The sequence below is a fragment of the Siphateles boraxobius genome, unplaced genomic scaffold, assembly GCF_051911475.1.
Source record: "Siphateles boraxobius isolate OS27281-9 unplaced genomic scaffold, OSU_SipBor_1 5, whole genome shotgun sequence".
Lineage (NCBI taxonomy): Eukaryota > Metazoa > Chordata > Actinopteri > Cypriniformes > Leuciscidae > Siphateles > Siphateles boraxobius.
In genome coordinates, this window is record NW_027509141.1 from 16,596,728 (window position 1) to 16,740,906 (window position 144,179).

At 39.0% G+C, this 144,179-nt stretch overlaps 5 protein-coding genes and 1 long non-coding RNA gene across 12 annotated transcripts; 3 read left to right on the forward strand and 3 right to left on the reverse strand.

The window, feature by feature from the left end:
- Positions 1 to 301: 301 nt before the first annotated feature.
- On the reverse strand, positions 302 to 17,523 carry rtel1 (regulator of telomere elongation helicase 1). 3 transcript variants are annotated; one of them, XM_077202885.1, is made up of 33 exons: positions 17,189 to 17,523; positions 16,599 to 16,797; positions 16,284 to 16,377; positions 15,602 to 15,683; positions 15,432 to 15,492; positions 15,220 to 15,295; positions 14,976 to 15,060; positions 14,323 to 14,388; positions 14,080 to 14,233; positions 13,363 to 13,401; positions 13,160 to 13,238; positions 12,913 to 13,010; positions 12,774 to 12,829; positions 12,620 to 12,691; positions 11,931 to 12,012; positions 11,307 to 11,439; positions 11,107 to 11,220; positions 9,419 to 9,459; positions 9,232 to 9,317; positions 8,805 to 8,882; positions 8,590 to 8,667; positions 8,346 to 8,492; positions 6,842 to 6,957; positions 6,633 to 6,756; positions 6,354 to 6,525; positions 5,884 to 6,041; positions 3,951 to 4,046; positions 3,190 to 3,385; positions 1,371 to 1,508; positions 1,153 to 1,275; positions 820 to 1,041; positions 595 to 717; positions 302 to 496 (listed from the first exon to the last, which is right to left on the reverse strand). In XM_077202885.1, the coding sequence occupies exons 1-33, from the start codon at positions 17,288 to 17,290 to the stop codon at positions 441 to 443; spliced, it is 3,546 nt and encodes a 1,181-aa protein (XP_077059000.1). In that variant the 5' UTR covers positions 17,291 to 17,523; the 3' UTR covers positions 302 to 440. The 3 variants fall into 3 exon arrangements, with proteins under 3 accessions (XP_077059000.1, XP_077059001.1, XP_077059002.1); XM_077202886.1 differs by lacking the exons at positions 16,284 to 16,377; positions 17,189 to 17,523 and having other exon boundaries at positions 16,599 to 16,726; XM_077202887.1 differs by lacking the exons at positions 16,599 to 16,797; positions 17,189 to 17,523 and having other exon boundaries at positions 16,316 to 16,377.
- A 1,416-nt stretch (positions 17,524 to 18,939) lies between these two features.
- Positions 18,940 to 51,475, forward strand: txlng (taxilin gamma). Of its 3 annotated transcripts, none has more exons than XM_077202890.1 (9): positions 18,940 to 19,004; positions 20,166 to 20,409; positions 20,561 to 20,652; positions 22,516 to 22,686; positions 24,706 to 24,900; positions 26,345 to 26,464; positions 31,772 to 31,939; positions 34,059 to 34,154; positions 48,638 to 51,475. In XM_077202890.1, the coding sequence occupies exons 1-9, from the start codon at positions 18,954 to 18,956 to the stop codon at positions 48,944 to 48,946; spliced, it is 1,446 nt and encodes a 481-aa protein (XP_077059005.1). In that variant the 5' UTR covers positions 18,940 to 18,953; the 3' UTR covers positions 48,947 to 51,475. The 3 variants fall into 3 exon arrangements, with proteins under 3 accessions (XP_077059005.1, XP_077059006.1, XP_077059007.1); XM_077202891.1 differs by having other exon boundaries at positions 18,997 to 19,280; XM_077202892.1 differs by lacking the exon at positions 18,940 to 19,004 and adding an exon at positions 20,001 to 20,086.
- Positions 51,476 to 51,599: 124 nt separating this feature from the next.
- Positions 51,600 to 65,898, reverse strand: rbbp7 (RB binding protein 7, chromatin remodeling factor). 2 transcript variants are annotated; one of them, XM_077202894.1, is made up of 12 exons: positions 65,719 to 65,898; positions 65,126 to 65,270; positions 64,898 to 65,043; positions 63,885 to 64,058; positions 61,269 to 61,384; positions 58,398 to 58,558; positions 58,132 to 58,258; positions 54,559 to 54,636; positions 54,399 to 54,475; positions 54,183 to 54,240; positions 52,194 to 52,304; positions 51,600 to 52,075 (listed from the first exon to the last, which is right to left on the reverse strand). In XM_077202894.1, the coding sequence occupies exons 1-12, from the start codon at positions 65,732 to 65,734 to the stop codon at positions 52,007 to 52,009; spliced, it is 1,278 nt and encodes a 425-aa protein (XP_077059009.1). In that variant the 5' UTR covers positions 65,735 to 65,898; the 3' UTR covers positions 51,600 to 52,006. The 2 variants fall into 2 exon arrangements, with proteins under 2 accessions (XP_077059009.1, XP_077059008.1); XM_077202893.1 differs by having other exon boundaries at positions 63,885 to 64,061; positions 65,719 to 65,870.
- A 575-nt stretch (positions 65,899 to 66,473) lies between these two features.
- Positions 66,474 to 72,101, forward strand: zrsr2 (zinc finger (CCCH type), RNA-binding motif and serine/arginine rich 2). Its single transcript, XM_077202888.1, has 11 exons — positions 66,474 to 66,699; positions 66,799 to 66,878; positions 67,326 to 67,404; positions 67,486 to 67,594; positions 67,743 to 67,829; positions 68,324 to 68,362; positions 68,455 to 68,570; positions 68,653 to 68,866; positions 70,742 to 70,797; positions 70,888 to 70,997; positions 71,084 to 72,101. Exons 1-11 carry the CDS (start codon positions 66,599 to 66,601, stop codon positions 71,953 to 71,955), a joined length of 1,863 nt encoding a protein of 620 aa, XP_077059003.1. The 5' UTR covers positions 66,474 to 66,598; the 3' UTR covers positions 71,956 to 72,101.
- Positions 72,102 to 72,626: 525 nt separating this feature from the next.
- ap1s2 (adaptor related protein complex 1 subunit sigma 2) lies at positions 72,627 to 76,554 on the reverse strand. Its single transcript, XM_077202889.1, has 5 exons — positions 76,294 to 76,554; positions 75,730 to 75,908; positions 74,610 to 74,718; positions 73,800 to 73,937; positions 72,627 to 73,709 (listed from the first exon to the last, which is right to left on the reverse strand). The coding sequence occupies exons 2-5, from the start codon at positions 75,906 to 75,908 to the stop codon at positions 73,662 to 73,664; spliced, it is 474 nt and encodes a 157-aa protein (XP_077059004.1). The 5' UTR covers positions 76,294 to 76,554; the 3' UTR covers positions 72,627 to 73,661.
- A 4,791-nt stretch (positions 76,555 to 81,345) lies between these two features.
- Positions 81,346 to 85,899, forward strand: LOC143711434 (uncharacterized). Of its 2 annotated transcripts, XR_013194846.1 has the most exons (3): positions 81,531 to 81,730; positions 84,716 to 84,990; positions 85,021 to 85,899. It is a non-coding gene; the product is annotated as an uncharacterized LOC143711434 (long non-coding RNA). The 2 variants fall into 2 exon arrangements; XR_013194845.1 differs by having other exon boundaries at positions 81,346 to 81,730; positions 84,716 to 85,899.
- Positions 85,900 to 144,179: the final 58,280 nt, after the last annotated feature.

Below are 144,179 nucleotides of genomic sequence, written 5' to 3' on the forward strand. Positions count from 1 at the left end.
ATCATTAACCCAAACTCTATACTTTTTCCCTATGTGCTTTGTTTATATAAACGCATTCAGGAAAACATATTTTCTCGGAAGAATATATTTTAATCATTAAGATTAAAACAATAGTGCTACTTCATGGTACAGGGAAGATAAAATTGTCAGATGACTGAAATCACTCAAACTATTTTTCATTTAAAAATGAATTAGCATTTATTAAAAGAACCTGTAAAACACAATTTAAAAGTAGTATAAAACCATATATTCATTTTTAATATTTAACGTAAAGAATTGAATGAAAAATGCATACATTGTGTCAGTTTCATTTATTCGTTTATTTTTTAAATCAGTTATTCATTTATTTTTTTAACATTCTTCTGCATAAATCTCTTCATGCATGATATATGTAAAAAATACAAAGATATTGATTCAATATCTTAAAGTCCTAGCAGCATTCACGAAAAGAAGGATGATATCTTGCTTTGAGTCTTTCCTGCAGATAACTGAGATGCTGTAACGAAAAATAAAAAAAATATTTAGAATAATAAGAACATACTTATCTACTTTAGCAGAATACAATATTTACATACTCTAATTAAAACAGAATACCTTGATTTGGTGGACTTGATCCCATGTCTGAATCCTGGTTTGCTCCAGAATCATTTCCAGTCAAGGCTTTTAACAGCTCACCGAACTGCTTCCTGTGCTGTGGTCGAATGAGCACAGATAAACCTAGAGCAAACCGAACAAGTTCAGCCTCTTTCCCAACAGATATTGTTGATACATTTTGATAAAGTAAAATGTTTATGATGAACCTAAAAGAAATTGACTAACGTTCTAGTAGAGTGATGTCCTCGTCCCTCTCAGTCAATAAACTCACAACAGTTGACACCATCTGTTCATAATTGTTTGACGTTTTATACGCCTGCAAGGCTAAAAACATCTGACGGGTTTTTTCTGCACCGATGGAGTGTTTTATGTCTGACAGCAGAGAGGAGCACGATGGACCTTCTTTGATGGATGTTTGTGGCTTCTGGTCTTCACTTCTTACATTCACTGTTAAGAATTACACAAACTTAATCAGTTCTAAATGTACAAATGTTTGCATTTTAAAAGTGAGGAGCCGGCCTTTTTAATAACAGTTACTATCAATAAGCTCTAATATACCTCCAATTTGACCATCCCCTCCATTAAGTGCTACGGTTCCCAAGTGAGGACCACCTTGGTTCAGCTGTTGACTCGAGTTCAGCTGCTCGTTGGGTGGATTTACAGGCGCCATCTCGGTTTTTGCTAGAAAAGTAACAAAAAGTTGTTATTTATGATTACGGGGAGATAAAATAAGACCCAATGTAACTGCTACACACTATTTACTAGTTAAAGGTTACCTGTGTTCTGCTCAAGAGCCTCTCGCTCCTCCCTGGACAAAGAATGCTCTTGTTTATAGCCACATCCTTCACCTGTTAACTCCAAGCAACGCTCATCGAAATCTTTCTTATGGTGTGGTCGGATGAACTGATAAAGACCTTAAGAAAAAGATCAAGGGAAGATCAGAGGAAAAAAGGCCAACTTCATTTTATTCCACCTATTGGTTTGTTTTGTTTTTAAATAATTTAAGTCATTCTGGATAGACAAATAATCAACATATATTTAGAAAGCTGACACTTGAGAGTTAACAGAATTACTCAGACTGTTGTTAATATGGAAATATATAAGCTCAAACATAAAAAGAAAAAAAATATTATCAAAATATTATATAAATGTGGTATAACAACTTACAACCACAATTAAATTGAAGCTTATTTGAGTAAGGATTATATCTCTAAAACTATGCATTTTATGAATTAATAAGACCGTGTTATGTGTTTTTAGAGAAGGCTAATAAAAATGCTAATTATATTATTTATTGCCTCTAAAACTCCCCTGCACTCTAATGTCTGGAGCGGAGAACTGCCCATTCACGACTCTATTGTCCTTGACTCTATCTGTCCACGACTCTTGACTCTATTCTGGCATTACATGGCTTGCCCATCAACACCACTTTCATCCCAGATTTGTTAATCCACCTATTATCTGAAGTCTTAAAAAAAAAAAAAGACTTATTCTTGGGACCTTACATGAATTATTGTAACAAAATCGATGGTGAAATAGATATAGCTCCTGGCGCAACAGGTGCATTAGAGCTACAGGATAGACAAATACTCAACATATATTTAGAAAGCTGACACTTGAGAGTAAACAGAATTACTCCGACTGTTATCAATATGGTACATCGAGCTACATAACACAATTTAAAAGATTAATATTACGCTTAACTCAAAACTCACTTTAAAACACCAATGAGTGTTTGTAATAACTTTTCGATTACAATCTAATATCTAATATGAATTTTGGTTATAATGTTGTTGAAATATGTTATATTTAGCATTTTATATGGAGCTGAGCGCTACGCCAGCTTAGCATGTATACTGTAAACAAATTTCTCATATGAATATACCGCATGATAATCACACAAAAACCATCGTAATCGTGTGTTTATTATTATTTATTTATTATTTGACGTGTAGAAACGTTTATTTGGCTTTGTTTTTCACACAGCTCAGAACGAGGGAGTGCACAGGACAGTGTCATCCAGAAAGACAGGAATTATGGTCACATTGACTCACGTAAGATGATTGACAGCTGTACGCCAAATGAGAGAGCGCTGAGATCATAGCTGATGCGAACCAGGAACAGGAGAGACAGAGCGTGTCTCTGAACGCTCTTGCTCTTTCAGCTCATTCAGTTCGCATTATTCAGTGAGAAATAAATTGAAATGTTATTCTGTATGACGAAATATTTTGTGGCAAAAGGCTGCAAAGAATCATAAATACGGAGAGAACGCGCATCATGCGCAACATAAAAACCCTTACAATAACGGTTCTGTTAATAACCCTCTGTCGGTCCAACTGCGCGTGACGGGGATACAAAAATGCAGAAGTATAATCTGTAGTTTTCACGTAAACCCTTCAGCTGTCAAAATACTTTTGCTGACAAACAAACGTGATTTTCTCAGCCCAAGTAACATAGAGAACAAGTAAATATTGTTCAATTATATATACTACCGACAATCCAAAGCTGGTTGGAAATCGGCAAAGTTAAACTTTAAAAAAGCAGTGAAAACATAACTCGCATTACTCATGGGATGGATATGCTGAGATTCTGCACCTCTGAGCAGACTGTGTGTGTTGTGGTCTTGTATGAGGGGTTCAGCCACATTAGCCAGAAGGTTACTCAGGTCATCGGTTGTCTTGTACGACTGTAATGCCTCCATGATGAGCTTGAAGTTTTCATGACTCAGGCATCGTCTCAGCTCTATCATGAAAGCTTTGCCCGTTCTTGCAGTACAGGAAGCCGTTGTTTTCTGAAACATAGCCAGCAGAAAACAGAAAACATTTACTTTAATCAAAATGTTCAAAGGAAAAGCATGGCATTTTAATGTCCAATTCCATTTATTTTGGTAATCTACTAAATTTGATGGCAAAGTGTAATATATGCATCACCAAATTTTGAACTTCAAAAATTGTGCCAGTTTGAGGAAACCTACAAACAGCACTACAATGAAAAAGTTTGGCCCTTTAAGATGTTTTTTTAAAGAAATGAATACTTCTGATAAGTAAGGACACATTCATTTGATCAAAAGTACAGTAAATACATTTATAATGTTAGAAAACATTTCGATTTTAAACACACACACACACACACACACACACACACACACACACACACACACACACACACACACACACACACACACACACACACACACACACACACACACACACAGTATATTCTGATATTGTAAAAGAATGTGAATTTTCTATTTGAATCTCAGTTCAAATAATCCAGTTTCTGCATAGTCAAGTTAACATCATATTGGGGAAGTCGACACCAATGGAGCTCACAAAACTTCAATCAAGATGCCTCACCCGCTCTTGAACCACTTTAATTTTCCGTTTCCCACCCCTCGATTCATCATCCAGACGTTTGTCATGCTGGAGGGAAAGAGTAGACAAGCGACTCGCCTGCAGGGTCACAGACCAATAAGAGAAGGGGAAAATTAGCAAAAAGATTTGCACACAGTTCTGTTACGGCATATGAGAAATTTTACAGACCTGCACAATGAGCTAATCTGATAAAAGTAGAAAGATTTGAGAAACAGATAAAAAGGGATCAAAAGTGTAATTCAAAACCCTGATCATGATTTATGAGGCAATTCTTCACCATTCATATCTCATTTAGTCAGCAAAAACTCATTTTCTAGGTTATTCACTTCCAATTTCTCAGAGAAATGTTATGTCTTGTGCATATACAAGTGTTTCTCACAGTAAGCTATCATATATTCAGTAGATCTGGAAAATGGTGCAAACTTTGCATGGGACTACTTTTTTTGGGACCATGGCTGTTTACATCATTAGGAAAAGAGCTGCTCTGATATTCGGCATTACATCTCATTAGGTGATAAAACAGTAGAGAGAAAACAGTGCAACAAAGGCCCTGTTGTGTTTACACCTAGTATTAAGATGCGTTTGGTCGATCGGATCACAAGTGGACGGGAGACACATTCCTGTTTACACCTGGTGCTGGTCTTGTCTACTTTCAACCACTTTTGTCCTGATTTCTTCAAGGGGAGGGTCAATGGGTGGGTAAATATATGGGCCTTTTCTGATCTTTCAATCTAGTGTATGAAATAAGCTCATGCTCTTTGCAATATAAATGCGACTGGAGACAACAGAAAAACATAGAAATCAGCAATGGTGAGAGAACATTGTGTTTGGTATGTTTTCCATCCAAACTAGGGTCTCCAGCCAACAAAGTTTAAATCCCGTCTGGCTAGAGCTTCCAATTAGTGATGGGTCGGTCATGAACAAGTCGTTCTTTTGTCACGTGACGTGATAGTGCTGGACACATAAATGAGTTAATAATTCCCAAACTTTCTCATAAACAAGCATGTAGTAAGTTTTTTTTCAACAGTTACATGCTGCGTTTCTGGTCTCAAATTATAGCTTTTTTTATTTCTTTCAATTTAAATTTTTTTGAATTTCTGTCATGATGGTTCTTTTCCATATGAATGTGGTACTAAAGAGTTGGTAATGTTATAAACTATACTTTTTATCTATGAAGGGGAAAATCACTTTGATGATAATTTTTTTTAAAGATGGTTTTATGTCACCTAACTGCATGTTATTATTAAGCTATATATATATATATATATATATAGGTGCCTAATAACAACATGCAGTTAGCTGACATTAAACCGATTGACTCGAGAGATGAACTAATCAATTCTGTATCCGGTACTGACTGCATAGCTAAGCTTATGTGGCTGTCACGTGATGAACGAACGACTCAAATCTTAAGTCGATTGACTGCATAGTGCATAGCTCAGTTTATTTGGATGTCAGGGGTGGAACGAATGACTCAGATCAGGAGAAGAGGTAAACTAACAGACTGCTGAAACTAACAAAATTAATTAACGGAAAATTAACCTAATGACTCGGAAAAAAGATTCGTTCATTTTGATGAACGAGATTCAAAGATCCGATTCAGTAAAATGATCCGAACTTCCCACTACTACTTCCCATAATGTTTACGTGTTAGGTCAGTTAGGCGGTCTTTCATGGCTGTTTAAACACATTCGACCAGATGATAGTCTACACTACAAAAGCTATCCGGTCAAATGTGTTTTCGACAACCTCTGGAATTGGTCGAAAGTGGACAAGCTCAAAACGTTATAGACCCCGTTTACACCTGAATTTAGTCAACTCGTCCACTTCTGATCCGATCAACCAAAACGCATCTTAATACCAGGTGTAAACAGGGCCTAAAAAAATCTCTTTTGCAATGTATTTCTTGTCTTACCCTTTCTTCCCCAATCAAGGCATCTTCCCTCCCTTCTTTGTTGGTTGAGTCATCCAGGGCGTCCAGCAGGCTGACTGGTTTCCTTTTACTTGTCATCTCCATCTCATATTGAATGCAAAGTCTGGCTGCGCCATCCCTTCCAGAATGCTCTTCTGACTCTAAAACAACACAATTATTTTTACTGACTTGTCTTGCAATGAACTTGAGGCTCCAAACATGATCTAATGTTAATGTTTCACTTGTTCAACTGGGCTTTTGTTTAAATCAATCTCAGAATGAGACCAAATTAGAACTTATTGTTTAATTACTTGATTTTTATATTGATTACTGTTTAAAGTAATTAGGAAATCAATGGCGACATAAACTTCCAAGACCTGGCATATGTGTCTTAATGAAAAACACATTCGTCCAAGAGCCTTCAGATTTCATAAAAAGGGCAGAACAAAAAAGAAAAATAGAGGTGATCTCACCTAATTTTCTCCTTTTTAAGCTGGGGACGTGCGAGTCTAGTGTTTTGGCCTTTTGCGATGTGTCACCGAGCCAGACACTCTTAGCAGGACAGCTGGAGCCTGTGTTGAGCGGCCTTGTGTCTGCATGATTCTCACTGGTCTGTGTTTTTCCTTTCCTAACAGGAACTGGTCTCTGATACACAAATCAACCAATAAATGTGCATGTCAGCTCTTATTAGTGTAAAAACTGCCTTGCAGATTTTCATGGTACAGGAATACATGAACACAAAATAAACATACAGTTTTCTGCGCCGTCCGAAAGAAATGAGCCGCATCACGGACCATGGTACCGAAGTTATCGTAAATCTTAACGTATGGCCTCACCCAAGAAGGAAGCTGATTACGGGCTTCGGTGCCTCTGAATCTGGATTACAATCCCAGAACATTAATATTGGAGTACATGCTCTCCAGTCCAACTGGGAATTGCTGTTGTAGTATTTAGCGCTGACCTGTGATCACAGAGGAAGATGGCTCCGTAGTCTTCTCTGTGGCGGATCACTCTGCCAATGGCTTGATTCACAGCTCGAGAGGCCTGCTGTCTGTACCACTCCTGCCCAGACAGATACTGAACAACCACAGACCATAAGAACACACAAAGATTAAAATATCTAATATTTATTAAATAATAAAATATTGTAAAAAATAAATAAAAAAGGTAATGGTAATTATTTTTCATGAATTATTAATACATAAATATCACTATGTATTTGGGGAGTTGTACAACATGACATTTTACAACCTGAACTAGCCCTGCCATGTCAATAAAAGATAATATCTGATAATTAAAGAGACTAAAGAGACTTCCTCTCTATTATATCATTACCTGTTTTATATTGCACCATATGACTTTGATTTGGGGCGACAAATGTTTTTCAATTAGTTCAATATGTTGAGAAAACAGTATTTTTGAGTAATAATCAAAGAATTCTTAGGTTTTTCTTTTCAAGAATTTTGTCCTTTTTATTTATTATGATATTAGGATAATTGTGCCATCATCCTAATATTTTTCACCTTATGCCTCAAATATCAAAACGAATGGCAGTTTAGGAATTAAAAAAATGTTCATTGCATTGATTGTAATTATATGTATGAATTTAATGTAATTTTGAATTAATAATAATTAATGATGGTAACAATTTTTGCTTACAGCCTTTATGTAATATATAATAATATCTAATGCATTATACAGATATTCATAATGTATGTTATAATGCATTGTACCTTTTCATATATAATTGTAACCAAAGTTAAAATGCATTATAGTATTTGCAAATTCCTTGTTACATCAGAAATTGATTGTTATGTTAATGCATTATACTTTCTAAATGTGTAATGTCACAATGAATAGATAAGTATTATAAAGTATTAAAAAGGTGGTTACAATTCTTCACAAGACCACACAATCCATCTTAAGGTGCATTACTAGGCATAATTAATGCATTAAAGCATTTATGTATGATACATTGTAAAAGTATTTTTAAGTAAAGAGTTACCTTAATGAATAATTAATTTATATATTAACTAGTGTTTAAAAGACTGGCATGGTTAAGACTTTTTGTTTATGAATATTTTTTAAAAATGCTATTGCATTTACTGCAAACACATTTTATTTTATTTTCAAACACAGTAAAAATGGCAATATTGTGAAATATTATTCAAATTTAAAATAACTGGTCTGTATTAATATTTTAAGAAGTAATTTATTCCGGTGATGGCCAAGCTAAATTTTCAGCATTCATTACTCCAGTCTTCATTGCTACATGATCCTTCAGAAATCATTCTAAAATGCTGATTAAATAAGGATTTAAATCATTCTAATTGTATTAAAATTAGAATAAATTACCATGTTAATTGACAATCTAAATGTTATATATAATGTCGGCAGATGGTACATAGTTACAATATCTGCATTCTATAAAAAACCCACAGTCGAGCATTTTGAAGAGCAGGTACCTTCACTCCACTAATTTTATTTCTGCACATCTCGTCCAGATACTGCATTTTAAGCACCACTCTGGGGTCCATTCTGGGGGGGAAGGGAAGTCCAGTGATCACAACCCCTCGACCGTACGTGTCGGCAAAATCCAACCCTTCGCTTGCCTTGGGGAAAGATGGAAAGCAAAAAGAAATGTGTTGATATTAATGGTGTAGGTTCATAATATAGTATTTTTATTATATCAAATATGTATAGTCTCACCTTTCCTCTACATACAGCGAAAAAGCTTCCTCCGCTGGAGTTTGGGTCATTCACCTTGTCATAATAACCATCAATCACCTGCAAAAGAATCCAATTTCAGAGCAGCACTGACTGACAGCTTGTGCAGATCAAGCTATGCTGGCATTTTGTTAGCATCTATATCAAATCATACTGAGTGCACAATTATTAAAATGACTGATACCAGTAGCGTTTACCTCAGTAAAGGTGCTTTTACCCCTCGGTTCTACAAACATGGGCTTCACATTCTCAATGCGATCTGCATGCCCATTAGCCTGAGAGAGTGAAGGGGATATAGTGCATCATTACTTAAATGCTAAAGTTTGCAAGAGATGAACAAGGTAATCATGAATCTACATACATTTCAAACTTAGAAACAAAAAAAATGCACTGGTAAAATAGTATTTTATTCGTTTCGCAATAAACTTGGCAAGTGTAAGAAACATGCTATCTAACTTAAATTGTTTTGGTTCTCTTCAGTGAATCAGCAGAACCATTTCACAAATTGCCCTGAGCATTTTTTCCGAATCAGTCTGAATCACAAATCACAACTGATCCACTCGTTTGAATTGGTCAGTCCGCTACATACTGTATCTTTAATGCGGTCAGACTGAACACACTCACCCTCCAGAACTCCAGTGTCTTATCCATCACTGGATACGAGGGGAAGAACACCAGCAGTCCATGAGGCACCACCCGCGTCAGATTGACTGCAAACCCAATCATATCACAATGATAATTATGCTGATCATCAGATCATTATTGATAAGAGTTAAAGATCATATGCTGTTTCAGTGTAAAGATTTATCACCAAGAGTGTTTCCCATAGACGACATGTTTTCAGGAACAAACCTTCAAAAACAAAAGAACAATATTTACACATCTCCTAATGGCTCATATATCAAACACCTCACAATATAGCAAACGAGTGTAAACCAGTGTTCCTCAACTGGTGAGTGGGTTGCAGAGTGTTCAATCAAAGAAACAAAAACAACAAAAGTAATTCTGTTTTTCTGTGGCAAGACTTTTATTTTGAAAGACATGCATGAAAGCTGTTGACTCTTTTATCAGAGGCAGTTTATATAAAGGGTGTCTGATATATATATTTTTTTACATTTAATCCACAGCCTTGGCAAATGGTCCTGAGCGAGTTCATGGCGGTCTGGAGCGTGAGCTTCCTGTTAATAATGACGTATGCGTGGGAGCAAACCAAGCGGCAACCTTCCGGTCTCTCTCTTGAATCCAACACGGAAGTGACTTAAACTGCAATTCATCGACTGGCCGCTAGAGACAGGTTTCAAAAGAGAGTCAATCCCATACACCCCCCATGTTAATATGCCCAAATTTACAGCAGAAAAAAATATGTTTAAAGCCTGGTACAAAAAGTGGTTTTGGTCTATATAGCTAATTTTGCCCTTCATGACAACTGTGAGGAGGGTGAGTTTTTTATAACTCATTCGTTTAAACTATATTAAGCCGTAAAGTTCTGCATAATTAAGGGTGTGGCCACTTGAGTGACAGGTAGATTGCCACTGCTTCCACTACCAGCTGTTTGTCTGCTGTCACGTCATCTCAGCTAATCCCGCCTCTTTGCCCATTTTTGCGAAGATGGCGATGGCCAGCTCCGCCCACGGCTTAAAAAATGGTCTTCAGAAACCTACGGGTGATGTCACGTACACTACGTCCCTCTTTTTTTACAGTTTATGGAGCAAATTCACACGTGAGCTGATGCTGTGTTTGTTTACAACCGAGAGAGAAGATGTGTGTGTTGTTTTGTTCATCAAAATGGTACTGCTTATCCTGGATGCCACAACCTACATTGAAAAAAAATGAAGATTACTTTCACTTTCCAAATCTCATCGGGAAGATTGACTTTCCCAGATTGCCAACGCTTGACTCCAGGCTGGACTCTGAATCACAGAGGACCACGGCTTCAGCTAAAAATCTTCTTTACTGTTCTTTTAAAAAAAAGTCACCTATATCTTAGATGGCCTGAGGGTGAGTAAATTAACATAAGTTTCTCATTTTTGGGTGAACTATCCCTTTATCAGTTCATGTTGGTATTGTGTATTTACCATGTTAACTGTTGTTTAGTTAACCTCAAAATGCCACCCTATTTTCACTTTGAGTTATTTTTTATATTTTTGTATATGACTGGTGGCTCATACCACCTTTCTTGTGTTAACAAAACTAGTTTGGGACTGCTATTTTATAGCCTTACCTTATAGGCTACTGTTTATTCATCAGTATTAGTTATATTTTTACAATTTTTGTGCATAAATTAGCGGCCTAATGACCATGGGAAAATGTGGGACCCATGGCCAAACCAGTGGAGAACCACTGATATAAACTACTTCTATGGTACTTTTTTGGACCTTGACAGCCCAAGGTCAATATAACTGACATTTCTCAGATTAAAAAAATAGCTCCTGGGTTTAAAACAAACTGACCGTGAATAAATAATCACAGTTCAAAGCAGAGGTTGTTGATGTGACTCACCTCCTGTCAAAGGCTGTGCTCAACTTCACGCCGTCCGGACCTTTTTCAATGATACTGACGAAGATCTGATCACGCTGGATGACATGAGGATTCTCCAAGGATATGGGAAAAGGACTGCAGAAAATCAGCAGAGAATTAGCATCCAAGCAGCATCCACTCATAAACCTCAGTGGGGACAGCTAGAGGAGAAAAGCACGAACATTTGCATTTCACAGGTGAAGGATGAGAGCGGCGAGAGAGTCCCACTGGTCAGAATGATGCTGCGTACTCCCTGTCCGAGCAACTCCTGCATGCTGAACCCCGGAGAAAAACACCAGTAACTCAGCACATTCCCTATAAAATATACACAACACCATTTCAATCTTTTATAGTTTTGGCATACAAGTTTAATGTGCAAGATTAAGTTTTTTTCAGCATTTCATCGTGGAAGAGGTTTTCATGTGCACCATCAAGGCGACCAAAACATGTAATTCTGAAGCAGTAGCCTAATACACATTATATCCCGGTTTCACAGACAGGGCTTAGATTAAACCAGAACTGGGCCTTAGTTCAATTAGGGTATTTAAGTAACTTTTATAAACATTACTTAGAAATAAACATTATTGGTGTGCATCTTGAGACAAAACAATGGCACTTTATTTTACTCTGACTAGTCTTAAGCCTTGTCTGTGAAACTGGGGGAATACATTTCAGATTCTGCATGACTAGAAAACTACATAAAAAAAAGAGCATGTGTGCTCCAGTCAATAGCAAGTTACAAACTTACCTTTGAAAACATTTTGCTACACATGAGGTGTCTCAGAGATTGAATAAGAGTCTCATACCTTGTTTCTTGGTAGAGGAGGAAGCCCATACATCAGTCAGCTGTTTCTTCTTGAAGTTGCTGGTGTCTGGATGAATGTGGACCTGATATCAGACACAGATTTGGGAATCAGCAGCATAAATGGGAGATAAAAGACAAGAATTAGAGGAAATATCGTCAGACATGCACTACATCGTTCGAATGTTTGGGGTCAGGGGAAAGATTTTTTTTTAATGCTTTTGAAAGAAGCCTTTTGATCAATAAGGCTGCATTTACTTGATCAGAAACACAGTCAAACAGTAATATTATGAAATATTACAATTTACATTTTTTAAATATATTTTAAGATGTAATTTATTTATGTAAAGCAGCCATTATTCCAGTCTTCAGTGTCACATGATCCTTCAGAAATCATTCTAATATGCTGATTTGGTCCTTAAAAAAAACTTTCTTTATATCATATATGTTTAAAACAATTGTGCTGTTCTTTTTAGGATTATTTAATGCACAGAAAGTAAAATAGAACAGCAACATTTGTAACATTGTAATTGTCTTTACATGTCTTTAAATCTTAAAATGTACACTTTTGATTAATTTTCTTTTATTATCAAATTTACAACATAACATTATCACTCACTCCAACTAAAACCCGATGTCTGCAGACAGGAAACAATGAAGACAGCATGAATGTGAAAATCAATTGAAGCAAACCTTAAATTCCTTCATGCTGTTTTTCATCTGTGATTTCTTGCTGCCCTCTGTAGGTTCAGCCCCAAACACCAACTGATTCAGGACAAACAGACAAACACAATACAAATACAGAAAACGGCCAATTGAACTCTTTAACGTGCAGTACACTTCGTACCTGGATAATATCTGCTACTTTCTGTAGTCCGCTGGTGTTCAGAAAGACACCAGGCCCTGCAAAAAATAAAATAAAAAAAAATACACATATGATAAAAAGAAAAGGTCAATTATATTGAGGACCAGTTGTTAATACTCACTCCCTGCTAAATATCCTGTGATCTGCTCCATGGCTTCCACTATAGCGTTTTTTGTTTCAAAGTTCACATTAGCCGTTTGAAAAATCTCATATATGAAGCTTTAAAAGAAGAGACAGAAAATGAGCAGTTCAGTTAAACAGTTGTGCATGTAAAAATGGTGATTTTATAGTCAATATATTAAAGTCACTGATACACATTCCCAGCACCAAACTGAATCAGACCACAGGTTCAGTGATGCTTCACTCACCTGCCGGGTTTGGTGATTCCCTGATTATTTGCTGGCATCTCAAAACCGTTAATGGAAGATTCCAGATCCATCAAAATTTCTGTAAGAGTATTAAGTTGCGCTCTCAACTAAACAAATTTCATTACTGAAAAATGGATTCCAAATAACTCCAGAAATCAAATATTGTATTAAAATAAATACATTTTAATATTTGTGTAACCTACGTTTTATTTTTGCAATTGTGGTAATATCCAGTTTCAATCCTGTAAAATCATATATAGGATAAAAAAAATAAGGGAGTTATTTATTGTGATATATACAGTTAATATATATGGTACCGGTAAAAAGTTTGGAAACATTACTCTTTTTAATGTTTTTTTTTCTCATTAAAAGTCTCTAATGGTCATCAAGCATTTTTTTAAATAAAAAAATACAGAAAAAACTGTAATATTGTGCAACATTACTACAATTTAAATAATGGCTTTCTAATTTTGATAAATGCTGATCTTTTTAATTTTATAATTTATCATAGAATCTGAAAAAATTATCAGTTTCCAAAAAAATATTAAGCAGCACAACTGTTTCCAACGTTAATAATAAATTAGCATATTAGAATGATTTCTGAATGATCATGTGACACTGAAGACTGGAGTAATAACTGCTGAATATTCAGCTTGCATCACTGGAATAAATTATATTTTAAAGTATATTAAAAAAGAAAACCATTATTTTAAATTGAAATAATATTTCACAACATTACAGTTTTTTCTGTATTTTTGATCAAATAAATGCATGCTTGATGTGCATAAGAGACTTTTCAAAATATTAAAAATAGTAATGTTTCCAAACTTTTGACCAGTACTGTATATACACAAATATATAAACCATTTATTTATATTAAAAATGACATTTAAAAAGCCATTTTTTTTTGCCAAAGTAACCTGAATTCAGTGATTCCACATTGAAATCTTCAGCAGAATCTGTTTTGCTGATGTCTGAGGCATTTTCCCGCAGCTGTCGATCTACAGCGTCAATGGCAGAAATCAGATCGTGAGGGGTGAGGTCAAACGAAGTGGACTCTTCACACATCTTCTCCTGAAAGTGTACGCAAACAGTTGATAGAATATAAAACAAACAACAATACAGAATGGCTATGAGGTCTCAAACAACATCAATACACTTACAACATTATGAGCTTCATCAAAAATAACCACAGCTCCTTTCAGCTCTATGTTGTGTGCTCTTCGACTCTGTGAATCAACAGAAATCAAAATTGTGAATAAAATAAAAAAAGACTATCCTAGAGCAATACATATTAAATTAAAAATAGAATTATTACAAAATACATTTAAAAATATATATATAATACCATTACAAAGTTAAAAATAAAGACTTTAATTCAGCAAGTGTCAACAAAAATTTATATTTTAAATAAATGCTGTTCTTTTGAGCTTTCCATTTCATCAAAGAAATGTATCTCACTTCCCACAGAAATATTAGGCAGGACAACCGTTTTCAACATTGATAATAATAAGAAATGTTTGTTGATCATCAAATCAGCACATTGGAATGATTTCTGAAGGATCATGTGACGCTGAAGACTGGAGTAATGATGCTGAAAATTCAGCTTTGATCAGGAATAAATTACATTTTAAAATAGAAAACTGTCTTTTAAACTGTGATAATATTTCACAATATTATTGTTTTTTATTATATTTTCAAATAAAATAAATGTAGCCTTGGTGCGCATTAGAGACCGCTTTCAAAAACAGTAAAAACATTTTGAACAGTGGTGTATATATCTAAAGTAATGAGATGGGTAGGGTAAATGTCTTACCTTTGGGTCAAGCAGGTAGTTGTAAGGCATGAAGATGACATCAGCGTGTTGCTTGATTGAGCGGGACAGGTAGTACGGACAAACTCTATGGGAACAAACAGTCTGAGCAATGTCACTATTTACAAACACTCAAAGAAAAGATTCCCAATGGAAACATGTCAGGTGATGCATCAGCAGTGCGAACAAAAACACTATTTCTTTCAGTGCTTTGAACAAGCCCTTGAAGAAACGTGCAGAGCCTCACCTTTGCTTTTTGCCTGTTTTTACAAGATCCTCCACATCCAGGATAGAATTCATGATTTCTTTGTCAGTGCTTTTCTCTTTAAATACCAAAAAAAATCGTCAGCAAGTTCTCGTAGAGTAGCACAATAACAATTAAAACCATTATAATTGAAACTCTTTTATGTAATAAAGTTTAAATTCTCTATTGACAGGTCGCCAATGTTAGTCTCATACCATCAACATTGTTGTAGAAGACACAGGAGCGGGAAGCCACTTTTGCTCTGCACATGTGGACCTTGAAATGAGCCATAATGCCTACATTAATATGTTGTTGGGATACAGCGCTGGTATTTCAAGCGTCAGTTGTGTCACAAATACTGACAGTGAGGTACTGATCATCAAACCTTAATATGGTTACTCTCATGACGCATCACTTCCTGGTTTATGCAGAGCTGTTCTCTAGATCCCAAAACACAAATTTTTGGCCTATAATAAAGAACAAAACTATTTGTTAGTTTAAATTTTTTTTTAAAAAGTACACTGCTTTTTTATTATTATTATTATTATTATATTTAATAAGCAATGATGCATTAAAATGATAAAAAAATCTTTTCAACTTTCTATTCATAAAAAAAATCGCAATTTCCACAAAAATAAAAAATATTATTTAACATTGATAATTAAAAAATAAATGTTTAATGAGCACCAAATCAGGCTTTCAGAACGATTTCTTCTTTTGTGATCAATTGTTTTTACAAAATATAATAATTTATGAATGCAGATAGCATAATAATGATTGTGATAAATTTTAAGATATATTAAAATAGAAAAAAGTTATTTTAAATTGTAATAATTCACAATATTACCGTTTTAACTGTATTTTTGATCAAATAAATGCATCCATGTTGAACATTAGAGACTTCTTTTAAAAACATTTTTAAAATGTCACAATGGTAGCGTATGCATTATAGAATATGCTGAAAAACATTTCGGTAGGATGTAAACATGTTTTCATATTCTCAATGAACATGAATGGCTGACTGTACAATATCCCTTAAATATGTAATGTTAACTCAGATAGCTGACCTGTATGATGTGTTCTTGAGCTCATTTATGACCTGTGTTAGCTGGGAATGGGTTCTGGAAGCATATATGATCTTGGGGATGTCTGTGTAATAAGCTAAAAAAAAAGAGGAAAAAAAAAGAGGAAGAGACAAAAATTATGATATTGTTACTTGTGTTTTGAAATATAATTCCAATGGTTGCCCAGAATCTCAATTGTCAATATGATTTGGTTTATAATTCCTACAACAATGTAGCCTTTGAAAACACAAGAAATGTTTACAAATGATATTGAAAATAAATCAAATTGGCATTGAATCAATAAATGAAGGACACTACTTGGAGTGTCTCCGTCAGTGGCTGCTGTTCCCCACGATGACATTGGCCTGTCAGGGAAGAGCTCCGCACCGCCCATTCTCTCTGCTATCTTGCGGGCAGAGATGGTGTCTTTAAAGTTCTCTCTCCAGCCCAGCGTCGAACACAGCAGACAGAGCGTTTTACCAGTGCCAGTGGGACTTTCAAGAACACCATTTACTTGCTGAAAGCGTACAAGTGCATGTCATTCTTATTAACAGGAAATGAATAGAACAATTTGACCTTACAGGAAGACTTTAACATCTTTATTGTATTAGATTAAAGCGCCACAGCCTTCATGTTATACATGAATCAAAAGGCAAGTAAAACAAAAATGTCATTCTACCTTCAGTAAAATGTCATTCTGCCATTGCATTTTACCTCTATTGGAAAAAGTGATTGAACTTAGAAAATAACAGAAAGTGGCAGACTTTGCCTTGGTTGACTATAATCTTTAAAGTCCCTGAAACCTTCAAAGTAAATTGGCAAATTAAAGGGTGTTTCAAAGACTATAAAGAAATATTGCTGCAGTACATGCAAGGGTTGTGTAACGTTATGGTGACTGGGTTTCTCACTTTCTGCAGGCACTCGATGACTTTGTTCATGTAGTCCTCCTGGCACGGGTATGGAGTGAAGGGAAAGTCCACAGTGACTCCTCTCAGCGTAATATGAGGCATTTTCAACCAAAACACAATGATCACATGTAAAGAGACTAAAAAAGTCCCCCACTCTTACGTCTACCCCAGAGACAACCACAATATCTTAAAAAACTCGAAGAAATAATGATTCACTCTTGTCGGCTCTTTCTGAAAATAATACAACGACATTAAATGCACTAAAATATGAAATCTAATCCAAGTGACAACTCCAGTAGCGCGCCATTTGTTTATCTCTTCTTCTTTTCCGGTTTAAGGGTAAACGAGTTCCGCGAGTGTGATTCTGTCACCTACAGGCCTGTCTGGAGAAGTGCAGGCGGTAACGCACAGCAGGTCATGTCGCAGCATACAAAAAAAATAATAATACATACATTTGCTTTCCTGTTTCTGAGTTGCTTACCTGCCTTATCGCAAATTCAGAATAAATGTGATATAAAATCATACTAAAATTGCAATATCACTGTAATTAACCAATTAACTGTTTGGGTGCTGCACGTGTTTACACTGTGTTTCCGAAACCCTATTTATCACACGGGTTTCTCATAACAACTGAAATAAAGGGAATTATTATTATGAAATTATATGAAGGTATCTAAAAATATGGCCATAAAAATAAGACTTTTAAGCAAACTAAATGGTATATGGCTCAACTTGCCCCATACATGACATATTAGGGGTAAGTTGAGCCAAGTCAAGATGTAAAATAGTAAAATGTAATGTAAAATGCATTCTAGTAAAATAAAGACTGAACAGTTCACTTTGACAGGGAAAACATTGAGATAAAAGTTTAAAAATAAATATTAACAAAAAATAATTTTCCATTCAAAATCCCATTTTTGCTATCTTCATTCGTATTATACAAAACATCCATCGTGTGTGTGCTTGTTTAACCAACATTGAAAGGACCAAATGTTCCCACAAAGATAATAAAATGTGAAACATTTGAGATGCAGAAAGTGATGGATATGGATAGATTTAGGGTTAGTGTAAGATAATAAAATACAGTTTGTACAGTATAAAAATCAGATTATTTTTGGATTTATCTACCAATGCCCCATTTAAAGTCTGCAGCCCAAATAAAACCAGCCTGCTATTTCCTGCATTTGGCTGAAATGTTTTCTAATATATATAAATATAAATATATATAAATATATATATAATATAAATATATATAAATAATAAATGATAAATTATATATATATATATATATATATATATATATATATATATATATATATATATATATATATATATATATATATATATATATATATAATTAATTATGTTTCCTTATATGTCTGAACAATCTGGATCAATTCTATGTTCTTTAGAGCTCTGAAGTATGTCCCCATCAGAGCTCCATGATGCGAATGAGAAAAAGCGATCAACAAAAAAATTATAATAAGAATAAGATGCCTATCTACATTTACTGTAGGTGAATGTAAAATATTAGGATAATACATGAGGAGTGAACGTGTGTGAGTTCAGTTCAGGTGTGCGATACGCTGCATTTAAAGCATGTCAAAATAAAATAACAAAATGAAATAATAGCAAAATTAATCAATGGTTAGATTTTTTTTCAATAAACATTTTTATATATAATACATATGTTTGACTTGATTTTTATTTGTGTTCATCCTGTCTGACTTGCCTTTATTTTCACTTCTCAGTATTTCGTCACAACATGGCGACGCACTCAGATGCCAGGCTCGAATTAAACACTGAAAACACACAGGTACCGTACCTCAACCTGCTCACTGTTGAACATTTATTTCAGATATAACATCATTAACATGTCTAACGCTATGAAAGATTTGCTATTTACGCACAGGAAGGGAACCTGTCGCCATAAATGTGTGTTATTTACGAAGGAAGTAGCTTTAGCCCGCTAACCAGCAGACAAGCCAACTTAAAAAAGCACTTTTAACTTACGCTATCAAAATATCAAGGCTAACCATTGCGATTTACAATAGCGACGTGTTTTACTTTTAGCGCTGACATAAGAGTGACGGTATGGATTTTTATTTTGAATCAGTGATAAGATAATACGTTAATGTGTTGAATGTATGCGCATGTGTGTGTGTTGAACAGGGTAACGTAAATGTGGAGTTAGCGAGTTAGCCTGAGGTTTACAGCTTTACTTATTTCACGACAGTATTATTTTTGGTTTTAATATTTTATCTGAGTTTTGATATCCTTAATAAATAGTATTTTAAACTCTCAACCCAGGGAAATTGATGAACATGAGGCTCGTTTTTCACTCAGTTAGGGGTTTGTCTTGCCATAAAATTTAACATGAGAATTAATTATCTTTATAAATAAACAATATAGACTGCTAGTATATGGTAGGAAAGCTACGTATGCTTGAATTTTAATAATTTCATATTCATAAATGTAACGGTCAGTGTTGACGCATTTTCTGTTGCACAGATTATTAGTTGGCACGTGCTTTGAATAAATGCCTCATTGGTCTCATTTGTTCATGTCTTAACCCGTTCCCTCGAATTTAGCTTGTTCTGGTTATAATATAACTTTCTGGCTGTGGCTCAAAGTCAAACCCTTGTGAGGTTAGCTTCATTTCAGACGCGTGAGATGTCCCTTAAATGCTGCCTATGTAGGGAGCTTACTGGGATTTGAGCCTGCCAGATTCGCGTGTGGCTGTGTGCAGGCTGTGCAGCACGTGTTTATCTATCTGTTCCTGTATATACTGAGTTTGTTTGCACTTGGCTCTGTTTGCTATAAAAATTTGGCCAATGTACTTGAACAGACATCTTTGTATTGAATGCGCAATATGTCACTTAAATCAACTTAGTTGCAGTGAGTCAGGGGTTAATGTCAGTGTTAGCTTGGTTAACTTAAATTAATCTCAAACGTTTTAATGCATTTACACCATCAGGGCACTAAAGTCATGGAGGAAATCATCGGGGTCTGTGGTTTAGAGGCCAGAGGACTCGTTGAAGGGAGCAGTTCACCTCTGGATGTGGAGACTCCATCCCAGGATAACATGGAAGATTTTGTGGGGCTGGTGAGCAGGGAGGAGGAAAGAGGGGAGACGCCAGGAAGGGAAGATAGCAACCCTGACCCCCTCGATGGGGAGTTGGACCCTAACGCTGAGAAAACCAAGGACCAAAAATCCTTCGGTTAGTATTTACCATTAAAAGAATGTTTCAGGTTTAATGCAATAAATAAACAAGGCCAAATTACTTTAAGGCGTTATTTTTTTCTAAGTTGTGATAGGATGACTTGTTTTAACAGGTTATTATATGCATTATTCTTCCTTTGTTGTTATAGGCAAAGAGGTTTTGTTGCTGATGCAGGCGCTTCATACTTTAGCCACCCCAGAAGAGAAACTTGCTGCCCTTTGTAAGAAATATGCAGACCTGGTATGTATTTGGGGTTAAAGAAATGATATCGCACAACAATAGACATATTTCGTAATTAATGTCTTTACAGAGAGGGTTCACTCAGAAACGTAATGTGCAATCCAAATTTATTTTGGATGATTTACTTCCTTCATTGAGGACAAAATGAGATATTCAAAAAGAGCTGCTCTTTTTTTCGCTTCATACAACAAAAGTGAAAATGAAATAGCTGCACAAAGTATTATACAATTCATGTAGTATGACATAGTAATAGTGACGTGCTGAAATGCCTTTTTTAGTGAAACAAAATGTACGTTTTAATTTAGCTGAAAACTGAAAATAAAGTTTTGGTAATTCAATTTGGTTAATTGGTTAACTTAAATTAATAAATTACTTTTACATTTATGGATTTGGAAGATGATTTTATCCAAAGTGACTCACATTTAAAGGGTCATTCCACCGGTGGAGAAATTAATATGTATTGAAAGTGGATCATATATGTAGTAGAATAGTATCATAAATTTCTAATTTGGGACCTTCTTGGCCGATTAAAGTCAGAAAATGACTTTTTAGTGCTTGTGGATTGTAGACAACCATCCCCATAGTGCATTGCAATGCTCAGCTCCGCAGACCACTCCCACTACAGTAGCTAGCTTAACTGCAAGATATTTGTGCAATGAACCTGCCACGTTAGCGTGTTAACAAAATGAAAATAAACTTACTTTACAGAAAGACGACCATTTGACCCTGTAGGCTTTGGCTGACGTTGCCAGTTGACGTTAGGTATTCTAAAGTAGGTCTCCAGGACGCCGCTATCCATATGGGGTGCGAAACTCGGGTGAGCAACAACACACACGTCCGTGTCATCCTCCGATTCCGTAGCACCGCGGGAATTCTCGGCAACAGACAGACTCTTGTTCTGTGTCCATTGGCGCACAGTGAGAGCACAGGCACCACCAATCTGCCCCAGCTCGAGCCATTGCGGGCTCCTCGTCCTCGTCTCGTCGGCTGTGGTGACAGCAGCTTCAGCCGCCTCCTGTTCCTCCATAGCCCTCAGCTGCTCGTCGCTATACGGTGGCTCATAAAGGTAGCCACGAACATCCGTTTCTACCATAACTTCGTCAAAATCCAGATCCTCCATAATGCATCCGTCTGCGTATTCAGTACCTTCGTCCATATTTTCAAAAAGTTTCTGCCGGTGAAATCAAACGCACCGGCACTGATCTGTAATAGGTCTGTTGGCGCATTAGGTCCAACCCCCTATGGGCGGGTTTGAAAGGGTGGGAACTAGTGATTTTAGTCTTCACAGAAATCCCCCCCTTTTACACTTCCTCCTACAATGACGTAAAATGACGGTTTTTGCGTCATTGTAGGAGGAAGTGAAAAAGGTTAATAGAGGATTTCTCTCATCTCAGGGGAAAATGAAACAGAGTGTTGCACGACCATTCAATAGTATGACTGGATTTCTAACAATGGAAATCTTAATGCAAATGTGTGGAGTGACACTTTAAGGATTAGGGAATCGCACCCATAACCTTGCCATTGCTAGCACCATGTTTTACTGTTTGAGCTAAAGGAATCTTTCAATTGAATTTGGTATAGTGTTCAGGATATCGTGTTCACTGGTGATAAATTAATAACTTGTTTTTTTGGCAGTGAGCCACCTCAATATTTTAGCTGACCAATACCTAAGCATATTTTTGGTCCACATTTCTGACATGTTTTGCTACTTTAGCTTTTCCTCATTGTGTGCATGAAATAGACATTGAATCCTCAATGTGTGCATTAAATAGACGTTGAAACAGTCAATTCGTTTCGACTGAATATTTTGTGTTGCTGAAATATCAGTGCATGACTAAATACTAATGTGTCTTCCTGGGACAGCTGGAGGAGAGTCGCAGCATGCAAAAACAGGTGAAGGTGTTGCAGAAGAAGCAGAACCAGGTGCTGAAGGAGAAGATCCACCTGCAGAGCGAGCACAGCAAGGCCGTCCTGGCACGCAGCAAACTGGAGAGTCTTTGCAGGGAGCTTCAGCGCCATAACAAGACCCTGAAGGTAGAGCCACCAGAGGTCATGCACATTTGATTTAAAGATTCATGTTGGCCTTAAGGCAGGGACACACCAAGCCGACGGTCAGCGAGCGTCTGTCAGGCTAGTTTTTGTGGTGTCTTCCACGCGTCCGCTCTCGTCAGGCTCAAGTCGGTGGCAGTTTGCCCGATTCAGCATGTTGAATCTGCATTGGGGCCATTGGTGAGAGTGGGAACTCTGATTGGATATTCAGTTTAGTGAACGAGTCAGTGCACGAGAATTAAAGGTCCACTGAGAATTAAAGTGCCTTGGAACGCGCAGTTTTGTATGATGCATTGACAAAATTTCAACTGAAACTGGAAGCTAAGGTGGGACATATTTGAATGGCTCCTCACCCTTTTCAAATAGCCAATAGCGTTTAGTTTACCTCACAGACTGCAAGTCGTACTTGACAGCACCCTGGAAGCGAATCCGAGCGCTGATGATACGTTGAATTCAATAGTAGAGGTGTGAATAAATTCTAGCCATTTAATTCTTAACAAACATATAGTTGGCAAACGGAATAAAACTTGAGTGTTTGAGCAACTGAGCACACATCTCCAACCCGTATTGCTCTGTGACGTGTCAAAGATAGTGATGGGTCAGTCATGAACGATTCATTCATTTTGAACGAATCTTTAATATAACTCGGGACTACCGAGTTGTCTCAGAGTGATTCGTTCATTTTGTGTTGACCGCGCATGCGCAACATCCTATAGGTTCTGTACTGGAAAGAGAAAAGATTACTTCACCTCTTGAGTCTTCGGGTTCGGGTCTGAGTCTTTCGTTCTATCCTGTCAGTCCCATAGAAGCTATGCTATCAGTACCGGATAGAGGAATGATTAGTTCATCTCTCGAGTCTTCGGGTCTTATTCTGAGTATTTCGTTCTTTTGTCTCGTGATAAACGAATGATTCGAACCCGAAGACTCAAAAGATGAACAATTCTGTATCCGGTATCGACTGCATAGCTCAGTTTATGAGGATGTCACGGGATGAACGAATGATTCAGATCAGGAGGAGAAGTAAACTAACAGACTGCAGAGCCTGAAGACCCAGATAAATTAATTAATCAATTCTGTTTCTCATAATTTGGCCTTTTCCTTGCATTGCCATTTTTTTCTTATTCTAAATGCGATCAACATTTGATGTGTTTGGGGAATTTGGCTATTAACATGTAACATTTTAAATACATTGTGCTGAAATTAACGAAATGACTCAAAAAAAGATTCGTTCATTTTGATGAACTAGATTCAAAGATCCGATTCAGTAAAATGATCCGAACTTCCCACTACTAGTCAAAGATTGCCCTGGGCCAGGTGGTATTTATAGCATAGGGGGCGGGATGCTTTAGATTCTAGAGAGCATTTGATTGGACAGAAGATGTGATGAGAAGCTGAAGTCCGCGGTGACGTCATAAAAATACGCGATCCATTACGCGAAGTGAGAGACTGTAAGTTTTGAATGCTTATATCTCCTAAATGCGAATTTTGTCATTTTTATGGAACACACCAGCTTATTCATAACCTTAAGGCGAACATATTCATACTTAAAGCAAGAAAAAAAAAAATTATTTCAGGGGACCTTTAAAGCGAAAGAGAGCAAGTAAGTCAAGACGGCACAGACAGAAGGCTGATCTATTATATTATGTTAACCTACCCGAGCATTCCAAAACGCAGATATTTTCATAACATGATGAGCTGCTTAAAATGAAGAAAGTTACCAATATAACTGATATTCAAAATGGTAAACAAGCGCTGCTTTTTTTACATTTCGTGTATCATCTTTTATATCCTTGTTTCGGTTTCTCCTTTTGAAGGGCAAATATAGACTGTATTGATAGACACGGAGGCTCAGAAAGCAAGTGCTAGTTTGCAGTCTAGCACGACTATAGTGTGCAGCTTTTTGGTCCAGACTCAGCCGACACGAGGCGACAACATCGTTGGTTTTTGAAATTGGCTTGGTGTGTCCCAGGCTTAAGTTTACCCAGATAACCATTGTGATAACAGGAGGAGAACTCTCAGCGGTTCAGGGAGTACGAGGAACGGCGCAAAGAGGCGACGTTGCACTTCCAGATGACGCTCAATGAGATTGAGGCCCAGATGGAGCAGCACAATTTGCATAACAGCAAACTGCGGCAGGAGAACATGGAGCTGGCTGAGAAACTCAAGAAGCTCATTGAGCAGTACGAACTCAGGGAGGAGGTGAGGCAACATCTGTCAAATATGTGAAATTGCTGTTATGCTCTGGTTAAGTCCTTTGAGAATTATGAAGTGCAGAGGTTTCATTTGTTCTGTACTCTGTAAATGTTGAGGTGTTTTATTCATTCATATTGCTTCTGAGATATGACATTTTAGTAGTCGTGGCTGGTTGGGTTGGTGGACATGTGACCGCCAAGAATATTTGCTGCTGTTTCATTTCATGGTTTTACATTATATTTGCTTAATTCTAAACGTGTTCCTCAGACATGCAGTGTCCTCAGAGATGTTTTGCATGTTGAGCTCGTTCCAAATGTGCGACCTCAAATGAAATCATTATGATGCAGCTGGTTCTCTGAATTAAACACATAATCACATCTATGTATGCAGGATTATGCGTAACGTACATTGCCGGTGATTTAATGCTCACAAGTGCTTTAATGCTCACAAGGCAGCATTTATTTGATCAAAAATACAGTAAAAACATTAATATTGTCCAAAATATTGTTATCAACATTTATAATATGAACTATTATTAATAGAGCAGAAAATCTGCATATTAGAATGATTTCGGAAAGATCATGTGGCACTGAAGACTGGAGTAATGATGGAAATTCAGCTTTGCTGTCACAGGAATAAATGTCATTTTAAAGTGTATTCAAATTGAAAAAAAGATTTTAAATTCTAATAATATATTTATCACTATTACACAGCAGCTTTAAGAAATATTGATTATTCCAAACTTTTAACAGGTAGTGCATATGATCGTTTTATCAGGCTTTAATGTGGATTCAGAAACTTGTGAGTTTATCACAAATAAAAATATTTTAAAATTGGTCATGGTGTTTCAGGCTTTGAGTAAAAGTTGAGCAGATTCTTTTTTTAAAAGGGACCTGTTATGTAAAATTCGCATCAATTGACCATCAACATGCGCCCTCTAGAGTTTCATTACTGAACTAGATATTTGCACTACGAAGCAGTGCGTTTATGATTACAATTAATTAAAAATATAGATGCAAGCAGCAATTAACAGGGTTCAAGTGTTTTAAGCACATACAAAAAAAGTATAACGTTTTATTTAGCAAGCCTGTAACCACCTACATTATAGATGGAAAAGACCATTTAAAGCAAATACAGGCAATTCACTAAGGAAATATATGGTTTTTAAATCTTTAACAATTATAGCGCAAACTATGGTCCAATCTCATTTGCTACAGCATTTTGCACTTGAAGCCCTAAAAATCCCTACAAAAACAATAGTTTCAGCATATGATGTTTTAAGCCCTAATTATATGACGACAAATACTAGTTTGCAGTATCAAACAGCATAATGGACTTTTTCTATAGCTAAAATATCTAGAGATTGATGGCACTGGAATCCTTGCACATCTTTTGAAGATTTTTTGATGTTTTGAAGAATAATATGAATGTGACATTTGTCTTTACCCAGCACATCGACAAGGTGTTCAAACACAAGGAACTGCAGCAGCAGCTGGTGGACGCTAAACTCCAGCGGACGGCTGAACTAATGCGAGAGGTGGAGGAGAAACAGCAGAGAGAAAGAGAGTTTGTGAGTATCCTTGTAATAATCCTAATGCTGTTTTTGAGCTGGGCTTAATCCTGAAGGATTGGTACTTCAAGCCAAGGGGATCTGTAATATGTGGGTAATGCTATCCTTTAGCATTACTATTCATAACAATGGCAGTTGCTTGGTTGGCGTGAAACCACCTGAAGTATGAGACATGAAATCTAGCATGTTTGGTCACTTCTGCAACCAAGTTTATTTGAGCCAGTCATCTAAGCTAATAAAAACCATGTGACAAGGGCTGCAGAAATAATCGCAATGAAACCGTACTTATTTTTTGCGCAGTTTGTCAGTGCAGTGCGGCTGATTGGTAGTAAATGCTGCTACATCTGAAAGCCAGAAGGCGCTCTCACGCAGACACAATACAGTTGGTATTTCGTTCCCACTGCGTCTTGGCTACGAAGCGTTGAGTGAACCTATGAAAGAGAACGTCTCTGGTTGGTGTAACCTATGTTCTCTGAATAGGGAATGAGACGCTGCGTTGGCTGCCAAGCTCCTCCCGCTGCCGACAAGCTTCCTTTTTCGGCAGACAAATCTGAGGAGCAGATGGCGCGCTCCAATATAATATGGCGATGTAAGAGCGTCGAGGCGGCGCCCGCGCCATCAGCCAATGAATTGGCGTGATTCTATATGGGCTTCAGACAATCAGCACAGAGAGGGCGTTCTGTCGTGTAATTTTACACGTGAAATGCAGCCAAACCTTGGAGCATTTTGCCTTCGGCATCTTTATTAATCCCCTCGCTATCAGTTCAACAAGTGTGCCGTGTAGCGGCACTGATGTCACACAAGTTGACGCTGGAACACTAGGGGGCTGTAAAAAAAAGTTAGGCACCGAAATTTTCTTTCTTATTCGGTCTTGTTATTACCGTTTACTTCGGAACCGGTTCCCTATTGGCACCGCCTTTCAGTACCCAACCCTACACACGACTGCCTTATTCTGTGTAAAAAGCCACATCATCTCACAGAAGGAAGCTCAAATGTCGTTATGAAGTGAGTTTTGAGTAAAAGCATGTTATTAAATGTTGTATTTTGTTGGACAAGAGGTTCATAAATGCTTCTCATGTTTCGAAAGATGTTTGACGCGTGTTGCTTTTTCAAATGCACGATATAAGTGACTCAAACTCAGTGCTTTTAGAAGGAGCACCGTTTACAGAGCCGTAACGATACATCAATGACAAGCTGCGCATAAAAAATAATCGCAGCCTTTGCGATTTCAAAATCGCGATAAGCCAAATCGGTTTAAGGGCGATTACATGGAAATTGCGATTAATTGTGCAGTCTTGCATGTGACTAAACAGTAGGGTTGGGAATCAAAAATCGATTCTAATTCTGTAAGTCAGGAATCAGATAATTGTTAGAAAATTTTTATTCCTCTTATCGATTACTTTGTGTGCATTTTAATATGACTTAATATGACTATATAAACCATTCAAGTGCAAGAAGACCCGTGCGCTGTTTTCTGTGCTGCACACATATCCAAAAATGTGCGCAAAAAAAGCCACCTCTCATACTGTATAATGCGTGATACTCCACTAAGTTTTCTTCCTTTCGTTTATTTTTTGCAATTGAATGGACAAATGCACACAAAAATCAGCAAATCACACTCAAAATATTCTCATAACAGTCGGTTATGTCTTGCGTAAACATAACCAGGGTAAACGTACCTATTAAGCTCAAGTACCCATTAAGCACACTTCCATATTTCAGCTCAGATTAGAATAAGAAAAAAATAATGGTTTATCCTACTTGATGTCTTAACCAATTGATATGTTTGTTACTACATACCTCCTGTAATTTCAAGCAAATCAGACCATTGCACACTGAGATATGGGTCTATGTGTGTTCACACTGTCTGGTGGCCATTTTGAAAGCTGTCTGAAAACTTTCACCATTTTTTAAAATGTTTAAGCCTTTATTTTGGGTTAGTATAACTACTTGCTGCGAAATTAAGAGATTAATGTTTAGACCTTTGCATATTATAACCTGTGACATGGATGTGGGAAATAATTGCGATAGATCCAAAAGATAGTTTTAGTAACATAACGCAGATGCTACAGAACATAGTTACCTTACTAGCTGTATAAGATTGTGTGCTACACTAATATATTACTTCACAGGCATTAATGGCTTGTACTTTTAAATCCAAAATGTTATAAATGTACAGTTTATTGATGGTCTGTGATTTTACACTGCTTTAATTTTAATAATATTTCATATTATTGTAAGGTGAGCTTAAAGGGTGCACTACAATGAAAATCACAGAGCTTCAGTGTGACATCAATTAGAAAAAGTATAATTTTACAGATATTGTAAATAATAGTTGTTCATATTAAGATATGTATTAAAGTGATACATGACCTAGATTATTTATTTAGCAAAATATTGTCCTTTAAATTTCACGTAATATTTATTAATTCAAAATTGTTGCTGCTCCAATTAAGCCTCAGTGTGCTCCCTTTAAGCTCATCCACATTGAACGCCTATGTAGGGCTGTCGCGATAACCGCAATATTGCAGTACCGCGCTACTGACAGGCGATCCGCAGAGGAATGCAAGTAACCGCAGCAACCGCATTTTCTTTTTTCATAAGGCCACCCTTCGTAGTTCGTACCATGTGTATTGAATGTTAAATAAGTTAATAATGATAACAAGACTGTTTATCATGGTGATTTGTACAGAGGATTCGTGGATTTGGACTTAAGCTTAAACAGACAGTGAATGTGATCGACTGAGCGCGTGCGATTACCTGCGTCTGTCTTTGAAGTCAAGTCATGTATATTCGTGAAAAGGTTGCCATTTCCAAGGAAAGCGAAATATTTGTCGTAGGCTATCATCCTTTTAACGTGTAAGGGTATTTACCATGAATGGCGTCAGCGCTGGTCAGCTTTACACAGCATGAAGAAGCCGTGGGGGAAACCAGCGAGTCACGCATTGAATCAATGCCATTGGTCTCTATTAAGTGAAGCATTGCTTCAGCTTTGCCCAAAAGTGAAGCATTGCTGGCCAGCTGAGCCTTGAAAAGTGGAGCTCAAAGTTAAAAAATAATTAACCTTGTTTCATTACATCTATCACTTAAGGAATCAGCTTTTTTGAACGTGAATGTTGAATGAACGGTTTAATGACTCACTCAAAGACAGTCCGTTGGCATAACAACTGCACGCTGAGTGACAGTCTTTCAATGCGCAGAGACGCTGTTTAGATTCAGTTACATTGTTTTTGTGTATGCTGACCACATCATAACACGTATTTATATAGCAACAAATAAATATAAATAATTAAATGGCGGTAAAACCGCATATCGCGCTACTGAGCCACTCAAAATTACCGCAAGGGAAATTCCTTCTCCGCCACAGCCCAACGCCTATGTAAATACCTCATAAACAGACTTTAATATTAAATGATGGTTGACACTTTAAATTAATCTTTATAAGATAATTAATAACTTATTTTTTTGACAGCCTTGAGATGACAAAATCTAGACAGAATTATAGTCTATTCTGATATAAAGACTTCAGAGCTCTTACACATACACACGGGAAAGCAGGCGTTTGAAAGCAGGCGTCTATCAGCGGATCAGTTTATCAGTGGATATATTAGGGATCCTCTGATAGACGCCTGCTTTCAAACACTGATAAGAAAAGCGCGCGGTGAAGACATGTTTTGAAGCGTTGATCATTGTAGCCAATCACAGACATAGCTATATTGCTATAAACCAGAGGTGTTTAAAGGAGTAGTTCACTTTAAAATAAAAATTACCCCATGATTTACTCACCCTCAAGCCATAGGTGTATATGACTTTCTTCTTTCAGAAGAATACAATCGGAGTTATATTAATAAACACCCTGACACTTCCGAGCTTTATAATGGCAGTGAATTGCAACCATCAGTTTGAAGCTCAAAAAAGTGCATCCATCCATCGTAAAAGTGCATCTATCATGATAAAAGTCCAACCATCATCATAAAAGTGTATCTATCCATAATAAAAGTGCTCCACACTGCTCTGGGGGGTTAATAAAGGCCTTCTGAAGCAAAGCCATGAGTTTGTGTAACAAAAATATTCATATTTCAAAGTTTATGAAGTAAAGTAACTAGCTTATGGTCAAACTAGCATACGGATTCAACTTAAGTCTAAAGCGCAACTTATGCGAGTATTGTTACACACTGCTGATATTTACGCTACACCATGACACACTTCGCTACTTCTGACATCACCAGTTGGGTAAGTTGCGCTTTAAACACAAGTGGAGTACCAGATCTGATCTTTTAGAATCTGTGCTTGATTTTAGAGTTCTGTTGCTTTTGTGGTTGACTCTGTATCTTCAAATAAAACATTTTTCAATTATTCTTTAAAAAGGTTGCTTAAAATAAACATAAAACATGTTGTGAGCTTATTGGGAACAGGGGTGTGCTTAAAGGGTACAAAATGTACCCATTAAGCACAGCCAGACTTTTTATATTTAATGATGTACATCTTAATTGAAACACTTTTGACATTTAAAATAAAATGAAATATTATAGTGTGAGAGATTAATATTTTATTTTAAAATAACTACTTGTACTAAAACCAATGTCTAGTGCACTAAAAATGTCTCAATGTAGATTTTGGTGAGCTTAATAGGTACGTTTACCCGTCGATAAAGAAAACGCATGTGTAACAGTATATTGGATTCCTGTAGCTCTTAAAGTGACAGCAGCCTCAAATTCCTGCTGTCGTCTCTATAACGTTAATCAAACAACAAAAAACAATATTCACTCGCTGTTCTTGACTGAATAACTTTTGTAACTATATTTCTAAGTACATTTCATTGTATAAAATGCAGTTATTTTACATTTGAACAGTTTCTGTACCTGAATACCTGCAAATCTTAAAACACTGTTTATTTTAAGTGTTTGTTCAGTTTTATTTATTTGTGCGATTGCTAATGTTTATTTTTTATTTTTTAGTTACTGAGTGTTTACTTGTCTTTTAATAATGCTTGAAATTTATATTTGTTAGGCTAGTTGTTTTTGCTATGATATTTTTAAACCGTAGGCCAAAGTTCCTTGTTAAAGTGTTTTTTAGACTGTTGATTTTGTTCATGGTATTGCAAGAAGACTTAGAATAAATCTGAATGATATCCGAGTTTTCTTTTTTCCTTTATTGCAATCGAAATCTGGTATAAGAATTGGAATTGATAAACAGAATCGGAATCATTAAAATTCAAACGATACCCAACCAACCCTGCTAATCACTCTTGACTCCAGGAAAATTGTCATCATAATGCTGATTGGTTGACCTATATTCTCTGTTCAGCTTCTGAAGGATGCGACTGAGTCGAGACATAAATGTGAGCTGATGAAGGAGCAGGAGCATCAGTTAAAGCAGCAGCTCACTCTGTACATGGACAAGTTTGAGGAGTTTCAGACCACCCTCGCTAAAAGCAACGAGGTCTTCACCACCTTCCGACAGGAGATGGAGAAAGTAAGTGCAGGAAGTGTGAAGTCACAGCAGAAGTCTCTTGTGTTCACCAAGGCTGCATTTATTTGATAAAAAAATACAGTAAAAACAGTAATATTGTCAAATAATATTACAATTTAAAATAACTTTTTTCTATTTCTAATATATTTTAAAAATGTAATTAATTCCTGTTTCCTGTGATGCAAAGCTGAATTTTAAGCATTTTTTTTATGCCAGGCTTCAATGACATGATGTTTTAGAAATCATTCTAATATGATGATTTGTTGCTCAAGAAACATTTCTTATTATCAATGTTGAAAACAGTTGAGCTACTTTATTTTGTGAAAACTGGTACATTTCATTTGTTTCTACATTTTCACATTCACATTATTCCAAACATAAAGCTTTCGGACAATTAAAGGTATTGTAGGTAGAAATCCACAAAAATACTTTTTGTCAAAATTTGTTTAAACTGTCTTTATATATCAATGCATAATTAAAATGTAAGTACTCTGGAAAAGAAATTATAAAAATCGAGTGTCTGTCGTCCTCTTAGGACTACAATAAACACAGCTCATTATTCCATTAACTCCCACTCCCTCCCTACTCGGCTCCTTCCAAAGCCACGCCCCCAAAACAAATGAACGCGCGATCCCGGCCATTCGCTCAGCTGGAAGAGTCGGACGTGTTTACCAGCTTTACCAGATGTAGTGACATCATGTCAGAATCACAAGTAATAAAATAACTAACTTTATCAGTATGAATATAAACAATTAACATGGCTGTTAGTACTCACTATCCAGCTCGCATAACGATACTTGTAAAGTTTAAAATATTTTACTAGCTCGTAACGGAATCAAACTCAATATAAGGCAAAGCTATAAATAGCTTCATTGATACACGTTTGCCGTTACTATCAGTTACACTGTGATGAAGGTGAATTTGTAAGATTCATAACATAAGATTGTTTACAGATAAACTGAATTACATACACTCAAACACCTTCTCACAACTGCATTGCAGACCCAAGATAATATAACACACACACACACAACATATATTGTATAGCACATACAGATACAACATAAAGACATATGTAAACATATGTAGAGCATATAACAACAAACCAAACGTGAAAAAACGGAGCAGGTAGAGTTCACGGTGAAAATAGGAACACAGTTTAGGCAGAGGGTAAAGCTAGGTATAAAAATAGATCCCCTAAACTTTTTAACCTAAAGTTAGATTCGGCGAAATTAAATAAAACAGCTTTCGACTGCAGATAGGCCTATTGCTTATTTATCGTCTCAACCCTGGCTCACTAACAGTAACGTTATACTAGTCGACACCAAAGTTACACTGTCATAGCTAAGCCAGTACCGTTAGTTATGCTACGTAACGTTAGTTAGCTAATATTAGGTAGTTAGGTGTGCTAGTGATACATGCTTCATGAAAAAATAAATGCCATCAAAATGAAAACAGCAAGATTACCTGTCCAGCAGAAATAAAGCCATCATGGAGTCACTTTTCAGCCCCTTGAGATCACTCAGTAGTAGCCGACGCTGGAAAGCCACGCCGACTCTCTTATGATTTCTTTATTTATCCAAAGACTTTTTGTTCATAGCCTTTTCAAATACTGTCTTCCTTTTTTTAACTCGTTTGACATCGCTGCCTCTATATGCAGGTAACGTTACTGAGAATTGTGACTGTTCTTTCTCTGCCATAATTGTTTGTTATTACTAGCTTCCATTCCTTTTCAAACGGGTGCGCGCATTTGGGCTCCTCCTGTATCAGCAGAGGTGGTATCCATGGTAGCGAGGGAGAGTGACAGTCGCCCCAGCCAATCATTTCTTTCGTCCCGAATGGAATAATGAGCTGTGTTTATTACAGTCCTGAGAGAACTACAGACACTCGATTTTTATAATTTATTTTCCAGAGTACTTACATTTTAATTATGCATTGATATATAAAGACAGTTTGAAAAAAATTGGAAAAAAGTATTTTTGGGGATTTCTACCTACAATACCTTTAAGTAATTAGTACTTATTGTTTAAAAGACAATCAAAGGAAATCTTGAAACATACGATGTTATAATTATCTGTATGGTAAGGCATGGTTTGCATAACAATTTTATTTTCTGTGACAGATGACAAAGAAGATAAAGAAGCTTGAGAAGGAGACCACGCTATGGAGGACCAAATGGGAGACTAACAACCAGACTCTACTGCAAATGGCAGAAGAGGTGAGAGGAATAATAGAGCTCTTGTGTCTTTTAAACGCATAGCATTTACTAAAGGTTTGTGTTCAGGGAAGGAGGAGGCAGGAACCGGCGAACGCTAAACATAACTTTAATAATAAAATAAACTTAAAGAACAAAACGAAAGTAAAGCAGCAGCAGCAGCTCCTCATGGACCACTGCAGCATTAACTAAAATAAAGCACCAACATAAAGTCCAGCCATGTTCCTCTCTCCTCCTTTTATCCTTTCGGAGCTCCTCCACGGGACTCGAGACCGGTGTGGTGCGCAGATGACGATCATTAGCAATCACGCCATGGACTTCCCCCTGCTTGCCACAAAGTTGTAGAACAAAATGTGAATGTTTCTTCACTTTATGTACTGTACTGTAAATGTACAAGTAATTTTAATTACAGACTTAATTAAAAAGCACAAAAATGCTTATTCTCTTCCTGGTTTTAGGACTACAAAGTGAACAACTATAGTATACACAATGTCTATATCGTTGCTGTCGTATCTCCAAAACCGTTATTTTTCAGGAAATAAAAAGAACTGCATATTTTTTGAGTTATTAAACATTGTATCGTTAAAATTGGTATTATACCTTATATTGCTATTATATACTGTTGTGTACCAACATTAACACATTTCCCCAAAATCATGTTTAATCGGAGATACGAGGTTTATGACTTGGGAGCAGGGAGATACGAGTTTACGCTGTCGTTGATAAGAATGGAACGGACACAGACTTCGCTGCTGCCAGCTGTGTTCATTAAAGTCCGCGGTTGCGTTTTGACGAGACAAGGCTTTAAGAGCTAATCAAAGCTTATGATTGTGGTTACATATACCTTCCTAAACTCTATTTTAAAAGTTTATGAGCTATAAGTGCTGCAATACAAAAAAAAAACGAGCTGTCTAAGAGGCGGAAATTAGCCTAATCTGCACGCAAACCTACCTTTGTGGCTCACGGGCTTCCTTCTGCACCTAAGCATTACAGCTTTCGATTTTTAACCAAACAGGCTTACTCAAATGTATCTAACCTAACTATTTTCACTCGTTATTGCCTAAAAAACAGACAGAGTTAAGATAGAAGGTTTACAAAGATAGGCTTGCTTGACGCCAGTAGACAGCTGTTTTTTTTCTCCCATAAAAACACTAGATGGGGTATTTTACATGCACAGTGCCAAGAAAGGGAACTTCGAGTCAGTAAAATAATAATAAAAACAATAATTTAATGGTTGTATACAAAACATTCAATTCAAGCATTATATTATATACATTTTAAAACTTCAATGCACATTTATAATAAGCCTATAATAAGTAGACATTTAAAATACATCAATAACTGATATAATAATTTAACAATAAAATAAATTATATCATATTAATATATAAAATAATATTTATAATATAATAAAATCACAGTTAAGGCTTGTGTATTTGTGTTTGTGAGTATGGTTAGCCCTTGTCTGTGTGCATGTATCTGTGAGGCTCTGTGTGTGTTGTTACATTGCCATGATATTGACTGTATTAAAGGAGAACTCCGGCGCAAAATGAACCTGGGGTGTAATAACACATTGGTACCGAGTCGACTGTTCTCTGGGATTTTCTTTCATGATAATCGAGTGTAAAGAGTTTTATCTCTAAAAACTGTTTAGCTTTTAACGCTAGTATATGGGGGCATATAATAAGTAAAAAGAAATCTCTAGTTAATACCACTAACAAGGCTCAAAATAGCCCCACACTAACACGGTAGCTTAATGAGGGTCTCTACATACAAACCGAAGCACTGAGAACTTTAAGTGTACAGACAGTTTAATAATAATATACTTTATAAAGACAGTACCATCGCGGAGCCATCTTTGGTAAACAGTCTTGACCAGTCGAACCACGAACGCCGTGTTAAGTGAGCTGAACTGTGAGATTCCAAGTCACAGTTCAGCTCAGAACACGGCGTTCGTGGTTCGACTGGTCAAGACTGTTTCCCAAAGATGGCTCCGCGATGGTACTGTCTTTAGAAAGCATATTATTATTAAACTGTCTGTACACTTACAAAGTTCTCAGTGCTTCGGTTTGGACCCTCATTATGCTACCGTGTTGGTGTGGGGCTATTTGAGCCTTGTTAGTGGTATTAACTAGAGATTTCTTTTTACTTATATAATAAGTAATAAGTCTGGTCACACTGGAAGCCTCTTTTCCTTGGAGGTGCGTCTTCCTCAGCATCTGAGCATGAATGCTCTGCATCCGAGTCCTCATCGCCTCCACCATGGAAAACTTCAAAATACACACACAAACCAAATGTGCATGAAGGAGTTGCATCTTTATAAACTGTCAACAGTGAGGGCTATAGTTGAAGGACCTTATCCAATTTAATGAGAAAATGTAGAAAAGCATCAAACCTACCCGTGTCAAACTGCACCTGCTCTGGAGCCAGCAGTGAGGCCTCCTCTTCCTCCAGAGAAATCTTTTCAGACACATGCTACAATTATTGTGCATTTTTTATTTCTATTGTTGTGAAATCCATCTGCATTAAAACTCATTCATTTTGGCATGTGAAATCATGATTATCTCTCAGAAATTCACTACCAGCATGCACCACTGTATCCTCCACCACTGTTACTTCCTCTCTCTCTAACGTTACACTCTCCATCAGAGCTCTCACTGTCTATTAGGGCCCTTGCCTGATCATATGGCACATTGACCATCTGACAGAGTTCCTCTAAGGACACAGACTTGGTTGCTGCAAAAAATAAAATAAATACAGGTCAAATGATCGTTTCACTAAGTTATACGGCATGTTTACGTATGATAACAAGGCATGAAGCCAGCTAGCTTGCTTAATGTGATGAGCATGACGTAAAAGGTAGCTACTTGTTAAACATGACGGAATGCCTTGACATTGTAAGCTACAATCCTGACATAGTACATTAAATTATGTTGTTCCTCAGACGAGTGCCAGAACTAGCGTTAGCAGGTTGAGAGGTCGAGAGATTTTTTCTTTAAAGGTGCAAAACGCAAGTCTCTGAGTTTTTGCAGAACTACGCCCCCTCTGGCGACAAGAGAAACTGCAACCATAGTTGTGCACGCTCATGGACTACACGCACACGCACGCATGCACGAGCACGAGCTGTTCATAACTAAAGGAGCATCTGCCGCACAGATCTTTGGTGTACAGCCAAAATGTCTTCAGTGGTAATAAAGTTATAAATCTGCAAGTCATTTCAAAAATATGGAAGGAAAGACATTTGAGTAAATTACTCTTATGTGTGAGGGGAAAAACGGGGGTAGTAGAAAACTTTGTTTATGTTTTTACTGTATCCACCTATGATTGTATTGTTATGAAAACACGTTCATGAACAATATAATTGATTACTTCGCAAAAGCTCAAAATAATAATCATACCATACACAGTTGGTCAACAACGTTCACTCAAATGTCTCAAGGTAATAAACAATCAAATGTCACCATGACGTTTTCATAAAAGCCAAACAGGCTAATCCGCCGAAGACTTGCGGGGTTCAGCCTGTTATTGATCTGCTAAGTAGAATATTCCAATAAAAATACATCCTTTTTCTGTTATAATTTACTCAAAATTTCTGTCTAATTATCGGTCATTTTATCAGCATGTTATATCACACTCAAGAATCTTGAACTGTTTTGCTAATCACTAAACTACATGTAGCGCTGATTTATTTAGTAGATATTTTGACAGGGACAATACACACTGACAAACATTAATGTGAAATGTGTCAATACTTTATTTAGTAAATAGTTAGTCTGCTAAACAGTATGAGTAAAGTAAAAATATTTACCCCTTTACCATTGTATTTCCCTTCCTGCAATGTTCAGAATAAAACATGTATTTTATCACAATACCAAAATATTTTACGTTTTCCTCGTTTTGATAGAATACGAGCTCCCACATACCTCATATATACTACATACAAAATGTACCACATTCACGGGAACAATTTACTATTTTTACCGAAAAATACAATATAGCAAATGCAACGGCGTTCTTCCTTGTTGGTCAATGACATGAACACCTTAGCATGTTAGCAATGGACACAAGGCTGTATCAAACATTAGAGACTGGGCTATATCTTACCGTTTTATCAAGAAAAAAGCCAACTGAGGATCCCGTTTGAGACCAAGAGCAGACCTGAGATCTCTCCATTTGTTGAATGCCTTCCCGAGGTAGCTGCTAGACTCTCGTCTTACTCCGACGCCTGTCTGACTCCAATTTGGACCTTTTGGTGGCACTAGACGACAATTTTCTTTTCTTTACTTTACGTGGAGTTTGCGTTGGGGTTTGGAATGGACTACAAGCCGGTCTCTTTGAATCCATCTTCTACCTTTGACACACGAGTTGTCTTCGCTGATGCGGAGAATGGCGGCGCCGGTGAATACACAAACCTGCGAGACATAGCCTGGTGAGCGTGAACGCGCATGACTTCACGCCCAGTCTCAAATTCGAACCCGAATCCCTCTTATTTATTTTACTGTACAGGATTATAGAGGCAATTGCAGTGATCAGAGAAGGGCTCATTCAGTCCATCAGGCAATTGTTTATGCATGTATGGGTTAGAAAACGTGTATTTTTAACATGAATTGTTGCGCAATGCACCTTTAAGCCCCACGAAAATCACGTTAGCTATCTCACCTAACATGACGACAAAACCAATACATAACGGCTAAGTCAACGACAGGCAGTTTTTGCGGTTTAAATTACATTTCCTTGTCAGAAACAAAACCATGGAAGATTTCAATCAACAAGATAAGTTAACTTAGCTAACTTAGCGTCCAATGCAAGACCTAAGTTAGCAGAAAGGAAAATCTAGCATCCTCAGAAACGATACATCACACTACACTAGCACTACCATTACTTCGATCGAGATAAAACTGTTATATATAATATATAAACTGTTATTATATAATTTATATAACTGAATCATGAATAAGGATATTTACCTCAGAGGACGTGTTGCTCGACGAGGATTGCGACCTCCAATCCTGAGGAGAAAAAAATGCTGCGAAGCTCCCGGAGCGGCGTGCCAAGTGAGAAATTGGTGGAGTTACGAGGTGTCTCAGACAGTTGAAGTGTCCAATGGAGTTAAGAGGTTTGCTCACAAGCTATTTTCAACACTTTCGATTGGTTAATAATTTGTAAAAAAAACAGACCCACGTGGAGACTGACCAATAGCATCGATTTGTGAAAAAATATGAAATTGACCAAATTTGGACATACGAGGTTTCCGACCGACAGCGACGATATATATATATATATATATATATATATTTATTTTTTTTACATACATATACATACAACTGTAGCACGCATTATTAATTATTAGCGTAATAGTTTAGTGTGTATGTAAACTCGCGCTCGATCGCCCCAAGGTCCGGCTTCCGACCAGCACGGAAGGTCTTTTCTTGCGGCAAAGTATTTTTGATTAAATTCAATACATTTTCTCATATGTATTAACTCGTTAATTCATCTGACTCCATAAATGAAAAACGTTTTAATGATATCCGTGCATCATTAAATGTGAGCGAATGTTTTGGCTATTCATTTTGACTCTAATGTAAATAATATCAAAGTCCGTTAGAATAATCAAATGTAACAATACAATTTCATGATCAGTTCAAAGATAATCAATATCTCGACGACTCTCAGCCTCATGGGCTGATCTGAGGTACAGAAAAGGCCCTGATCTTTTTGCTGCATTCCATTATATAGCCAGAACCTCCTTCACATGGTAACATGTGCTAACAATGGTAATTTGATTTTGGAGGTCACACCTTTTGTGTGCAGGGGGCCATTTGCTTGAAAGTCACCCCCTTCTGTGTGCAAGATATTTCTAAACTCTTAAGAACTTTATTACCTTTTGGTTTACTTCATTGGGAATTTAGACATTTGTACCAGTCGCACTGAGGCATTTAAAATGATATCAAAAATATAAAACGGTATGATAATTGTTCACATTAAAACCATATAGATTCTTGTGTGAGTTTGGGTGATCTCACCAAGAGTGATAGAGTGGGGGTCGAGGGAAAAAGATGTAGATTAGAATGATTCTGAGGTGAGACTTGCGTCTCGAATGGTGCACAAGAGTGAGTTCAAATGGTAATTTCCTTTGTTTTTTCAGAGAGCAGCCCTCTCTTACAGTTCCTCCAGTTTTTCCAGTCTTACAGCTGTACACTTCAGATTTTGTGACATATTAGACATTTTCCTTACAAAATCTGAGCTGTACACACACCCTGAACTTTGTTAATTAATGTGTGCTAAAATTGTTCAGTTTTATACGGTATGTCTTAATAATAAGAGAATGGTCAAGACATTCTGTATAACAATAGGTTACTATCGTAACCCCGGTTCTCTGAAACATCGAGTGGAGAGATCCACCTATGGGAAGGGCATCCGTACCTGACCTCTGCAGAAGCATCCAATTGCACCAAGTCTGGCTAGACAGACAGAAGCGCGCAGCCAATGCCAGGTGAGGCCACACCCCCTCACCTAAGGGCATATAACATCTGGGCGCGCTGCTATTCCTCAGTAAGTATATTCGCTTCTCGTGCAGCAAGCGGGGCAAAGCTGGTGGATCTCTCCACTCGATGTTTCAGAGAACCGGGGTTACGATAGTAACCTATTGTTCTCTTTCATCATCTCGTGTTCGAGATCCACCTATGGGAGAGACATGGACAGCTCCCCGATTGCCCAATACACTCACAGTGAGGTTCTGAAAGCCAGAGAAAGACGGTCACCTCGGGGAGGCGGTGCCTGACACGTCCATTAATCATGAACCTGCAAAGGTGACGCCACACCGACTGCTGTGGACACGCAGGACATGAAGCATGCATGAGACACATACATGTAAGTACCCCCAACCCACCAAGGCACATAAACTAAACCCATAACGGGAAGTAAATGTTTGGTGGCAAGAATGAACATGACCAGCCGGCCCATTCACTCTTATTGGTTTCAACAGGGTACAGGGAAGAGCTAAGAAGACCCAACCCCTAAAACCGAATGTGCTACCGAGGTTCTGGTGACATCAATCCGGTAGTAACGCACAAAGGTATGAGGAGAAGCCCAACTGGCAGCGGAGCAGATGTCCTGCAGTGACACTCCCCTTAACAAAGCCCAAGAGGCGGCTAAGCCCCTTGTGGAATGAGCTCTGATGCCCCTTGGGGGCTGCACTCCCTTTGCTTCATAAGCCATAGTTATAGCGCCCACAACCCAATGTGAGAGGCGTTGCTTCGATATGGGACTCCCTCTGTGCGGAGGGGCCCATGAAACAAAGAGCTGGTCGCTCTTCCGGAAAGCGCTGGTCCTGGTCATATAAGCCTGTAAAGCACGGACTGGACACAAAGCATTCAGCCTCTGATCCTCCAGAGAGGTAAAAGGTGGAGGGTGAAAAGCGGACAGCTCCAACACCTCCGAAGTGAACGCAGGGAAGCACTTCGGCATGAAGGCCGGGTTAGGCTTAAGGGAAACCTTATCTCCACTGAGGGAGAACTTAGTGCACGAGGGGTGAACCGAGAGTGCATGTAGCTCACTGACACGTTTGGCAGATGCCAAGGCCAAGAGCAAAGCTGTCTTGAAGGACAGCAGCTTAAGGGAAATACTCCCCAGGGGCTCAAAAGGATGTTGAGACAGTGCTTCCAGCACCATGGAGAGGTCCCATTCCGGAACAGTTCTCCTGATGACTGGCAACGAGCGGCGTGCACCCTTCATAAATCTGCGGATTAGAGGGTGCTGCCCGACAGTAGAGCCCTCAAAACCCACATGACAGGCTGAAATCGCAGCCAAATAGACCTTAATGGTGGAAAAAGACCTCCCTTTTTCCATGAGGTCCTGAAGGAAACACAAAATATCAGGAACTGAGCACTGATAAGATGTGAGACCGCGCCCATCGCACCACCCTTCGAACACGTGCCACTTACAGCCATATAAGGACCGTGTAGAGACGGCCCTGGCATTCTGAATAGTGGCGACCACACGCGGCGAAAGCCCAAGTGCGTTCAGGTTCGTCCTCTCACGGGCCAGGCCCAGAGAGCCACCCTGTCCGGGTGGGGGTGGTAAATCTCCCCGTTGGCTTGGGACAATAGATCCGTGCGAACGGGAAGGCGCCACGGCTCGGCGTATAACAGAGGAATTATCTCCGCCAGCCATGGTGCCTTGGGCCACCTGGGTGCTATCAGAATGAGAGACAGGCCCTGCTCTCTCACCCTGGCCAATGAGGGAATTATCAGGCACAGGGGAGGAAAAGCATACAGGAGCATTCTGGGCCATGGGTGGGCCAGTGCGTCTACCCCGAGGGGCGAGTCCATGTCCCTTAGAGAGAAGAACATAGGACAATGGTAGTTTTCGCGCGAGGCGAATAGATCTACGCTCGCCCGTCCGAATCTCATCCATAGCATTTCCACTATCTGAGGGTGAAGACGCCAATCTCCGTAGATTGGGTTTCCCCTTGATAGCAGATCCGCACCTCTGTTCAGAATGCCCGGAACGTGAGTTGCGCGTAACGACAGGAAAACCCGTCTGCTCCACACCAAAAGCTTGTAAGCTAGAGCGTGGAGTTTCGACGAGCGCATGCCGCCCTGACGGTTGATATAAGCCACAGCCGTGGTATTGTCGCACCGTACTAGAACGTGATGTCCCTGCAGGCGAGGCAGAAAATGATTCAGAGCTTTCCAAATGGTTAAAAGCTCTAAATAGTTTATGTGCGCTGAACGTAGTCTGTTTGGCCACAGACCGTTCACCGTTCTGCCCTCCTGGGTGGCACCCCAGCCTGTCAAGGACGCATATGTCGTCACAACTTTCCGCATCGTAACCGCCCCCAGAGGGGTTCCCCGTGCGTAAAAGTTCTCTCTCTCCCAGTGGCGCAAGGTCGCCGAGCAGGCGCGTGTCACTGTTACCGAGCGGCAAAGGTCGCGAATCGGGCTGAAATGTAGTGACAAGACCCATTTCATGAACGCCCTCATCCTCAGAAGTCCCAATGGCACAACTTGGGTGGATGAAGCCATGAGACCCTGTAGCCTGAGACATGTGCGATATTGCACTTTCGCCCCTTCTCTGAACTGCGTCAGACAGTTCATCAGAGAGAGAACGCGCTCTTGAGAGAGGCGCGCTCGCATGGAGACCGAATTCAACTCCAAGCCCAAGAAAATGACATTCTGACTGGGCGTGAAATTGCTCTTGCTCACATTCACTTGAAACCCGAGCGATGTGATGTGCGCGAGCACACGGTCGGTGTCCTGCAACACCTTCTCCTTTGATTCGGCTATGATGAGCCAATCGTCTATATAAGTCAGGATTCTCAGACCTGATATTCTCAGAGGTGCTAAGCCCGCCTCCGCGCACAGACAGAAAGACCGGGGACTCAAACTGAGTCCAAACGGAAGAACTGTGAATTCGTAACATATGCCCTGGTAGGCGAAACGAAGAAACTTCCTGTGCGGAGGATAGATGCTTATGTGAAAGAAAGCATCTTTCAGATCGACTGATGTGAACCAGTCGTTCTGTTTTATGGCACGGGCGAGTGCGCCTTGTGTCAGCATTCTGAAATTGTATTTCCTCAAATGTTTGTTCAACACTCGAAGGTCCAAGATAGGGCGGAGAGAGCCGCCTTTTTTCGGGACCAGAAAATAACGGGAATAAAAACCCTGGTTCATCAGATTGGGAGGTACCACCTGAATCGCTCCCTTGTTTAAGAGAGATGAAATTTCCTCTTTCAGAATGTGAGAGGCGTTCTCTTCCGTGTGAGAAAAGAGAATGCCGTTGAAATGCGGGGGTTTTACTGCGAATTGCAATCTGTAACCCTGCATTACTGTACGCATCACCCACTCGGGAGCTGAAACGGTTCGGCAAGCCGCTTCGTGACTCGCGAGAGCTCCCGCTCGGGCCAGAGCGGAGCTGTGTGAGACCGACAGGTTTATTTGTGATGCAATGGCGCCATCTAGTGGGTACACTAGAGGCGACATGCAGGGGTTCGGAGGGATTTCCTCTCTCTGCAGTGAGATGAATTCTCTCTGCGGAGAGAGGTTTTCCCACCGAAACGAATTCATTTGATTCGTATTTTTTTGTGTTTTGTGTGTTTTGTGTTGGGCAAACACTGGGGTCGAAGCCTTTATTGAGAGAGTGAGGGGAACAGAGTGTGGGCAGTGTGGTGTCACTGAGCTTAAACTTTCCCTTACAAAGGGCCCCCTGAACGTGGGGGGAAAACACACATCTCTCGAACACACGAGCTGGGCAGTCTCGTTTACACACGGAGAGCTGACCCATCCGCGGGACCCCCTGGGTTTTTTGGACGGGGGTCCTAGAAGAGGAGGGGAGTCCGAAGGGCTTGCGGCCCGTGAACATGGACTCGAAGCCCCCATCGGCTGAACATCAGGCAGGCCGCTTGCGTTTCGAGTCGGTGGGGTTGGAATTCGCAGGTCTCGCGGCCGCGGCGGGAGCGGGCTTACCCCAGTGCTTGTGTGTAGGTGCTGGGTTATGTTGCCGAGGGGGTGGTTTGTTGCGGGGCTTTTCTCTGCCCTGATGAAACTGTCGTCCCGTGGCGGTGGTTAGGCAAACGCACAGGGGGCGCCTGGCGTGGGACTGACTTCCTAGGAAGGCAAAGCTTGAAGGCCTCATCCTCCTTTTTCTTATCGTCACACCGTTGTTGCATCAGTGCGACGGCGGGGCCGAAGAGAGCCCGGCCGGGCTCCACCGGCGCGCCCGCGATGCGCCGTTTCTCACTGTCAGGGAGTCCCGACAGGTTCAGCCAGAGCGCGCGCTCTCCGACCACGGAAAGCGCCATGGAGCGCCCGCAAGCTTGGACGGCCTGCCGAGCGTTACGGAGGACGAGGTCGTTCACCGTTAGGATCTCCTTCCACAGGGTTTCAGAAGGATTTCCCTTTTCCAATTGTTGCCCTAACTCTTCAAGGATCTCCGCCTGGTAGGCGGAGAGGAGCGAAGAAACGTTAAGGGCCCTGACAGCCACGGCCGAGGACTTATAAGCTGCCTGGTGAACGGAGGCAGCAAAACGGTCCATCTTGTTGGGCAAGACCGGCTTGGGGGGAGCGAGCAGCCCGCCCTGAGCGGGGTTAAGGTGCCTGGCGATGGAAGGTTCGACGGTGGGAGGTTCGCCCATACCGTGCGCCGCCATGTCCTTAACCTCGAGTCCCGTGAGACCGTGTTTGAAGTCGAGCGGGTCGCTCCAATAATTTCTCATGTGCTCCGCGCACGCCGGGAGGATGGGAAAGAGTTGTTTCCTCGGGCCGGGAGGGGGTCCCAGCACTTTCCCATCATAAATATCCCTCTCCTGGTCGGTGGCGCTCTGCGGTGCCGGCCATTCGATGTTGAGACGAGCGGCCGCTCGCTCACACACTTCCAGGAGGATGGCTTGAGGCAGAACCGCGTGGGCCGTAGCCTGGGGAACACCAGAGGGCGGGATGGCCTCCTCGTCCTCTGAAACCCCAAGAATGGCCGCATCCTCCTCTTCGCCAGAGCCGGGCAGGTCGTGGACGAGAGTGAGGTTGTCCCCGAAGATGTCCTCCTCGGGGAAGGCGGGATTGGGCTGGTCAGCCCAGACGAGAGACGTTGCGCCCGGGAGGCCCCCGGTAGCGCGTCGTCATCACCGTGTCCCCCGTCCGAGTCAGAAGGGCTGAGCCCGGTGCACTGTGTCACTGCCACCTTAAGACGGCGTTTTAGCAGCTTCCTAGGCAGCAAGAGGCAGAAACTGCAATTCTCCGGGTTTTCAAGGGCTTCCCGAGCGTGCTTAAGACCCAAACAGACCACGCAAAGCTGATGAAGATCCTTAGCTGCGATGAGGGCACCACACGCGGCCGGGCAGGCCCGTGACATGCTATCCCCTGGAGAGGCTGCAGGCTTAGACAGTGACATACCAGCGAAGAAAACGGAGAAATCCGTGGCGGGCAGCCGTGAGGAGAAACGGTGAAAATAGCGAGAGCGTGGGCGGCTCCGAATGCAAAGCAGCAGTAGTTGAAAAATAAACAACTGTCACGTCCGGCGGAGGCTGATCTGGTCGATATGTCCTCCTGAAGACACGAGGTGAGCAGTGTAAAAATCCAACCGAGCTGTGAGATGCAGAGATCGCGAGAAGCGAATGTCAACTGAGGAATAGCAGCGCGCCCAGATGTTATATGCCCTTAGGTGAGGGGGTGTGGCCTCACCTGGCATTGGCTGCGCGCTTCTGTCTGTCTAGCCAGACTTGGTGCAATTGGATGCTTCTGCAGAGGTCAGGTACGGATGCCCTTCCCATAGGTGGATCTCGAACACGAGATGATGAAAGAGAACTACAGTTGATCAGTTTTGATATTATGTATATATAGTACTGTTCAAACGTCTGGGATTTAAAAAAAAGACTACCTGTCTGAAAATCAAGGTTTTTTTTATGTTTATGTGGTGTTTTAAATATGCTTTTGTTGTGAACCTTTTTCTTCTTAAGTGTAGGAGACTTAGAAGCGAAAGACCAGGAGACTTGTGGGTATCTTTTAAGCAGAGTTCTTTATTGCTGTGGCATCGCTGTAGTCTTCCCAAGTCTAACTCAATAGCTAAAACACAAGTCTAACTCAATAGCTAAAACACAGTGTTTTATCTCAATGCTCTGATCAATTTAACTTACAATAGAGAGAACAGGACTGGCAATGAATCTCTTGCTGATACTTTGATATCTAAATTCAGTCTACTAAACTTTCTCAGTTTCTATACTATTGTATTGGAACCTAAATTAAAACATTTAATAAATTTGTATCACTACATTTCCCCCTTTGAGAGTTCTAACAACTCTCACATTATATACAAATTTAAACACTTTAAAAGTTCATTCTTGTAACTTGTGGTCGTTACAGGCACATGCTTCTGTGTTGCTGTTTCTGCAATTGCGTAACAAGTTTCCGAACCATGAAGAATTATCTTCAGTTAACTGGTGTAATTTTGCTGAAAGATCAAGAATATCTTGTTGGATTTTGTTCAAGTTCTTTGTTGGATCCATTAAAACTGGTGCAGCACTCAGGTCCGATGATGGTGCAGGCTCCTCCTTGCGTTGCTAGAATGTAATCCAAGGCCACTCTGTTCTGTAAGATCATTATCTTGTGCGAAGTGAGAGTGTCCGTCATGTTACTGGTACGACAATCTTGATCATGTTGATGGGTGACTGAAGGTTTCGTATGTGAGTCTCTGCGTTGTGTATTTTCTTTTTTTTTTTTCTTTTCGTGATAGTTGGTTTGGCAGTGGGTCTAGTTGTTTTCTGGAGGTTGTGGCGTCATACGCAGATGAGGAGGTCGGTGCGTATGGGTCCTGGGACAGCCATCAGTGGTGTCTGCACAGAGTAAGAAAGAAAACAAAAGACAGGAGAGCAGTATTTGTTCAAACACTAGGGTTGTAAACTTTTTTAGTCTGCTATTGTTGTTCCATCTTTCCCTATTTCTTAATACCTTTGACACCTAAGGAACAGTGAGGTAAGGATGAACTAGTGGATGGGGAAAACCTATGAGGGAGTCTTACAAGCCGTTTTGCGAATCCTGCATTGTACTCGCCAAGATTGTGGAAGCTTTCCTCCGTAACGTGCAGCACAGAGAGCGAGATTTGGGTCATAATCACCGAGTGAAAAATAAATTTGAACCATTGATCCCTAACTCCCTCGTCCCTATGAAGGCTGAACAAAGTGGACCTGCAACCGGGATGAAAATAACAGCAGCGTTTCGACGGCATTGCGACAACTCATCCCCAAAGCAGCAATATAAAATGGCCTCGCCCCGCTTATTAAGTATTCTCGGAGGAGGGGTTAATGGGATTTTCTGATGTCAGCAAACCCGGAGGAATGTCGTGTATTCCAAAACTGGTCGTTTGCTGTAGTCCTTAGAAATTTAATTTTTTTAAAGCAAATATCTACCTTTGCTTTGAACTTTGAGCACTGTAACTTTGCAGATGTTGTTTATGCTAAAACAGCAAAATTACACACTAGCTAAAGTTAGGAAAGTGAAATCGTGTTTGACCACCCCTTTAAGGTATAAAATGATTGACTACAGGGGGATGTTTTCTAAAGTTTGTTCACCAAGGCTCCATTATTAAATTAGAAATGCAGTAAAAAGAGTAATAATGTGAAATATTGTTAATATTTTAAATAGAATGTAATGAAATTTAATTTATTCCTGTGATGCAAAGCTGATTTTTTGTTGTTGTATTGAACATTACGTCAGTCTTCAGTGTCACATGATCCTTCAGAAATCATTCTAATATCCTGATTTGATGATCAAGAAGCATTTCTTATTTTTATTGATGTTGAAAACAGTTGTGCTGATTAATGTTTATGTGGAAACCATGATTTTTTTTTTTGATGAATAGAAAGTTCAAAAGAGCAGTGAATATTTGTAATTAATTGATTTGATCTTTTGCAACTTTATAAATGTTTACGGTCCCTTTTGAGCAATTTAATGTGCCCTTGCTGATTGCTGAAATTGCTACTTTTGTTTGTCTTGTAGAAAACAGTGCGGGACAGGAATTACAAGGCCCTCCAAGGCAAACTGGATCGTCTGGAGAAGCTTTGCAGGGCCCTGCAGAGAGAACGCAACGACCTGAACCAGAAACTCCTGGCCCTTCAGTGCCCAGCGAAAGATCCTGAGGAAGAAGGTACAGGGCCTCCAGACCCCCAGCCACAGGCGCTCTCCAACCCAGAGATGGAGAGAGAGGTGGAGGGAGAGATGGAGGGTTTGGTGCCTGAAACAGAGAAACTTGGGCTTCAACCTGAGACATCAGGCGCCACCTCATCCAGACAACTCATTGACGACTGAGCCTTGCCTTCTGGTGCCCATTCTTTTCTTTTTTCTTTGTGGAGGTATATATTTTTGTCTAACAATTATTATCATAAAATTTGTGAGAAAAAAGCAGGACATTAGTGAAGACGCTGACTGCTCTATATGTTGGTAATCAAGCACTTTTTACTCCCTATTTTCTATCACATTGTATTTTCGTAGGAAATGGTCATGTGGTCCAAGACGGCCCACCATGCAGCTTTGTTTCATATATTTCTTTCTGTTTTCTCCACCCCGCCTCCCCCCAATCTGTTTCCAGCCCTTTCCTGTTCAGCTGTGCTGTGGTTGCACATCTTTCGTTTTTTCTTTAATAAAATGTAGCTCTTCGCTCTGACCTCTAGAATTTGAATAAATCATTTTGGATGTATATAATGTTTAATATTGCTCTTAAAATAACCGTACATAGTCAACTAGCCAGTCCAGCTCTAGATGACCAGATAACCTTGAGACTGGAGAAACAGGGCATTAATAATAGAGAGAGATACATTAACACACACTTACCTTCTCATTGGCACTTTGAGTTAGAGCCAAGACTTGTCCATGACAAGTCACGCTTCTATTGCTTTGACTAAAATGGACATGAAATGGACTTTAAAGGAAGATACATTTCTTATAAATAAGAGAGGGGTCAAAACTTCTCACCACCTGTGACTGGTTTTCATATGAGAATCTGATTAAGTGCTAGTTTGGCTTTGAAAAAGGCTGCTACATCTCCAACAATTATGTGAAATACTAGGGCAGGGTCAAACAGTCTCACTGAAATTTCTACGCTAGGGACTTTTCTGTTGTATGACAGATGAAGAGAAACGCATGACCAACAGAAAATGTAAAATGCCACGTGCATTTATATTACATTCAAATTCACATCAACTTTGCAAACCCATTTATTTAAGAAACAGGGTGTTTTTTATTGAACTAGGGTATCCAAGCCACTTTAAGCCAGTAGGATGTTTTTTTATTTTTATTAATTGGTTGATTTTTTTTTTCTTCCTTTGCAAAAATCTCTTCTTAATACTTAAGATTTTTGGAATAATGGCATATTGTTTGCTGAAAGAGCAAGATTAGGTGAGAATATCCTTCCTTTGGTTTGTTTTATTCTGATTCTGCTGTTGATTAGTCCTAATAATAGCTTTCGTTTTATTTGGATATATTTATTTTTGTTAAAAGGGCATTTCATCCAAATATCATAGTTTAATTGCCCTCATGTCTGTCTTAACCTGTATTAGAATTTTTTTCAAAGATATTTCAAAGATTTTAAAAAGTTTTTGTCGATATAATGAAAGTTTATGCTTGACTTTCATTGTGTGGAAAGACATTTTTTTTAAACCTTTTATGTCAAAGGTTTGGAACAACATGAGGGTGAGTATATGAGTAATTATTACTTTTTTGCCTGTCTGAAATGGACAGGTCGCAATTTTTTACTCTTAACTTAACGCAAAACTTTTTCACACGTTAAAAGGGGCCTTGACACATTTGATACTAAATATTTTGAATGTGATTCTCTTTTTTTGGACTTTCTAATGAACAACAATAAAATGTCTGTTATACAATTCTTTACATTCAATGCTAAAATGTTCTGAAGAGCTGCAGACATTCTCAATATTGCTAATGTGAAATTATATGTCGAGAACTGAACTTATGAATGTAGAAGTTGCCAATTTCCTGTCTAAACAGCCTCACAACCCTTTAAGATCGGTGTTGCGTTTCTCAAAAAAATCGTGAGTTAAATTGATTTGTGGCAACAGTTCTGCGATCTACATATGCTTACGATGCTTTTGGGAAACGCAGCACTGGTCATTATCTCGTCAAGGACACAGGGTCTAGAAACACTTGCCTCTTCGGGTCCATTATAACCTCTGGCTCTGTTCATGTTCTGATCTGAACCTCACACTGGCCAGTACATTCCTCAACACTGAATCCAACAACTCATACAGCATTTTCATTCAGTGCGCATTGAACTTGATAATCTACTTTTAGTTGAACTAACCTTAAAAAAATGGACAGGTCTGAATGTTTAACTTGCCAAACTGTAAAACTCAACAACAGAAAGTTAGATCTTCACCAGCTTCCAACACTTCTGTTTTTGTTCTCTATATAAAAATCCTGTATTTTTTTTTTTTTCCTTTTCATTATTTAATCTGAAATTTTGGATAAGAATGTTGATTTTTATTATAAGAACAGGACTTGATTTGTGTGGATTTCCTTGATGCAAGTCAAATATTTTCTCTCATCTGCAGAAGTCTGTGCTATTATTTTGAGACGTACATCTGTATTTGGGGTCATTCTAAATGTGTGGAGTTCGTGGTAGTCATTTGTATCGCTGTTTTTCTTTTTTTTGGCACTGCAGATTCTCAGGTTATGCAATAAATCTACCTCTTCAGGTAAGACATACTGTGAAAGAAGCTCGAGAGCTTTTCTTTCTCCCCCAGCTCAGCCCGTGACCCCTCTGAGATTGTACAACGCTCTTGTAGTTCTGTCTTGCTTTTCAATAAAACATTTTGTAGAATCTTCCTTAGTCATGCCTTGTTTCACCTCATCTTCATGTGCCCAGACACAGTAGTACTATTTAATGAACTATAAAAACTAGCATTCACACAAAATGTATCTTCAGATGTCAAGATAAAAAAAATCCAACAGTTGATCTGTAGTTTATTTTTATAAGTGAATTAAGTACAGAAAATCATCAACAATATAGGAATACAAAATCATTCTAAAAGTTATTACAAAAGATTTATTGCAAATTGACACCAGGTTTATGAAAAAAAAAATTTGAATTGTGATGAGCCACACCAGGCTGTAACTTCTCAGAAGTGATTGAACAAGTGGTGCAGTCTTTCTCCAAACCATCTGAGGACAAACTTCTCTACTGAAATATGGGTGTGGGCTGAACCGTTTAGTCTACAGAAGGACCCTGTAATGGAAAAAGTATCTGCTATGTATGGAATACAAAGTAAGAGGATGGATTTTACTGAATAATGCTGAAAAGCAAAAGCTGGAGTAAGAAGCAATGAAAGAGTTGTAGATTTTTAATGAGATCAGTTATGACGCCTGTCCCTCCAGCTCTGACGCGGGGGTGTCTGGCTCTTCATCATTGTAGATGTTCTCAGCCTTAACGAGAGAAGTTTATGATATCAGTGCAAAGTCCTAATATCAAATACATAAAAATAAAAAAAAAATCCTCAAAAGAAATGGAAATCTTAAGAATCTACAGTTTAGCTGTACTTACCATCTGCCATACTTGCATAATGTTGTCCTCTGACACGGAACAGATTACCCAGGGTTCATTTGGGTTCCAGGAGAAATCGGAGATCTTAGCTGTATGCCCACCATGAATGAACTGCCAAAACAAACAAAAGTGGATTATTAGACTGTCAAAACTAGATCTGAAACCAAGCAGAATAAAAAATAAAAAAAAGTTTGTACAGGATCAGTAGAACCGTGTACGTTGTCATAATTGAATTTCTAACTTCAAACCGATACCTTGAAATATATTAATATTCTACACCATGGGTGTATACTGCCATATAGATATTTTCAATATTATCTCACAATTTTTGTACATGCATTGAAATTCTATCAATATTTTCAAGCTTCAAAACATACACATCCTTACAAGTAATCCACATAAATCGAGCGGTTTAATCCGAGGCATCTAAAGAGACCAGATTTTGAATCCAATTTTGATATTTTATTCTTAATCTATTACCATTACAATTATCTCACTTAAATGTTTGCTTACTCAATGTTTTTGTGTTTTTACAATGGGGTAATGTTGTTGCACAAGGAAGCTTGGTTTCAAACTTTAAATTTAATTTACATAAAAATACAATAAAAAAAGTCAATAAAATAAGAACAAATAAACAAAACCACAAACAATAGCATAAATATACAAATGGAATAAATAGTGCTTTAAGTTTTTCCGGTACTGTAGGTCTAATAGTTGTCAGGTAAGAAACACTACAGAAATTGTAGAAAGTAATCAAATGTTAAATAACACTGGATAGTCTTCATTGTAAAAAATAAATACAGATTAATCCTTGCAATTAGAGTTAAAAGTTATTCAGCGAGTGATTTACTCTTTTCTTTTGTTCATTGACTAACATACAGCAGCAGGACAATTAGGCTGCGTTCACATTAAGACCGATACACTGACCAATACACTGATACACATGCGTTTTCTTTCTTCTCAAGACACAACCGACTGTGTTTATGTAAATACTCGCCAAGATGAGCATTTTGACAATTTTCTCAAGCTGTTTAAGAGGCAGCTTTATGTGTGTGTGCTTTGGGTGTGACCGTGAAATCTGTGATAAGTAGTAAAATCCCACATTGAAATTCATGCCCTATAACACCAACACTATCGGAGCGTATTGAGACGACTGAGAGGAGGCAAGTGTGCGCGTCAACTCGCTGTCAGAGAGAACAGAGAGCAATAAAGAGCAGATGGCATCGATGTATTGATACGACAGAAATGTAATATTGGACCTAATGTTGGAGTTAAATTTACCATTTCTGACAACACTACTCAAGATATTAATACTTGTATTCAGAAAGGATGTATTAAATTGATGAAAATTTACAGTAAATACATTTCTTACAAAGATTTATATTTTTAGAATGATTCTATTCATTTAGAATTTCTATTCTATCAGAATCCTGAAAAAATGCATCAGTTTCCACACAAATATTAAGTAACAACTTTTTTCATTATTGATACAAATCAGAAATATATCTTGACCATCAAGATTTTTGAAGGATCATGTGACTCTGAAGACTGGAGTAATGGTGATAATTTCAGCTTTGCCATCACAGGAATGAATTGCATTTTATATTAAATAGAATAGTTATTTTAAATTGTAATATTCCACAGTATTACTGTCAAAAACTGTATTTTTGATCAAATAAATGCAGCTTTGATGAGCATAAGAGATTCTTTCAAAACAATTTCAATCTTACAAACCCCCAAAAATGGTAAAATACATAATCCTATATTAATAATCAATTAATATATATATATATATATATATATATATATATATATATATATATATATATATAAATTAAATGTTATTTACACTAGTATTCAACTTTATATTAAAATAGAGTGTGATCAATAGTGTGTGTTTTTCCTGTGGTATTGAAATAGTTATCAATAATCATATAATTATAGCTCTATCTGTTACAATAAATATTTTCAGCAAATCTGTCGACTCACCAGCAGCTCAGGTGGCCCGTCCTCAGCGTCCTCCGCAGACTGCTCTTCTCCAATTTTACTAAAGGACATAAATGTAACGATGCAATCAATGATAAAGGCATTTGTGGATCCAAATACAGTTAGCACAAATGAACGTTTCAAATTAAACCAGGAATGTGCTACAAGAAAGAAAAAAAGTACATTTTCAGGATCAATTATAAAATAGTATTGCCATACCTCAGGTCCCAAACATTGAGGCGTCTGTCTGTGCCACTGGAGGCCAGGATGGTCTCATTATGAGGAGACCACTGGACCTGTCAAGAGCATCAGCATTATTATTACTACACTATTGCTTGCAGATTGCATGTTGTTATATTGTAACAAAATCTTGAGTTACCTGGAAGATTTCATCCTTATGTGACTCAAAAGAGTGAAGCTTCAACTTCAGGTTACGCAGATCCCACAATGCAACAGTCTACAGGCATAAACAAACAGTGAGCAAGCATGCCATTTTTTTTAAACCATTTTGATATTTTTTTCTGAATCAGTAGTTGATTTTATCATAGAAAATCGAATAGGTTGTGCGATTATTGTCTTTAAAAAAATCCCCTTGTTTTCGGTTCTGATGCGGTGGTGACACGTTCATGTAACCAGAGGGTGGCGATGCCAGTAACGCATCTAAAAGCTGTCAATCAGCTCTCAGACAACAGAAGATACACATTGTCTCACACCAGAGCATGTGAGCAGAGTGGTGATATTTCCAGAGCGGAGATTCCGCTTCGCTCGCTCTGTCCACACAGCGCCGCTCGCTCAGAATGCCCCTTGTGACATGCTGGTAAGAAAATATGTGAAATAAGTAAGGCTGCCCGTCCACGGCAAAAAAAAGTAATCTATAATTACTTGAATATATATATATATATATATATATATATATGGGAGAATACTAAACCATAATGAGCGTTTTCGTAATATATTGCCTATTAGGCATCTCAAGCACGCATTAAGCTTGCCACAAAGAACCGGCAAAAATAATGACTATGCATGAGATATTTTAATTGTTTATAAAATAAACTAATGTTTTCTGTGTCAGTGTCAGCTGCAAAGATAAAGTTGACGATGCTGACTCGCCATCTCCATGTCCTATTATATTGTCTTCTGTATTTCCTTCTTATTTATTAAACCAGGCAATAGGTCGATGAAACATTGATTAAAATTAAGATACAATTTATAAAAAACGAAATTCGCTTTAAGGAAAGGGTTTCTACAAAACTTAATTAAGTGGTCAAAATCATCTCTGACCCACTCCAAATGTCTCCCAATATATTGTGGCTCGTTTCCACTGAGCAGTACGGTACGGTACAGTACGGTTCGGGTCGGGTCGGGTCAGTAAACCATGATCCGGCTAGCGTTTCCACCGCCAACAGTACCCTACTTGATAGGCGTGGTGTTTGCAGGAAAGAAGCGATCAACGTCATTTTCGCGCGAAGAAGAAAGCGACAAAGTAAACACTAATGGATGGCATACAGCAGATCTTGTCCTTGCTTCTCGGCATGTTTGTCACAAGAAGACAAGCGCCGACATTAGGCATTTCTCAATAACAAGTACGCAAAGTTCTCAGCAGAATGACTCCCGAGGACGCGAGTCCGGTAATTCTCCAAATGGAACAGCGCGTTCTTGAAAGCGTCACTCAGCTCGCTCTGCATGTACATTTTAGGCAACAATAAAACGAAATATATTATAAAACACCACTCTGTCCCTTTTCGTTTTCATTTAAATACATTTTAAACACTATAGGCACACAAATGTGGTTCAGGCAATGTATAGACCTGATTATATTATTTACTGCATGTTTAACGTTAGCCTATTTATAACAAAACGAAATATAAAACACAACCCTGCATCTTTTCGTTTAAATTGTAAAAATATTAAACATATTCCTGGCAATATTTGCATTTGTACAAATGTTGCAATAAACAACATTACAGTGATAATCTTGTAATAAAAAAAAAATGACAAAACTCAACCCAGTTAAATTTCAGTTTTAGCAATAATAGCCATTATAAAAGTATAAGTAAAAGGTAACGTTACAAGAAGCTATACAATAAGAGATAAAGCAAAAAATTCAGTCAAATATACAAATTCAGCGCTGGTCTAACATTAACGTTACAACGGAAAAGTTAAATAGCCTAAATATATGAAACTTCACTTAACCCTCAGCCAAAACGATTGGCCAGGGAACGAATTATCGATTCACGAGACCAAAGATCACCCGTTAAATTTACACAAGACGAATTACCACTACAGAGTCAGCGGCAAACGTCAGAACGACTAGCCGAGGAAAGGCTGTTCCAGGCGGGGAACATGAGCGCCGAGCGCCCGGTGATCGCCTGGAATGGATCAAATTATCATAAAACATTATAAATAAACCACAGATTTGAGCTTTAAACAACTACATTCTCGTCTGAAAAACTCTTAAAACTACATTTCGTGAAAGAATAACCATACTATTATATTCCAACTGTATATTAAAAAAATGGCGCTGCTTTTGTTGTCATTCCCCTTGTAGCTCGCGCAAGTGACGATACTCTGTCAACCAATCAGCGTTCTGCAGTGAGTCTAGCTCCTCCCTTTAGTACCGTTCCACTGTGCTAGGTACCCCAACGGAAGGGTACCCAAAAAGTGGTACGGTACGGTTCGGCTTTTTGGTACCATTCACAACTTTTGACAGTGGAAACGCAAATAATTGCGTACCGTACCGAACTGTACCGTACCGTACCGCTCAGTGGAAACGAGCCATTGGACGTCTTATGATCCTATCTTACTCATCCCATGCGGTTCCCCTTTCATATAATCAACAGATGAAATTAAAAAAATTGAAACATAAATATGAAACATACGTTTACGTTTTTTTTTTACCGTTAAGTTATATTTAACCGTCACATCGTGCCGCTTTAGTCAAATCCTCTTGTGTATATATCCATGTGTGCGTGCGTGTGGGGGAGGGGTGCGATTTTCAAATAATAATCGAATAATACCAAGCGATCTTCAAATATTATTTTAGCTTGAAAAGCCCATCCCTATTAAATAGAGTATACTTTAAAAGTGTATGCATTAGGCTGTATGCATACATCAAAACCCATTTGTACTTTGGGCTTAGAGTTAGTTCACCCAAAAATGAAAATTCTGTCATTATTTTTTTCGCCCTCATGTCGTTCCAAACCCGTAAGACTCGTTCATCTTCAAAGCACAAATGAAGATATTTTTGATGAAATACAAAAGATTTCGGTCTCTCCATTGACAGTCTACACAACTACCACTTTGATGCTTCAAAAAAAGATCGTAAACTAATCCATATGAATTGATCGGTTTAGCCCAATTTTTTAAGTGCCTCAATCGCTTTATATGATAAACAGATTTAATTTAGGCTTTTATTCATTTATAAACATTGATCAGCAAACACAAATAGAAGCTCAACCAAACTTGACATGCGAGAATGAAGCTCATTGTTTCTCGCATGTCAAACGAACATGCTTGAGCTTCCGTTTACCACAACTGATGTGTGAGTTGATGAATGTTTATATGTGAATAAAAGCCTAAATTCATTCTGTTCATCATATAAAGCGTTCAAGTCTCATCAGAACATTTGGACTAAACCATTAAATTCATATGGGTTCGTTTTACGATCTCTTTATTAACTTTTTAAAGTGTCAAAGTGGTAGTTCTGTAGACTGTCAATGGAGGGACAGAAATCTTAAATTTCATTAAAAATATCTTAATTTGTGCTTTGAAGATGAACGAAAGTCTTATGGGTTTGGAACGACATGAGGGCGAGTAATTAATGACAGAATTTCTATTTTTGGGTGAACTAACTCTTTAAGGGGATTGTGTCCATGAGGAAGGATTTCTAAAGCAAATTCTTCCTACAGATGAGTGTGTAAGTGTGATTATGTAGATCACAACATGTACAGACCTTGTCTGCTGAGCCACTGGCCAGAATAAACTCGCTGTATGGGTTGAAGGAAAGGCAGTTGACTTCGGCCGTGTGGGCGTCCACAGAGTGACTGGGCTTTGATGTGTTATTGGATCGTGTGTCCCAGCTGTAAAAGACAGACATTTCATCGTGTAAAACAACTTAAATGTTTCTCTTTTGATATATATTTTTTTTTTAAAAAGTAGTCCTACAGTTTCACTAATTCCACTGATTCAGAGGGAGACCAATACGCTTTGCTTACTCACATCATGAGTTTCTGGTCATCAGCCACAGAGCCAAACAGCGATTCATGTAGAAGGTGCCAGGACACGTCCTCCACCACAGCTGTGTGCCCTGTGAAGATGGTCTTGGCATCTACTATCTTCCCCTCCTTTGGAACAGCACTGATATCCCACAAACAGATTGTCTAAAGTTGAAGAACAACAGATGATTCTAGATCATACAAGTTTTAAGAAGGGATGAGTTGATCCAATACTTAAAATCAGTGCGATACGAGCCTTTTTTGTCGGATTGGGTATCGGTCAGTCATGGAACGGATAGTCCGATACTGTGCGTTATGGTTGTTACTCTCAAGTAGGGAGAGTACAAATTCTAGTCTACAAATTCCCATAATTTACCATGGATTTACTGTAACGTTAGCCTAGTAATATTGACTGCACCATGAATTGTGGGATATACATAATGAATTGTATTATATTATTAATGTAGACAATGCATTAAAGGACTAATGGAATATAATTACAGTATTTAATAATGTATTTAGGCTACTGCTTTTCATAGAAATACCATAGAAACCATAAAGTTACATTTTGCCATGATAGTGAGGTGCTATAGGCTATGCCTGGTTTTATCTGTGGTTATCATGATCTAAATGCATGATACTGGATGACCAATGGTTAATTTTAATAAAACTCAAAGTCAGAATATTACATTTTACCAAATAAAATTGAGGTCGTTAAATTTTTTTGTAACAGATGTTACTGTTTTTGTTAATGAACATAAATTTAACATAGTAGTATTAGCTTAAGTTAGGATGCAGATTTACTGTCAACTCACTGTCAAATATGTGTTTAGAGACAAAACAGTTTGCACTGCAAACTGTGCTGAAGATACGTGTCATCAGTCAGGCAACACAAACCTGTTTCAAGACTTGAAATAATAATCCCCCATTAGCACATGCAGAAACTAAGGATTAAATTTTTCTATTAAGATATTTATTTTTTTAAGGAAAAATGACAATGTTCGAATGTTCAACGTCAGATTTGTGAAAGGTTCTGACAATAAAGAGTAGTTTAAAACCACAATTAACGCTCTGGTTTCTACAACTTTCACTTAGGAGCAAAAATCTGCATTTAAACTTGAAAGATAGAAATTTGACATTTATCGTGATAATTAACGATATCGACTGATATAAAACATTATCGTGATCATTTTTTTTGGCCATATCGCCCAGTATATGAAACTACTACTACTATACTAGCTATAAAAGCACTACTATAAGAGCACCATAAGCTTTTCATGCATTATATTTTAAAGCTTCTGAAACCATTTGATAGCTTTATTTGAGTAACAGAAATATTACAATGTTAAATTTAAGTTCACAGAAACTCTTCACGTCATTCTGCATTCAGCATTTAAACTGCGTGGCGCATTCGTTTCGAGAGTCAGCAAAACTCTATTTTTCCCACTATTATGCATCATCTGTATGTAAAGGTCTGTGCTTTTGTTTAAAAGGACTGTATTTTCACTCGCTGCCAGGCGAGTGATCTAACAAGATTAAGGCACTGGAGTAGCAGACTGAATGAAACGTGTCATTCACACGCATATAGTAACTGGTATTTAAAACTATGAAAAGGCTAGGTAAACTGTTGGGTAGATGCAATACACTAGGTGTTGCGCACACACAATATCTTTTCTGTTTGAGTTAAACAGACTTTAATGGTGGAGGGAATCTTGTCTGTGAAAGTGATGTTGCAGGATGCGCATCAACACACTTTTGTGCTGCTCCGCATTAAAGCTTTTCATGATAGTTTTGCGCAATAAAAGATATTAGTTAGCCTATTTATTTGTTTTATCATATCTATCATGTTTGTTGTCCTATTAAAAATCGGCACCATACATTGTGAAGAAACGCTGTTTATAGTGTGTATAGCCTATATTTATGTAATTGCATGTTTTTTTTTTTAATTAAAGGTGACCCATTACGCAAAATTCACTTTAACATGGTGTTTGAACATAAATGTGTGTCGGCAGTGTGTGTACCCTATAATGGTAAAAATCCACCCACTCCTTTTTTCAATCCCCATTTAAAGAGATTACTTCCGCTCAAAAATGGACATTTACAACATGGTATAATAAAATATCTGTCGGGTATTTTGAGCTGAAGCTTCACAGACACATTCTGGTGAGGGGCATAATAAGTACCCTTTAAGATTTTACTAGATATAGATGTAAAAGGTCTACATTATTGTTGGATTTAAGAGGTTTACTGGAATTACAGTTAATTTTGATGCTGTATCCAGTAGCCTAGATAAAAATATCTACCTTTTTTGTCATAGGCTATTAGGCCCATGTATTTTTTTCTGTTATCTTTTTATAATGAAGACCTGTACAGTTAGCAAGTAAGAGAGGTATAGATTTTATAAACAGATTAAAAAAAAAACACTGTAATGAGCATCTAGGGATGCTCGTATTGACAGTTTAACCGTTAACCGAAAGTAAACATTTTAACCGATTAATACTACCAGTTAAACAGTTTAAAAGTTAAACGTTTTTTTTTTAATGGGTTTTTTTTGCTGCATGGTTAAAAAAATACTATAAAAATACTATATAGCCTATATTTGTTAACTCACGGGGTGCATCGGTAATATAAACTTGTGACATTTTTTTTTGGTATTTTTAACAGGTCACAGACACTCGTCAATTTTATTTTTTATTTAATGCCAATTCAAAATTATAATCTTATCAGTTAACGGTTAATAGTCGGATAACGAGCGGCGGTTGTCGGTCGGGAAAATGAACCGTAATGAGCATCCCTAGCCGATACCTCACAAAAAAAAAGGTAGAAAAAGTGGTATCAAACTACGTGAGGTCAGTTTGAATTTGAGATCACTCACATGGTCGTCTGATGCACTGAGTAAGTTTCCACTCAGGTTGGGGTTCCAGGACAAACCGTATCCCTCCTTCTGATGTCCCCGCAGTCTCAGGTCTGGACTACACTCCCCACTGGGGTCTGCAAATAGACAACTCAGACATATTAATCAAAGCAAGCGACTTCACACATGATTAAATATAGGGCTGCTAATCGATAATAATAGGCTAATCGGATTATTGATTAATCGCGTCTGTGTGCTATGCTGTCTGACAGGCACGTCACTTTACAGCAGTGAATAACTCTCCAGAGTGTCCAGAGTGTTGGCTGATGCGGGACCAAAGTTGTTTTAAACATGAGATTAAAAGCTTTACATTAAGCTTCAAATAAACTCAGTATTTAACACGATTTGTCCTGTTTAAGAGCTCAGCATAAAGCGTGAGGTGTTCAACTTAAGCTGCACATATTATAAACAAAATCGTTTTTGATTTTGCGATATTGTGACGCGTGAATCCGCCATAGACACATCGTAGGACGTGCAATGTCAAGTTTAGTGATCGTAGTTGATCGGTTCCAGTTTGGAACGCATATGATTCACTTAATTGCTAAGTTTAACCATCATAGATTGAAAGTTTATCATTTGCATATGTTTTTAAGTCCTGTCAGTTCAAACATCAAGAGCAAGAAGACTGTAACTCGCACGCTGTTTTCTGTGCACGCACACAGAGCCACGCAAACAGCATGTGAGCACCGAATTCAGGTCTCTTTCTCTTCTTTTGAGCTTGAACACACACAAAATTAAGTCAAAATGCCCGTCTCGGTGAGTATCCTTGTAAACACAGTCGGTTATGTGTTGTAAGCAATTGAGAAAGAAAACAGATGTGAATCATTATATCGGATCCATGCATTCATCTTAAAGTGACAGCAGCCCAATTCATACTTTGCATGTGACGTCACAAGTACTGGCTGGCGGGCAAGAACATGTTCTATAGCAACGAAACCCAGTTAACTAATCAAGGATCTTGAGCTGTAAACGACATGCCAGATAGTTGTTGTGCGATTGGATGCACTATTATTAAGCATAATCGCGTTAAGAACGTGCATGTAAACGCGCTCATTCCCCGAAAGTGAAAGTAGAAACGGACTGAGCTTTCAGCATCTGTCGCTGCATTAACGCCGCATTCTCTCAGAGACGACGATGGATATAACGGTATAGCGACGACTATCTTAATTTACTGGCTTAATATTTCTCTTGTGGACCTACATTAACTTTTTAAACAAGTTTTTGAAGCTGCTTTTCACAGATGGCAGAGTTGTGCTGTTCGTGAACTAAGGACTGTTTTTAGGCCTATATCATTTTAGTGATATTATTCATATTTAGTAATTGTATTGTTTTTAGTGTTATTAGTGTCATTAAACGTTTTCTTAATGTGCTATGGAAACAAAATAGCCTCACTATATAATTGATTGTAGTATTGGCCATTTTGTGAGTGTTTGTTGCCCGCCTGGTATCCGATGGTTGTCACGTGACTGCAAAGTTTTAATATATACCTGCAGCATTTTGTGTCACCAATGTAAATCAAACAACAAAAGAAACAGAAAGTTGTAGTATTAACAAGGATAAATTGTATTAATTATACTTCATTTATACATTGAAGACTTTGCAGTGTTATTTTACATTACTGTACCGGAATAGTTAGATTTACCAGAAAAACAAAGCACTACTTGTTTCATTAGTATCTTTGTTGTATTGTATCTATGCTTGTAATTTTTTTTATTTTCTATGCAGATGCACTCTCCTACAAAATCACCCCAATTATTCTAGAATTATTAATTATTTACAGATAGATCTATTCAAATCTGGTGAAATTGTTTTCATATCGCAGATAATATCACAATGTCAGTTTTTTTTCCCAATACTGTGCAGCCCTATGTTCAACACATTTGGGACATATTGTTGTCACCGGCACAAAACTTACATTTGACCGTTACATCCTTATCTGTTAATGTTTTAAAGTCACGCAAGAATTTACATTTAGCAAAAAGGCTCATCCTGACATCAAGCAAGTCTCCACTAAACTTCAAAGACTTTAGTGAACGATTCAACAGACTGTGCACAATAGAACAGAAGAGCAATAATTCTGATACATTGTATATAAATTTTGTTAGATTAAACATGCAGTTTGTTGGACTTGTATTACATGTAGAATTTTAAACATACAAGTAATTGTATTTCATGAGAGCAGTAACTGTAAATGGACTAATGTAATGAGGTAAAATAATTGTGGTTTTGTTTTTCTTCATTACTGTGCACACTTTATTTTAAGTTTTAAACCCTTTTTTTGCAAATAATGTATATCATTACATATAAATAATGTAATGTGTCTCATCATATCCGTAAATAAAGAAAAGTTGCTCGTGTCGTGTATGGTGTGGGAGTGGCATAGGTTAGTTGTCACAACAGGTGAGAAATGTTTACATGGAGCAGCTAAATCTCAAACCTCCAGGGAATCACCCGTTTAAAAAACGGAAGCTGAAGCACCACTAAAACAATGTTCTTCCGCAAAATGCATGCCATTTTTTTAACCACTAAAGGGCCAAAAGTAATAGGGCTTCTTTGGATCAACTGAAAGCCACTGACCTGGTTTAGATGGGTGTTTGGTGTAGTCAAACACCAGCACGTCAGAGGTGGGGGTCTTGGTGGCGATGATGCAGGGGTTTTGTGGCATGTATCTGGCTCTGTTCACTTCTCCTTCATGGTTGATCTTAATCTCAATCTCAATCTTTCCACTCACTGACCCAAACCCTCCAAACTCTGGGGGGAAAAATTAAATACAATCATTATTGTCCAACGTCTGATCTCTGTCCTAGTTTTATCAACTTTATTTGTGAAAAGTATCAGTTTGAAGCATACAACTAGATAAAAAATTAACTGTCAAATTCATTGGTCCGGTTTACACTTGGTATTAAAGGGTTAGTTCACTCAAAACTGAAAATTGTCTCATTTATACATACTTATGTCATCATAAACCCATAAGACTTTCATTCATCTTTGAAACACAAAATATATTTCTAATTAAGCCTGAAATCTGTATGATTCGAATGGTTTAATCCAAGTTTTTTGAAGAGACACGATTGGTTTATATGACGAACAGATTTAATCTAGTCTTAACATATAAACAATGATCAACCGTGTCTGTTTTTCATATGGATTGCTTTTACAGTTGCTTCATATACTTTTTGAAGCTTGACATTTTGGTTGAATTTTACTTTAAAAAGAGGGAGTCTTAAATATTAAAAATATCATAATTTGTGTTTTCAAAAAGGAAGTCTTATGGGTTCGGAACAACATGAGGGTGAGTAAATGTTGATAGAATTTTTAATTTTCAACTTAACTATCCCTTTAACATCCATATAGACACTAAATACAGGTATAAAAATGATCCATCACATTCTGAAGTTGTCAGAAATGCATGTGGCCGCATCATATTTGTGGAAAGATTCAGTCTTATTGATCAACTGAATCTGGATTTCCCCCCAACGTCCTGACCATACCTGCTGAAGAAACACATACGCAAAATTGATTTTAGTATAATGACATCAACACAAAAAAATACAACATTAGCATTCATTCATTGTCAGATCAGCTCTAACCTCCTTTCTCGCTGTCGTAGTGGGACGCGTCAAACTGAGCATCGTCATTAGGGATCTGGACACTGGCGATGACTAAGTGGTTCTGCTCATCCGAAGTGTGTGTGCCCAACACCAGCCGATGAACCGCATAGTCCTTTCCCTCAGGCCTGCACAATGATAGACAATGATTTGTAGAATGCTAGTCATCTGTTATGTTTCAGAAGGTGGACAGGCTAGTTGTTGGATTACCTGTTCACATCAGGAAGCCACTGCACCGTTAAACTCGGCCACTCGAGTGCATGTGTCATGACAAGATCGTACAGGAATGGTGTGTTTTTCTTCCAGATCTTGTATTCCTCATTTATTACTCTCTCCTCCACTGCATCATCATAAACTGAGAAGAGAGAACAGAAGGATAGATTCAGGCCAAATGCATTCAAATGAACATTTCTCAATAAATGCATTGTGGGAGTGCAGTGGACAGTAAAAGGTTGCTGTATTCTAATAAATGAGCAGAAACTGAATGTAACATGGTAAAGTTCCTCAACTTATAGTTACACTGTAGCTTATGAATGATGGAGGGAACTTGGAGAACAACAGCATTTCGATATGCTTCGAGAAACCATTATCTGTATTATTCGAGTTCGTAGAATCATTTAGCAATGCCAGAGACTTTAACCAAAGTAAACCGCGAGTACTTGGTAAAAACGTGCTCAGGTTGTAACACTCATTCATTCTTATGTTAGAATGTGGGTCACATCCATTAGCACTTTAGGCTAAAGCTAGCAAACTCTGTCAAAGGAAAAAAAATATGCACGTAAATCTCAACGAAAAAAGTGTACCTTCTTTGTCTGCCATTTTGGCGTGCTTTTCTGCGGGTTAGCCACTGAATGAATTGTGGGGTTGAAAGCCAAAAAGCAGAAAAAAAAGAGGTTTTAGGGTTTTACGCTCACGACTCCGTCACTTACAACACCAGCTCACGCAGCCCAAAAGCGCAAAATCTAGCTAGTGCTGTCCGATTCATTAGCGAGTCGTTCTTCTGAACCGATTCTTACTCATGATTTGGTCAAACAGATTCAGAAAGAGCTAATAAATCACGTTTACAGATGGCCTAGGGTGGTGTTAAAACCAGTGATAAAAATATAGTATTTATTCAATTATTATAATTGCTGATTATTATATTCATGAAGTCAATTGGAATGGAATATATCTATGTTTTGAACGATTTAAAATTGACATCAAAACGTACCTGTCTTGCTTGTTCAATTTGCTTGTTTCACAAAAACATGCTTGAATGTCCAAAAGCAGATGGCTTTGAGTAGGAAGACTGTGAAATGTGCTCATTAGCAATATTAGAAAGAAAAAAAACCTATGAATTATTATTATTATTATTAATAATAATACTGGAAACAATAAAGTACAATGATGGAACCAAAAAACAGTGAACAATAGATTAAATTTATTTCAGGTCATTCAATAGATTTAAAATTATATCGAACAGGTTAATTGAAACGAGCCATTCATTTGAACCGATTCGCTTAAATGAATTGACCGCCCAATGCTAATCTGAGCACGCGCGTTTACACGCATATAGAGTGTGACAATAAATGTGATGTCATCTTTGCGCGCGCGTCCTATGATCGGTGTGAAATGTGTTGCCTACATATAGAGCTTTTGCTGCTGTTGTTGTCTACCTACGTAATGTGTAAATAGTGGTTTAAAATGACGGATAATGATCGTTGCTCGTTGCAGACAGACCCGTCAGAGATGCAGGACTCTGAGTGTCGCTTAGAGGAGTGTGAAACTGCTGCTCTTGTGCTCAGGTGTTGTATGGGCTTTTTATTCTGTAGCTATGTTTAAATTATTATCAGAAGTTTTTTTTTTTGCCATTTATTTATAACCATTTATAAACTCATTTTTAGTCAAAAACAACGACGAGCTGTTCTTAAACGAGAGAGAAGGAAAAGGAAACGTCAAGCTCTTGCTAAAATAAGAGAAGAAGGTAATTTATATTTTAATGTTTGTTTGAGGTGTGTGTGTGTGAGTGTGTGTGTGTGTGTGTGTGTGTGTGTGTGTGTGTGTGTGTGTGTGTGTGTGTGTGTGTGTGTATATGTGTGTAGAATGGAGCTGTTGTCTGCTCTCTCTCTCTCTCTCTCTCTCTCTCTCTATATATATATATATATATATATATATTATACAAGGAATAAATTACGTGCTGCTATATATATGTATTATTCGTATTATTATTATATGTATTATTTTATATATATATATATTATATAAGGAATAAATTACGTTCTGCTATATATATAGCAGCACATAATTTATATTTTTCTCACACTTCTAAAATTAATCTTAGTTTTAGGTAACACCCGTAACAAACAAAACCCTGACTTACTCCTTAGCAGCATTTGTTGCCAGCTGTCGGTAACAAAAGCATCTTTTTCAGCTGTAGGTAATTCACAAAATAAAGAGAACCAAGAGTACAAGTCTGAAGATGAGGAAGAACAGAAGGCTGATGAGCAGAGGTTTGTCATCTTAAGTTCAGTATGATAAGCTAATATTAATTGGAAAAAATACAAAATATGTCGCACTGTTTTACAATCCAGTGAGCGATTACACCAGGATTGGATGGAGAGAGAAAAGATTGCACAAGAAGAATTTAGGCTGAAGAGGGAGAAAGAAGAGGCAGTGCTAAGGAGAAAGGAGGAAGAAGAGGTGAGCAATTTCTGGACCATACCTATATATATAATTGCAAGAAAAGTCCAATTGCTAACATTAAATCCTTGACATTCTGCAATGGCCTGGACAAATGTCAATTAAAATGCATATGATGCTCCAATATCTTGTTTTTCTGTAACCAAAGCGGAAAATAAGAGAAGAATGGGAGGGGCAGCAAAAGAAAGAGAAAGAGGAGCAGGAGAAGAAGGAACAGGAGAAGAAACAGAGAGAGGTGATCCCTGCACGGGGAGGATAAAGAGGCTGATGTCTACATATATCCTCTATCAGATATCAGAACATTACATGCTACCTGCAACAAATCAGCCTTTAAAGTTTCAAGCTGTTTGTCAATCATGGTTTTACATACACACCACATTCCAGAAGTTTCATCTGTACATTTTGTGATTTTGTTTGTTTAGCAAAATATTGTCTTCATTTCCTTAACTAAGATACACAAAATCGATTTAAAATGCAGCAAGTGTCCACTTCCAATGAACAACATGTATCTTTTCGTGTCAGCTGGGTATATAGTGATAATGTTGCTTACTTATGCCACAATAAAGAACATGTGCTGTGAACAGTCGAATTTGAATTACAAAATACTGATAATATCAGTCCATAAAGTACAAATTATCTCCCAGATTGTCTTAACCAATTCTAACAGACATGTGCTTGCACACCACACAATTTCACCCGCCATACTGTGTATGTTTGCACCATTTATAGGAAGCGGTACAGAAAATGCTGGATGAAGCAGAGAGTCAGGTAACATCTTGCTTTCCATGTCAAATGCATGTTGGAAAATGCAGTTCTGTTTGCAACAATCATGAAAATCCTCCTTATGTTGTTGCATTTAGCTGGAAAATGGTGTTCCTTGGAAAAACCCTGATGCCCCAAAGGATTATGGGACTGAAAAGGACAGGGCAAACTGCCCCTTCTTCCTTAAAACGGGTGCTTGTAGGTTTGGAGACCGGTAAGTGTTTGCAAGGTTTTGACTGACAGTCAAAGTGCAATTTCTGATCAGGTTCTAGATGATGATTTTTTTTAATGAACAGGTGCTCCCGAAAACACGAACACCCAACATCCAGCACCACTCTGATGGTGAGGGCGATGTTTGTGACGTTCGGAATGGAGCAGAGCAGACGTGATGACTACGACACTGATGCCAGTCTTGAGTACTGCGAGGAGGAAACGCAACAGCAGTTTCTGGATTTCTATGAAGACGCTCTGCCAGAGTTCAAGAACGCAGGGAGGGTGGTGCAGTTCAAGGTAACTAAAAATAAAAACAAAAATAATCAACATAAATAATTTAAAGGTACTCGTCTGGTTTGGTGCTTCTGTGTCATGGAGAGCAATTGAGGAATCTATTGTTTATCTGTAAGAACTGAAGTATCTTGCTTTTTACAACAAAGGAAATACTATCTTTGATGATAGTGATCTGAAATCCTTTCAGAACATTAAAGCCCAATATTATTTGCCAGGTACCTCTTTTTTATGTTTTTTGCATAACAGATCGGCCGTTCGGGCATATATGGGGTGCCTTGGGATTCCCAATTACCTATTCACCTTTGGCGCAAAATAAAGAAATGTCCCACTTCCGTTTCAGTTATTTATCTTTATCTTTTTAAAGATTCCTAATAAACCATTATCTATTACAACTGTTCGGAGCCTAGGATCTTAATGAGGATGTGCATGATTCTGATCAGGTATTGAGGATGTTTAAACGGTCTTCAGAGGAACCCTAACCATCAAAGTATACACTGGAAATTACTTCATAGCGCTATCATAACTCTTCTGAAGCAATATTATGAGAATATGTCTTCCTCTCCTAAGGCCCTGTTTACACAATCGGATCACGAATAGACGAGGGAGACACATTCCTGTTTACACCTGGTGTTTTAATCCACTTCTGTCTTGATTTCTTCAAAAAGAAAGTCTATGGGCTGGTAAATGTATGGGTTATTTCAGATCTTTGAAATAACCTAATCTAATGGACAAAATAAGCTTGTGCAATTTACATAACGCGTCTGGAGACAAGACCACGCCGAACGCTGGGAGTGTGTTGGAAATCAGGAATGGCGAGAGAACATTGTGCTTGGTACGTTTTTCGTCTTCAAACCAAACTTGGGTTTTCAGCCGACAGAGTTTAAATCCAGTCTGGCTAGCGTGCTTCCCATCATTTTTACGCATTAAGTCAGTAGGCGGAGAGCATGCGGTCATTAATGGCTGGTCAAACGCATTCGACCACATGATAGTCTACACTACAAAAGCTATCCGGTCAAACGCGTTTTCGACAACCTCTGGAAGTGATCGAAAGTGGACAAGCTCAGATGTTTTAGATCCCGTTTACATCTGAATTTAGCATCGTCCACTTGTGATCCGATCTACCAAAATGCATCTTAGTACCAGGTGTAAACAGGGCCTAAGTTTAATCCATGTTCTCAAGGATCTCAGGGCATGTACTTGTGCTTCTTCTTGGAGTGTCCCTCATTCTCACCTCACTCATATCTGTTAGGCACTGGTATATGTTTGACTCCATGTCATTTCTTTTTGAATTGTTTTGGGGATCTTACCTTATCTGTTTAACAAAGATGTTTACTGTTAGCTGCTCTCAAAGCGGCAAAAAAAAAAGATAGTTAACCACTGGAATCCTCCTCACACAATGGACAGACGAATGTGGACTGTGTCTTTGTTGGACATTGTCAATGGAACTCTCAACCTTTTGTATACATGGATTCCACATCAAGACTGTGAATATATGGCATGCTGCTTTTGATATTTTCAACTTTTTTATCTTCTTTGTTGACCTGTATTTTCTTTTTTTTTAGTTTAATTTTTTTAATATTATTTTTATTATGTATCTAGATTCTGTGTTTGTATTCTATTTCTATATTCTTGAAGTCTTCCATGGCTGGGTTCTAGGTTTGTATAGTTGCTTTTTGCTTTCTATTCTTGTTTTTCTTTGTCTGTAAAAATGGAAACTCAATACAACGATTGTTTAAAAAAAAAATGAAATGTGTTGTTTTAATGTAATTTTATAATTGAATAATAATTGTTAAAAATTGAATGTAATGTATATTAAATTAATACAAAATAATTCCGGTTTTGTCAAATGAACAATATTATTTCCCCATATTTAAATAGGTGAGCTGCAACTTTGAACCTCACTTGAGAGGAAACGTTTACGTTCAGTATGACACGTAAGTCCCATATTATTAGTCATTGCTGTAGAAGGAGAAGTGTTGTAAATATTATTTTATTTTTGACATCTCTGTTATATATACCTGCAGAGAGGAGCAGTGTAAAGAAGCTTTTATGATGTTTAATGGACGCTGGTATGCTGGAAAACAACTGCAATGTGAATTCTCCCCAGTAACTAGATGGAAAACAGCCATATGTGGTAAGAAAAAGTTTCTTTGTAATCACTTTAAATATTTCTTTAGTTATCATTTAAAATATGCATATTTTTTTTTCTTATGTTCTCAGGACTTTTCGACAGACGGAAATGTCCAAAAGGGAAAAACTGCAACTTTCTTCATGTCTTCAGAAATCCAAGCAATGAATTCTGGGAGGCAGACCGTGATCTTCATATGTCCCCTGACCGCGGTGGAGGCTTTTCTAGTCGGCATTCGGGCAGCAGAGATGGGATGTGGTCCCAGCGTGGAAATAGCCCTGAAAGATCCCAGCGCAGGTGGACGGATCGAATGAGTCACAGCCGTGAGCGGTACAGTTACAGGGGAAGGCGGAGCCGTAGCAGAGAGAGGCACAGTCGAAACAGGGAAAGGTGGAGTCGTAGCAGAAGCAGAGAGAGAAAGAAGCCAGAGCAATCAATAATAAGGAGATCTCAGAGAGAGCAATCCAGGAGGAGCAGGAGTCGATCCCACAGCAGAGACCGGTTAAAGCAAAGCGAATATTCAGCAGCAGACTTGAGAAGGAAGAGGTCCAAATCAAACAGTCCGGACCACGTATCCAAAAACGGGTCTGTGAAACGGAGGGGTCACAGGAAGGAAAGCCAAAGCCCAGAAAACTCTGACCGAATGGATACACATCAGCACAAGCACTCTAAAAAGAGCAAGAAGAAGAAAAAGGGTAAAAAGAAACACAAACGAAAGAAGAGTAAATCACGCAGCTTGAGCTCGTCTGCTGGATCTGGCGAAGATTCCCACAATGAGGAGGGTAGCAAGACGCCGTCTAAATCAGAAGCTCCTGCTGAAGAATGTACAGCTGTGGCATCCAGCGCAGGTTTGCCAGAAGATAAAGAAGAGACCGCAACTTTGGGGTTTCGGCATCCAGATGAGGAGATCCAGTGCGCGCTTACAGACTCTACCAAATCCGATAGCATCACACAATCTCGATAGATTACATAAAAATACATAAACTGTTTCTGTCGTCTTAAAGCAGCTGTCGTTATTTTAGTTTGCATAACAAAATGCCTAGTTTTTACGATTTTTGCTGATGAATACATTGCCTGTACATTTGTAATTAAATCTAGCATTTTCTGAAATCTTGTTGAATGTGTTGGTGGTATTTTTTTAAATTAATTTTCAGTTGGGGTGCCCAGACATTACATGGCTAAGCAGTTCTTGGGGATTATTTTTGCCATTTTATTTAAAGTTTCGATGTAACAGAAGTAGCGACAGATCATTTCTTCCATCGGATGTACATCCGAATGAAACGCATTAAGCGTTGGGTGGGAAATTGGTTTTATTCATTGATTGTTGAATGGATGGATACAGATCTGAATGTGAGCTTGAGTTGATTGCAAGAAATAGGTGTTTAAGCAGATGTCGCCATTTTGATTAAAAAGTACAGGCTCAAAAAATATGATCTCAAATAATATTACAAAATGAATTGTATGCATTAATTAATTTAATTTAGATCAGAGGTCAACAAAGGGGCCCAGGGCCCACTAGAGGCCCTCAGCAAACATTCAGAGGGGCCTCAATAAGTCTAAAAAAATATCATTATATTAACTTAATTTCAATTAAAATGCAGGGAAAAAAACTAAAATAAAGATGACAATGTAATCTGACATCTTATGAATTTTTTTATTTTTATTTCAACAGAAGTACCAGAGGTAGAAAAGCCTTTTAATATTGTCAAAAGGGGGGCCCTGGCGTCAATAAGGATGAGACCGCTGATTTAGATGCATTTTGTTGCCAACTACAAGAAAAAATTACTATACATCTCAAATTATGTTCTTTATTAGTAAGAGATCATCAAATATTTGGACAACACGCTGCAATGTCTGACTTTATTCATCATTTGATTTTTTTATGCTTCAAAAGACATTATTTTTCAAGAGTATGTCTGACAAACAGTCCAATACAATAGCAAACAAAGATGATTTTATGGGGAAAAAGGCATGAAAATGGTGGAAAAAATTCTTTGGCATTAGAAATTAAACTAATGAATGGCAAATGCCTGAATCAATTAAGTGTTCACAGGAACCAATCATTACAGTGTTTTTGGTCAGGAATTCACTAATACTGGTGTTTACGTGTGCCTTAGTTAATACAATCATTGAATGTATGCCAAAAAATTCTGAATACCTAGTTTACATTATCTCTGTTCCCCCGTCTGAATAAGAATGTTTGGTCCGTGACACTTCAGCAAGTCTTGGTCTTGAACCTCTGACTTCTACTGGATCTACTGAGAGTTGCAAATAATACTAGCAAACTGTGTGTGAGCTGGAAAAGAGTGTTTTAAGGCAGCTGAAGGTAAGAGGTAATGTTTTAATACAGAGAAGACGTCATGGGAAAAGTGGGGATGCTGACGCTAATCTTTGCTACACATGTACTGATCCAAACCTGAATTCAAAGTCAAACACTGGGAAATTTGCATAACTGCTAAGATAGTGGCACAGATGAACTTTTTGATGAGCTCGATTCCCTCAGATGTTTGGCGGTAGAAATGCAGGCATCAATACCTTACCAGGAATTGCTGATTATTTTAAACACTATTTTGCATGTTGACCTAAAATACAGATAGACAAAATGCCCACGGAAAAAAAAGAGAAGAATATGTGTGTTAGTGTTTTGGTGGGTTTGTTAGTCCTCAACATTTATGTCAGTCCGATCTCCTCCAGAACGCTACGTGGTGTCTCGGCTTCCTGTTAGAGGTAAAAATCATCATATACTAAAAAAGTGCCAGTATTTTTTCCCCAAGCACGTTTAGAATGAGTATTTTGTGAATTCCTCACCTCCTGCAACATGTCAGCCTGCTCTATGGCCTTCAGAACATTCTTCTTCGATGTCTCCTGGGCTTCACCACCCAGGATAAACTCATCCAGTATGTAATAGGCTTTCTCAAAGTTGAAGATAATGTCCAGTTCACACACCTGGTTTTCAAAGACAGTGAGTTTAACAATGAGTGGTTGCCCGAAACTGTCAAAATATAGATCTAGTCATTGGTTTAAAGGAATAGTTCTGTAATAATTCTGACATTATTTACTCAAAACCTTTCAATTTCTTTTATTTTGCTCAGCTGCTCTTTTCAATAGAATGAAAATGAAAGTTGAATGGCCAAATGTCATTCTTTTCCTCACACAATGCTATCATTAGGCTTCAGAAAATTTGAAATCAAGCCATATGGACTTGTTTATTATGTTTTAATTGGGATCTTTTGTACTTTTTGGAGTCATATAGACATACAGCTTTGAAAAAACATGAGGGGCAGGTTGTCATTCTTTAGGTGAATTATTACTAAAGTAAGCATGAAACGGAAGTTGCAATAGTCTTTTCTTCCCTATTGTGACGTACTGTACATCCGGCTGAAGAGAAAAACGTCATGAAGATTTTGATTAAAAGATTACAAGGGCATATTAATTTTCTTAAAATAATGATATGCATGGATATTAATAATAAGCACTGCAACAGTATGTAAAAATTTTTTAAAAAATAAAAGATTTGCCAATTTTGATTTCATGGTGACTTTAACAAGCCAAAACCAACACACTCTTCTATAGCTCCTTGAGGCTGAAAAGCAAAAGTTGACATAAATCTTAACTCACACTGCCAAAATATTTGTCCAGTAGTTCCACATATCTGTGGATGATCTCCAGGGTTATCAACTCGTTTTCTTGGTCTTCCACAGCACAGCAAAAGTACAGGCTGGCATATCTGAAATGCAAAATAAGCTCACCTCATAAATAGGCAACTAACAGTACAAAGAAAGTGAATCGCTTTTCTCTGTTCCTCTTTCTGTCAGGACACAGTACAAAGTTACACAGTGTTACAAAATATCAAAAACAGGATCTTTTTGTTCTAAGCAGTCCTTCTTGTTTACCTTGTTGACAATATCAAAGATATATGACTGTGGCTCTCTTATATACTGTACTTAAACTAGCACTATGCAATAAAATACAACGAAAGTTGAGATTTGACTACAACCAATTTGTGTTAAATGTACATATAAAAAATAAACTCAAACATGGGAAATGGCACTTTCCACAAATAAAGAACCAAGTAATAAGGACAATTGTCTGTGCCTGTAAATACAATCATAATACTTGCATTCACAATGCTGTATAGGATTGTAGTTTTTTCCCCTCATTAAAGCCTTTAGGACACAGTCTTGAACCTTTTTCTTTTTCCCAATTTTCAAATATTTGTTGCTTCGAATCCAAGTTTGTAATGATTGAACTTGTAGCTGATTGGTTTGGTTGGCTAAACTCTTTAACGATAACTTAAAAAAAAAAAAAACTATGAAATATTAGTATAAATATTTCCAGAACCAAGGCAGCTGAAAAAAATTTCTAATGAAATAAATGTAATAAAGAAATCCTTCTTTACTACAATGAACTGAACAATCTTGTTGTTTTAATTGCTGAATACAGTTGAGAAAGATCTCTAAGATGGGACGGACCATGTTCACCATTTTAAGGGGGGTATACAGATATTTTAAGTGTTTAAAACTAGCTACTTTTCTTACTAGGTTGATTTATGTCAGATAACAGTTTATCAAATATGCCTCACAACACAAAAGACATTGGAGTTGTGCCTTTTATATTTATAAAAATAAAATAAAGAAGTCCGGGAACACCCAAGTCTACCATATCATGGAAAGTGCCAAATACAATGGATCTGCAGTTCCGACCATGCAGTCCTTATCATTCGGTGTCGTGTTCTAACCTTTTATAGACTATTTTCAGATCCCTCCATTCCAGGAAACTGCACATTTTGGGTTTGCGTGCCAGCACCATCTGAATAACCTCACGGGAGATCTTTTTCTTCTGTACGTCAGACAGCGGCACGTACCATTTCTGAAGACGTAGCTTCCCCTGCCTACTAAAGAGCAGCATAAACTGCATCTGAAAAGAAAGAGAAACAAAAAAAAGAGTCTCAAATCTAGACATCGTGTTTGTGCATCACCATTATATGTGCCTAGTCAAGCCAAGCCAAAATACTATCCAGCAATTCTAGCTCTTCCGCATGGAAACGTTCGTCATGTCGCTTATTTCAAAAGTCAGTAGGCTACATATGAAATGACCAAACCGAAGCGTTGTCGTGTTCCGTGAATTAATTCTGTTTGTTGCAACAAAAGAGGAAGGATCGCGTTAGCAAGAAGGCTACGGCCGTGTAAATGATACATTTATAAACTATCCACACTATTCAGCCATAAGTATTTGCACCCACCAGCAAGTCCAAATAACCCAATAATATCCATCAATGCAAGAGATAAAATTGAGCTTTTACCTTAAAGTTTATATTACACTCGATTCCGCGAGCATGGGCTTTGTGGCTGATGGCAGTAAACGCAGATGTGAGGAGTCCCGTTACATGGACGGACGCATCCCTCTTTCGCTAGATCACTGGAATCGTGTCCTCTCATTGGTTCCGAGACTCACCGATGACACTCTGTATTGGTCCAGACTCGAGCAGGATGGGTGAAGCTCTGCCTGAGAGAGACGGAGGTTTTTGTTATGCTGTGAAATTTATCATGAAAATCGTGACTCTGTCATAGAAAAAAAAAAAGTTCCCTGTGACTTTTTAGAAAAACTCTTATAGACTTTTTTTTGTGGGCGTCCAATTAGCTGCCAGTAAAAGTGATAATAGGCATATTCCTTTTTTTCTTCTTTTTAAAAAAAAAAGAAGATATCCTTTTTTGCAGTGTTTTTCTTCAGTCAGACTAAAAGTATAAAGTAAATTTAATTTGTTGTCTGAATGAAAATAAGATTTTAGATGCTATATATTAGATGTCACACTGGACATAGATATATAGCTTATAAAATTGATATTGAGGTAGACCTATTGATATTGATAATGATATTGAGTAACACTGAATACATAAAAAACATAAAAATGACACATTGAGAAAGTATTAGTGTTTTTTGTCCAAATTGACATTCACACAGAACATGTTTTTCCATTCACCTGCGAAGTACGTTATTGACCCGTTAAGAACATTTGGCCGATATATTAAAGCCGATAAAAAATGGATTATTTCCTTCAGCCATGTTCGCCATGTTTGCCATGATGTTTCTGAATTACTTGAAATATGGTTGTAATCACTTCAAAAAAGGAAAATAAATTTAAATTTCAAGCCTTTGCATCAAGATTGCGTTAAATATGTTGTGCTGTAATACATAACATTATAATGAGAAAATTATAATTGTGTGCTCGGGACATGGCTTTTAATGGTGAGACTTTTGTTTTTGTAATCAGGTTCTCAAAAATTCTATAAAAAATTGGATTTAGATTTATCGGCCAATATATCGGTTATCAGCTTTGAAATATAAAGAATTATCGTTAACGGTACTGGGGAAAATATTCCCTAAAAAATGTCAGTCAAACCAATTATCAATATATCTCATCAGGTATTTGCAAAACTCAAACTCTGTGATCCAGTTTGTGAATGTACAGGTTGTAGTCAGAAGTGTAAGGCGGAAGTGGATAAGGACCTGCAGTGGAAAAGAAAGAAAGTGGAATTGAGAATAAAGATGAAGAAACAGGTCAAAGGGTGAACACCGAACAGGAGAAAGCTACATATTTAAAATGTATTCATGCAGTGTTTGTGATGCAGTGTTCTGTGCATTATTTTATTATATAGCCTAAAATAATAAATATTATATTGATCCAGTCTTACAGTGACATTCTTTTTTGTGGCTTGGGATTTGAATACCCCAAACACTGCACGTTTTTGATGTCTCTCCTATCTAACACACATTGGCTATTTGAGGTCTTGGGCTGTGTTTAACTCCACTTTTAGACATGCACTCGCAAACTACCCTAACCACTTCCTCACCGACATTTTTAAGTGTGCTCAACTTCGTCAACTGAGTGACGGATGTTTATTTGGACAGACCCTCGGCCGCAATTATGACAGATAGAACGAGCCTACTCAATATTCAATTCAGGCAGATCCATACAATCCAACATGATTGTGACGTCACAGCAGATCGAGCTTAATTTAATCCCACCCGACACAACGTCATTTTGACATTTAACTGCATAAAATGACTTTAAGCTGACTGTTATACCCAACATATGTGTCTGCTGGTTCCATAATGACCCGATGTTGATTGCCCAGATGGATTTCATGCACAATTGCACCTGCCACTAAGTGGGACCCAAGTGGGCAACATGCACAAGACCCATCCTGGTCCAAGCTTTAACCCAGACAGCATTTGTATGTGGGGCCCATGTAGGTTTTAAATGGGCTGAAAAATGGGCTCTATGAGATTTTCCGCAGGTTCCATAATGGCCCCACGCCAATTGTCCACATGGATTTCATATGGCACTTTTCAACAGGTCGGCCCCAAACTGGGCAACAAGCTCAAGACTGATTCAGTTCCAGCTTTGGGTTTTTTTGTGGGTACTACACGGTTACTAGCCTACATACAGGCTGTAAATGGGTTTGTCCATGGGTTCCATGTTGGCCATAGTACCTTACTCATGGGTTTCATGCAGGATTTCACAGGTCTTTATGTGGGGCCCAACTAGGGAACATATGCATAGCCAACTAGCGGTCATCTGGGTTCCATCTAAATGAGTAGCAACCCCACACAAAAAAGTTTTGAAGCATTAGAGTACACAGTAAGATAGAAATCTTTTCAAATTTCAATGTTATTTAAACTACCTATCATATTATGCTATTCTGACATTTGCAGAGACCATTTTTAAAGAAGCAGACTTTTATGCTTAAAATGTATCCCTTTGTGTGCCTATTTAGAGATTCGTACTAGCCTACAGAAAATGTACAATATCGCCTCAAACTATCATTCACCCTGCCGAATAGTAACCCATTCATCTGTTTTCATACACTAGATGGCGCTGTGAGCCACTAGATTCAGCATCAGCGCTGATTTTCGCAGCTCTCGCCGGGTGCAGTGGCGCGCGCCTGTAATCCAAGATACTGGGAGCAGGGCCGGTGTTGTGCCGAATTTCGACTCCCTGCCAAATTATCACCCCCCTCGTTGAAATCAGTCTCTGATTGCCTAATCCTAACCCCACCCCTAATACTAACCCCTCCCCCACAACTAATCCTAAACCTACCATTACTAGGGGGGTAATAATTTGGCACCACACCGGCCCGAGGCATATGCGAACTAAGCGGCTGCTTTGGGCCCCACAATCGAGTCGAAAAATCAGATTTTTTTTTTAGATGACTTAAACAAGTGAAATAAATGAATGAATTAATATTAATGAATGAATAATTAAAGACAAGAAAATTCTGATTTCATGATCAATATACCTGCCTACCACTGCTGCTGTGTCTGCTAGCGTTTAAGTCATGCGCATAATCTAGACACCTCGCGCGTGCATAGACATTTTGTGCGCAACTGCGCATAGTCACGGTAATGTTAAGCCATGTCACAAAAAGGACGTATGAAAAAGAAAATGACAGAGTAGGAGAAAAAAAAGAGCAAGATAAAAGTATGTTTGCATGATTATTCACGGTATGTTTTGTGCAGCAATTGACCTATCTACGGCAAGCCCCGAGGGGAAAAGTACATTGCATACAGATATATACAACGAGCGCCAGTACATCATTACCGGTATTATAGTAACAGACTTTGTTGGATTCTATCATGTACAATCCAACAAAGTCTGTTACAATAATAATAAAAAAAAATTAAAAAAAAAAGATTTTGAGGACAGTTACACTGTATTGAGACAGTTGAGAAATAGTAATATTTTTACAGTTATCAACAATAATTGTCATTGTTGAACCCTTGCTCTTATTATGTTTCTGATTTCTCAGTTTTGTCATTATTTTAGCAAATAATTTATTTGATATGTTTTGAGACAGTTTGTTTTAAGAAGTTTCAGAGCGTTAGTAAAAGAGTAAAGTAAAAGTTAAAACTTTTTTTATTTAAGTAGGCTATCTATTTTTTATTAAGTATTTATTTTGTATTAATACATAACCTCACTGAATTAATTTATAATGTATCATTATTGCGTGATATTTGTGTCAATAATCGTCAAGCACAGGTGACTCCGCGTAGTGGGAGGGGGGCCCCCAAATCAAATTCTGCTTAGGGCCCCCAAAAGGCTCGGGCCGGCTCTGCTTACTGTTAATAGGCTTGTTTGAGATGAGCAAAATCTGCGCAGAACCGATCACCGATGATCAGCGCGTAATGCATGCCGGTTAGAAATGTGTCCGAGTGCGGTCCGCCTTGCGCTGATGTCATTGCTAACGTGTGTCAAAAAGCTCTCGCGAGCGCAAGGCGCACGTGTCGGATTCTGCAGTCGCGCGCAGTTGCTCTCCTCCGACTGCGCTGATTAAGCATGATGGGAAACGACTTGCTGACGACACAGCTTAATGTTGATTGGGTTAAACAACCGTGATGTATTGTTCTCTTTTAAAATGTTATTTTAAAACTCGGATATCATGTTTTATGTTTAGGCTATATGTTATGTGTGAATTCCCAAACTATCGGACAGTGCGATCTGATCTCTATGGGTTATGCAATGTCATTTTATTATATATAAAAAAAAACACACAGCCTATGTCTGTAGGCTATTAAAGAAAAAATGATTACAAAGAAAAAGTAAATTACATCCAGTTTATTAGGAACACTGTGCACGAGCGTGAATCCCGTGATATCCATCATTGATCTCGCAGGTGTCAGATCCACTGCGAGAAGAGAAAACTGCCCGGCTTGCCTGCGCTTTTTTTCACTCTTCCCCTCACTGCAGCCGCCTACTCTCGACTACATTTCAGGCGAGGCAAGGCGCATCTCAAACAAGCCTCCTTTCATTTCATCCTAATACTCATGTGCATGGCCTCACCGTTTATTATAGGCTACACGGAGATGATAGCCTACAGGTGTCGTTTTCAAAAACTTGTACTTTTGTGCCCCGTTTACACGAATGGAAGACAGATATTTCCCTGCGGTTTGGCCTCTCATTTACACGAAAAGGCCGTTTTTATCACAGAAAACGATTATTTCTAAAAACTCCGGCCAAAGTGGAGATTTCTGATAACGCCGGTTATGTGTTGGGCGTGTCAACTGGGAGAAACGGGGTTTTAGGTTTTCACATCACATTATGCGCCAGAAAATGCGTCGTGTGAGCGACCAGTTTGGCATAGTTATGATGGCGCATTTATGCGGGTTGATGTAATGACAACTTTTTTTGAAAACGATGCCGGTGTGGGACCGGACATATTCGTTTCTTTAAATACCCGGCAATGTGTACATGTGGCCTTGAAGTTTGCGTTTTCAGACCACCAAAACGCCGTTGTCGTGTAAATGAACGGTCAAAACGCACAAAAGTTGTCCGTTTTTAGTTGAAACTGGCGTCGTGTCAACAGCTCTATTGCATGCATTTTCTGCAGTGGGTTGAGCTCTCTCGGCCACCGTACCTGATGCTTTGTTGCACAGACGTCGTAGGCGGAAGTCACGGTGCTTGCTTAACCCACTGAGTGCCAGTTGTGGCAGTTCTGTGTCCAGCTTGAAAGCAGTAACGTTACCAAAAAAAAAAAAAAAAAAAACGACACACAATTAAACAATGGGAAAGAGCTGTTCAGCGATTGACTGTAAAAACAGATTCGACAAGAAGTCCAATCTATCTTTTTACAGACTGCCGAAAGCAAAGGAAAAGAGAAGCAAATGGATCGCTGCACTTTGCAGAAACAACTGGAATCCAGGCAGCGAAACGTGGATTTGCAGTTGCCATTTTGTGTCAGGTAAGGTTTATTTTCAGATCACACCCAGGAGTTCCCAATGTTTTTTTTATTTTTATTTGTCAGCCGAACCCCTTAGGCGTAAATATTCTGTTTAAGTCCCCCATGAGATTCGACATTTAACAACACCTCCCTGATATTTCCAAAACGAGATATTTAGGCTATTGGATAGGAGTCACTATGGTTAGAAAAGTTATGATCAAATCAATGTGTGTTGTATCAAATGTGTGTTGGTCAACTGTGTGTTGGTAAAATAAGCAACCCTGCTTTAATTTCACAATTCAATGTTATAAGTTTGTATAACAGCTGTTGGCCCATTTACCTTTGGCATATCCTAACCTCACCATGAATCTTTAAATAAACATAACACACAACATAATCTATACAGTTATGTGCAAAGATAAACAATTATATATTCTTAACTTTGTTAATGCTGATGTATTTACAATTTTGAAAGTTTCTGTGCTCCAGAGAGCACTCACTAATATTTTCACTTTAACACGAAACTCATGATTATTCTTGTATGCGCTGCCCAGGTCTACCTAATATCTCAGACACTAAGTATTTCAGAACACCAACATTGGCTTCTGATTAGTCTCAATAAAAAAAGAAATAATATTGTTTACATATAACATGTCAATTCTCTCTCTTTGCATGTGTGAGAGAAACACAGAGCACACTCAGACAAGCGACGGTGAGTCGGACGTCTACACACTAGAGTTTATGTGTCATGTAAGGGGATTTACAGTTAGGATCCAAGGACCAGGGCCCGTATTCATAAATAATCTTAATGCAAAGAGTAGCTCCTAGTGACAAAATTCTAAGATAATTCTTAGAAATGTGGGTGTTTACTCTTAAAATTAAAGAAAAAATCCTAATAAAGAAAAAAGTAATTCAGAAAGCATCTTAACCCTTAAAAGAGGTCTTAAGGTCAAAATTGTTAGGAGCACGGACGAGGACTTTTAAGAGGCTTAAGAGTTTCTTTAGCAGAGGAGAAAATGGCAGAAAGACGAAGAGGGAGAAGAAATGTGGTGCAGACAATAGATGACAGTGAGTTAATAAGACACTATAGATTAGATCGTGCAGGGAACATGTTTGTGACCGATTTTATTAGAGACACAATAACATCTCCGACACAGCGCAGGAATGGTGCAGTGCAAGAAATTAAATCACTACTGTACTTTTAAGATATATGGCAGCTGGGAAAATGCATCAATGCAGCAGTGATGATTTGGGTCTGTCACAACCTTCTGTAAGCAGAGTGATCACAAACAATTACAGCACTCCAGAACCTCTTATTGTGTCGCAGTTCATTTTGTTTACACTGGACATTCCCACCTTGCAGGCTCAAAAAAATGCATTTATGAATATAGCAGGTTTCCGCACAAGCAGGGGGAATGAACCGTAAATAATTTATTATTAACCGCTTTAAGCTCCCACATCTGCTTCTGTGCTGACACCCGGCCTGATTTTCCTTTAAGGATGGCCTTGTGTTCTTCCACTAACTGGGCTCACAGTAAACACTGTTCCTCTGTCCAGTTGAGCTTTCTTGTCCTTCTTGTTTTTTAATTCCATGTTTGAAAAATTACGCATGTAATTTCAAAGTGAAGGCTTAGAATAGACCCTATACTTAAAATCACTATTTTTTTCCTTCTTGGACAACCAACCAATCACAGTCTTCAAAAGATTGTGTCATACATAGCAACGGGGTCAACCCTGCCTCATCACTAAGATAAAAGTTTTTGTCTTTTCCTTACTCAGAGTTGCTCTCAGATCATTCCCGAATCGCTCTTAAGCTAAGATTCCTACGTAAAAGATTTTAAGCTAAATTAAGAGTTTTCTTAGAGGATTCTTAGAATCTTTATGAATACGGGCCCAGATGTTTGAATGAAGACCCGGAGTCAGAATTATAATAAATTAAAGACAAGATTTACTGAAGATAGTTTGCAATTTCATCAACAGAAGTCATATTTATGTTGCTGGGCGCCAACATATCCAGAACAACAATTCAGTCAATCTCCAAGAATGCCAGTGGTTCCTTAACCTGCAACCAAGAAGACTAACACACACACACCGACACACAGCTTTTCCAAGGTTGGATTTGGCCAGGCTCTAACTATAAACAGGAGAGTCCTCTCAAAACATCAAGATAATGCGTTCTTTCTCTCAAGGATAGCTCAACTTTAGTCTAACTGGAAAGTATGGCTTTAACAAAGAAATGGTCTAAACTTAAACTATTGGCTTCAATGACCCCTATATGTTTTAACACGTTGAAGACCTTTCTCAAACATAAAACAAGTCCATATTTCATTTCTGGAAGCTGCATGGGCTAAATAAGCAAGCACTGTTACTGCATTCAGATATCAAATACAGACATTAAAGAATACATGAAAAGAACATTTTAGTAATCACACTGGTAACTTCTTTAACACAGTATAATCTCCAGAGAAGTCATTCAACTCATTTGATATTTAGAAGGAAACATATCGATCCATACCTTGATTATAATTGCTCATTAGCATATACATTGAAGCAGCAGTGGATCCCAATCCATCCCCTTCAGTCAAATACTCAGCGCATCTGTTGATGTCAATATAGGTAGTGCGCTTGCTGGAAAGACACAGATAATGAAAGTCTCAAAAGCTCAGTGTGGTCAAATTTAGGCGAGTGAAAATATCTGTGCTAAACGTATTCTTTGCCTGTAACTCAAACACTAGACTGTAAAAAATTATATGATCAATAAGTTATGACATGTTTCTGCATTGCTTTGGCTCATCAAAATAAGTTAAGCAATTTTCAACTTTTTTATAAGTTATACAAGATTCAACTAATTTTTTAAAGTCAGTTTAATGTAATATAAGTTGAAATGACATAAACATCCAAGTTGATTGTACTTGGTGGAAAAAAATGTAACAATTTATTAGCCAGGGGCTAACAATAGAGCCCCACTTTTGTTGTTACTAGTGAAGAATTTTTGGTTTCTTTCAGGAAAAAAGAGTGACGATCCTCTACACCCTGACTATGTGCCAAGTTTATTCAGTTTCACGCCCACCGCTGATCGAATTCGGGCTATCAACAACCTGGAAAGATATCAAAGATTTCGAGATGTTTCTGTGAAAAGATTTGTCAGTGCCAACACAAGTAAAGAGCTAGCTGCAACAGCTCTCATGAACCTGCATCAAAGTTCTGCTTTAAAGAAAGAGCTACAGACGGTTGAAATCCAAGACACTGTGGTCCAGACGGTTAAAGTCCAAGGCACTGAGGTCCAGATGGTTCAAGTCCAAGGCACTGAGGTTCAGACGGATGAAACGCACAGGGACATCTCCTCTTTACATGAACAGATCAAATCTTTAAACACTGAATGCCAATTACTGAGAGAACAAGTTTACGGATTAGAAAGTGACTTAAAACTTCATTCTCTTGATCCGTCACATTTTGATGACAGCAAAATGAAAGTTTTCACAGGACTACCCAATTTACAGACTTTCATGATATTGTTCAGTTCTGTGTCATCAGTTGTTCCTATTCGTACAAAACAGTCGCTCAAGCCTACTCAGGAACTACTTCTTACTCTGATGAAGCTGCACCTCAAACTGTCTGAGGGATTCTTAGGTCAGCTCTTCAGGATTCATCAGTCAACGGTATCAAGAATTCTTCGACGTTGGATACATGTCCACGGAGCGTTTAATTCCTTAATGTAAAATTAAGGCCTTAATTGGCGTTAAAAAAATGCTAGTTGCTTTTTGAAATCGTAAAACTGTCATTGCTTAACCGTAAATGCCATTTCACACAAACTATCCGTACCTGTACTGTGAGTTTGAGTCACATTTAGAACACAACTTGTTTCAGATTAACTTTTTTTTACGTAAACTTAATCTCAAACTTTTTTTAGTGGGCAGAAATTGACTGCATTTCACCTGATTTGTAAGCAAACATTAATGCTGTAGTTTGAGACACCTTGCTGAATGTAGTGGGTTACTTATTTCATCAATATTAGACAGTGGAAAAATGTTCATTTAGTAAATATTCTTTAATGTTATTTCACAGTATTTATGTGTATAATAGTTTAGCATTTTTTGTGTGATTGGCAAATGTCATCCCTGTGATGATCTGATGAAGACTGAGATTGAGATTTGTAAAGCAAGCTTGACAAATAAAAATGTTACTCCGCATTATGGTCTGCAGAGACTTTTCTTCTATAGTTTTGACTTTCACTATTTTTTTACACCATCAAAGTGGTTTAGATGAGCTATGATTCAGCACTACATTTCGTGTAAACCATTTCCCCAACAATTCTGGGAAAAATGTAATAATCTTGGTCTTAAGATGGTCTTAATAATGCCGCAGTCAGACTGCAACTGTCGTCTATTTTGAAAAGAGTTCAACATATAATTCAACTGAAATGTAAAAATATACTATACTTTACTGCAATACTGCAGATTTAAAGTTTAAATTCTGGTTATTTAGCTAAGATTTCACATGTTGTGAAGTAAATTTACCAAACAAAGTCCAGTGCAGGTTCATCAAAATTGTGGTGTTTTGATGACATGGTCTTGCCTCATTCGCCTCGGTCACCTGGAATTATTCAATAAAACACAATTTAGTTTGGTGCATAAATCTATTGTATAAACATATCAATAGTTACTCTACAGCAGGTTTTTTATGAGAAGTTTCATCATTCTCATCCTTTACTGAAAAATAACTTTTAAACTTAAAATAAATGAATTATTCCTGTTTGGCTGCTATAAGCAGTTATCCTGCCACATCTCTAGGTCTTCCAGATCCTTGATGCCCCTTTGTCTTCTGTTCAACAAGCTTCCACTGAACATGTGATCGACAAATCCTCAAACACCTTTCAAGAATCTCATTGTAGGTCAAACCATTATTCCCATATTCATAAAGTTCTTCTAATGGTACAGCACAGTCATATTTAAGAGCTATATGGGACAAAATCTTTGTCGTTTTTTCATGGCTCTTGTTTTTAACCAGAAAGTCTGCTATTTCATTTTCTATAGGGTTAGTCGCATCTGTAGCATACTGACTTCACTGAACACATTCTCGTCCACTGGATTTGAAACCTTTCTCAGTGTTCTCGGGCCAGTCAGAGGACAGTTCAGAGCAGCAGGTTTTCTTTGTGTTGGCTGAAAACATGGCAAAAAAGTACATAGTGTGTCATTATGCATCCTCACTCCAGACATAAATTGAAACATCAACGCTGCTTAAAGGAGAACTCCGGGCAATTTTTAAGTTAATCTTGATCGTTATACCTTTGTGAGTACTGTCTATAGAAAAAAAAAACGAACCGGTTTGGTGATTGCAACACGGAGCTGTTCCCGCAAATGCCCAGAGCTCCCCCTCAGCTAAAAAGGCAGTTATGGGGGCATATACATAAAGAGTGTCTTTGTGCCTCTTAACAGACACAAAATGCAATTAAAATGTCTGTCCAACATGAACAGGGCCCTTTCATGTGAACAAGATGCGTTTAGCAACTTAGCCATTGTTTAAATTCACCTAAATAGTGTTTTAGACAAATAGCTGTAGTCTTGCGCTAAGGTCACATGGGAACTCAGTTGTAGCCAAAGGTAAATAGCAGTGTGTAGGTCAGGGGTGTCAAACTCAGCCTCAACTCTAATTAAACACACCTGATCCAGCTAATCAAGTCCTTGGGGCTTATTTAAAAACTACAGGCATGTGTGTTGGAGCTGGTTGGAACTAAACTGTGCAGGGCTGTGGCCCTCCAGGAACTGAGTTTGACACCCCTGGTGAAGAAGAAATGGTTTGCGTTTGTGTCGTACAAAGATGACTACACAGACACAACACAGCACCCAAATGGAAGGATAAATAAAGTTTACATTACTTCCACAGTGGTTGCACACGTCTTCGTCCATGGAATCGCTTTTTTCTTCAACCGGCCCCGCTGTGTTGTGTCTGTGTAGTCATCCTTGTCAAAGTGTTTCTGTTGCTATAACAATATTTTTTGCTTTTCATTCTGCTAAGATGACCTTCAGCTACTTACTGCAAAGTGTCAGGAGTGATAACTCATTCAAATGACACAAAATGTGCAATGATTGTCGCAGCTGAACAATGGTTTGTCACATCATTTGTCACATTATTAAAAATGAGTTAACCTTGAAGTTATTTCTCGAAGATTAAGAGTAGGTGACAAACTCAGCTCCTTGAGGGCCACAGTTGCAGAGTTTATAACCAACCATGCTCTAACACACCTGTTTTTTAAACAGGTTTTATGTGCTTTTCTCAAATGTATAACTAGTCAATCTTAAACTTGATGAAGTCACACTGTTACAATTTTTTTCACTTTTTGTCATATTTTATAGAAGCAGTAAATTGCCAAGGCCACATTTTTAAGCATAGAACAAAATTGGAGATCATGAAAATGAAAAAATCCAGAGGAATTTGGCATATCACTGTTGATTTTATGTTAGTCTTTTCTGTTGGATCTTCTTAATTTCATTACAAGCAAACAATGAATGACTTTACTATCAATAACATTTAGTGTTCATTTTGATAATAGGCCTACACACAGAATAACTGCAGGCACACAAAAAACGGAATCTCGCTGTATCGCTCAGGCTGCACTGCAGTGTCTATTCACAGACGCGATCCCACTACTGATCGACACGGGGACTTTGACCTGCTCCGTCTCCGACCTGGGCCGGTTCGCCCCTCCTTAGACGACCTGTTGGTCCCGGGCTCCCCCAGAAGCACCATATCGATGCCGAACTTAGCGCGGACACCCGATTGACATAGTCCACTGCAGTCCAGAACCCCTGAGCTCAAGCGATCCTCCAGCCTCAGCCTCCCAGTGTCTTGGATTACAGGCGCGCGCCACTGCACCCGGCGAGAGCTTTGAGAATCAGCGCTGATACTGAATCTAGTTGCTCACAGCGCCATCTAGTGTGAAAACAGATGAGTATGTTACAATAAGTCAGGGTTAATTAAAACTTTTTGAAATCTCCTTGGTGGCTTTTTTTTAAAGGTAAGTGGGATGTTCTGTTCGTAATTACTTGGTTTCAAATTCATGCTTCAATTTGATTCTGCAACAACACACAAAAAAAACACAACAGCTGTTTAACCATATATAAGTTTTCCATAACTTTCATCAAGAATTATTGCATTTCATTATGCACTTAGCATAAAGGTGTTTATTCATAGCGGCTTATATGAAAGCAGACTGTTAGACTAGACTACAGTAAGCACAGGGAACTCAATCTTTTTCCAATCTCTTTTGTAACGTCTATTGTCAAAGATAAGTGTTTTCAAAATTGCATTAAAAAAACTGATGCGTCAGGTTGTTTGAGCACAATCCACAAAATCACAAAATAATAGCTCAACCACATAGCTGATGTTTTCCAGACATAACTTTCATCTAGACTTTCATAACGGCTATACCAAGAGTATTTATCTTTATCTGCTCTCCATTATTTTAACGCAACTCAATATTTCTGAATCAAACTGATTTCAGTTTAATAAATTAAGGCAAGTGGGATGTTCTCTTCATAATTAATTAGTTTCAAATTCATGCTTCAATTTGATTCTGCAACAACACAAAAAAAAACACAACAGCTGTTTAACCATATATTCTCTTACGAGAGTATGTCTCGTACTGCGTAATATCTTACACTACGGGGAAAACCTCTTTTCATCGAGATATTTAAGCCAAAAATTATCCTTAATTTTGAATTAATGTAAAACGCTGTGCAGCAGCATGCAGACATAGGCAGGACGGCTCGCGCGCCCATTGGCTGCCCTGCGGCAACAGCAGCAGCCTATCGAGAGAGGCGCTGCGTGACACCATATCCAATGGGGGCATTTCGCGCCCATTTCGTCACGTCCCGGCAGAAAGGGCGTTGTCTCGCCCTATAACTATAGCTCGATAAGGCTGGTACACTGATTTTCATCTCTTCAGCGAAGCATCACGCATCGCTGGATCCGGAGTGAGAAGCCACGCCGTCTGAGATAAGCACACAGCGGGACGAGCCATTGAGTTTGAAGTCGCTGGCATCGCCGCCTTTAGCCGCCGTACCTGCTACGCTTTCCGGCGTTATATCCTTTTCATTCTGTGTGTGTGTGTTCGCCGCTGCGACACACATTTTTTCACTGTCTCTCTCTCTGCTAAAAGAGCTGCGTCTTTTTCAAGATGCAAAGATCCTGCGGCTCGTGCCGAGCCACACTCAGCGACGGGGACTGTCATGTCATCTGCGTTTCCTGCCTGGGTGAGGATCATGCGGCTCTCGCTCTCGTCGACGGCGGATGCCCTCACTGTGAGCTACTGCCGATGGTGACTCTGAGGACTCGCCTGGCATCATTCTCAGAGCCTGCACTTCAGCCCGCTGTAGCGCCGAGCCGTAAAAGCGCCGTGCCCAGCGCGGCCCCGAGCCTTCTCCTGCCCGCCAAAGCTCGCCGGTTCGCCCGCCAGCTTCGCCGGCATCGCTCGAGTCCCTCACCGACGGACAGCGGCCGCCGTCTGCTGCCGCTTCCGCCATTGAGGTTGACGAAACAGCCCCGAGCCTTCTCCAGCCCGTGATAGCTCGCCGGTTCGCCCGCCAGCTTCACCAGCTTCACTCGAGTCGGTCGCTGACGGACAACGGCCGACGCGCGCCGCCACTTCCGCCATTAATGACGACGAGATAGCTGCATCTGTAGAGAAGGCCAGCTGCTCTATCCTGGCGTAGGACAGTGAGGATTGGGCGAGCTCTGTGGACCTCCCCCTTCTGCCCGCGAGTCGTCAGGGAAACGGGCCAGCATCAAAACCGCGGCTAGCTTTCTTTACGTTATAAGAAAGCTACCCCGCCCCCGCCCCCCGTGGGCATGCGTCACCGGCGAAATGAAGAAAGAGTGTATTTTTAGTCCCGCCGAGGCTGGACCAATCTCCATTTCTCAAACATTTCTCAGCTCCTCTTAGTTTGAGCGGCTGAAAATGTCAATATTGCAGCAATGAGCCTGTTGTATAACATGCACGCCTGCAAACAAACGCCAACACACACAAACTGTGATGACGCTCTCTTATCCGCTCGAGCTATTTTAAAGGGGTGGTTCGGAATTTTGGACATCGGGCCTCATTTACAAGTTAGCCTGTGTGTTATTTACCAGTTGAGTCAGTTTTCGAAAATGTTCACCCAGTCCTTCCAGTTGCATAGTTCGCCGGTGCTAGGCTAGCGCGAGTCAATGGTATTGGTTAGCCTACCATTAAAACAGTTTTATCCACTCCACAGTTCACCAAAAGCACATCAATTATAACGCCAGACTATCGATGTAAATGTCTGTTGAGAGAATAATGTTAGAAATCAAACTACTCAATGTAGTTTGACATATCAAAATATATTTCAATGATCGAATTACATTTACAGGAACTAGTTTCTCAGCAGCAGCGGAATTTTACTTTGCTCCGGGAGTAGTACTGCACCGGAAAGTAAACACAACAGAATCGCACTACGTTCAGTCGGAACGTCAAGTAGCCTCGATTTTGAAACCTTCGATCGGAATTGAAAGAATTGGCAAAATGGTTGTTCACTGTAGTTTTAATTGTACAAATAAACCAAAAAGATGGTCAACAAAAAGTTTCTACAGATTTCCAGTAAGAGATCCAGAAAGGAACCAACTGTGGCTTCTTGCTGCTGGCTTGGATAAGGAGACACCGACAGAGACACTACTAAAAGCCCGAATTTGTAGCGATCATTTTACATCAGACGACTTTGTACAAAGTGATCGAAACGATAACAAGTCACTGAGTTGGAATGCAGTTCCTGCCGTCTTTCCAGATTCACCAACAGCTACAGATGAACAGGTAATAACTTTTGTTAGGCTACTCTAACGTTAGCTAGCTAATGAAGCTACTCTTTCATAACTGATAGATCGACACCGACAACATTAGTGGAGATTACGTTACAGTTCAATGCATTGTGGAGAATTTTTTCTCTTTCTGACCTTTTAGCATCCATCTCGATTAGTTCTTCGTCTGTGTATTCTGGCTCATACATGTAACGTTATGGTTCGTTGAATAACACACATCTCCTCATCTTCATCGTCTTCAAAGTCCGAAACATTGTCATGGCTTTCAAATGTGGCCATAATCATATCGTCAAATGTGGCCATAATCATATCGTCTTGTTGCTTTATTCTTGAAATAAACTCTGTTTCTGTAGTGATGACGAGTGTCAGCGGCAGGTAAATACACTTGCGTGATTGTCATGTGGACCGGCTCTCTCGGTTGCCAAGGTAACTTAATATCACTCCGCCGCTGCTGTAGACTATGCTGATAAATACAGGGAACAAAGTATAACTATTGCAATGCGATGAAAGGGTAGTTTGATTTCTAACATTATTCTCTCAACAGACATTTACATCGATAGTCTGGCGTTATAATTGATGTGCTTTTGGTGAACTGTGGAGTGGATAAAACTGTTTTAATGGTAGGCTAACCAATACCATTGACTCGCGCTAGCCTAGCACCGGCGAACTATGCAACTGGAAGGACTGGGTGAACATTTTCGAAAACCGACTCCACTGGTAAATAACACACAGGCTAACTTGTAAATGAGGCCCGATGTCCAAAATTCCGAACCATCCCTTTAAGTTTTTGTCGTTTCCCCCTGTGGCTCAGTGGCGAAACCCAAAGCCCTCGCACGGGAGACCCGTGTTCGATCCCAGGTCTCGCAGCAGATAAAAATTTAGTCTCGCCTCGTCCAGACTTGCACTGAAACTTTTCGCTCGTTCAGTTCCAAGAAAATGTGACTGTTCCAGTGTATTTTGCAGTAAACAAGCCGGTACCATGGCCCGCTTGCCTGCACAAGAATGCCGTTTCCACGGCGACCCAGAAAAATCATATAAGCAGGTATTTTCTGGTATTCCGGCCACAGCCGATTGTGTTATGAGTGTAATAAAAATGCCCACAGCCCAGTGTTCATTTCTAGACACAAACACTGCCCGCCACAGTGCAGCGCATAAATGAGATTGACTCATGTCATTGTGCATTAAATGTAGTGAATGTGCCCACAACCCAGTGCCCACAAACACTACACACTGCATGTGCCACGTTTTCTGTAAAACGAAACCAACACACATACAGTCAGCTAAAACCCACGGTGTTTAAGTCTCGCCGCGGCCAGACTCCACCGAAACTTCTCGCTCGTTCAGTTCCAAACAATGTGACTGTTCCAGTGTATTTCGCAGTAAACAAGCCGGCACCACAGCCCGCTTGCCTGCACACAAATGCCATTTTTACGGCGACCCAGATAAATCCCAAAAGAGTGAATTTTCTGGTATTCCGGCCACGGCCGATGGTGTTATGAGTGTTGTAAGAATGCCCACGTCTCAGTGCCCATTCCCACACAGAGACACAGCCCGCCACAGTCCAGGGCTAGCACAAATAAAATCGACTCATGTCGATTGTGCAAAAATGTAGTGAATGTGCCCACGACACAGTGCCCACAAACACTACACGATGCGTGTCCCTCGTTTTCTGTAAAAACGAAATCCGACACACATTCAGTCAGCACAAGCCGACGGTGTTCTCAGTGCAGTGAATGTGCCCGCTGTCCCGCGCCCACATTCCTTCACAGACACGCTCAACCCCACGGGGTTTGTCCCGCTCTCTCTCTCTCCATAACCTGTCATAGAGAATTCGAGCGCGACCAGGCTGCCCGCCGTGATCGGCGCGCACACTATAAAAACAGTGTTTATGTCTCAGCACACCGAAGCTCTGCAGCCGCCGCTATGCCGCGGCCAGAGCCCGGATTTCATTCTACCCCTAGCTATTCACGCAGATGCGTGGGCAAAGCTTCCCGGGGTATCAGAATGGGTGTTGAACACTATAAAAAGAGGCTATTCGCTACAGTTCGCTCGACGTCCCTGCCGTTACACGGCGCGAGTCGAAACCACGGTAAACAACGAAGTATCTCATCTACTTCAAGCCGAAATAGCGAAACTGCTGAGCAAAGGGGCCATAGAACCTTTATCTCAGGCTCAGAGCGAGGGGGGGCTATACAGCAGATATTTTCTGGTCTCAGGCCCATTCTAGATCTGCGACAGCTGAACAGAGTGCTTATGAAGCGCCAGTTCAGAATGCTGACAACCAGGAAAATCCTCGCGCAAGTGCACCAGGGAGACTGGTTTATGTCAATAGATCTGAAAGACGCCTATTTCCAAATACAAATAGCGTCACGTCACAGGCGATTCTTGAGATTCGCCTTAGAGGGCCAGGCATATCAATACACAGTCCTACCGTTCGGCCTATCCCTAGCACCCCGTACATTTACAAAGTGCATGGACGCGGCCCTCGCACCCCTGAGACTTCAGGGCATGCAAGTTTTGAACTACTTGGACGATTGGCTGATTCTAGCTCGATCACATTCAGAGCTCATAGAACACAGAACCACATTACTCAAGTATCTCGAGAATCTGGGTATCACAGTCAATTGGGCGAAGAGTTCGCTAATTCCCCAGCCAGAAGATCTCCTTTCTGGGAACAGTACTGGACTCGCTGTCTATGACAGCACGTCTGTCGGAAGAGTGAGAACTGGACATTCAGCGCGCCACGAAATCCTTTCGCCGCGGCTCTATAGTCCCGCTCAAAGGTTTCAGAAAATGCTGGGCCTCACGGCCTCGGCATCTTCAGTACTCCAGCTGGGCCTGCTTCGCATATGCCCACTGCAGTTATGGCTGAAAGTGCGAGTTCCACCCCGGGCATGGACCTCTGGTCTGTTTCACCTCAGGGTCGACATGAAATGCGTTTCGGCTCTGGAACCTTGGAAAATAGCCGACTGGTATCAGTGAGGCGTGAGTCTGGGGACTCCCTCGAGTGTGACGGTGGTGTCCACGGACGCCTCCACCTCGGGATGGGGAGCGCTGCTCGAGGGCAGACCGTTCTTTGGCCAGTGGTCAGAACGGGGAAAGCTCCTACGCAAATGCCAGTCGACAACGCGCTATGGTGCTTTTGTCCCCAGATAAAAGGCCGCCACGTCTTAGTCCGGTTGGACAACATGTCAGTGGTGGCATACATAAATCACCAGGGTGGCGTCAGGTCCCGAAACCTTACAGGCTGACGGAACGCCTCCTGGTCTGGGCTCAGCACAACCTGCTTTCACTGAAAGCAGCGGATGTGCCTGGTCGCCTGAATCTGGGACCAGACCGTCTGTCCAGAAACAATGTCCCAGCAGGGGAATGGTCGCTGCACCTGCAGACGATCCAACTGCTGTAGGAGACATTCGGCAGAGCGCAGGTGGACCTGTTCGCGTCCCAAGAAAACGCTCACTGTCCAAACTTTTTCTCCAAGAGCAGGGATGCGCTGGCCCACGTATGGCCCCGCTGCCCCCTCTATGTTTTCCCCCCCCTCTCGCTCCAGCCTCAAGTGCTGGAACGAACCAGGGAAAACGGATGCCCAGTGCTACTCGTGGCTCCGCTCTGGACAAACCAGAATTGGATCCCAGTCCTAATGCGGCGGACCAGCACTGCCCCGTGGCCGATACCGGTGAGGAGAGACCTCCTCTCTCAGGCAAAGGGCTCTATTTGGCATCCTCGCCCGGAATTATGGTCCCTACATGCATGGGCCATCAACGGGTACCCGCTAACCTCCCAGAGGGAGTGTTAAATACAATCACGCAGGCTAGAGCCCCGTCTACTAGACGGCTCTATTCCTCAAAGTGGTCAGTGTTCTCTGCCTGGTGTCAAGCTCAGGGCTTTTCACCCGCAGACTGCGGGGTTACGGAAGTGCTCTCCTTCCTTCAGGAGCTGCTGGATAAGGGCAGAACCCCATCCACGCTCAAAGTATACGTGGCGGCCATAGCGGCGCTTGCAAAGCTGACGTCTGGCCAGTCACTGGGGAAAACGACCTGGTCGTGCGATTCCTCAGGGGAGCTCGGAGGCTGAATCCTCCCAGACCCCCTCAGTCCCTGTGTGGGACCTTTCTACGGTTTTGGAAGCCATGAAAGGTGCCCCATTCAACCAATCCATTTGTCAGACATAAAACATCTGTCTCTCAAAGCGGTATTCCTTATGGCTCTCGCTTCAGTGAAGCGCGTAGGGGACTTGCCAGCGCTTTCGGTAAGCGCGTCATGCATGGAGTTTGGGCCTAATGACTCAAAAGTCATACTCAAACCAAGGCACGGGTACGTGCCCACGTCCCTCAACACACCGTTCAGGGCCCAGGCTACTTCCCTGTGCGCCCTTCCGGTTCGTGATGAGAAGGATGCGAGTCTCCTCTGCCCTGTCAGGGCACTGAGAGCTTATGTGTCCCGCTCGTCGGTCTTCAGACAGACTGAGCAGCTCTTCGTTTTGTTTGGCGGACGCTCCAAGGGACTGGCCGCATCAAAACAGAGCCTATCCAGATGGATAGTCGACGCCATAGCACTGGCTTAAACTTCTAAGGGCCTGCAGTGTCCTTTGGGTGTCAGAGCGCATTCCACGAGAGGCGTGGCCTCATCGTGGGCGTGGTATAGTGGGGTTACCGATATCTGTACGGCCGCGGGCTGGGCCTCGCCGTCTACATTTATAAGGTTTTACGACCTAGAGGTTCCCGCCTTACAAGCCAAGCTTCTGTGGGTATAGAATTCAGTGCTATCTGCCCCGCTGTGCCGGCCCGGATGCTGAGTTTTGCTTGTGCATCGCTCACTGAGCGATAAAACAGCCCCATGGGTGTTGAATAACCCGTACTATTACCCAGTTCAGGCTGAACATGTTCACCCTGTCTGCGTGAAACACTGTTAACATAACTAGCTCCTTTAGGATGCTATTTCATGGGGAATGATCATATGTCTGCATGCTGCTGCACAGCGTTTTACATTAATTTAAAATTAAGGATAATTTTTGGCTTCAATATCTCGTGGAAAAGAGGTTTTCCCCGTAGCGTAAGATATTACGCAGTACTCGTTCCCTCTCTAGCAACATGACATCATGACTTTGCGTAAACATACACGCCACTTTCAAGTCAAGTGGCGTGTTATCTATACGCATTTTGAGCTATCCGCGTGTATGTCCACGCCGTAATCTTTTGCGTGTATGTCTACGCCATTAAATGTCCGAGTGATTCCGCGTGTATGTGTACGCCGTTAAATGTCCGAGCGAAACGAAGCAAAATCTATATCTACATCTGTGGAGCGATCTTTTTTTCCTAGGATGGTAGGAGAACACTCATTAATGGTATTAACCCCAGTGACGGGTAGGTTTAGGGACGGGGTTGGGGTAGGTCATATATCTATATATACATAATACAGTAATATAACGTTAAGTCAAAGGCGTTGATAAACACGCTGAAAAGCGATTATGCGTGTTGATAGCACGCCAAAAATGGAAATACGAATTGGCGTGTCATACATACGCCATTTCATGAGATCAGTCTGTCTCTAGAGAGAACCGAGGTTACGTAAGTAACCGAGTACGTTTTCCATAACTTTCATCAATAATTATTGCATTTCATTATGCACTTAGCATAAGAGTGTTTATTCATAGCGGCTTATATGAAAGCAGACTGTTAGACAAGACTACAGTAAGCACAGTGAACTCAATCTTTTTCCAATCTCTTTTGTAACGTCTATTGTCAAAGATAAGTGTTTTCAAAATTGCATTAAAAAAAACTGATGCGTCAGGTTGTTTGAGCACAATCCACAAAATCACACAATAACAGCTCAACCACATAGCTGATGTTTTCCAAACATAACTTTCATCTAGACTTTCATAACGCTATACCAAGAGTATATATCTTTATCTGCTCTCCTTCATTTTAACGCAACTCAATATTTTTTAATCAAACTGATTTCAGTTTAATAAATTAATCATTTGCTAGGCTATATAGGGTATCTTTACAGATATTGTTTTTCGATTGTATAGGCCTATATATTATCATAATTGTAAAATATTGACATCTAGTTAACAATCTTAAAACAGTAGCTAAAAATAATGAATTGTTGTAATACAATTTATTTGAAACTGGCCATGGTATAACTGTGACACAAAAGACTGAGTCTCGCTCAGGCTGCACTGCAGTGTCTATTCACAGGTGCGATCCCACTACTGATCGCCACGGGGACTTTGACCTGCTCCGTCTCCGACCTGGGCCGGTTCACCCCTCCTCAAACAACCTGGTGGTCCCGGGCTCCCCCAGAAGCACCATATCGATGCCGAACTTAGTGCGGACACCTGATCGACATAGTCCACTGCAGTCCAGAACCCCTGAGCTCAAGCGATCCTCTGTGTTGTTCACAGCGCCATCTAGTGTGAAAACAGATGATTAGGTTACAATAAGTGAGGGTTAATTAAAACTTTTTGAAATCTCCTTGGTGGCTTTTTTTTAAAGGCAAGTGGGATGTTCTCTTCATAATTACTTGGTTTCAAAGTCATGCTTCAATTTGATTCTGAAACAACACAAAAAAAAAACACAACAGCGGTTTAACCATATATAAGTTTTCCATAACTTTCATCAAGAATTATTGCATTTCATTATGCACTTAGCATAAGAGTGTTTATTCATAGCGGCTTATATGAAAGCAGACTGTTAGACTAGACTACAGGAAGCACAGTGAACTCAATATTTTTCCAATCTTTTTTGTAGCGTCTATTGTCAAAGATAAGTGTTTTCAAAATTGCATTAAAAAAACTGATGCGTGAGGTTGTTTGAGCACAATCCACAAAATCAAACAATAACAGCTCAACCACATAGCTGATGTTTTCCAGACATAACTTTCATCTAGCCTTTCATAACGGCTATACCAAGAGTATATATCTTTATCTGCTCTCCTTCATTTTAACGCAACTCAATATTTTTGAATCAAACTGATTTCAGTTTAATAAATTAATCATTTGTTAGGCTATATAGGGTATCTTTACAGATGTTGTTTTTCGATTGTATAGGCCTATATATTATCATAATTGTAAAATATTGACATCTAGTTAACAATCCTAAAATAGTAGCTAAAAATAATGAATTGTTGTAATACAATTTATTTGACACTGGCCTGGGTGTAACTGTGACACAAAAGACTGAGTCTCGCTGTAGCGCTCAGGCTGCACTGCAGTGTCTATTCACAGGTGCGATCCCACTACTGATCGACACGGGGACTTTGACCTGCTCCGTCTCCGACCTGGGCCGGTTCGCCCCTCCTTAGACAACCTGGTGGTCCCGGGCTCCCCCAGAAGCACCATATCAATGCCGAACTTAGCGCGGACACCTGATCGACATAGTCCACTGCAGTCCAGAACCCCTGAGCTCAAGCGATCCTCCAGCCTCAGCCTCCCAGTGTCTTGGATTACAGGCGCGCGCCACTGCACCCGGCGAGAGCTTTGAGAATCAGCGCTGATACTGAATCTAGTTGCTCACAGTGCCATCTAGTGTGAAAACAGATGATTAGGTTACAATAAGTCAGGGTTAATTAAAACTTTTTGAAATCTCCTTGGTGGCTTTTTTTTAAAGGCAAGTGGGATGTTCTCTTCATAATTACTTGGTTTCAAATTCATGCTTCAATTTGATTCTGCAACAACACAAAAAAAAAACACAACAGCTTTTTAACCATATATGAGTTTTCCATAACTTTCATCAAGAATTATTGCATTTCATTATGCACTTAGCATAAGAGTGTTTATTCATAGCGGCTAATATGAAAAGCAGACTGTTAGACTAGACTACATTAAGCAAATTGAACTCAATGTTTTTCCAATCTCTTTTGTAACGTCTATTGTCAAAGATGTGTTTTCAAAATTGCATTAAAAAAACTGATGCGTCAGGTTGTTTGAGCACAATCCACAAAATCACACAATAACAGCTCAACCCACATAGCTGATGTTTTCCAGACATAACTTTCATCTAGACTTTCATAACGGCTATACCAAGAGTATATATCTTTATCTGCTCTCCTTCATTTTAACACAACTCAATATTTTTGAATCAAACTGATTTCAGTTTAATAAATGAATCATTTGCTAGGCTATATAGGGTATCTTTACAGATGTTGTTTTTCGATTTTATAGGCCTATATATCATCATAATTGTAAAATATTGACATCTGGTTAACAATCTTAAAACAGTAGCTAAAAATAATGAATTATTGTAATACTATTTATTTGACACTGGCCTGGGTGTAACTGTGACACAAAAGAATGAGTCTCGCTGTATCGCTCAGGCTGTACTGCAGTGTCTATTCACAGGCGCGATCCCACTACTGATCGACATGGGGACTTTGACCTGCTCCGTCTCCGACCTGGGCCGGTTCGCCCCTCCTTAGATGACCTGGTGGTCCCGGGCTCCCCCAGAAGCACCATATCGATGCCGAACTTAGCACGGACACCTGATCGACATAGTCCACTGCAGTCCAGAACCCCGAGCTCAAGCAATACTCCAGCCTCAGCCTCCCCGTGTCTTGGATTACAGGCGCGCGCCACTGCACCCGGCGAGAGCTGTGAGAATCAGCGCTGATACTGAATCTAGTTGCTCACAGCGCCATCTAGTGTGAAAACAGATGATTAGGTTACAATAAGTCAGGGTTAATTAAAACTTTTTGAAATCTCCTTGGTGGCTTTTTTTTAAAGGCAAGTGGGATGTTCTGTTCATAATTACTTGGTTTCAAATTCATGCTTCAATTTGATTCTGCAACAACACACAAAAAACCCAAAAAACAGCTGTTTAACCATGTATAAGTTTTCCATAACTTTCATCAAGAATAGTAGTTAATACCATATAGCAACTGTCAAAATGATTGATTGACAGGTGGGCGTGGCTTTCCTTTGATCTTCCCCCGCCCCTTCCGGTTCCTCCCCTTCCTGTCCCGCCCCTTGTCCCGCCCCTTCCGGTTCCTCCCCTTCCTGTTACCTTTGACCTAGTTCCGCCCCTTCCGGTTACAGCTTCTGTCAAAATGATGGATGGTTACCTTTGACCTAGTTCCGCCCCTTGCGGTTACAGCTTCTGTCAAAATGATGGATGTGTGACAGTTAGTTTGGTCGTTTGAAGTTCATTTGATCAAGAAAAGGGAGGTATTGGCCTTGTTAACATAAGCTTTGATGTTACAGTTACAAAGTGATGTGACAGTTAGTTTGAGATGTGATTGTTTGAAGTTGGTGTTTTGGTCACCGCATCCCTGAGCTTTATCAAGGGGAGCTGTGAAAGTGATAAGAAAAAAATGTACAACTATTCACTGGACCAAGCATTATGTTCATTTAAATAAAATGGTGAAAGTTTATCTGTTCTGTAAAAAAGAATATAAAATAAAATCTCACACAAAAAGTTGAAATAAATGTACAACTATTCACTGAACCAAGCATTTCAGTTTAAATAAAATGGAGCCACAAAAATAAAAAATGTACAACTATTCACTGAACCAAGCATTTCAGTTTAAATAAAATGGTGAAAGTTTATCTGTTCTTTAAAAGAATATAAAATAAAACCTCACACAAAAAGTTTAAATAAAATGGAGTCACAAAAATATTCCAAACAGTTAAAAATGTATTAGAGAGTTGAAGAAAAAAACATACAGCTTATGTAAAACCTCACACAAAAAGTTTAAATAAAATGGAGCCACAAAAATATTCCAAACAGTTAAAAATGTATTAGAGAGTTGAAGAAAAAACATACAGCTTATGTAAAACCTCACACAAAAAGTTTAAATAAAATGGAGCCACAAAAGTATTGCAAACAATCCAATGTATGAATGATCTGACTCTGTCTCAAAAACATAGGGAGCACGCGCGTCTATGTGTGTGTGTGTGTGTGTGTGTGTGCGTGTGTGTCAAAGCAGGAATTTCCCCCCCGCATTGCTGAGGACCTTGAAAGTTTATCTCACACAGAAGTTGAAAAAGCATTATGTTCATTTAAATGAAATGATTATAAAATTTACATTTAGTCATTCACAAATATTTGACACTGACTCAAGTTGAAAAACCATGCTGTTCAATTAAAAGTATATAAATTAAACAAAAATAAAATCATCTTACTGTTTCACCATGGTTGAAAAAACCCCACAAGTGTTTCCCCTGAAGTCTTTTCTCTCTGTCACACCAGCGTGTGGCTGGCCTGGTATCTGTTTTTGTGACACGTTCCTGAGCCCATTGAAAAGCATTGTGTTCCTTTAAAAGTGTATAAATTAAAATATATCATATATAAAATAAATAGTTTACTAATTGTTGTTCATTTAAAATCTTACTAAATTACTGAAGTTGAAAATCATGCCGTTCATTAAAAAATCTTACTAAATTAATGAAGTTGAAAAGCATTCTGTTCATTTAAAATAAATATTTTACAAATTTACTGTAGCAATTATGTTAGATTTAGATAAAAATAAAATCATCTTACATTTTCACCAGGGTTGAAGTAGCTCCTATCACATAGATGTCCATATTGACCATTTAAAGTTGAAAAGAACCCCAGAGTATTTCTCTCTTTCTCTCTCTCTCACACCAGCGTTTGACAGTCAGAGGGCTGTGTTCAGTGATCAGAATGAGACTGTGAATGTTTGCTAAATTTATTTCATAGTGTATAAGCATTAAAAGTTTGAAATAGTTTCAAACTTATTCAATGAATTCATAAAAACAATTATGCTATATCGATGGTCTCTGGGGAAAACTTGACTATATTTTTTTATTTATCAGGGTGCATGTAAAGAACTTTGAAATTTGCGGCTCTCACAAGTTATCTCACACATTGTGTGAAATGTTTAATAATTCCTCAAGTAGTATCTGTGAGAAAATCCCCACATAGGCCTATCTGTAGTGAGAGAGCAACAATGAAGACTTTTAGAATCTGTGATGCCTCAGGCCGAGCACCATTGATAGCCTGCTTATAAGCTCCTTCCGATCACCAGCACATCTTCAGAGAAATACGTTACTTTACAATAATGTTAGCTTCAGGATATAGGGTGACAGAGCAGATGAGCCTCTGTGCATCACGTAATGTTAGTCTGCTAACGCCTTTCCAGAGCCAAAGTTTTGTTCGTACTAAATTTATTTCAAAGCATAATCGTAAAAGTTTAAATATGATCTTTTAAAAATGAAAAGATTGTTTAAATGAAATCTTTACATCTTTACAATCTTTTTTTTTAACGGTGACCCAAAGTATAATTGTTATTAATATAACCATAATGATTTTTGTACTGTAACAGCATATTCTACCCCGTAAACCTAAACACGACCATCACAGAAAACTGCATTTTTACATTGTTTTTTACATACTGTTTTGCACTCTCACACACTAAGTTGGTTCCATAAACTCAAATAAAGTATATAACTCAATGTATAATGACAAAATGTATTCAAACAATTTAACCTTAGTTTTAGCTAAATAATATATATAAAAATTATATATATATACAAATATAAAATATAAAAACTCCTTACATTTTCATAGAACTGAAGAAGTAGTAGAAACTAACAATAAAAAAACAAATAGTTTAAGATGTCATAAACAAAAACCCTCCCAGATCCTTCAGGGATAAACTACAGGTTGAGATGAAGCTTCACACCCTCACAGAGACGAGATGAGTGACAGGACAGATGAGCCTCTGGGGTCACAATGCCCCAGCATATGCAAAGTTAGTCTGCTTTCCACTGTTTTATTCATATTAAACTTGTTTAATTAAAAGCATAATCTTAAAATTTTAAATGAGATCTTTTCAAATTAAAAGACCGTTTAAATCAAATCTGTAAAGTTTTATTAAAATCGTATCTTCTATTTATCTTCTACTTCTGTATGATATAAATGAATTTCATAAATTTAACCTAAGGTATTATTTTTTTACTAAACATCGTTTGTTCAAAAAATAAAATACATTTTTTTTTATAAATCAAGAATTGTGCTTTGGCGTCTTAGATCTTATTTCAAACTGTATTTTTGTCCATGCGACATGAAACATGTTGTCACAATGTTTTTGTTGTTTTAAAAGAAATCCCAGGACTCTACATTGCTCTTATTTAGATTAAATTGTATCATTTAGAAAATCACCACACATGTTCAGAGACGCGATGTGCCTCTGTGGTCCATGAGTAATAAGTAAAGTTTGTCTTGAGCGAATATATAATTTTACTCGTCTTAATTCAAAGCATGATCTTACTTTTTCTACGGTAGCTATGATCTATTGTACGTATAAGATCATTTTTACTTTTCTTGTATCTCCCAAACTATCCTTATTCATTGTGGAAACACACAGGGTGAACCCCTTTACTGAGAGTATACTATCGGTTATCTACTCAAAATATATGTAGAATTTTAAAATGTTAGCCTTTGTTGATGCGACAGGCCACATGAACAGACTTTGGAGAGAGCTGATGATACTATAGCGGGAAGCATGCCCCTTTGACCTCCTCCATTTTTGTAGGCTTTTTGTTAAATACCCTATAGCTTAGTCCTTACTGGTACGCTGTGTAGAAATTTCCCCATCTAGCGGTGATATTGTATTTTGCATTCAAACGCATAGTGCTCTCTAGCGCTTCGCTTTTTCAAATGCGTATTGCAACTACGGTAACCGCTATGTGCCAAGAAGCTACGCCCTGTCGTCCAATTGCACTTCATCGAGTTTAACTATACACGTTTTACCGTTATGTTGCCTATATAATGAATTACACAACCACGGAATGAAAAAGCTTGTAATTTAGACCATAACACTGACTTAACTGTCGAGGAGAAAGCAGGACTTCGGTGTCCCTTTCAAAGTCTTTTCTCCTTCATTAGCTCTATCCACCTGGGAAAAGCCACCCCCATATTTACCCTCGTTTTAAATTTGCCGGTCGCGTTTCCTTTTAGATTAAATTTTTAAGCTTTATCATGGCTACGAGGATTGCATTATGAAGTGCCGTGCAATCTTTCAAGCGCCTCTCACTGACCGCTTCAGTGGTTTCAGTCAGCCGGCTCTGAACGAAAAGGTTGGCTAGTTGAGCTAGGCTAGTGCTTTTTGTCCCTCTCTGCTATTATAGTTTTTCAAGATGGCGGAACGACATGGAGGCCTCCATGGACTTACCCGTACCATGTAAATAAAGATAAGAAATTCTTTGCTTACGAGGATAAGTCAGTTCGTTGGCAAAGGTAATTTTACACCAACGAGAAAATATTTATGAATAAAGACATTGATTTTAGCTAATACAATACTTTATAAAAAACTACCATAAGTTTAATTTCAGATGTGTAAATTACGAAACTCAATTTTTTAACCGAGTGAATCTACGCATGAGAGATCTTCATAAGTCATAACTTCAAACCAAAAGATTAAAAACCAAAGATTAAGCTAAATGACACTAGGTTCCAGCGTACCTAAAAAGTTAAAAAGTTAAAATCATGCATACGTGTTGTGTTCTGACACAAGGCCATTAGCTGATTCTTTTTGTTTTATAAATTTACTTTACTGATTTCTACAAATATCAGCCTGATAATATGTACTTAATACACGATGAAACAAGATAATCATGCTACCAATTACGTCTGACACAATGTTTTTAAGAAAAGTAGAGTTTTAAAATGCAACTAAACCAGATGATTTTTCTTTTGACAAACCTACAGAAATGCATGTCGATTACTAAGTTTCAGGCATAGTGCAAACATGCAATGTTCGAGAAAGTGTAATCTTTGCGAGGTCTCACCCACAAACGCAAAACTTTGTGTTGAGAAAATATTATGGAAGTAATTTTCAAACCGTAATTATATTACATTTATATTTTATTACTATTATGGTTTCATGTTGATTTAAAGTATTTGTTATTAATTAATACCTTTATTTTTATCTAACAATTCAATATCCAGCTCAAAATTTTGTTCAAAAATTGATCTCTGATCCCAAATAATTAGATAATGTAATGCTCACAAGCCACAGATATTCTCCTGCATAGTATGTGTGTAAATAGTAGTGCTTAAATCTTTGGCTGTATTTTGTCACCCTCATGCTGATCCATGCATAGCTTTTTACTAAAAGAAAATATTATGGAAGTCATTATCAAACTTGAATTAAACCATATTTTATTTATTAATATTAGGCTTTCGTGCTGATTTAAAGTTTTTTATTTGTTATTAACTAATACCTTTTTTTTTTTTTTTACATCCACCACAAATTTTTTTTCAAAAATTGTTCTCTGACCCCAAATGAACAGATAATGGAATCTTCACAAGCTACAGTTAGATATTATTCTGCTTAGTATGTGTGTAAATAGTTGTGCTTAAATGTTTCGATGTATTTTTACACGCCAACATATTCTGTCACACCGTAGTGATGTAAAGTTCCACACTCTTGTAAAGACTATGGTCTAACTTTAAAACATAATCTTTATACATGAATTCAAAAGACCAAATCACTAAGAAAAGTACCGTTTAAAATAATAAATACACAAAAGTTCACAAATGATGGTTTTATTACTATTACTATTCAGATAGCAGACGACACTGGTTCACATTTTGAATGTGTGTCTGTTTTAGGTGAAGACTTTTCTTTGAGAGCCGTCGACATTCATTGTTTATAGGAATAAATGACCATTGATAATTTAAGTGTTTGTACTCTGAAGTATTTCTGTTTGAGAATGTTTGACTAAATTGCAACTTTCCCTCTATCTACGATGTGGAATCACACAAAGTATTAACGCAAAAAGTATGTGCATGCTGTTTTACACGTTACAACAGAATCACATATGACTATTGCACTGAGAGAGGCGTATTCATTAAGACTGTGTTAAACAAATCGGTTTAAACCTGCAGATAACATTGCACAAAGTAAATTCTAGTGATCAACTTTCTAAAAAGCAAATACAACATGAGCCATACAGAAAAGCCACTTGTGATCAGTTTTGTATGTTTGTAATTGACATCATGTTTCTTTTTGTACAGTTTGCAAAAACTATAGTCTCCGAGCGTGGTCAAACATATAGGAATTTATGAAAAACATGAACAGATATTTCTACATGAGATATTTATTTTAGAACATCTTTCAGCTATGTCTACGAAACATCGACATGAAAGATGAGTATTGCTGTTTTTCTGTTACCTATAAAACTATTATACTTCAAACTCGTCTAGCTATTGCCCATTTCACAGCACAGTCGGTTATTTTTTCTACGTGGCTAAACAACGGTTAAGCTAATGAATTACCGTTGAAAGGCGGAATGATTCATTTTTTATTCCGTCTACACCGATACTTTGACACAAGAGTTTTAGTCAGGGGGTCTTTTAGGCCTGATCCAGAAAACAGACATTGTGTTTTATGTCTTAATAATCGTTCTTCTTTTTATGAAAAGTAAGCAGTTTTTGGCCTCATCATCAAAAATGTTTAAACATATTGTAAATATCAATTGTTATATAAATTATATGTGAAACACGCTCAGTCGCATTAGAGTCGGATTCTTGTTTATATTGAAGTTTGTTATTGAACCGCTAGTGTTCTTAAATTGTTTACCACGGTTACATTTTTAACAACACAATCGTAACACTTTTCGTATTTTGTACGATGTTTTCTTTACACTCTCACCCCATGGATATCGGTTTCCTACAGTTAGCTGTAATGTTGGTGAACTCTAGGCCTTCTCTTTTTCATATACGACAGTATTTGCATGAATTGGCTTGATTTAATAAAATGATGGTTTAAACCACATTATATTATTATACCATTTTTAAATTGCGCTTAAATGTATATTTTATATTTTAACCCTTTATGCAAATATAGAATAGGCCTACCGCACAAGGATCTCTGAAATATTTTTTTCGTGTAAAACATCTATGTAGATCTATGTTTTTAAAAATACAAAGACATCTTTCTACCAGCGACCCTCAAAATCTGGGCATACAACAAAACACAGTGCATCCGTGTAGCTACGATGATTGATCAGAAAATTACTTTTGTCGCTTTGTTTGAAGAAACACTTTAATCAGCTGGTGCTTGATAACTATTAAACAACCCTCAATTCGGTAATGATGCGATATTGATATCGCGTTTTAATTTCAACTCAATGCGCTAAAGGTCTATAACTGAACTTTAACGTCTTAATATTTGGTAAAAGTTAACTTAAAGCCTTACTTTCTAAACGCTTTTTACGGAACTTGTTGCGAACATTCACTCAGCCATATGTTTAAAAAATATATATATTGGTGTAATTAATAGAATTCTCTCTGGCGGTATATGCATAACTTCTCCATGACTTATGATTCAATGAGGCTTTAATCCTACGTAACAGTTTACGATGTCATGACGATGACACCCCTATACAACTCCTCCTACGGGCGGGTGAGCACTATCAGTTGTCCTGATAAACTCTACACAGAGCCCAGCCTCAGTTATCGCACGCAAGCCGGTTTCTCCTAACTGTTTGTGTGTGTGTGTGGTGGTAACGCTGCTAAACCTGGTTTCGACGCTACAGACGGTTGCTTCAAATGGATTCAAAATCGTAAAAACGCTGACTGTTGGGTCTACTGCTACATCTCATTAATCAGAAGTTGAAGGAACATTTGGAAGGAACCGTGGTAAACATTTGGTTGGCCTGCTAAAGCTTGCTTCGACATTCCTGTTTGTTTGAACCTACCGCAAACTAGTCTTCTACGACTCATCATAGCATTTGTCCTAAACAGGTGCGGGTTAAAATCACAGCCTGAGACTATTCAAGGAACACTCGGGGCTATTCTGCGCGAATTAAAAGACGAGCCATTCATCGGTACTAAACTACAAGAAATCAGAGACGAGCTTTTGGACAAATCCAGCAAGGAGATCGTCTCCGACGTCGTCGACCTCTGGCGAGGTTTCTCAATCGTGAATGAAGAGTGACCAAACCCCCACCAGCATGGCTGCTGCCTTTAGCCGAAAGAGTTACATGGAATTCATGTTTAAAGGACATTACAGAACCCAGCTGATTTCATTAATGGAAAGAGTCATCGAGTATTCAAGTGAATCGGATGATGATGATGATGACGACGTTAATGTTGAAACCAAGCGTGTAAGAAATCTCAAGAAACATATGAGATTGATAAGAGGTACGCCTGATTCTTGGGGTGAATTATCAAACATATGTGTCAACGGTATTGAGCCGCCGTCTGTACTTGTAAAAGATGCTCTGGTTATGATGCTTGAATGCAGCTGTGAGTTAGAAATCCCCGATGTACTCTGTATGTGTACGTATGTGGCCGATGTATGTAAGCTAATGATACCAAAACTAAAAGACAATGACGAGGATGACACGTCCAGAGTTATCGAAATGTTTGTCAATTACATCATAGATCGTAACATGATGGATTGCAGAAATTTCATCTACTGGTTAGACTATCAATGATGTTATTGTTACCCCTTTTTTCACTAGCCTCTAATGTCATTATATCATTTAGAGTTTTGTACGACCATTATTTATTTTATTAATTCTTTTATTATATTACTTATAACATGTAGTCATTATCTATCCTGTTTTTACTGATTGTAATATTAGATGTGTCATTTTAATAAAAAGGTTGAACCACTATGCATGTGTGTGTGTGTTATTTCTTTTACAGAGGTCGAAACGAGAACATGTCGGAGCTTTTGAAAAAGCTTATTATAGACCGTCTAACCCTGAGTCTTTAGGAGGTTAAAAACGTTTAAAAGACGCAGTCTTAAAGGATAATGGAGTTCGACTAAGTGATAAGAGGTTTCGGATCGGTTGTCTTCAGGAATTCTATTAATTACACCAATATATATATTTTTTAAACATATGGCTGAGTGAATGTTCGCAACAAGTTCCGTAAAAAGCGTTTAGAAAGTAAGGCTTTAAGTTAACTTTTACCAAATATTAAGACGTTAAAGTTCAGTTATAGACCTTTAGCGCATTGAGTTGAAATTAAAACGCGATATCAATATCGCATCATTACCGAATTGAGGGTTGTTTAATAGTTATCAAGCACCAGCTGATTAAAGTGTTTCTTCAAACAAAGCGACAAAAGTAATTTTCTGATCAATCATCGTAGCTACACGGATGCACTGTGTTTTGTTGTATGCCCAGATTTTGAGGGTCGCTGGTAGAAAGATGTCTTTGTATTTTTAAAAACATAGATCTACATAGATGTTTTACACGAAAAAAATATTTCAGAGATCCTTGTGCGGTAGGCCTATTCTATATTTGCATAAAGGGTTAAAATATAAAATATACATTTAAGCGCAATTTAAAAATGGTATAATAATATAATGTGGTTTAAACCATCATTTTATTAAATCAAGCCAATTCATGCAAATACTGTCGTATATGAAAAAGAGAAGGCCTAGAGTTCACCAACATTACAGCTAACTGTAGGAAACCGATATCCATGGGGTGAGAGTGTAAAGAAAACATCGTACAAAATACGAAAAGTGTTACGATTGTGTTGTTAAAAATGTAACCGTGGTAAACAATTTAAGAACACTAGCGGTTCAATAACAAACTTCAATATAAACAAGAATCCGACTCTAATGCGACTGAGCGTGTTTCACATATAATTTATATAACAATTGATATTTACAATATGTTTAAACATTTTTGATGATGAGGCCAAAAACTGCTTACTTTTCATAAAAAGAAGAACGATTATTAAGACATAAAACACAATGTCTGTTTTCTGGATCAGGCCTAAAAGACCCCCTGACTAAAACTCTTGTGTCAAAGTATCGGTGTAGACGGAATAAAAAATGAATCATTCCGCCTTTCAACGGTAATTCATTAGCTTAACCGTTGTTTAGCCACGTAGAAAAAATAACCGACTGTGCTGTGAAATGGGCAATAGCTAGACGAGTTTGAAGTATAATAGTTTTATAGGTAACAGAAAAACAGCAATACTCATCTTTCATGTCGATGTTTCGTAGACATAGCTGAAAGATGTTCTAAAATAAATATCTCATGTAGAAATATCTGTTCATGTTTTTCATAAATTCCTATATGTTTGACCACGCTCGGAGACTATAGTTTTTGCAAACTGTACAAAAAGAAACATGATGTCAATTACAAACATACAAAACTGATCACAAGTGGCTTTTCTGTATGGCTCATGTTGTATTTGCTTTTTAGAAAGTTGATCACTAGAATTTACTTTGTGCAATGTTATCTGCAGGTTTAAACCGATTTGTTTAACACAGTCTTAATGAATACGCCTCTCTCAGTGCAATAGTCATATGTGATTCTGTTGTAACGTGTAAAACAGCATGCACATACTTTTTGCGTTAATACTTTGTGTGATTCCACATCGTAGATAGAGGGAAAGTTGCAATTTAGTCAAACATTCTCAAACAGAAATACTTCAGAGTACAAACACTTAAATTATCAATGGTCATTTATTCCTATAAACAATGAATGTCGACGGCTCTCAAAGAAAAGTCTTCACCTAAAACAGACACACATTCAAAATGTGAACCAGTGTCGTCTGCTATCTGAATAGTAATAGTAATAAAACCATCATTTGTGAACTTTTGTGTATTTATTATTTTAAACGGTACTTTTCTTAGTGATTTGGTCTTTTGAATTCATGTATAAAGATTATGTTTTAAAGTTAGACCATAGTCTTTACAAGAGTGTGGAACTTTACATCACTACGGTGTGACAGAATATGTTGGCGTGTAAAAATACATCGAAACATTTAAGCACAACTATTTACACACATACTAAGCAGAATAATATCTAACTGTAGCTTGTGAAGATTCCATTATCTGTTCATTTGGGGTCAGAGAACAATTTTTGAAAAAAAATTTGTGGTGGATGTAAAAAAAAAAAAAAAGGTATTAGTTAATAACAAATAAAAAACTTTAAATCAGCACGAAAGCCTAATATTAATAAATAAAATATGGTTTAATTCAAGTTTGATAATGACTTCCATAATATTTTCTTTTAGTAAAAAGCTATGCATGGATCAGCATGAGGGTGACAAAATACAGCCAAAGATTTAAGCACTACTATTTACACACATACTATGCAGGAGAATATCTGTGGCTTGTGAGCATTACATTATCTAATTATTTGGGATCAGAGATCAATTTTTGAACAAAATTTTGAGCTGGATATTGAATTGTTAGATAAAAATAAAGGTATTAATTAATAACAAATACTTTAAATCAACATGAAACCATAATAGTAATAAAATATAAATGTAATATAATTACGGTTTGAAAATTACTTCCATAATATTTTCTCAACACAAAGTTTTGCGTTTGTGGGTGAGACCTCGCAAAGATTACACTTTCTCGAACATTGCATGTTTGCACTATGCCTGAAACTTAGTAATCGACATGCATTTCTGTAGGTTTGTCAAAAGAAAAATCATCTGGTTTAGTTGCATTTTAAAACTCTACTTTTCTTAAAAACATTGTGTCAGACGTAATTGGTAGCATGATTATCTTGTTTCATCGTGTATTAAGTACATATTATCAGGCTGATATTTGTAGAAATCAGTAAAGTAAATTTATAAAACAAAAAGAATCAGCTAATGGCCTTGTGTCAGAACACAACACGTATGCATGATTTTAACTTTTTAACTTTTTAGGTACGCTGGAACCTAGTGTCATTTAGCTTAATCTTTGGTTTTTAATCTTTTGGTTTGAAGTTATGACTTATGAAGATCTCTCATGCGTAGATTCACTCGGTTAAAAAATTGAGTTTCGTAATTTACACATCTGAAATTAAACTTATGGTAGTTTTTTATAAAGTATTGTATTAGCTAAAATCAATGTCTTTATTCATAAATATTTTCTCGTTGGTGTAAAATTACCTTTGCCAACGAACTGACTTATCCTCGTAAGCAAAGAATTTCTTATCTTTATTTACATGGTACGGGTAAGTCCATGGAGGCCTCCATGTCGTTCCGCCATCTTGAAAAACTATAATAGCAGAGAGGGACAAAAAGCACTAGCCTAGCTCAACTAGCCAACCTTTTCGTTCAGAGCCGGCTGACTGAAACCACTGAAGCGGTCAGTGAGAGGCGCTTGAAAGATTGCACGGCACTTCATAATGCAATCCTCGTAGCCATGATAAAGCTTAAAAATTTAATCTAAAAGGAAACGCGACCGGCAAATTTAAAACGAGGGTAAATATGGGGGTGGCTTTTCCCAGGTGGATAGAGCTAATGAAGGAGAAAAGACTTTGAAAGGGACACCGAAGTCCTGCTTTCTCCTCGACAGTTAAGTCAGTGTTATGGTCTAAATTACAAGCTTTTTCATTCCGTGGTTGTGTAATTCATTATATAGGCAACATAACGGTAAAACGTGTATAGTTAAACTCGATGAAGTGCAATTGGACGACAGGGCGTAGCTTCTTGGCACATAGCGGTTACCGTAGTTGCAATACGCATTTGAAAAAGCGAAGCGCTAGAGAGCACTATGCGTTTGAATGCAAAATACAATATCACCGCTAGATGGGGAAATTTCTACACAGCGTACCAGTAAGGACTAAGCTATAGGGTATTTAACAAAAAGCCTACAAAAATGGAGGAGGTCAAAGGGGCATGCTTCCCGCTATAGTATCATCAGCTCTCTCCAAAGTCTGTTCATGTGGCCTGTCGCATCAACAAAGGCTAACATTTTAAAATTCTACATATATTTTGAGTAGATAACCGATAGTATACTCTCAGTAAAGGGGTTCACCCTGTGTGTTTCCACAATGAATAAGGATAGTTTGGGAGATACAAGAAAAGTAAAAATGATCTTATACGTACAATAGATCATAGCTACCGTAGAAAAAGTAAGATCATGCTTTGAATTAAGACGAGTAAAATTATATATTCGCTCAAGACAAACTTTACTTATTACTCATGGACCACAGAGGCACATCGCGTCTCTGAACATGTGTGGTGATTTTCTAAATGATACAATTTAATCTAAATAAGAGCAATGTAGAGTCCTGGGATTTCTTTTAAAACAACAAAAACATTGTGACAACATGTTTCATGTCGCATGGACAAAAATACAGTTTGAAATAAGATCTAAGACGCCAAAGCACAATTCTTGATTTATAAAAAAAAATGTATTTTATTTTTTGAACAAACGATGTTTAGTAAAAAAATAATACCTTAGGTTAAATTTATGAAATTCATTTATATCATACAGAAGTAGAAGATAAATAGAAGATACGATTTTAATAAAACTTTACAGATTTGATTTAAACGGTCTTTTAATTTGAAAAGATCTCATTTAAAATTTTAAGATTATGCTTTTAATTAAACAAGTTTAATATGAATAAAACAGTGGAAAGCAGACTAACTTTGCATATGCTGGGGCATTGTGACCCCAGAGGCTCATCTGTCCTGTCACTCATCTCGTCTCTGTGAGGGTGTGAAGCTTCATCTCAACCTGTAGTTTATCCCTGAAGGATCTGGGAGGGTTTTTGTTTATGACATCTTAAACTATTTGTTTTTTTATTGTTAGTTTCTACTACTTCTTCAGTTCTATGAAAATGTAAGGAGTTTTTATATTTTATATTTGTATATATATATAATTTTTATATATATTATTTAGCTAAAACTAAGGTTAAATTGTTTGAATACATTTTGTCATTATACATTGAGTTATATACTTTATTTGAGTTTATGGAACCAACTTAGTGTGTGAGAGTGCAAAACAGTATGTAAAAAACAATGTAAAAATGCAGTTTTCTGTGATGGTCGTGTTTAGGTTTACGGGGTAGAATATGCTGTTACAGTACAAAAATCATTATGGTTATATTAATAACAATTATACTTTGGGTCACCGTTAAAAAAAAAAGATTGTAAAGATGTAAAGATTTCATTTAAACAATCTTTTCATTTTTAAAAGATCATATTTAAACTTTTACGATTATCCTTTGAAATAAATTTAGTACGAACAAAACTTTGGCTCTGGAAAGGCGTTAGCAGACTAACATTACGTGATGCACAGAGGCTCATCTGCTCTGTCACCCTATATCCTGAAGCTAACATTATTGTAAAGTAACGTATTTCTCTGAAGATGTGCTGGTGATCGGAAGGAGCTTATAAGCAGGCTATCAATGGTGCTCGGCCTGAGGCATCACAGATTCTAAAAGTCTTCATTGTTGCTCTCTCACTACAGATAGGCCTATGTGGGGATTTTCTCACAGACACTACTTGAGGAATTATTAAACATTTCACACAATGTGTGAGATAACTTGTGAGAGCCGCAAATTTCAAAGTTCTTTACATGCACCCTGATAAATAAAAAAATATAGTCAAGTTTTCCCCAGAGACCATCGATATAGCATAATTGTTTTTATGAATTCATTGAATAAGTTTGAAACTATTTCAAACTTTTAATGCTTATACACTATGAAATAAATTTAGCAAACATTCACAGTCTCATTCTGATCACTGAACACAGCCCTCTGACTGTCAAACGCTGGTGTGAGAGAGAGAGAAAGAGAGAAATACTCTGGGGTTCTTTTCAACTTTAAATGGTCAATATGGACATCTATGTGATAGGAGCTACTTCAACCCTGGTGAAAATGTAAGATGATTTTATTTTTATCTAAATCTAACATAATTGCTACAGTAAATTTGTAAAATATTTATTTTAAATGAACAGAATGCTTTTCAACTTCATTAATTTAGTAAGATTTTTTAATGAACGGCATGATTTTCAACTTCAGTAATTTAGTAAGATTTTAAATGAACAACAATTAGTAAACTATTTATTTTATATATGATATATTTTAATTTATACACTTTTAAAGGAACACAATGCTTTTCAATGGGCTCAGGAACGTGTCACAAAAACAGATACCAGGCCAGCCACACGCTGGTGTGACAGAGAGAAAAGACTTCAGGGGAAACACTTGTGGGGTTTTTTCAACCATGGTGAAACAGTAAGATGATTTTATTTTTGTTTAATTTATATACTTTTAATTGAACAGCATGGTTTTTCAACTTGAGTCAGTGTCAAATATTTGTGAATGACTAAATGTAAATTTTATAATCATTTCATTTAAATGAACATAATGCTTTTTCAACTTCTGTGTGAGATAAACTTTCAAGGTCCTCAGCAATGCGGGGGGGAAATTCCTGCTTTGACACACACGCACACACACACACACACACACACACATAGACGCGCGTGCTCCCTATGTTTTTGAGAGAGAGTCAGATCATTCATACATTGGATTGTTTGCAATACTTTTGTGGCTCCATTTTATTTAAACTTTTTGTGTGAGGTTTTACATAAGCTGTATGTTTTTTCTTCAACTCTCTAATACATTTTTAACTGTTTGGAATATTTTTGTGGCTCCATTTTATTTAAACTTTTTGTGTGAGGTTTTACATAAGCTGTATGTTTTTTTCTTCAACTCTCTAATACATTTTTAACTGTTTGGAATATTTTTGTGACTCCATTTTATTTAAACTTTTTGTGTGAGGTTTTATTTTATATTCTTTTAAAGAACAGATAAACTTTCACCATTTTATTTAAACTGAAATGCTTGGTTCAGTGAATAGTTGTACATTTTTTATTTTTGTGGCTCCATTTTATTTAAACTGAAATGCTTGGTTCAGTGAATAGTTGTACATTTATTTCAACTTTTTGTGTGAGATTTTATTTTATATTCTTTTTTACAGAACAGATAAACTTTCACCATTTTATTTAAATGAACATAATGCTTGGTCCAGTGAATAGTTGTACATTTTTTTCTTATCACTTTCACAGCTCCCCTTGATAAAGCTCAGGGATGCGGTGACCAAAACACCAACTTCAAACAATCACATCTCAAACTAACTGTCACATCACTTTGTAACTGTAACATCAAAGCTTATGTTAACAAGGCCAATACCTCCCTTTTCTTGATCAAATGAACTTCAAACGACCAAACTAACTGTCACACATCCATCATTTTGACAGAAGCTGTAACCGCAAGGGGCGGAACTAGGTCAAAGGTAACCATCCATCATTTTGACAGAAGCTGTAACCGGAAGGGGCGGAACTAGGTCAAAGGTAACAGGAAGGGGAGGACACGGAAGGGGCGGGACAAGGGGCGGGACAGGAAGGGGAGGAACCGGAAGGGGCGGGGGAAGATCAAAGGAAAGCCACGCCCACCTGTCAATCAATCATTTTGACAGTTGCCATATGGTATTAACTACTAAGAATTATTGCATTTCATTATGCACTTAGCATAAGAGTGTTTATTCATAGCGGCTAATATGAAAGCAGACTGTTAGACTAGACTACAGTAAGCACAGTGAACTCAATCTTTTTCCAATCTCTTTTGTAACGTCTATTGTCAAAGATAAGTGTTTTCAAAATTGCATTAAAAAAACTGATGCGTCAGGTTGTTTGAGCACAATCCACAAAATCACACAATAACAGCTCAACCACATAGCTGATGTTTTCCAGACATAACTTTCATCTAGCCTTTCATAACGGCTATACCAAGAGTATATATTTTTTTGTCTGCTCTCCTTCATTTTAACGCAACTCAATATTTTTGAATCAAACTGATTTCAGTTTAATAAATGAATCATTTGCTAGTGAAAGGACTGTAAAGAGGGGGTTTACAGTTCTTTGACCCAGGACCAGAGATGATGAAAGAAGACCAGGAGTCGTGAGGTTCAATCAAAGAGTAAAATTTACTGAAGAATAGTTTGCAGTTAAATTGGTAGAGCCAGCGTCAAAGTCTCACGAGGAGGTCGCAAGCTAACTCTACCTTACATGAAAATCGTACACCAGTTATACTGTTTCCAAGGGCATACATTACACCCATACTTTACTTCTTGAGAGATATATGTATGAAAGAAGTAAAACAAATCATAGAATCGTACAGAAATTGACCCCTGTCCGTTAATAGGGTCAGCAGAGAAACATGATCATATGATGAGGGTTTTCTTTAAGTTTACACACTCATTAGTATACATACGGACAAAAAGCCTGTATTTAATGTTCTCGCTCAGGGCCACAGAAGATTAGTCACAGACATCAGGAGACATTCATGAAAGATAGGCATTCAACCAACATTCAGGAAAGATGTGCATTCAACAAAAGAATGAATAAGAAACTATATGTGAATCACTTATTGCGTATAGGAAGGATTATATAACTTGATTAGTGCTTATTATAGTAATAATGTAATCATAAAAAGGATATACATATAGTTGAATTGAAGAGGCAAGGGATTCTGACCCCAACCCTTCAGTCCCCCGTTTTAGACCGATGTGTGGTCCAATACCGCCACGTCTGGTCTATCAAGTGAGGCCACTACGGAGAGGGGGAGTGGTGACGCATGCTTCCCTGACGGGTCACACTTGTCTCTTCACCTCGTCACGGACATGCTGGATACTAAAAAGTCCAGTCCCCGTTAAGAGGCTCTCCCACCTTCCACTCACATCAGGGCTTCAATGTTGTCTTGATCCAATTTGTCCCTCAGGTGGGTCGTGAGCATCAGCAGTCTTTTTTCCTCCTCAGCAGGATTCAGATTTCTGCATGCAGTCCTGCACAGATAGGAGAAACAAAACCGAACACACAACCAAATACACAAACAGAGGAACAACACCCCCACAAGGGCTCCAACAGCATACAGCGCGTAGTGCACAAATCCCATGACTATATCCTCCGATGCTGTCACAAAATCCTCCCAAGCTTCTTCCACATATTCTTCTACAGTTTCTGCCATATCTGTGAATATAGCACCAACCGAAAAAGCCAAAACAAAAGCCACTGCAATTGCAGATGGTGCTTCAGAGTCCGACAGAAGAGAAGTTCCCTTGGACTTAAACCAGGCCGAATTCAAATACTCATAACCTGGGGAAAATATTCAGTTTCTTGCTTCAATTCAGTAACACAAAGGGAACCCTCCGCTCCATTACCACCTTGACTCTGATCCACTGGACGCCACGTGGGACCCAAGGGATGCGTCCACCTATGTCTAGCACAGTTCTTGGGAGAAATGTTATACTCGTCATGCAACTGGATCGGACCCAAAAACTGCCGAAATTGTTTTTCCCTATCAAACCACTCATTCCCTATGGCTACATCCTTTAACTGAGGCCACATCCTCACCTGGAATGATTGATAATTATCCCATAATAACTCCTCATATTTCACCGGTACCAGACGAGTCTTTATTCTAGTATACATCAATTCAATAGTCAATTTAAGCACATGAAGGTGCATCCAGGCAGTTACATTATAAGCCATGGAGGTAGGGCTGTAACATTTTCCTTCTAAATAATCATGCAATTGGTCCATTTTAAGAGCCGTTTTATTAGCAATACTCCTAACGAGCTCGTACTGATGCAACACGTCATACAAACTAGTCCAAGTGTATCCTGTCTTAACAAAAGAGGAATTACATACTTCCATAGGCACTTCCATCACCTTTACACCTGTGATTTTCTCCGACATCATTGTACATTTCTTAACATCACCTGGAGGAAAGGTTTTAACAAACCATTGTTGAATGTTTTCACCTAAACAACGTTCCACCTGTACTGTCCCCTTCCACGGATCATCAAACCTAGTATACTTGGGCCAAGAGAGAGAAAAAGCATTGACAAAAGGCAAACCATTTTTACTGCCATTAAGGTCGAAATTCTTTTTATCAGTCTTATCGATTCGTCCGAATCGGTCACAAACAGCACCATAAGACCTGTCTACGTCCCATCGGACCATGTGAACCCTCGTGGGAACTAACACTTTCCATCTCATCGAATCCTTATCCTTCAGGATCTGTTGATACAGGTCTGAACCTGGTTCTTCTCTCAAAACAATGTTACTATGTATGTAACTTTGGACCACATCTTTGACAACCTGATTGGAACCTAATTCAGCTTTAGCTTTGGGCAGGTAATATGACATTATGTGTCGAGGGTCAGGTGCACTAGGATAAAGGGGAAGTTTCACTGGTTTCCCTCCTAGAATCATGTGGGAATCCCCTAATGCTACGGTCTGACGCTTCTTCCGCCCTGCTCTATTCTCATTCTTCATGGGTTTCAACAGATAACTGTTAGCCATATTCATCCGTTTAGAGCAGGCAGTGTGGTTTTCATGGGCTATGCTGTCTGGAATCCAACTCATGGAGCTAAAATGCGGTTCATAAACATAAACACCTCCATCTCTCACCCAACGACCTTTTTGCATAATGAGGGTATTACCGGGATAATTTGGGGAGTGACCAAGCCAATAGGTCACTGACTCATTTCCGTCCAACCGATAGCATCTATCGTTTACCTTCTGATACATAGTTGAATTCAAATTTAGACCCTCAGTTGAATTTAGGCATGGGTACTGTACCCAGGATGGACGGTTGTCAGTTTCTTCACAATCCCAACTAGTCGCAAAAGCATGGAATCGACCGGTCCAAATGGAAATCTGTATCCACAGTAGAAATGCCAAAGCGATTATGATTAAACATACAAAAGAGAGCGGGAGTTCTAATCTAACAAAAGCCCGTCTCATTTTCCGTCGCTTCTCATTACGCACTTCTTCTTGGAGAATTAGCAGCTTCAATAAGTCGTCTGGCTCAGCCATCTGTAAATGATAAAACAGTAATGCCAGAATTTAGAAAAATCACATGCGACAGATATTGAAGAGGTATGATTTATCATGTTATTATGTGGTGGTATTCTGGTTGCAACACCTCTCAAGTGGTTTCACCTGTGACCAATGTCTCCATACTGTACCCAACACACCTCTGTCGAGTAACACAGATGTATTAGTAGTCAACAGAACTTGGTAAGGTCCATCAAATTTCGGACCCAGAGGAGAGATTATCTCCCTTTGCAACATTACACTGTCACCTATCTCAGGCAACGCAGGCATGTCTTTTTGCTCAGCGTTATCTCTCTCTGCTTGTCGGATACTGACACTAACCCTGGTGTCTTTTAAACAGTTATCCAAAGCCTTCAGATAATTTTGCAGAGCATCTTTCAAAGGCCCTGACGGTCCCTCATGCTGCAGAGGAGCGTCCCAAGGCAGTCGCATGTAGCGACCTGTCATTATCTCAAAGGGACTGATCTGAGTAGTTTTGTTCGGGCTGGCTCTCATACTTAAAAGAATGGTTGGGATAGCAGAGTGCCATCCCTTCCCCCACTCCAACAATCTCTTTCTCAATGAAGTTTTAATCGTCCGATTAGAACGTTCGACAGAGCCACTAGACTGAGGACGAAACGGTATGTGGAAGTGTTGTTTTACTCCCATCAATTTCATCACATTCTTCATTACCTTCCCCGTGAAGTGTGTGCCCTGATCTGAGTCAATGTGCAATGGTAAACCCCATCTGGGGAAAACTTCATTCAACAGAATTTTTGCAGTTGCGTCTGCTGTGCAGTTTTTCAGAGGGAACGCCTCCACCCATCTGGAAAGCAAATCAACAATCATCAGAATGTATGAAAAGCCTCCACTAGGGGGCAGGGGACCTATGAAATCAATTTGAAGGTGGGTCCATGGCCCCTGAGGTCGAGGGGCATGTCCTAAAGGAATCTTTAGCTTTGCTGGGGAATTCACTTTAAGACATACTAAGCATCTTTTACAAAAGTCATTGCAAGAAGCTCTCAACTTTGGCCACCACCAGGTTTTTGAAATCATTGCATGTAAATTCTCAGGACCAGCATGTGCCAAACCATGATACAGAGACATTAGTTCAGTTCGAGCAGAAACAGGACAAACAAAACGGTCATTGAATTTCCATAACCCTTCTGTATTTTTCTTTGCACCTAATTTTGTCCATTGCTCTATCTCTTCAGGGTCATCCTCTGAATAAAGTTCAAAAATGTCTCTAGAGGGTTCACTCTCCTGGGGAGCAAAAGCCAGCACACTCACGCATGTCTCAGTCAATTTTGCAGCCTCTTTGGCAGCAATATCAGCCGCTTGATTCCCTTTGGCCTCTGGAGAAACTGTCAGTGGAGTGTCCCGTGATTTTGACAACAGCTCCTGCTGCGGGGAGATCACATGCAGCCATCAATTCTTTTACCTGGTGCTGATGAGAGATGGGGAGACCAGATGTGGTTAGAAATCCCCTGCGTTTCCACACCGGGCCGAAGTCATGAACCGTGCCGAAAGCATAACGACTGTCAGTGTAGATATTTACGCGTCTCCCTTTGCTGTGCTGTAATGCTCGGGTTAAAGCAACCAGCTCTGCCACTTGAGCCCCTCCCCCTGAAAGAGAACCACAGTCAACAGTTTCACCATGTTCATTTACGACAGCCCAGCCTGTGAATCGTTTTCCCTGTTCATGAAAGCTGGACCCATCCACAAACAAACTCATGGCATCGGAAAGTGGCTCAGACTGGAGTGGGCTTTGGCTGTCTGTGTCAATCAGCCGTGCGCAGTTATGGACAGTTCCTTCGTCTGGAAGCAAGGAGGCAGGGTTTATAGCAGTCTCAATGTCAATTTGTATCTCCACATTTTTACTCAAAAGAGTGGCTTCCCATTTAGCTCTTCTTTGGTTAGAAATAGATCCTAAACGAGTGTTTGTTAGCAGTTTCAAAATCTGGTGTCTGGTGTGCAGAATCACCTTTTGATGTGTCACAATGTTCTCTGTGGTTTTCACTGCCCACTCGGCACAATCACATATCAGCAGACATGGATGCTGTCCTGCCATGGAAAAAGGAATAGGAGTAGAATAGTAGCCTACCATTCCATACGAACTTCTTCCTGGAACCTTTTGACCCAGGGCAGCAGAGTAGGATCTGTTTCCCACCCAGGTCCACAGATGGAACGGTCTGGTTGCATCAGCATGTCGCAGTGCTGGGGAGGAAGCAAGAGTTTCTTTGATACTCACAAAAGCCTCCTCCATCTCCTCGGTCCACTCGATCAGATCTGCTCCAGGTTTTCCTCCTTTCAATGCCTCTGTGAATGGTTTAGAAAGTTCAGTGTATTCACAGACATACTGGCGGCAGTAATTCAAAAGACCCATTACTTGCCTTAGACCAGTGACAGTGTGTGGCTTTGGAAGTTCAATGATAGCTTTAACTCGTTCAGGGGTGATGCGCCTGCCATGCACTCCAACAATCTGTCCAAGATAAGTCACTTCAGGCAAAGCTAGTTGTGCTTTCTTCAAATTCACTTTGAATCCCCCGTTTTGGAGGGCATTCAACACAGTTTGGACAACAGTCAAATGTTTGAACTTAGTTGGACTAGCAATTAAAATGTCATCCACATATTGCAGGACAACTGATCCGTCATTTTCAATTTGTTTTCTTACTGGACCGATGAAGGATGCTAGTACCTGATGAAACAAGGTGGGGCTGTTGCAGAAGCCTTGTGGAAGCCGACTCCAGGTCCATTGGCGACCCCTGCTGGTAAAAGCAAATTTCCCTTGGTCCTCCTTGGCTAAGGGACAAGTCCAAAAACCGTTAGAAATATCAAGAGCAGTAAAATAACAATGTTCAGCTCCTATTTCATGAAGGATAGTTGCGGGGTTGGCCACCAGAGGGTGTACTTTCTCAGAAATAGAATTCAAAGAAGTATAGTCAATCGTCAAACGCCAAGATCCGTCCGCTTTTCTGACAGGCCACATTGGAGAATTAGTGGGAGAGGAACATGGAATAATTATTCCCCGCTCACTTAACTCATCCACAACAATGTCAGCTCCTTCTCTAGCTTCATTTTTCAAAGGATATTGTCGTTTGGCTACATGCATAGGACCTGGGATGCTTAGTGGCTGGATCTGTGCAAGACCACAATCATATTTGTCTTTGGCCCATACCTCTGGGAATTTTGAAATTATGAACTTCCACTCAGGACGAGTTTCAGTTAAACCAACAGGTTCAGCCACTGCACATCTCTCATGGTGGGGGCCAGAGTGAGATAAGCGAATTGTTTCATTGCAGCCAAGCACGAGCTTATCCCTTGAAAGCAAAACATCAGCTTCGAGTTCTTTTAGAATGTCAACACCGATAATAGTCCCCACAGTATTCTTCCCCGCCCAAAACTCAGTCCAGTACACTTTGTCAGAATCAGAAAGGGTTAGAGGAACAGAAACAGATTTGTGAAATACCTTTTTGCCATTTAGGCCTTCTATATACAAAGTTTCAGAAGTGATCTCAAGATCGAGATCAGTAATCGATACTGTAGCACCCGTGTCAATTAAAGCAATGCATTGCCGGCCTCCTAACAACGCGTTTATGAATGGACGGGTGTCAGCATAATTACTATTACCGGAGGCCGCTGACCCCTAGTCCCCACCTATCAGCTGTTTCAGCTTTGCAAGATCAGCTTGAGACAGAGTGACAGTTGGGGAAGCTTCTGGTTTGTAATTATCATTAGAAGCATTATTTTTTTGGTTACCTCCCTTTTTCCCGTTTCCTTTATTCTTGGGTCTACGACAATGTTTCACAATGTGACCTTCCCTACCACAATTTCTACATTTACCAACTGACTTGGGACAGGTTCGGGAAGTGTGGCCTAACTCATCACAGTTATAGCATGTCACCTCATTGCGGGGAGGGGCTTCCCCTTCAACTGAAACAGCAGCCGCTTTCACAGTGCTCACATTATCAGCATCGCATGCTTGCATACGGCTCCAGCTCATAGAGCACCAACGGAGCAAATCTGCCCACATTTGGATATCAACAGCACTGTTCATCAACATATCTTTGTATTGCTTATTCAGACCGCCTGTGGCTGATTCGATTACTATAGCAGAATCAAAATCTTCATCATTGTTATTAGCAGCACAGTAAGTCTCATAGGCAATACGAAACCGGTCCACATATTCTATCGGGCTTTCACCGGTTCTCTGTTTGATCTGGGTCACACTACTCCACGGAAAAGAACCCCGACCCAGCAATTCCTTCACAGCTGTTTTATAATCAGAATAAGCCACACAAAACTCACCCCAATTTGCAGGGACCCGAGGGAAAAAGTTCACACCCTGGACAGCCCTTAATTTGGAGGAAGGAACTAACCCCTCCACCAGCGACTGGATATCAGCAATGCCTAGATTTTGTTGCCTAGCGACAGCCTCTAGCTTGTCCCATAGACTTTTGTTTGGGTTATACAACTTAAAAGGTTCCAACCCTGCAAGCAAACTGTTTTTCTCAGTGGGTGTGAGTCTGACCCATTGACCATCCTCACATCCTGCACCCATTTCAATATTCAACCCGGCCCAGTTCGTGTGTCGAATCGGGGCGGCGGATGCAGTAACATTAGGTTTAAATGCCTCCATGGGTGTCAGATTAAGATTTTTGACCCCAGAGTTATATTTAGTTTGTTTTGCTTGCACAGAAGGAATCTCTGAACTGTAGGGAGGGGGAGTTGCAACAGCCACATTCAACAGCTCGCGTACCTCAGCGTAGGGCCCGCTATTTTGGTTATCAGTCTGTCTGGCAGAGCCTGAAGCGGCAGCCGCCTGGACAGAGTGAGAAGAGAAAGCGGGGGCGGAGGGAGTAGAAACCTCCTCCTCTTTTACAGCCTTTTCTGCCATTTCACACAATGCCTCAAGCCCTTTGCTCAAACTACACAGATCACTGCCTATTTCATTCCCAATGATTTTCGCCATCCTATCACGTTGGGAAATTAAACTCTTCCAACCATTAATCATGTTCGGGATTGCCTTTTCAGGGGTTAAGGGAATTCCACCCATTTTACAAATCCATGAATAGGCAAACACGGACAAAAACTTTACTCTGTCAGCCTCTTTCTTTTTTTGCAGCCAGTCAATCTGTTCTGTGACTCCCCAATTAGCATCAAAACCCTGACTGACCATGTTCTTAATCAGTTCTGTGTACTTTTTTGATTTGAGCGCATCAGAGAAGGGCTGTTTACAGCATGCACTCTCTTCAGCCTCATCACTTTGGTCAGAACAAATTGAGATAACCTTTTTATCTGTCATTGTTGGTCACAGGTGAAACTCACCACAGAGAAAGTTTTTAAGCAGCGAATTCATTTTAGCAGCGAATTTGAAAAATACGTTTTAAATGACAAGTCTGGACTTCTACACAAAGAAACCACAAAGTATTTTTCACTCACGACAACCAATCATATATTCTGATCCATGCCAATTTGGGTCATTATTTATTTAAGGGGATCGTTCTTGATGCATCCCTGGCAAACAACCCTGTCTCTGTTACTATATATATATTTTTTTTTCTAACTAATTTCTCAGTCCCTAACTGCCTAATCCATTAAATTCGGGGATCCCCTTTCTGAGATGGAAGAGATATAGTAGGATCGCGGCGCCCTGGACCTTCAATCCAGGGACGAACTCTGCTGGGGTGTTGCTATATCAACAATGCCCAGTGGGGCACCCACAGAGCACACTTCGCTTGCGCTGTCTGCTCTTGTTAACTTTTAAACAATGCTATCAGCGACTTCCTTTTATACTTTAACCTTCAGTATAATTAATCTTCACTCGCCTCATCGGAGTGAAGCTCTTCCGTTCCCCTTCACAATCTCTTCCATTCAGACAGACCTATAGCCTATAATATAATAAATCTTCCTACATTGTTTTTTGGTTTGCCAGGGGTGTCACCTCAGAATGATTGCCCGCATCCTCCACCACTGAAAGGACTGTAAAGAGGGGGTTTACAGTTCTTTGACCCAGGACCAGAGATGATGAAAGAAGACCAGGAGTCGTGAGGTTCAATCAAAGAGTAAAATTTACTGAAGAATAGTTTGCAGTTAAATTGGTAGAGCCAGCGTCAAAGTCTCACGAGGAGGTCGCAAGCTAACTCTACCTTACATGAAAATCGTACACCAGTTATACTGTTTCCAAGGGCATACATTACATAAATATTCACTTCTGATTGGCTCAGAGGACATAAAGTCTAAACAATTACACATAGATAGAAGGGTACGTTGACATCAATCAAGATAGCTGTCATCCAAGTCACGAAGATCCAGTAATGACCTCGGAGGGCCCATCGAAAAGCGTCATGAGACCAGCCACCCCGTGTCATGAGACCTGCAACATACTGATAAAATCTTCCATCCTCAGAGAGAAGAAATAACAATTACTTCTTGAGAGATATATGTATGAAAGAAGTAAAACAAATCATAGAATCGTACAGAAATTGACCCCTGTCCGTTAAAAGGGTCAGCAGAGAAACATGATCATATGATGAGGGTTTTCTTTAAGTTTACGCACTCATTAGTATACATACGGACAAAAAGCCTGTATTTGATGTTCTCGCTCAGGGCCACAGAAGATTAGTCACAGACATCAGGAGACATTCATGAAAGATAGGCATTCAACCAACATTCAGGAAAGATGTGCATTCAACAAAAGTATGAATAAGAAACTATATGTGAATCACTTATTGCGTGTAGGAAGGATTATATAACTTGATTTGTGCTTATTATAGTAATAATGTAATCATAAAAAGGATATACATATAGTTGAATTGAAGAGGCAAGGGATTCTGACCCCAACCCTTCACTAGGCTATATAGGGTATCTTTACAGATGTTGTTTTTCGATTGTATAGGCCTATATATTATCATAATTGTAAAATATTGACATCTAGTTAACAATCTTAAAACAGTAGCTAAAAATAATGAATTGTTTTAATACAATTTATTTGAAACTGGCCATGGTATAACTGTGACACAAAAGACTGAGTCTCGCTGTATCGCTCAGGCTGCACTGCAGTGTCTATTCACAGGCGCGATCCCACTACTGATCGACACGGGGACTTTGACCTGCTCCGTCTCCGACCTGGGCCGGTTCGCCCCTCCTTAGACGACCTGGTGGTCCCGGGCTCCCCCAGAAGCACCATATCGATGCCGAACTTAGCGCGGACACCTGATCGACATAGTCCACTGCAGTCCAGAACCCCTGAGCTCAAGCGATCCTCCAGCCTCAGCCTCCCAGTGTCTTGGATTACAGGCGCGCGCCACTGCACCCGGCGAGAGCTTTGAGAATCAGCGCTGATACTGAATCTAGTTGCTCACAGCGCCATCTAGTGTGAAAACAGATGATTAGGTTACAATAAGTCAGGGTTAATTAAAACTTTTTGAAATCTCCTTGGTGGCTTTTTTTTAAAGGCAAGTGGGATGTTCTCTTCATAATTACTTGGTTTCAAATTCATGCTTCAATTTGATTCTGCAACAACACAAAAAAAACACAACAGCTGTTTAACCATATATAAGTTTTCCATAACTTTCATCAAGAATTATTGCATTTCAATATGCACTTAGCATAAGAGTGTTTATTCATAGCGGCTTATTTGAAAGCAGACTGTTAGACTAGACTACAGTAAGCACAGTGAACTCAATCTTTTTCAAATCTCTTTTGTAACGTCTATTGTCAAAGATAAGTGTTTTCAAAATTGCATTAAAAAAACTGATACGTCAGGTTGTTTGAGCACAATCCACAAAATCACACAATAACAGCTCAACCACATAGCTGATGTTTTCCAGACATAACTTTCATCTAGCCTTTCATAACGGCTATACCAAGAGTATATATCTTTATCTGCTCTCCTTCATTTTAACGCAACTCAATATTTTTGAATCAAACTGATTTCAGTTTAATAAATGAATCATTTGCCAGGCTATATAGGGTATCTTTACAGATGTTGTTTTTCTATTGTATAGGCCTATATATTATCATAATTGTAAAATATTGACATTTAGTTAACAATCTTAAAACAGTAGCTAAAAATAATGAATTATTGTAATACAATTTATTTGAGACTGGCCTGGGTGTAACTGTGACACAAAAGACTGAGTCTCGCTGTATCGCTCAGGCTGCACTGCAGTGTCTATTCACAGGTGCGATCCCACTACTGATCGACACGGGGACTTTGACCTGCTCCGTCTCCGACCTGGGCCGGTTCGCCCCTCCTTAGACGACCTGGTGGTCCCGGGCTCCCCCAGAAGCACCATATCGATGCCGAACTTAGCGCAGACACCTGATCGACATAGTCCACTGCAGCCCAGAACCCCTGAGCTCAAGCGATCCTCCAGCCTCAGCCTCCCAGTGTCTTGGATTACAGGCGCGCCACTGCACCCGGCGAGAGCTTTGAGAATCAGCACTGATACTGAATCTAGTTGCTCACAGTGCCATCTAGTGTGAAAACAGATGATTAGGTTACAATAAGTCAGGGTTAATTAAAACTTTTTGAAATCTCCTTGGTGGCTTTTTTTTAAAGGCACGTGGGATGTTGCTAGGCTATATAGGGTATCTTTACAGATGTTGTTTTTCAATTGTATAGGCCTATATATTATCATAATTGTAAAATATTGACATCTAGCTAACAATCTTAAAATAGTAGCTAAAAATAATGAATTGTTGTAATACAATTTATTTGAGACTGGCCTGGGTGTAACTGTGACACAAAAGACTGAGTCTCGCTGTATCGCTCAGGCTGCACTGCAGTGTCTATTCACAGGTGCGATCCCACTACTGATCGACACGGGGACTTTGACCTGCTCCGTCTCCGACCTGGGCCGGTTCGCCCCTCCTTAGACGACCTGGTGGTCCCAGGCTCCCCCAGAAGCACCATATCGATGCCGATCTTAGCGCGGACACCTGATCGACATAGTCCACTGCAGTCCAGAACCCCTGAGCTCAAGCGATCCTCCAGCCTCAGCCTCCCAGTGTCTTGGATTACAGTTGCGCGCCACTGCACCCGGCGAGAGCTTTGAGAATCAGCGCTGATACTGAATCTAGTTGCTCACAGCGCCATCTAGTGTGAAAACAGATGATTAGGTTACAATAAGTGAGGGTTAATTAAAACTTTTTGAAATCTCCTTGGTGGCTTTTTTTTAAAGGCAAGTGGGATGTTCTCTTCATAATTACTTGGTTTCAAATTCATGCTTCAATTTGATTCTGCAACAACACAAAAAAAACACAACAGCTGTTTAACCATATATAAGTTTTCCATAACTTTCATCAAGAATTATTGCATTTCAATATGCACTTAGCATAAGAGTGTTTATTCATAGCGGCTTATATGAAAGCAGACTGTTAGACTAGACTACAGTAAGCACAGTGAACTCAATCTTTTTCAAATCTCTTTTGTAACGTCTATTGTCAAAGATAAGTGTTTTCAAAATTGCATTAAAAAAACTGATGCGTCAGGTTGTTTGAGCACAATCCACAAAATCACACAATAACAGCTCAACCACATAGCTGATGTTTTCCAGACATAACTTTCATCTAGCCTTTCATAACGGCTATACCAAGAGTATATATCTTTATCTGCTCTCCTTCATTTTAACGCAACTCAATATTTTTGAATCAAACTGATTTCAGTTTAATAAATGAATCATTTGCCAGGCTATATAGGGTATCTTTACAGATGTTGTTTTTCGATTGTATAGGCCTATATATTATCATAATTGTAAAATATTGACATCTAGTTAACAATCTTAAAACAGTAGCTAAAAATAATGAATTATTGTAATACAATTTATTTGAGACTGGCCTGGGTGTAACTGTGACACAAAAGACTGAGTCTCGCTGTATCGCTCAGGCTGCACTGCAGTGTCTATTCACAGGTGCGATCCCACTACTGATCGACACGGGGACTTTGACCTGCTCCGTCTCCGACCTGGGCCGGTTCGCCCCTCCTTAGACGACCTGGTGGTCCCGGGCTCCCCCAGAAGCACCATATCGATGCCGAACTTAGCGCAGACACCTGATCGACATAGTCCACTGCAGCCCAGAACCCCTGAGCTCAAGCGATCCTCCAGCCTCAGCCTCCCAGTGTCTTGGATTACAGGCGCGCGCCACTGCACCCGGCGAGAGCTTTGAGAATCAGCACTGATACTGAATCTAGTTGCTCACAGTGCCATCTAGTGTGAAAACAGATGATTAGGTTACAATAAGTCAGGGTTAATTAAAACTTTTTGAAATCTCCTAGTTGGCTTTTTTTTTAAAGGCAAGTGGGATGTTCTCTTCATAATTACTTGGTTTCAAATTCATGCTTCAATTTGATTCTGCAGAAACACAAAAAAAAACACAACAGCTGTTTAACCATATATAAGTTTTCCATAACTTTCATCAAGAATTATTGCATTTCATTATGCACTTAGCATAAGAGTGTTTATTCATAGCGGCTTATATGAAAGCAGACTGTTAGACTAGACTACAGTAAGCACAGTGAACTCAATCTTTTTCAAATCTCTTTTGTAACGTCTATTGTCAAATATAAGTGTTTTCAAAATTGCATTAAAAAAAACTGATGCGTCTGGTTGTTTGAGCACAATCCACAAAATCACACAATAACAGCTCAACCACATAGCTGATGTTTTCCAGACATAACTTTCATCTTGCCTTTCATAACGGCTATACCAAGAGTATATATCTTTATCTGCTCTCCTTCATTTTAACGCAACTCAATATTTTTGAATCAAACTGATTTCAGTTTAATAAATGAATCATTTGCTAGGCTATATAGGGTATCTTTACAGATGTTGTTTTTCGATTGTATAGGCCTATATATTATCATATTTGTAAAATATTGACATCTAGTTAACAATCTTAAAACAGTAGCTAAAAATAATGAATTATTGTAATACAATTTATTTGAGACTGGCCTGGGTGTAACTGTGACACAAAAGACTGAGTCTCGCTGTATCGCTCAGGCTGCACTGCAGTGTCTATTCACAGGCGCGATCCCACTACTGATCGACACGGGGACTTTGACCTGCTCCGTCTCCGACCTGGGCCGGTTCACCCCTCCTTAGACGACCTGGTGGTCCCGGGCTCCCCCAGAAGCACCATATCGATGCCGAACTTAGCGCAGACACCTGATCGACATAGTCCACTGCAGCCCAGAACCCCTGAGCTCAAGTGATCCTCCAGCCTCAGCCTCCCAGTGTCTTGGATTACAGGTGCGCGCCACTGCACCCGGCGAGAGCTGTGAGAATCAGCACTGATACTGAATCTAGTGGCTCACAGCGCCATCTAGTGTGAAAACAGATGATTAGGTTATAATAAGTCAGGGTTAATTAAAACTTTTTGAAATCTCCTTGGTGGCTTTTTTTTAAAGGCAGGTGGGATGTTGCTAGGCTATATAGGGTATCTTTACAGATATTGTAATACAATTTATTTGAGACTGGCCTGGGTGTAACTGTGACACAAAAGACTGAGTCTCGCTGTATCGCTCAGTCTGCACTGCAGTGTCTATTCACAGGCGCGATCCCACTACTGATCGACACGGGGACTTTGACCTGCTCCGTCTCCGACCTGGGCCGGTTCGCCCCTCCTTAGACGACCTGGTGGTCCCGGGCTCCCCCAGAAACACCATATCGATGCCGAACTTAGCGCGGACACCTGATCGACATAGTCCACTGCAGTCCAGAACCCCTGAGCTCAAGCGATCCTCCAGCCTCAGCCTCCCAGTGTCTTGGATTACAGGCGCGCGCCACTGCACCCGGCGAGAGCTCTGAGAATCAGCGCTGATACTGAATCTAGTTGCTCACAGCTCCATCTAGTGTGAAAACAGATGATTAGGTTACAATAAGTCAGGGTTAATTAAAACTTTTTGAAATCTCCTTGGTGGCTTTTTTTTAAAGGCACGTGGGATGTTGCTAGGCTATATAGGGTATCTTTACAGATGTTGTTTTTCAATTGTATAGGCCTATATATTATCATAATTGTAAAATATTGACATCTAGCTAACAATCTTAAAATAGTAGCTAAAAATAATGAATTGTTGTAATACAATTTATTTGACACTGGCCTGGGTGTAACTGTGACACAAAAGACTGAGTCTCGCTGTATCGCTCAGGCTGCACTGCAGTGTCTATTCACAGGCGCGATCCCACTACTGATCGACACGGGGACTTTGACCTGCTCCGTCTCCGACCTGGGCCGGTTTGCCCCTCCTTAGACGACCTGGTGGTCCCGGGCTCCCCCAGAAGCACCATATCGATGCCGAACTTAGTGCGGACACCTGATCGACATAGTCCACTGCAGTCCAGAACCCCTGAGCTCAAGCGATCCTCCAGCCTCAGCCTCCCAGTGTCTTGGATTACAGGCGCGCGCCACTGCACCCGGCGAGAGCTTTGAGAATCAGCGCTGATACTGAATCTAGTTGCTCACAGCGCCATCTAGTGTGAAAACAGATGATTAGGTTACAATAAGTCAGGGTTAATTAAAACTTTTTGAAATCTCCTTGGTGGCTTTTTTTTAAAGGCAAGTGGGATGTTCTCTTCATAATTACTTGGTTTCAAATTCATGCTTCAATTTGATTCTGCAACAACACAAAAAAAACACAACAGCTGTTTAACCACATATAAGTTTTCCATAACTTTCATCAAGAATTATTGCATTTCATTATGCACTTAGCATAAGAGTGTTTATTCATCGCGGCTTATATGAAAGCAGACTGTTAGACTAGACTACAGTAAGCACAGTGAACTCAATCTTTTTCAAATCTCTTTTGTAACGTCTATTGTCAAAGATAAGTGTTTTCAAAATTGCATTAAAAAAACTGATGCGTCAGGTTGTTTGAGCACAATCCACAAAATCACACAATAACAGCTCAACCACATAGCTGATGTTTTCCAGACATAACTTTCATCTAGCCTTTCATAACGGCTATACCAAGAGTATATATCTTTATCTGCTCTCCTTCATTTTAACGCAACTCAATATTTTTGAATCAAACTGATTTCAGTTTAATAAATGAATCATTTGCTAGGCTATATAGGGTATCTTTACAGATGTTGTTTTTCGATTGTATAGGCCTATATATTATCATAATTGTAAAATATTGACATCTAGTTAACAATCTTAAAACAGTAGCTAAAAATAATGAATTATTGTAATACAATTTATTTGAGACTGGCCTGGGTGTAACTGTGACACAAAAGACTGAGTCTCGCTGTATCGCTCAGGCTGCACTGTAGTGTCTATTCACAGGTGCGATCCCACTACTGATCGACAAGGGGACTTTGACCTGCTCCGTCTCCGACCTGGGCCGGTTCACCCCTCCTTAGACGACCTGGTGGTCCCGGGCTCCCCCAGAAGCACCATATCGATGCCGAACTTAGCTCAGACACCTGATCGACATAGTCCACTGCAGCCCAGAACCCCTGAGCTCAAGCGATCCTCCAGCCTCAGCCTCCCAGTGTCTTGGATTACAGGTGCGCGCCACTGCACCCGGCGAGAGCTGTGAGAATCAGCACTGATACTGAATCTAGTGGCTCACAGCGCCATCTAGTGTGAAAACAGATGATTAGGTTACAATAAGTCAGGGTTAATTAAAACTTTTTGAAATCTCCTTGGTGGCTTTTTTTTAAAGGCACGTGGGATGTTGCTAGGCTATATAGGGTATCTTTACAGATGTTGTTTTTCAATTGTATAGGCCTATATATTATCATAATTGTAAAATATTGACATCTAGCTAACAATCTTAAAATAGTAGCTAAAAATAATGAATTGTTGTAATACAATTTATTTGACACTGGCCTGGGTGTAACTGACACAAAAGACTGAGTCTCGCTGTATCGCTCAGGCTGCACTGCAGTGTCTATTCACAGGTGCGATCCCACTACTGATCGACACGGGGACTTTGACCTGCTCCGTCTCCGACCTGGGCCGGTTCGCCCCTCCTTAGACGACCTGGTGGTCCCAGGCTCCCCCAGAAGCACCATATCGATGCCGATCTTAGCGCGGACACCTGATCGACATAGTCCACTGCAGTCCAGAACCCCTGAGCTCAAGCGATCCTCCAGCCTCAGCCTCCCAGTGTCTTGGATTACAGTCGCGCGCCACTGCACCCGGCGAGAGCTTTGAGAATCAGCGCTGATACTGAATCTAGTTGCTCACAGCGCCATCTAGTGTGAAAACAGATGATTAGGTTACAATAAGTGAGGGTTAATTAAAACTTTTTGAAATCTCCTTGGTGGCTTTTTTTTAAAGGCAAGTGGGATGTTCTCTTCATAATTACTTGGTTTCAAATTCATGCTTCAATTTGATTCTGCAACAACACAAAAAAAACACAACAGCTGTTTAACCATATATAAGTTTTCCATAACTTTCATCAAGAATTATTGCATTTCAATATGCACTTAGCATAAGAGTGTTTATTCATAGCGGCTTATATGAAAGCAGACTGTTAGACTAGACTACAGTAAGCACAGTGAACTCAATCTTTTTCAAATCTCTTTTGTAACGTCTATTGTCAAAGATAAGTGTTTTCAAAATTGCATTAAAAAAACTGATGCGTCAGGTTGTTTGAGCACAATCCACAAAATCACACAATAACAGCTCAACCACATAGCTGATGTTTTCCAGACATAACTTTCATCTAGCCTTTCATAACGGCTATACCAAGAGTATATATCTTTATCTGCTCTCCTTCATTTTAACGCAACTCAATATTTTTGAATCAAACTGATTTCAGTTTAATAAATGAATCATTTGCCAGGCTATATAGGGTATCTTTACAGATGTTGTTTTTCGATTGTATAGGCCTATATATTATCATAATTGTAAAATATTGACATCTAGTTAACAATCTTAAAACAGTAGCTAAAAATAATGAATTATTGTAATACAATTTATTTGAGACTGGCCTGGGTGTAACTGTGACACAAAAGACTGAGTCTCGCTGTATCGCTCAGGCTGCACTGCAGTGTCTATTCACAGGTGCGATCCCACTACTGATCGACACGGGGACTTTGACCTGCTCCGTCTCCGACCTGGGCCGGTTCGCCCCTCCTTAGACGACCTGGTGGTCCCGGGCTCCCCCAGAAGCACCATATCGATGCCGAACTTAGCGCAGACACCTGATCGACATAGTCCACTGCAGCCCAGAACCCCTGAGCTCAAGCGATCCTCCAGCCTCAGCCTCCCAGTGTCTTGGATTACAGGCGCGCGCCACTGCACCCGGCGAGAGCTTTGAGAATCAGCACTGATACTGAATCTAGTTGCTCACAGTGCCATCTAGTGTGAAAACAGATGATTAGGTTACAATAAGTCAGGGTTAATTAAAACTTTTTGAAATCTCCTAGTTGGCTTTTTTTTTAAAGGCAAGTGGGATGTTCTCTTCATAATTACTTGGTTTCAAATTCATGCTTCAATTTGATTCTGCAGAAACACAAAAAAAAAACACAACAGCTGTTTAACCATATATAAGTTTTCCATAACTTTCATCAAGAATTATTGCATTTCATTATGCACTTAGCATAAGAGTGTTTATTCATAGCGGCTTATATGAAAGCAGACTGTTAGACTAGACTACAGTAAGCACAGTGAACTCAATCTTTTTCCAATCTCTTTTGTAACGTCTATTGTCAAATATAAGTGTTTTCAAAATTGCATTAAAAAAAACTGATGCGTCTGGTTGTTTGAGCACAATCCACAAAATCACACAATAACAGCTCAACCACATAGCTGATGTTTTCCAGACATAACTTTCATCTAGCCTTTCATAACGGCTATACCAAGAGTATATATCTTTATCTGCTCTCCTTCATTTTAACGCAACTCAATATTTTTTAATCAAACTGATTTCAGTTTAATAAATGAATCATTTGCTAGGCTATATAGGGTATCTTTACAGATGTTGTTTTTCGATTGTATAGGCCTATATATTATCATATTTGTAAAATATTGACATCTAGTTAACAATCTTAAAACAGTAGCTAAAAATAATGAATTATTGTAATACAATTTATTTGAGACTGGCCTGGGTGTAACTGTGACACAAAAGACTGAGTCTCGCTGTATCGCTCAGGCTGCACTGCAGTGTCTATTCACAGGCGCGATCCCACTACTGATCGACACGGGGACTTTGACCTGCTCCGTCTCCGACCTGGGCCGGTTCACCCCTCCTTAGACGACCTGGTGGTCCCGGGCTCCCCCAGAAGCACCATATCGATGCCGAACTTAGCGCAGACACCTGATCGACATAGTCCACTGCAGCCCAGAACCCCTGAGCTCAAGCGATCCTCCAGCCTCAGCCTCCCAGTGTCTTGGATTACAGGTGCGCGCCACTGCACCCGGCGAGAGCTTTGAGAATCAGCACTGATACTGAATCTAGTGGCTCACAGCGCCATCTAGTGTGAAAACAGATGATTAGGTTACAATAAGTCAGGGTTAATTAAAACTTTTTGAAATCTCCTTGGTGGCTTTTTTTTAAAGGCAGGTGGGATGTTGCTAGGCTATATAGGGTATCTTTACAGATATTGTAATACAATTTATTTGAGACTGGCCTGGGTGTAACTGTGACACAAAAGACTGAGTCTCGCTGTATCGCTCAGGCTGCACTGCAGTGTCTATTCACAGGCGCGATCCCACTACTGATCGACACGGGGACTTTGACCTGCTCCGTCTCCGACCTGGGCCGGTTCGCCCCTCCTTAGACGACCTGGTGGTACCGGGCTCCCCCAGAAACACCATATCGATGCCGAACTTAGCGCGGACACCTGATCGACATAGTCCACTGCAGTCCAGAACCCCTGAGCTCAAGCGATCCTCCAGCCTCAGCCTCCCAGTGTCTTGGATTACAGGCGCGCGCCACTGCACCCGGCGAGAGCTGTGAGAATCAGCACTGATACTGAATCTAGTTGCTCACAGCTCCATCTAGTGTGAAAACAGATGATTAGGTTACAATAAGTCAGGGTTAATTAAAACTTTTTGAAATCTCCTTGGTCGCTTTTTTTTAAAGGCACGTGGGATGTTGCTAGGCTATATAGGGTATCTTTACAGATGTTGTTTTTCAATTGTATAGGCCTATATATTATCATAATTGTAAAATATTGACATCTAGCTAACAATCTTAAAATAGTAGCTAAAAATAATGAATTGTTGTAATACAATTTATTTGACACTGGCCTGGGTGTAACTGTGACACAAAAGACTGAGTCTCGCTGTATCGCTCAGGCTGCACTGCAGTGTCTATTCACAGGCGCGATCCCACTACTGATCGACACGGGGACTTTGACCTGCTCCGTCTCCGACCTGGGCCGGTTCACCCCTCCTTAGACGACCTGGTGGTCCCGGGCTCCCCCAGAAGCACCATATCGATGCCGAACTTAGCGCGGACACCTGTTCGACATAGTCCACTGCAGTCCAGAACCCCTGAGCTCAAGCGATCCTCCAGCCTCAGCCTCCCCGTGTCTTGGATTACAGGCGCGCGCCACTGCACCCGGCGAGAGCTTTGAGAATCAGTGCTGATACTGAATCTAGTTGCTCACAGCGCCATCTAGTGTGAAAACAGATGATTAGGTTACAATAAGTGAGGGTTAATTAAAACTTTTTGAAATCTCCTTGGTGGCTTTTTTTTAAAGGCAAGTGGGATGTTCTCTTCATAATTACTTGGTTTCAAATTCATGCTTCAATTTGATTCTGCAACAACACAAAAAAAACACAACAGCTGTTTAACCATACATAAGTTTTCCATAACTTTCATCAAGAATTATTGCATTTCAATATGCACTTAGCATAAGAGTGTTTATTCATAGCGGCTTATATGAAAGCAGACTGTTAGACTAGACTACAGTAAGCACAGTGAACTCAATCTTTTTCAAATCTCTTTTGTAACGTCTATTGTCAAAGATAAGTGTTTTCAAAATTGCATTAAAAAAACTGATGCGTCAGGTTGTTTGAGCACAATCCACAAAATCACACAATAACAGCTCAACCACATAGCTGATGTTTTCCAGACATAACTTTCATCTTGCCTTTCATAACGGCTAAACCAAGAGTATATATCTTTATCTGCTCTCCTTCATTTTAACGCAACTCAATATTTTTGAATCAAACTGATTTCAGTTTAATAAATGAATCATTTGCTAGGCTATATAGGGTATCTTTACAGATGTTGTTTTTCGATTGTATAGGCCTATATATTATCATAATTGTAAAATATTGACATCTAGTTAACAATCTTAAAACAGTAGCTAAAAATAATGAATTATTGTAATACAATTTATTTGAGACTGGCCTGGGTGTAACTGTGACACAAAAGACTGAGTCTCGCTGTATCGCTCAGGCTGTACTGCAGTGACTATTCACAGGTGCGATCCCACTACTGAACGACACGGGGACTTTGACCTGCTCCGTCTCCGACCTGGGCCGGTTCGCCCCTCCTTAGACGACCTGGTGGTCCCGGGCTCCCCCAGAAGCACCATATCGATGCCGAACTTAGCGCAGACACCTGATCGACATAGTCCACTGCAGCCCAGAACCCCTGAGCTCAAGCGATCCTCCAGCCTCAGCCGCCCAGTGTCTTGGATTACAGTCGCGCGCCACTGCACCCGGCGAGAGCTTTGAGAATCAGCACTGATACTGAATCTAGTTGCTCACAGCGCCATCTAGTGTGAAAACAGATGATTAGGTTACAATAAGTCAGGGTTAATTAAAACTTTTTGAAATCTCCTAGTTGGCTTTTTTTTTAAAGGCAAGTGGGATGTTCTCTTCATAATTACTTGGTTTCAAATTCATGCTTCAATTTGATTCTGCAACATCACAAAAAAAAAACACAACAGCTGTTTAACCATATATAAGTTTTCCATAACTTTCATCAAGAATTATTGCATTTCATTATGCACTTAGCATAAGAGTGTTTATTCATAGCGCCTTATATGAAAGCAGACTGTTAGACTAGACTACAGTAAGCACAGTGAACTCAATCTTTTTCCAATCTCTTTTGTAACGTCTATTGTCAAATATAAGTGTTTTCAAAATTGCATTAAAAAAAACTGATGCGTCTGGTTGTTTGAGCACAATCCACAAAATCACACAATAACAGCTCAACCACATAGCTGATGTTTTCCAGACATAACTTTCATCTAGCCTTTCATAACGGCTATACCAAGAGTATATATCTTTATCTGCTCTCCTTCATTTTAACGCAACTCAATATTTTTGAATCAAACTGATTTCAGTTTAATAAATGAATCATTTGCTAGGCTATATAGGGTATCTTTACAGATGTTGTAATACAATTGTTGTAATACAATTTATTTGAAACTGGCCATGGTATAACTGTGACACAAAAGACTGAGTCTCGCTGTATCGCTCAGGCTGCACTGCAGTGTCTATTCACAGGTGCGATCCCACTACTGATCGACACGGGGACTTTGACCTGCTCCGTCTCCAAACTGGGCCGGTTCGCCCCTAGTAGTTATAACCCTACAGCATGTGTCAAAATGATTTATGACCCTATGATTGACAGGTGGGCGGGGCTAACCTTTGACCTTCCGGAGGTCCTCCCGGAGGTCCTTTGATGTAGGGATTAACCTTTGACCTTCCGGAGGGTTGTTCCAGGGGTCCCTTTGATCTAGGGATTAACCTTTGACCTTCCGGAGGATGTTCTGGAGGTCCTTTGATGTAGGGATTAACCTTTGACCTATCGATCGATCAAGTTGACAGTTGTCTTTGATCGTGGGGTATGACAGTTGTCTTTGATCTGTGGGTATGACATATCAAGTTGACAGTTGTCTTTGCCCCATTGATTTTGGCCTATTGACCCCCGGGGGAAATAACTTCTTGCTGTGGGAAATCCCCTCCATGCCAGCCGTGTCGGGGTTAGTGAGAAAATAATTTTTCTAATGTCGCATATAGATTAGAATAAAACATAGGGGTGTCCAAAAAGTAAAATCATCTTACCGTTTCAGAGAATTGGGTTTAAGTTAAAAAGAGTTGAGGATCTTTTGAAAAAGTTGAAAAGAGTTCCTCCGAGTGATTCTCTCACCGGCCTTTTGCATCTGACAGTCTCCGCACTGTCTGTGTGTGTGTGTGTGTGTGTGTGTGTGTGTGTGTGTGTGTGTGTGTGTGTGTGTGTGTGTGTGTGTGCGTGACACCCGATATCCTGGCATTCCTGAGCAAGCTATATAAATGGGGATAGTGATAAAAAGAGTTTTTCTAATAATGCTACATATCTCACACTAAAGTTGAAAAGCATGCTGCTCCTTTAAAATGGTTATAAATTTAGTCATTTACAAATATCTTACACTAAAGTTGAAAAAGCATTGATCTTTAAAAGTATATAAATGAAATGTACATTTAGTCATTTACAAATATCTTACACTAAAGTTGAAACAGATTGATCTTTTAAAAAGTATATAAATGAAATGGTTAATAAAATATCTTTTCAAAACACAAAATAAATAAATAAATTGTCACCTGGGTTGAAGAAGTAAATCTACCGCCATGTGTGTGGCCTCGTGGGTATAAGGGTTTGATTTAATGGAAGTTGTGAAGGTTTCATGTTTGAACTTTGACACGCGGCTTCGCAGGATCTCCCTCCATATTCCAGAGGAGAGGGGATTGCTGAGGACGGTGAAAGTGAGAAAAGAGTTTTTCTAATAATGCCACATATTTAACACTAAAGTTGAAACACATTCTGTTCTTTAAAAGTATATAAATGAAATGTTTATAAAATTTACATTCAGTCATTTACAAATATAATATTTTCACACTAACTAAAGTTGAAAACGTTCTGTTCTTTACAAGTATATATGAAACGGTTATAACATTTACATTTATTCATTTACAAATATATTATCTTCACCCTAAGTAGAGTTGAAATACATTCTGTTCTTTAAAAGTATATAAATGATATGATTATATTGTTAATTTTAAAAATAACCATCTTTTCTAAATTTACTGAAACACAGTGCACCAATTAGTTTTGTTTTAGATGAACACAAAATAAAGAAAATCATCTTACATTTTCAGATAATTGAAGAAGTAAATCCCATCACATCATTGTCCATATAACGTATGAATGTATTTACAAAGATGCAATAAGTTTAAAGTTTTGATACAAAATATCCCAAAGTATTTTTCTCCCACACCGGCGTTTTGACACTCTGTGATTCAGAGTGGAGGAGGAATGGGTGTCTGTGTGTGTGTGTGTGTGTGTGTGTGTGTGTGTGTGTGTGTGTGTGTGTGTGTGTGTGTGTGTGTGTGTGTGTGTGTGTGTGTGTGTGTGTGTGTGTGTGTGTGTGTGTGTGTGTGTGTTACATGATACCCTCGGCATTGCTGGGGACAGTGAGAAAAATAAAAGAAGATTTAAATTCAATTCAATGAATTATTTAAAGTCTTAATAAAACGTTGTAATACAGTCGTATCTTCTATTTATCTTTTAGAAGATTACTGTTATGATTTTGTTTAATGGTGCTCTAAAGTATAATGTTTATTAATATAGTCATAGCCATAATGATTTTTGTACTGTAACAGCATATTCTATCCCGTACACCTAAACACGACCATCACAGAAAACTGCATCTTTACATTGTTTTTTACATACTGTTTTGCACTCACACACACAGTAACCCGGCTCCATAAAATTAACTAATCTCTGTTTTTAAATTAAATGATTATAAATAACGTATATAACTCAATGAATAATAACAAGTATGTTACTAAAATGAATTCAAACAATTTAAACATAGTTTTAGCTAAATGAATTTATATATAAATAAAAAAGTATATAAATATAAAAATACCTTACATTTCCACAGTGCTGAAGATGTAGTTCTTTATGCAATGATAAAAACAGTCCAAAGTCATAAACAAAACCCTCCTGGTTCCTCCTGGAGTTACAGGACAGATGGACCTCTAGGATGTGCCAATGTCATAGCATATGTAAATTTAGTCTGATTTCCAGAGTTTTATTCATACTAAATTCATTTCAAAATCTTAAAAGTTTAAATTAGATCTTTTAAAATTAAAAGACTGTTTAAATCAAATCTTTAACGTTTTATTAAAATCGTATCTTCTATTTATCTTCTTAGAAAACATATGTATGATATAAATGATTTTACATAACTTTAACCTAAAGTATTATTTTTACTAAAAAGTTTAAAGCAATTTAAAAATTTTAAAGCAAAAACTGTACTTTGGTATCTTAGATCTTATACAAAAATATTTCAAACAGTATTTTTTGTCCATGCCACATGAAACATGTTGTCAAAGTTTGTCACAATGTGTTTGTTTGTTTTTGTTATGTTTTGTTTTTAAGAAATCTTTTAAAATGTTATCATTTGTTGATGCGACAGTTTGTCTGTTGGAACAGCCTTTGGGGGAGCTGATGATACTCTATAGAAGGAAAACATGCCCTTTGACCTCCTCCATTTTGAAAGCTGTTTGTTAAAGACCCTACAATTTAGTCCTTAAAGGTACGTTGTGTAGGAATTTCTCCCATCTAGCGCCTCGCTTTTTCAAAAGCGTGTTGCAACTACGGTAACCATTATGTACCGAGAAGCTACGACATGTCTTCCAATAGCACTTCATCGAGTTTAACTATACATGTTCTACTGTTATGCTGCCTATATCATGAATTAAACAATCAAGCAATCCTAAAAGCTTGTAATTTAAACCATAACATTGACTTACCTACGAGAAGAAAGCAGGACTTCAGCGTCCCTTTTCAACGTCTTTCTCATTCATTAGCTCTATCCACCGGGGAAAAGCTAATATTTACCCTCGTTTTGAATTTGTTCTGAATATGCTTTTTAGTTACGAGGATTGCATTATGAAGTACCGCGCAGTGCAGCCTTTCTAATTTGCCGGGGGAGTGACAAGCGCCTCTCACTGACCTCCTTCGGGGGTTCAGCCGGGTTCAGTCAGCCGGATCTGAGCGAAAACGCCTTGAGGTTGGCTAGTGCTTTTTGTCCCTCTCGGCTATTATAGTTTTTCAAGATGGCGGAACGACACGGAAGTCTCCATGGCCTTCCCATGTAAATAAAGATAAGAAATTCTTCGCTTTCGAGGATAAGTCAGATCATTGGCAGAGCTAATTTTACACCAATGAGATCATATTTATGAATAAAGACATTGATTTTAGCTAATAAAATACTAGTGTACCTTTAATTTCAGATGTTTAATTTACAAATCAGCATTTTTCAACCGAGTGAATCTACACATGAGAGATCTTCTGAAGTCATAACTTCAGGGGTCAAGGGGTCTCTCGAGAATGTTTAATTTCCCTTAAAAACCAAAGATTAAGTCTAGCGACGCTAGTTTGCAACGTTCCCCCAAAATCAAATACTTTATTAACCTTTTCAAAGGATAATCTAGCTTTAAAGTTAGAATAAAAAGTTAAAACCAAACATATCTTCATACCTGTTGTGTTCGGACGCAAGGCCATTAACTGGTTCTTTTGTTTTATACATTTACTTTGCTTATTTCTACAAATATCAGCCTGATAAATATGGAGTTATTACACGATGAACAAGATAATCATGCTACCAAATACGTCTGACACAATGTTTTTTTAAGAAAAAGCAATGTTTTAAAATACAACTAAACCATGATAACAGATGATTTTTGACAGACCTAGAAATGCATGTTGATTACTACGTTTCAGGCATAGTGCAATTGTGGCAAGTTCGAGAAAGCTAATATTGGTGTAATCTTTTGTGCGGTCTCACCCACAACGCAAAACTCTGTGTTGGCTGATCCAGGCATAGCTTTACTAAAAGAAAATAATATCCAAGTCATTATCAAACTTTAATTAAACCATATTTTATTTATTAATATTATGGTTTCATGCTGATTTAAAGTTTTTGTTTGGTTGTTATTAACCTTTATTTTTTACATCCAGCACAAATTAAAGAAATGTATGAGCTAATGGTGTTCGCTGACCCCAAATAATCAGATAGTGGAATCTTCACAAGCGACAGTTAGATATTATCTCGCTTAGTACGGGTGTACATAGTTGTGCTTTAACATATTTTGTCACACCGTAGCGATATTTA

Bases quoted from the DNA above. Each gene is read 5' to 3' on its own strand.
- rtel1 (XM_077202885.1), bottom strand. From the start codon at position 17,290: ATGCCTCATATTACGCTGAGAGGAGTCACTGTGGACTTTCCCTTCACT. The intron at 15,684-16,283 runs GTCAGCTATCTG...TCTTTATTATAG, and splicing joins CTCAAGAACACATCATACAG to GCCAAAAATTTGTGTTTTGG. The intron at 8,668-8,804 runs GTAAACGCTACT...ATTCTTTTGCAG, and splicing joins GTAAAAGCACCTTTACTGAG to GTGATTGATGGTTATTATGA.
- txlng (XM_077202890.1), top strand. From the start codon at position 18,954: ATGGCGACGCACTCAGATGCCAGGCTCGAATTAAACACTGAAAACACA. The intron at 22,687-24,705 runs GTAGAGCCACCA...TTGTGATAACAG, and splicing joins GCCATAACAAGACCCTGAAG to GAGGAGAACTCTCAGCGGTT. The intron at 31,940-34,058 runs GTAAGTGCAGGA...TTTCTGTGACAG, and splicing joins TCCGACAGGAGATGGAGAAA to ATGACAAAGAAGATAAAGAA.
- rbbp7 (XM_077202893.1), bottom strand. The intron at 61,385-63,884 runs GTCAGTGGCTTT...GTCTATTTGCAG, and splicing joins CAAACACCCATCTAAACCAG to ACCCCAGTGGGGAGTGTAGT. The intron at 58,259-58,397 runs GTGAGTAAGCAA...TGTCTTTTACAG, and splicing joins GATGACCAGAAACTCATGAT to CTGGGACACACGATCCAATA.
- zrsr2 (XM_077202888.1), top strand. From the start codon at position 66,599: ATGACGGATAATGATCGTTGCTCGTTGCAGACAGACCCGTCAGAGATG. The intron at 68,867-70,741 runs GTAACTAAAAAT...ATATTTAAATAG, and splicing joins GGAGGGTGGTGCAGTTCAAG to GTGAGCTGCAACTTTGAACC. The intron at 70,798-70,887 runs GTAAGTCCCATA...ATATACCTGCAG, and splicing joins GTTTACGTTCAGTATGACAC to AGAGGAGCAGTGTAAAGAAG.
- ap1s2 (XM_077202889.1), bottom strand. From the start codon at position 75,908: ATGCAGTTTATGCTGCTCTTTAGTAGGCAGGGGAAGCTACGTCTTCAG. The intron at 74,719-75,729 runs GTTAGAACACGA...TTTGCATTTCAG, and splicing joins CTGAAAATAGTCTATAAAAG to ATATGCCAGCCTGTACTTTT. The intron at 73,710-73,799 runs GTGAGGAATTCA...TACCTCTAACAG, and splicing joins AGGCTGACATGTTGCAGGAG to GAAGCCGAGACACCACGTAG.